This window comes from Tetrao urogallus (assembly GCF_951394365.1).
Source record: "Tetrao urogallus genome assembly, chromosome: 1".
Lineage (NCBI taxonomy): Eukaryota > Metazoa > Chordata > Aves > Galliformes > Phasianidae > Tetrao > Tetrao urogallus.
Window position 1 is genome coordinate 145,107,676 of NC_136813.1, and position 121,896 is coordinate 145,229,571.

General features: G+C 45.4%; 1 protein-coding gene across 1 annotated transcript; it reads right to left on the reverse strand.

The window, feature by feature from the left end:
• Positions 1–20,265: 20,265 nt before the first annotated feature.
• TCF20 (transcription factor 20) lies at positions 20,266–121,034 on the reverse strand (the record flags this gene model as incomplete). Its single annotated transcript, XM_079549449.1, has 5 exons — positions 20,266–20,349; positions 23,790–23,839; positions 30,159–30,252; positions 53,181–58,808; positions 120,933–121,034. 5 exons carry the CDS (start codon positions 121,032–121,034, stop codon positions 20,266–20,268), a joined length of 5,958 nt encoding a protein of 1,985 aa, XP_079405575.1.
• Positions 121,035–121,896: the final 862 nt, after the last annotated feature.

Below are 121,896 nucleotides of genomic sequence, written 5' to 3' on the forward strand. Positions count from 1 at the left end.
CCTGCTGCATACACAGGTTTTGAAAGAGTTTAATTCTGTTGTCTTATTGTTCGTACAAACAAGTCAGGGGAGATGCACAGCCTAAGCACAGGCTGTTCAGATTTCTGCTTGCAGGGCTGAGAATTTATTCCAGTGGAAGTTTTGAAAGCTTTGGTTAGGTGACGCCTTTCCTTACAGAAAGCACTTACTTCACAGAAGTAATCTTAATACAGTGGCCTGAGACTTCAAAAATCACTTATATTTCTGGGAATAACAATCTTTGTTCAATCACTTAGTGAGGTCTCAGTGTATTCATCAGAGATTTTTGATGTGATTTTGCTCTTGCTGCACTTTATCCTCAGCAATAATTGTTCAAAGTGTGTGTACTGTCAAAAAGTGATGACATGAATACGGTGTGATTGTGAAGTGAGGGATATTTTCTCTGTTAAGATAGGGATTATGAAAGTCTGGTAAGAAGACATGATCAGATTTAGAGTTGAATGTCTGATTACAACTCACATTTGAAAGGGTGCATGTCATAAAGTCATAGAATCCTTAGAGTTGGAATGTATTTATATCAACTGAAAATGATCTTGCAAGTGTAAATTGACTTTTTTTTTTCCAATCTTGCAGCTCCAAGCTGTGGGTTACGGTTGACATGCCCAGAGAACAGGATGCTATCCAGAGAGACCTAGACAGCCTGGAGTAGTGGCATCAGGAGACACTCGTGAGGGTCAACAAAGCTAAGTGCAAGATCTTGCACCTGGGTCAAGGTGCATGCAATTATTTGGCATCACTTGAGTCAGCACTGCACAGCACAGCCCTCCCTGTGCCCTGCTTTCACAGAATCACAGAATGGCTCGGATTGGAAGGGACCTCAAGGATACTGAATCTCCAACCCCCCTGCCACAGGCAGGGCCACCAACCTCCCCATTTCATACTAGACCAGGCTGCCCAGGGCCCCATTCAACCTGGCCTTGAACACCTCCAGGGATGGACAGGGCATCCACAGCCTCTCTGGGCAGTCTATTCCAACACCTCACTAGTCTCACAGTAAAGAACTTTCCCTGACATCCAACCTAAATTTTCCCTTCTTCAACTTAAGACCATTTCCTCTTGTCCTGCTGTTATCTACCCTTTCAAAGAGTTTACTCCCCTTCTGTTTGTAGGCTCCCTATGCTGGAAGGCTGCAATGAGGTCACCCCACAGCCTTCTTTTCTACAGGCTGAACAAGCCCAGCTCCCTCAGCCTGTCTTCTTGATCATCTTTGTGGCCCTCCTCTGGACCCTCTCCAACAGCTCTGTGTCCTTTTTGTAAGACCTAGACACAGTACTCCAGCTGGGGCCTCACAAGAGCAGAGTAGAGAGGCACAATCACCTCCCTGTCCCTGCTGGCCACCCCTCTTCTGATGGAGCCCAGGATACCATTTGCTTTCTGAGCTGCAAGAGCACACTATGGGCTCATGTTAAGTTTTTCATCCATCAGGACCCCCAGGTCCTTCTCTGCAGGACTGCTCTCAAGGACTGCTCCTTCCAGTCTGTATAAATGCCTGGGATTCCTCCAGCCCAAGTGCAAAGTCTTGCACTTTGTTGTGTTGAATTTCATTAAGTTCACTTGGGTCCACCTTTCAAGTCTGTTGAGGTCCCTCTGAATGGCATCCCTTCCTTCCATCATGTCAGCTGTACCACTCAGCTTGGTCTCAGCTTGGTGTCTTTCAGTTGGCACAGCATTTGTAGCACACTGATCGTTTTGGTGTTGCTGAGCTATGGGCGTGTGCCCAGGGCCACGGGACAAAGAAGAGCCACCACATTTAAGTGTCAGGGAAGGAGAGGGCTACACTTGGGATGATGCTGGGCTGCATGTAGCGCACTGGCTGTGGGTTGGACAAGTGTGACTTCGGCAAAGCCTTTGATACCATTTCCTGCAGTACCCTTGTAGCTAAACCAATGTGATAAAGACTGACAAGGTAGATGATAAAGTGGGTGGAAGAGCATTTAGTCTGTGGATTTCAAAGAGCTGGAATCAGCAGCACAGAGTTCAGCTGCTGGCTGATCACTAATGACATCCCTTAGATATCCACACATGTTTAACACATTTATTAATTATCTGGATGATGGGACAAAGGTTTGTTTGCAGAGAAGTTTGAGCGTTTGTTGACTTCTAAGTACCCACCATATTTTGAACAGCTCTACAGAGAGGTCTTAGAAGAAAGAGCTTTGACTCAGTGGATTCAAAACCTAGTTTTCTGCCCGCTGCTCACACTCTGCTTTTGTTGGGCTTTTCCATAGATGTCAGCAGTGTCTGTATGGAGCCAGCAATCTTTAGTACTCAGAGCATCCCCCTGAGACATAACCATAGGACAAAATGGGATGTAATTCAAAATGACCATCTAAGTGTTGGGACCTAACAAGAAAAGCCTAGCAGCAGGGTGAGAGGCTCCCTCTGCCCTTAACAGCCGCACGCCCCATGCCCAGCTCCTGGCTGGATCACAGATTTGGCACAGATTTGTCAGGGTATGATGGCCCTGTTGATGAAAACTCCAGCTTGCGCAATTATACAGCGCAATCACATGCTTAATATCCAAGAATAATAACCTGAAGCATAGCCAAGAACAGTAACCTGAAATAGCCAAGTTTTTCACAGTGACTTACTGCCAGCCTTCCCACATTGGACCAAAATCTGTTCTTGAGGCTGTTCTTTAAATTCCTTTTCCCTGTACCCATCCCAGCAGCTCACCTGTAACCAAAGCAAGTCCTGGTGGTGCTCTGCTTCTGCTGCCCATCCCATCCCTTTCTCTCAAGGAGCAGCGGCTCTGAGCTTGGTACCAAAACAGGAGCATGTCCTGGGTCCCATCTCCCAGCCACAAAGGGCAGCTTCTTGCTGTAGAATGCTGAGGAGCCCAGAAGGATCAGACAGCCCATGCAGCCTCACTGGTTCTGTCCCAGCTGCTGATTTGGGTATCTTTAAGATTCCCAAGAGCAGTGAATATATTGCACATCTTTTCATTTTTGGATTACTGCTTGTGCCGTGTGGTTTTTCTCAGCTGTGCAGGAGCATCCACAGGAATTTTGGACAGAGTTACTGGCTAAAATCCCGTTATTAATTTTCTTGTAAGCAAAGCATTTATATCCATATGGGAAAACTCATCCTGCTTTTCTAAAGCATAAGATCAGTGGGAACCTTTGAAAATAATGAGGTGATTAAATATGCGTTTAGCAGTTGAAAAGATGGAAGAACTGTGATTTGTTTCCAGCATCGACTTGAGCTGTGACTTGGAGGCAAGCAAGCAGCAGGCTGGCATGTCAGTTTCTTACAGCTCTTGTAAAATGTATGTAATGGGGCCACTGGCCCTGCAGTAATAAAGCACCTGCAAATCTAGGTGCAAAGTACGATCACGAGGACTGATACCATCATGATTGCAGAGGAAAGAGGAAGGTTGGCAAACAGGTATTGGGAATGCTAGCTTGCTCAGTATTAGGCCCCCAGTTTGGGTGTTTATGAATCCAAACAAATTCTGAATGTGCTTTGTTCCCAGGAAAGCTTTCAGAGCTGCACCAGAAAGATGAGCTGCCAGAAGCATTACTTCCTGACCACTTATTGCTGTAGATCTCTGAGCCTTAGGAAGGGTACAACTGATGACCCATTCATGTAGCCTTCCTGCGGGCATCAAGAATGCGATTACTCCAACTCTGAAGATGTTCTGGGAAACATCACACTGCCTACTCTATCACTCTGATTAAATTCATGGGTGAAATGAATAACTGGATGCAAAAAAACAGCAACTGAGGGAGAAACACAAGAAGAATGTAAAGGAGAAGACTGCATGCTCAGACTGTTGTCTGCAAAGGTGCAGGTATCTGCAGAGCAGGCTGAGCTGACAAGGAAGCTGTGCCCAGTGCTTGTAGGCTGCACACCAGGGGCTGCTCTGACATCAGTTCACAAGCTCCTCGGCTCTGCCCTTCACTAGTGGCCCATTAAATAAGCAGAAGATGGTCTGAAGAACCATCTTGATTCTGCAAGCACACCACAAATAACGTAGCACTTCAACAGAGAATGTGAAGCGTGCATTTTTCCCTGCTTTTTTTTTTTTGCCGAAATGATTATGAACACACTGCAAATTAAAACAAACAAGCATGCAATTTTGGTGGTCTGTAACCCATGGTAGTCATTTCCAAAGGCACCAAGTACTCAGCATTAGAGTACAGAATTTGTTATTATGTTATTTTCATGAATAACACAGTATCAAGCTCATTAGGGATTTTTTCATGTTTTTATCTGTGTTTTTTATGTCAGCAAAATAATGGCAAACATTTAGGAGTATTTATCAGTGCATTGGAAACACAGAAGATTATTGTGCTTTACGACCACAGCAAAAACAGGTTGTTTGCGTTTGATGCCTCCAGTGATGATGTTTATGCTTCACAGATCCAAATATGCACTGGAAATCAGAATGTATATTTATTTATCAACAGGAAAGCCATGAATAACTGTTTGGGTGTGAAACATTGGCTCAGCAATGCTCACAGTTGGATTAATACCTGTGGGAGCATGTGGAGTGAAAGGGGGATTAGAAATGATGAAAATGCACAGAATTTCTTAACAGGAATTGTTCAGCAAATTGCATGTTGGAATTCCATTCCGGATGAGCTGGTTTCTTACACCTCAGCAGCTCCGGCAGCAGCATCTGTGCATCTCCAGCCTCAGGTCAGAGCACTTGGGCAGGTAAAACAAATGTTTGGGCAATAATAGCACTGTAGGAGATGCTGGCTTACTTGAAACACTAGAATTTGGAGATTTTGAAAACCATGCTCCATCCAGAGATGACAAATATTAGTCCTTGCACCTATTAAGTACCAGCACAGCTGGGTGTTTGCTAACTCCTTCCAGGAGCTTTCCACTGCATTGCTTAGAGGTAAGGCACACTGGGTCATATCCAGGAAAATGGATATCCTCAGGCACGTCCTTAATTGCTTTGTACTCGTTACTGCTTATACCAAAGTCCAAAGTACCAAATATCAGGTTTGCTGGAAAGCAGGAAAAAGTGGGGGTTGCTCAGAAACTGTCTGGACATGGCAGTGGGCACCCTGCTCTGGGTGGCCCTGTGAGGGCAGGGGTTGGAGCAGATGGACCCAGAGGTCCCAGCCCACCTCAGACATGCTGTGGTTCTGTGCAGTCCGCTTTGATAACTTTCCACTGAAGGCTTTATGCAGGCCATGCTCTGTGCTGACTCCTGTCTGCAGGAGGGAATAAGGTGCAGTTTGGGGTTCAGAGTAACCTCCCACTGCTGCTTGAACAGCCCTGCCTGCACTGGATGGTGGCACTCAGGCTCTGAAGATGTGTCGCAGTTCAGGATTAAAACCGTGCTGAATATGTGCTGAATATTTTCAAGAATCTGTGCCGTCTGACTGCCCTGACATGCCACGTGTAGAGCAAACAAAGGCAATGACAGAGCTTTTATTTGAGAAATAGGTGCTATAGGAAAAGCTATCCAAGAGGAATTAACTCACCCCTCCCGGTAACAGTTTGTACAAAAGGAGGAGCTGAGGGATGTGACCCTCCCCCGTTTGTACCGCTGCACTGCAACACAGAAGGGTGGGGGGAGAAGGGGTCTCTCCAAATCAAATGGCAACAGGATGAGAGAACAGTCACAAGCTGCATGGACCTCTTGGTCTTGTGAAGCAAAGGAGATAATGGAGATTTTCCCCAGTATGGGGGGGGGAGGGGGGGGGGGGGGGAGGAAGGGAAAGAACAATTCCAGAACTCCAGACTGAATACTACTGAGTACTGAGAATAGCTGAACAGCTGATAGGCCAAAAACCCAATGACTGAAGTTGCTGAAGCATTACCACACTTGTGTAGCCAGCAGTCACCAGGGATGGTGAGTGCTGGTGAGCTTGGAGGTGCAGGGAATTTAAGGGTGGGAGGGAGAGCTGGGAAACGTGAGCTCCTGTGTCTCAAACCCTTTGGGCTACAGCTCCAGAATACATCATCTGAGTACCTCAGAAATGAATTCTGAACGATAGGATAAGATGGCTGCAAGCAACACAGGTGTGCAATGAACAGATTACCTGGAAGTAATGGAAGGTAAGGAAATGCAGCAATGGAGTCCCCGGAGGACTCCACTGTCAGTGGAAAGGATAATAATGACTCAGTCTGCTTACACCTTTTGGGAACTCTTCAAAGCTTTTTGAGTCACAGTCTCCTGGGATTTTCCAAATTCCCAGGAATACCTGTGTTCTCTGACAAATGAAGCAGTATGAGCCATGAAGGTGGAGGTACAACTCAAATCCCAACAGTTACTGTCAGTGCACCAAGGGAAACAAAGGGAAATATGAGAGCTGGTTGCTTCTCTCCTCTTTAAGGTGCCCTGTGCTGTACAGCTACTCGAAGCTTATTTCAAGGCCTGGTGCTCAGGATGTAGTGAGTTGTAGGTAGAGACTTCTGACTGCAAGGAAGAGTTTTTTCTTGCACGGTCGCTGGCTGTTTCCTTGTGTGGAGGCACAGTGCCTTGTGGGAAACCTCGAATGGTAGCATTCAAGTTGTCCACGTGTCTCCTGTGCGTTCTGAGTTACATTTTAACCCATATAAATAGACTCTTACCATCCACACAGGCTGGTCAGTGAGCAAAAACATTACTCAATTTTCCCCAGCTGTTGAACACCTAAGCTGATACATTTACAGATGGAGGTATAAGCTTACACATCAGGAGTTCATGCATTCTTAAAAAGTGAAGCTGTATTTCCTTGACACACTTAGTGAAGAAAGAGGAAGGTTAGAGGGCTGTTGCAAATTGCTAGATGAAGACGCTGCTCAGAACAGCCCAGCTGTTCCTTTGCTTTGCATCCTGAAGGACTATAAAAGAAAACTCTCCCAGGTATTTCATTAAGCACTTGACTACAGCTTAGGAATAATTTTTGTTTGCTCTTGGTCTTGATCTGCTACTCTCAGATCCCAAGCAACTCCAATAAATGCTGAAAAGAATTAAGGGGCAAATCTCTCTTTCTCCAGAATTGGTATTCAGAGTCTCTCTCTCCAGCACAATCAGCCCTTTTAATAAGCTTACATGAAGCTCTGGAAACCCAACACTTTTCACCGGAACAGCACATGGGTTCCGTGGCTCCACAGAGGCACACATTCTTTCGGTTTTCCTGTGCCTACCTCAGTGCCCCACTGCACAGCTCAGCACAGACCTTGACCTTAGCAGATGTGGAAGCAGCCTTCCTTTTCTGCACTGATTGTGGTCTGCTATAAACTGGTTTCGTAAGAGCAAGATAACGTATCTGTGCTCTGAGAAGAACAAACAAACTTGGATAATCCAGACAGCAGAGCCTTTTTAAGAAAAGCAAAATCCATCCTCTGTTCGGAATTACCGTTTGGATGGGAAATGACTGACTCGCATTAAAGAGTTTATTGGGGCCTGTTGTGTAATAAAGCGAACAGCACAGAATGAAGTGGCACAGAGCCACTTCTCTCAAAGTTAACAGATGGACCTTCAAACCCCAGAGGCAGCCTGCAGGAACCCAGGCCTCCACGTGCCCCTCCAGTGCTTAGCAACTTGATGTTTCTAACCCGGTCTTTCGTACTTGTAATAAGGAATGCTTATTTATCTGCTGTAGCGGCATCTTTTTCAAGTCTTTTTGGATCTTGTGACAACACACTGCTCTTGCTTTCAGTAAAAGTGAGTTCTGTAGCAGCAACAGTAGGCTGTGGTGACAGCAGCCATCAGTGCCCTTTTCAAGACTGCAGCTGCAGTCTCACAACTGCGGGAGCTGGTTCCTCTCCCAGTGTGTCTTCTTATCCAATGAAGCCAGGAATGTTGCACAGTTGGAGGAGAACCATATACAGCCCTGGCAAACAGGTTAGAGTATGCAAAATGGGTTCATTCTGTTTGCCCTCTGCTCCTGCTTACTGGACATGCCTCCATCAGCCGTACTTATTTTCCTGCTGAGTGCAGCTCTCTGGATTCTTTTCCAAATGGTTGGTTATGGTGTTGCCATTCATCACCTGGACACTTGGCAGTTTCTCCTCAGAAGTTTTAGCAAAACAAGGCACCCGCTGAGCAGCCAGACTCTAACACCCTTTTCATACAGCCACATCCTTACCTGAGCTCCATGCAGCCAAGACATTACACAAAGATGGGTTATGTTAAACTGTAGTTTCTTTGTCCTTGTACACAGTCTTGACTCATTTTTAGACCCGTTTCCACTTGCAATTCCTAGTTTCCTCATACAACACTTGAAAAACAGATTTAGTCTGCTTTCCCGCGTTTCTTCTTGCTGACTACAAATGGAAGGACAGTCATATGACCCAGAGTCAGCTTAATATAATAACTATTCATGGTAATGCCAATGGATGCACCAAAACATCCTCAAAATAACCTCTTGTGTGTAAGAATCAAGTGATGTCACCACTCTAGAGACAGAAATATATTCCTGGTGATGGAAGTCCAATTCTGTTTCCCTACTATGAATGCTATAAAGTGTACATAAGGGCTTATCCTTTTTTAATAAAACCACTCAATGTGGTGACACTTCTTTGATCAATTAGTGTCAGCCCAGGGGAATCGATTTGCTATGTAGTGCACACATACCTATGTAACGCTGTACTTCTCTCTAGCATAATGACTCCCAGCTCCCTCTCAGATATCTTGGACATTTTTGCTGTTCCCCCCTAAAAGATGTGAGACTGAAGTCATTTCAATACAATTCAGGGAACCACTGTCATGGTATGTCTCACAGCCAGGAGCACAGATCCCCATGCCCTGTGATCTCGAGGTTTGGTTATTAGCAGGTATAGTTACAAGCCAAAAGCCAGTGATGGACTGCATGCAGCACTGGCAGATAAACTGCATATATTCATGTACAGTACAGGAGTAAGTGTGTATGGGTTTTGTCAAGCAGATGAGTATGTCACCAGTTTGAGTCCTGATCCCCCAGCTAAAGTGGAAGATTTCCATCACAGGAGGTTTGTTATGGGCTGAAGAGTACTTTTCTCTTCTTAATTTTTCTCTATGGCTGTGGAGCAGCATTAGCATTTCTGAAGGCCAAAATCTTGAAACCACAGCAGTGAAACTGAGTTAAGCAATGAACTACAAGAAACCTCTCCAGATCAAAGAAGAAAGGGAAGCAATCTCAGCTCTGAACATGGCCTCATGAAAGAAGTGAGCAGACAAGCAGTGCTTCCCTTCAGTTCAGGCCCCTTTCGGTGGAAGTGCAAACTGGCATATTGGTTCCACTTAAGAAATGAAATCCCACAAAAAGACTAAGTAGCCACCTGGTCCATTTTCAGTAGGACAGCAAAGTGAAACTTTTGCATCTGACCAAATCTACAGGCAGAGAAATAAATAAACATCTGTGTACAACTGCACTGTCTGTAACTGTTCCACTGATCTTTAGACTGTAAGTAGAATCTCATCACTATGGAAATGATTCTTCAGTGATGCGTATCAGTCAAACTAGCACAGAAAGTGCTTATGAGCTGCTGGTCTCCTGCAACATTCCAGGAGTTACTTCTGTCTTCTGCTTAGCTGGCTGAATTACCTTGTTCGCAGTACGCTGTAGTAGCTCTCAAACAAAACCAAACCCAAGATGTTCGTTACAAGTTCACTACCGCAGACCAATAAGAATTTCACCTTGTTCCACAATATAGAGAATTCTAACCCAACCCTCAGGTTGCAACACTTTCAGCTTCTCACAGGAAGGTCAGCAGAACCTCAAAGAATTAACCACACCCTGGTATTTTCTACACCTATAACTAAACCTGGATTACCCGTACACCTGCTTTTTTCACAAAACTTTTAATTGGTAATAATAGTAAAATTCAGACCAATTATAATTGATCCATTTATCCTCAACCACGCAGCCAGCCTGTAGATCTGAAGATCTGGTATCTGCATTCAGCTTTCTATACTGTTAGATGGAGGCTTGCTTTCCTGTCCAGTCTGGTAAGCTGGCACGAAGATCAGACAAACCACTCCTGTGCCTCGCTAAGCAAGTACTTCGCTGTGCTCAAGACAACCACTGCACTCAGGATACCATATGCAATTACTGGTGAGTTATTAACCAGACTGTCCCAGAATGCTTTCCCCCTGCTGTCTCTACAGTTATGCGCATTAGTTATCTACATTTTATTATGTACATCTAGTGGGGCATGGTAGCAGTGGATTGACGGTTGGACTAAATGGTCTTTGTGGTCTTTTCCTGACTTAATGATTCAATGATTACAGATTGTACAGTGTATTAAACAGTCATAACATCAGAGCTGTCATTTAGTTGCCCATTACCTTCACAGCTCTCTTCCCCACCCTCTCATGTCCCACTCAAAGCGCTGTTCTTGAGCTTGGTGTTAGCTAGTGTGTTCCAATTCCAAAGGTTCAAGAGCATCACAAACCCAGATAAAATCCCCAGGCACTGCACTATGTCGTTTACTCTGCTGAGCAGAGATGACCATCACCTTCTGCAGCCTTCCTTCTGTGGTGCACAATCTCATTATAAACTCCATGTTAGACTGTGCCTTGGATTTCCAAGTGTAGATGTCATTTGCTATGAAAGTCCACGATGAATAAATCAGCAGCTCCTGGTTTCACAATACGCATGTTGTATGTATCCTACATCGACCATCAATCCCTGCAGGAATTTTATCCTCCTGGCCTCCAGCTGAACCCTCATCAGCTCATATTTATAGACATCCTTTGCATACTTCATCTGTTGCACATCCTTTTAGGGGGAAAAAAAAAAAAAAAAAAAAAAACAACACAGAAAATCCCACATCCTTTTCTTTGACCATGTTCAGCAGTGTTGGTTTACTCCAGTTAGCTGTCAAAATGTTCATTTTTAAACAACTACTCACTTTGGAAATGCTGTCGAACCATCACCTACATTTCCCAGTATACTGGTGCTAGTTTCTCTCATTGTAGAGATCACTTGGAGAAACATTTGGAAAACGAGCTGCTTTATCCAAACTCCCACCAAACTCCCACTAGTTCATTTCCTCATCCAAGCAGGTAATTCCCAAGCTGCTTGCAGGTTGCTGATTTTCTTCTTGATACAATCTCCACATTTTACAGTTCTGCTGCAGTCATTCCTGCTTCACAAATTCTTAATTAGCCAAGATTTCCAAATCTTTCTCCCTTTCTTTCAACTCCAACATATCCATGGCATCAGGCTCTCATCGCTTTTGCAGAATAGAGCTCGTAAACATTTTGTTCATGGCTTTCAGAATCCACTTAGGCACTTTATAGCTTCTGATCCAAGAGATTTTTATTTCCAAGTGGATTTTATGACTGCTCTGGATCGTATCCAAGTCCTCCCAAGAAGGCATTAAACATTATTTTAAGATTCCTTCCAGCTTGGTTTTAGAGAATCGTTGCAGCTCTGTTTCCTGTAAAGGCTCCAACTGCCGTGCAGATGGTCGACTTGTAGGGCCTCTGTTGGGGGGAACACGGCCCTTACTTCTGACAGCAGTACTGACAAAGGGCCATGTGGAAGCTAATGAGATGGGTTCAAAATACTTCCCAATTGGAGTCCAGTGTGGTACCGTTTGTTCTTTGGATGTATATGACTTCTGCTGCTCTTCATCCATGGTGCACAAGGAGCTACTGCCAAGAAGAGCAATAGGAAAACCCTCTGAGACTCCCGGCTCCCACCGACCCCAAAACCTTCCTCGGCTGTAACACCACCCCAAAGAGCCAAAAGCATAAATTCCACCAGTTTTACCACAGTCTCCTGCTGCTGGTGTAGTACCACAAAGCTGATTCCTCAATGAAATAACTCCATTTATGTATTTTGTTTTGTTTTTCAAAACAGGTAGAATAGAACAGACACTAGGAAAAAAAAATTTTTTTTATTCAGTTGAAAAGAAGTCATTTACTCAATCACATTAACTATGCTAAAAATGATTTTTCTGACTACACCAGCAGTTAAATATTTTCAGCACCAGTTCAGGACACATTAGTGACATTTATCACAACAGGTCTATTTCTTAACGTAGAAGGACATACTAACGTCAGTAGCTGCTACTGGGAAAGGAGTGAGCAGAAGACTGCCCTTGCTTTCCAAATTCTTATCAGTGGAAGTAGCAACTTCTAGAAATAAATAACTGCCAAATGATCTCCCAAATCTTTAAATCGATCTTTTAAAAATAGAGTTAAAATAGATATCTTAATATGAGCTATCATAGATACTATTTTTTATGTGCTGAATACTCCAAAATGCGAGTAGCTGAGCAAGCATCCAGTACATAACTTTTTAAAATAATTCTTCCCTCCCCGCAATATCAACCCCACTTTTTTTATCCAAATCATGCTGGTTAGATCCCTATCTATAGTGACTTCCCAGTAAACACCACGCTGTTATCACTAGGTTATGCCACCATCCTATGAGTGAAAGAAGTCAGTGAATCGGTGAAATACCATCTCACGCAAACACAAAGTTTATCCAGTCATTGGCTTGTTATCTTGGAGCATCAAACAAACTCTAAGTTTTTATTTTAAAAAGCTTTTGTGGTCTTCCTCTTGCTGGGCCAGTTCAGAAGGTCATCGCTGAAGGCAGAACTGATGAAGGCAAAGAAACAAAAAAGCAGCAGATAGTAGTGTCTCTGTCCTTTTAAACAAATCAAGTTCGCACAAAACAAAAGGAGATAAGGTTAAAATGAAGTTTATTAGTTTTTTTTGTGTGTTTTTTTAAGCTTTTTTTATATAAAACTGTTTGTGAAACAGCTATTTTATTCCCATGGCAGAGTGACCCCTGAAAGATGCACTAACCCCTTTCTTAAGGCCTTAATAAGAAAAAAACTGTGGGTTTTTTTTTTTTTTTTTTTGTTTTGTTTTGTTTTTTGTTTTATGTTTCTTAAACCCAAATGTTTACAGTTACATAATTTACAAAAAAACCCACAACAAATAACCACACAGTGTAGCCTGTTGCACTGACATTCCTTCTTCCTCCTTCTGGAAAAGCAAAACATAAAACAAAAAAAGGGCTAAGTGGATTTTCTGACCACTCTGAAAACACATTGGTTCCACCAGCATTCAGACTTCCTTCCCAGCTCCCCAGTCTGGCAGGTAAAGCACACCTCCCCGCTGCCCCCAGCGCCAAAGGCAGCTCCTGGCTACGGCCTGGGTTGCGTGCTGCAGAGGGCAGCTGCTCCTTTCTCCAACAGGTAGTTAGCACATGTAGGAAGTGTACACTTGTGTGCATGAGCTAAGCAAACGGCAGTTTCCTCTTACTTTGTGAGCCACGTGACCTAAGGGCCTTCAGATGTTTATCAAGCTCCTACTATCGACACAGTGTTTCTTAAAACTATGACCACCCTATCCCACACACACAAAGGAAAAACGCCCCACCACCTGCATCCATTCAAACCTTCCTCCCATACCCTACAAACAAGTTATCCTGTGATTTTGTTTTCCTTTTAAAATTGGACTTCCTTGGATGTTGTGAGAAAGAAAGAAGGCAAGAGGAAGGGAGACAAATCCAGTCCAGACTGCTCCCAGTACCACTGTTCTTTCCTGCCAAATGTTAGGCTCCATAAGCCTTGCCTGATTTTGGATCTAGTATTTACTTCAGCTACAAATTTGTTCTTTTTAAATTTATCTGGGTTTTTGTTAATTTTAATCAAAAGCATCAAAAGGGATAGCGCACCTTTCATTTAAAACAAAGTCTTTCAAGACTAAAAAATAGATCTTTATATATATATATATTTATCCCTCCCTCTTTAGTTCCCCCCACCTGTTTCCTTTTTCCCCCTCCCCTTCCCACTGTCACTATGGAGATTGTGTCCATGGAAACAGCTGGTTCAGACTCCTTGGTCAAATTCTGTGATGTCATCGGTCTTGAGTGTGATGTAAGAATTGATGAAGGAAGTGCTGGCATTGGCAGGCACGTCGAGAGGGGGCATGGCTGCACAGTGGGAGAGATTCCATTCAGTCATGAATGTCCACCGCTTTTTATCTCAACAGCCTAACCTGAAAAACAAAGTGAAACCAGTAATATGCAGGAAGGTTCCATTGCCTTGGTCTGCCAACGCTCTCCTCACATTCTGGGGAACATATTCAGCAGCCTACCACAGCAGCAGCACCCAGAGCTCTGGGTTTGTGGACTAGAATCGGACACAAGTACAATGGTAAGTAGTTCATAAAAGCAAATCCAAGTAACAACAAGCATCGGTTAAACAACCAGCACAAAATGGCAGAGCCCAGCTAGAGAGGAGTCCACAAGGGCAGAGCTACCCACACCCAATTCAGCTCTTTCAAACTTCCAGCAGTGGGAAAGGAGCTTGCTCACTTCATGTTCAGTCCTCTTCCTGACTCTGAAAACTGCAAAGTGGCCAAGCATGATCAAATACAATGACAGCTTTGGGACACCACACCATCCCTTAGGATTTGGACCCAAATATTTTCATACAGGTCACCACACTGTCACTCAGACAGTATTCAGTGAAAATGACTCAGATAACGAAATTGGTATTTATACTACATGATCAGCCACAGGGATCTAGTTCTTGACACAGCTGGATTTCATCAGCAAAAGGCAGAGCTACAGTTAAGCTAACTGCAGGTAAAGTGATATTTATTCAGTTAGTTAGTAGTTGTTCTAATGGCAAAGTTGTGGAGGCAAAAGTTCATGGACAAATGATGCTCATGTCGTCTTTCAAGACATGCATGGGAATGTCCAAGCACTTGGCGTACTCACTCTCCCTGTCATGAAATTCTGAGCTGAGAGAATGAACTCCAGGAGTTCAGTAAGGTGGTAGAGATGCAGTTCAAAAGAGGAACTTCAGATAAAATTAAAATTTAATTTCACTGAGCCACAGTTCTCATTCTTAATGTGCACTGTCGAAAAAGCAAAGCTTGAAATAATAAATTCCTTTCTTCCCTTCTCCCATAGCACAAGTGAAGCCCAGCGGCAGCTGATTTATTTAGAAAGGTTAACACTTTGATGTAGCTTGTATAAAACCCTCCTTACCAGTCAGTGAGCTTTGGGTAAAAAAAAAAAAAAGCTGACAATGTAAGTGACACATACAAAAAGCAGCTAATAGCATTAGAGGTGTGCTTGTGAGTAAAGTAACATCCATGTTTATGTATAGCTGGCAATTACCCACAAGCTCAAATGTGATGCAGAAATCAATGCCCTTCTGATTATCAGTATACCAATTAGATTACAACCCAGCAAGCCTACCTCTTGGCTTGCTGGCCCCCTCATACAGTGGAGAAGGTCAAGCAAGTGCATGTGAAAACCAGACAGGCAAGCCATGGAGTTGGAACTCGGGAGGAAAGGAGGGAGGTTCAGGCAGCTGACCTTTGTGGAGTTCATTACTGTGCAACTGTGAGTCTGCACTGAAGGAGTATCAAGGCCGCAGTGCTGTCTCTGGCTGCCATACAAGGGCTGCTTGCCCATGCCTGGAATCAATCCAGAGCATTAGGCACCGGCTCAGGGAGAAATCAGGCTCACCACACAGAGCCCTTCCCCATTCTTGGACAGGTTCCAGAGCACCAGACCCTCTCCAACAGTCACTCTCCAGATCTGGATGTGATCCAAATGTTCTAGAGGCAACTGGCTCAGGGAGAAAGAAGCAACAATCAGAGACAGAATACACTGACTTGCCTGGATGTTATCCAATACGCATGATTTTTCCTAACTTGCTGGGCCTAGGAGTGAACCGAGACAAAGTAGCCCAATAATCTAACAGCTGACAGCCCCTTTTATCTCTACAGCAAGGTCAGTGGAATGGCAGCTGCTCTTCTACCAGGAGTGCTCCTCTAAACTTTGTTAATTGCCGTTGTAATACAGCAAATCTTTTTTTAAGAACTGTATCTTTTGGATTTGCACGGTTTTTGCTTTGGGATACAAGGTCAGGCTGCATAAACGAACCTCTAAGACATTCTCAGCCCCCCAGAGAGGAGGTTAAACAGGACCTTTAGGTAAGAACTACTTGAAGCCAAAGTAGAATCGGGAAGAAATGATGCCTTAGAGAGATGTCTAAACCATGCAGTGAACATAGTGCTGAGATTCCACAGCTTGCAAGGTCTTAAGCCAATACATTCCTATGATCTACAAAAAAAAAGAATGAAGGAAAATGATGTGGAAGACAAAGCTGCACAAAGGTCTCTGCAACACATTAATATTCATTAGCTCCTTAAAAACCTACCTTCAAAAATCATCACGGAGAAGGCAATTTCTGTCTTCTGCTACTATACAGAAGAACCAGAATTCTCTAGTTAACCCCTCATCCTTCACAGAAAACAAAATTAAAAGCTCTTTCCAGTTATTTAATTGGAGATTAAGATTATGAAGTGACAAAGGTGATTTGGAAGCAGTAAAATGGTGGTGAGGGAAAGGGATTGTTAAAATCAGGCTAGACGGCAGACATGAAACAGCAACTACACCTGTAGTGCTGCAACAAAAAGACAGAATCACAGAATCACAGAATTGTAGGGGTTGGAAGGGACCTCCAGAGATCATCGAGTCCAACCCCCCTGCCAAAGCAGGTTCCCTACAGCAGGTCGCACAGGTAGGCATCCAGGCAGGTCTTGAACATCTCCAAAGAAGGAGACTCCACCACCTCCCTGGGCAGCCTGTTCCAGTGCTCCGTCACCCTCACTGTAAAGAAGTTCTTGCACACATTTGTGTGGAACTTCCTATGCTGCAGTTTCCAGCCGTTTCCCCTTGTCCTGTCTCCACTCACCACTGAAAACAGTCCGGCCTCGCCATTCTGCCCCCCACACCTTAGATATTTATAGACCTGGATCAGGTCCCCTCTCAGTCTTCTCTTCCCAAGGCTGAACAGACCCAGTTCACTCAGCCTTTCCTCATAGGAGAGATGCTCCAGGCCCTTCACCATCTTCGTGGCCCTCCGCTGGACTCTTTCCAAGAGATCCTTGTCTTTTTTGTACTGGGGAGCCCAGAACTGGACGCAGTACTCCAGATGAGGCCTCACCAGGGCAGAGTAGAGGGGGAGGATCACCTCCCTCGACCTGCTGGACACGCTCTTTTTAATGCACCCCAGTAAGCCATTGGCCTTTTTGGCTACAAGGGCACACTGCTGGCTCATGGCCAACCTGTCATCCACCAGGACACCCAGGTCCCTTTCCACAGAGCTCCCCTCCAGCAGCTCATCCCCCAACCTGTACTGGTGCATGGAATTATTCCTCCCCACATGCAAGACTCTACACTTGCTTTTGTTAAACCTCATCCGGTTTTTTTCTGCCCAGCTCTCCAGCCTATCCAGGTCTTGCTGAATGGCAACACAGCCTTCAGCGTGTCAGCCAATCCTCCCAACTTCGTATCATCAGCAAACTTGCTGAGGGTGGCCACTATCCCCTCATCAAGGTCATTGATGAAGATGTTGAACAAGACCGGACCCAGCACAGACCCCTGAGGAACACCGCTGGTTACAGGCCTCCAACCGGACTCTGCACCACCAACAACGACCCTCTGTGCTCTGCCAGTCAGCCAGTTCTCAACCCACCTCACTGTCCACTCATCTATCCCACACTTCCTCAGCTTTGTTATAAGGATGTTGTGGGAGACAGTATCAAATGCCTTGCTGAAATCAAGGTAGACTACATCCACTGCTCTCCCCCCATCCACCCAGCCAGAGACAACATCATAGAAGGCTACCAGGTTGGTCAAGCACGACCTCCCCCTTGTGAACCCGTGCTGACTACTCCTGATAACCTCCTCTTCTTCCAGTTGTCTGGAGATGACATCCAGCACAAGCTGTTCCATCACCTTTCCAGGGACAGAGGTGAGGCTGACTGGCCTATAATTGCCTGGGTCTTCCTTCTTGCCTCTTTTGAAGACCTCTTTTGAAGAAATGGCCAGCTAAGCAAGAAATGCACCTGGAGCACTGAAATGGAGTCAGAAGATTTTTTGGAACTAGAGTTTATGGGAAAATATGCCAAGAGGAACTAATTTGAAATCATGATTTCATCTAGACCTCCCTGTTGCCACCACACGGCAACGTACTTGATGGAAATAAGAAATCCCATCCTCATCATACCCACTCTAATTCCCACCTCTGTGCTACTCCCTTCTCACTCCACACATACAGCAAATCAGATTAAGAAAAGGATTCAAACTGATACACTAATATGGCAAAACACAATTTTCAGACATCAAATATCTGACCAAGTTCACACGTGGCCTCCTGAAGACTTAGGTGAGAGCAAGCACATCCAACCAACTCACGGCCAATGGGCTGCATGTGGCCACCTCCTGCCCCGCGCTATAAAGGCGGCAGCTCTTCCCTGAAGAGTAGCCCCAGGCACATCCCCCATTGCTCTGCAGCAACCAAACTGTCAGAACGTTATTAAGGCTGTGTCAACCAAAAGCAGGGCACAGGAAGGGTAGTGCTGTGCAGTGTTGGCTCAACAGCAAATACCAGTATGCATTTGGATATACTGGCTAAACACAGGGCTCCGAACAGTGAAGAATACACAGGTGAGCTTTTCATTTTGATACAGGAATTTGAAAACAGGTTTCAAGATTGCAAAAAAAAAAAAAAAAGTTTGCAATATTATTTTGAGTTGATCTAAATACATTACCTGCAAATTTTCAAATAGAATGTATACAGTTGCAATCAGATATTCAACTCCAGAATCTGATTGTGTCTTTTCACCAGACCTTCATAATCCCTCTCTTACCAGAGAGAAATATCCTTCGCTTCACAATCACACCGTATTCATGTCATCACTTGTTGGCAGTACACACATTCTGAACAACTACTGTCAAGGATGAACTAGAGGAAGTGCAAAATTTCTTCAAAAAATCTCTGATGAGTACCTTGAGACCTCACTATGAATTGCAACCACTGCCATCGAACCAGGGCGATGCATTCATTTCACAAAGTCACATATCCCATTAGTTTTATGTTTTCGTTCCTCTCTTTTTGAAATTGCTTTAAGAAAAATATTAAAAATTGTTTTGTTACTTATATTTTACGAAGGCTGCTCTGAAAGTAATGCCTCCTGTTTTATTATATTGGCCCACAATGTCAGAGGTGGATGTTAATGGTATCGCAGTAGAAGGTGAAACTTCCCACCAATACTCCCTTAGGTTTTGTTGCTGTGTGACAGAGGGCAGCAGAGGGGCAGTCTGACAAATTGGTGTCTGACATGGAAGTGTGTATGGAGGAAAGGTGAATCACTGAATTCCTCCATGAGGAAAAAGTTACACTGACATTCACTAATGTTTACTGAATGTTTATGGGGCAGTGGGTGCTGCTCCTCTGCTGGAGCAGGTTTTGATGAGCATGGCATGTAGGCTCTTGTTCATCACTGGCAAAAATGCAGAGCTAATGGTGATGACTATGTTGAAAAATAGTGTTGTGTAGCTCTGAGAATTTGCTCTACCAAACAGCTGCTGTGCTCTTTGTATCTCTTGTATTTTCCATGTAAATAAACAGAAAATATTACTTTCAGAGCAATTTACATATATGTGGCCCAAGACAATTCCTATTCACTCAGTGCTGTCCAGGCAAGCCAAAACGTTGGACACCCATGGGCTAGATAAAGAGGGAGGCCGAAGGGAAGAGCAGCTGGGCAGTTGGGGCACAAGAGCAGAGCTGCTGCCTCCCATAGCCCTTTTGGCTTATGCTGACCAAACACTTCTACAGCTACCTTGGATACAGAGGGCAGAGCTGTAAGGAACTGGAAGAAACATTAGGAAGTTGAATTTGTGGTCACCTGGGGATACAGCTCGGCCTTCTTTCACCCACAGCTATTTGCAAAATAAAGAAAAATGCTATCCTGAAAATAGAACGCACTCCTGATAAGATCAATACACTTATCCCTATATTTACATTTCTGGAAAACAGGTAAACCAAGATTGTAGTAATCTTGAACTCATTGGTATCATTAATTCTTTCTCACAAAGACACTGATGAACTTGGAAAAAAGCAAAAACAAAACAAAACCAGAAACTTATTAACTACCAGTCACTTAAGAAAAAAGATTGTTAAGAGCGTGATATTAAAGGAGATTTTTGCCACTGGCTTAGCAATAGGGCAGCTGCAACAAGCTTTGTCTCTCATCACTACACAGAAGGAACTGCTGTGTACAAAAAACCCCAAAGTGACTAGCCTGAACAGATTGCAGAAGGAAAAAAAGAAAACCAAAGTTAGTAATTACAGGTTTGCGGCACGTACATGAGATCACCATGTTATCTCTCAGAAGTGGGGAAGAGCACTGCAGGTAAAGGAGCCACAGGAGAAAGCAGGTGGAAACTGGAAGCTCTCCCCAACTCACCTGTGCTTGCTTTTATTTCCATTCCCAGGAGTACACTTCCCCCCTCACCCCCGCTCCGACTGCTCTGTGCTGAGGCTGCCTTTCACCATCTTGTTCTGCAAGGAGGGAAGAGAGCAAGGAAGGAGGGGCTGACAAACCAGCAAGCCAAAAGGAGGAGGAAAAAGAAAACAAGGGAGAAAAGGAAGACAGGGGTAGGGAAAGTGAACATACAGAAAGCGAGAGAGAGAAAGAGAAGTCAGTATTGAAACCAGACACAGATTTTCAGACAGAGTTTTCCCTAAAGCAGGTAAATTTGCAAAAGTAAAGAGTTTGGGACATGGAAGCCTGGTTAAGAAACATAGAATTTAACACAGAAAGGTAGAATGAACTTAGCAACACCACTTAAAACTGCCCACGGATAGCTTAAGACGATCTAAGACTGCAGTGCCACCAAAGGTGAGGCATCTCATCCCCTGCACTTCCCTTTCTCTGCCTTTGCATCCTCACCAGGTCTGTTGCAACAGCACTGACTCTGATGCAGCACACAGTGAGCTGGCTCTGTGAGTGGAAGCAGAACCCTTCAGAAGATGATTAGCTTTCAGACAGCATTTTCCCTGTGATAAAAGCTGCTATTTTGCAAAAGTAGCACATTCAGGACATGGATGGTTGAAGCATCAATGCTGACAGAAGGAAATGGGAAAGCCCACTGGGGAACACAGGGAAAGGCAGGACAGGTCCCTCTGGACACAGCTTGCTTATGCCTGAAGTGTTAAGCGCAGTTAATGAGGCAAGAAGCACCTTTGCTCTCTGGGAGCCACTTATTATGATGAGGTGTATTTACCAACGTGAGGCATGGACTAAAAAAAGGCTAAGAAGCACTATACTGGGGACTCACTGAGTGTCAGTGGATTTATGAAGTTAGCTCTTCCACCCATTAACTAAAGAACAGAGGAGTGAGATATTAGACAGCTACTAATTAGCTACTAATGTTCAACTGCTGCTACCTAATAGCCTGGTTTTAAATGGCCTAATCTAAAGTGTCTTTTCCTTTCAGTTGCTCATGTTCATAGTTTGCACAAGAACTGAAGTAATTTGTTTTCCAGTCACTCTAAAGCAGTCGTTTTCAGCCTTTCTGGCCCCACCTTACAACTGGCTGGAACTCCCCCTCCCAATTACTACAATAAAAAGAGCAGGGCAACATTGTATGCTGCCAGAAACGCTCAGTGAGTCACAGAGCAAGGGCTGAGTCACACGCAGGCAAAATAAAATAAAATAAAAAAAAAAAAGTCCCTGCTTGACTGCAAATGATTTGTGTATTTACTAAGCAAATGACAACAAAGTGCAGTGTCAAAAGTTGCTGATGCTGAATTTCTGTATTGAAAGCAACACAGCAGGTGTGGAAGTGGAACAGTTCTGAGCAAAATCCACAACTTTTATTGCTTCATGAGGTACCTCAATCAACATATTTAGCAGTCTACCCCCTCCTGCTCCCCAAGATTACTTCAGAAACCAATGTGCCTTTTCACTATCATCTCCAGAAGTTGGATTCCTCCAAGTAGTTTTTTCCTTTCATGGTCTGGGCATCACCAATGCAAGCACTGGTGACCCAAGCCAGATATGAAAAACTTCAGAACTATCTTTCCCTTCAGGCAGTAGGCACCGAAAATAAAACAGTTCTCAAAGACGTCATCTTCCTGTTCTCTACAGGCAGGTATCCAAAGCCGGGCAGCAGATGGCACTTCTGCTGTTACATTCCACAGTAAAGGGAGCTCACCCTTTCAATTTTCGTTTGGGGAGACCTGCAGGCTCATTGCAGCATTAATACATCCATTTAAACGTGCTGTAAATTTTCAACATCACCTCCAGGATTGCACAGAGTACGTTATTTTCTTTAATATGATGAAAAGTAGGCCAGTTCTGGATCACAGACTCACTGCTTCCAGAATCTTCCAGCACATTTTAAATACATCTGTCTAAATACATCATATTGTAGTAAAAAATCTAGAAAGTACTATGAGACTAATTATTTTATGTTTACAAAAGACAGATTAAAGATAATCTGTGAAGACAAAAGACCACCAGATGTCAGTCTAATTCTAGCCAGAGAAGAGATCTGCAGACAAGAACTAAATGGAGACTAAATGAGAGTAACTGAATTGTTCCCTATTATCATTTATTTTCCAGCATGGGCCATCCATGCTCTCACACCATTTATATGCCATCCAACTGGCCACAAGAGTAGCCATTTTTCTGGAGACTCCTGAGCATTTAAAACCAGTGGACGGATACCCACAGTGTCCCAGAGTTGCAACCTCACTTATGGACAGGGGGAAGTTAGGGGACAAGAGAGAGGATGGATAATCCTAATCCTTATCACATTATTCATATGCACAAGAGAATATGTGCTACGTCTCCTCTTTCCACACAGAGCAATAGAAGTCCAGCACCACTGGTCTGCATTCAGCAAAGTATATCCACACTCTAGGCATAAGCATCATGCTGAATCCATTACCAAAAATGGGGAACAATGAGTCTTTAGAAGAGTCAAGATCCAAACAGCCAAACATGTATCAAAGGACTCAGTCTAGTAGCTACCACTTAACTAGATGTCTTGGTTTCAGCTGGGACAGAATTCTTCCGAGGGTCTGGTACAATGCTGTGTTTTGGTTTGAGGACAAAAACAATGTTGGTAACACACGGATGCTTATAGTTACTTGCTAAGCCAAGGCTATTCGCAGTGAAGGGCCAAGGAGCTGGTAGGGAACTGAATTAGGACAGCTGACTGAAACTGGCCAAAGGGATATTTCATACCAGATGACATCAAGCAGAAGGAGTTCTGAAGGAGGAAGTTCAGCTCACTGGGGTAGCTGGGCATTGCTCAGGGGATGACGAGCAATTGTTTGCACATCACTTGCTATATATATATATATGGTCATAACAATATTCCTTTTGCTTTTCTCTTAGGAAATAGTATATCTCAATTCTTGAATTCTACTTTGTTGGTTTTTTTTTTTTTTGTTTATTTTTTGTTTTATTCTCTCCCCATCCCACTGCAAAAGGGGAGAGTGAGCAAACGACTGTGTGATGCTGAGCTACCTGCTGGGTTAAACCACAACACTAGGGCAAGGTATTTCACATAGATAACAATGGTTCATGATGTCGTCTAAATGCTTCAGCTTTCCCAAAGCTGTTGAAACCCTTCCATGAGCTATTACTTCTTCCTTCTTGCACCCTCAGTAAATCCAAGAAAAATAAACCACCACAGTTTCAACAAAGCACTTGAACAGATGCATTGAGCAGTGTTTTAGTTCTATCACAGAAGGCAGGAAAAGAAGCTGGTTCTAACGTATCATCAAGAGTCTAAAGAACAACTGAGCAGACATGGCAAAATCTTCACTTATCTTCTTAAACTCCCTGTATTCTTCTAAAGCTGATGTGTGCCCCCAGAATATACTGCAAGCACGCACCACAGAAGAAAAAAGCACCTCTGATTACAAATGTTATCCAGGTATAAAACTATTAAAGCAGATTTAAATACCAGAAGAGGACAGCAAAAAAAACCAGGTCTAATACAGGTGAGGATTCTTACCTTGTGCTTGGGGCACCTCACTGAGAAATTCTCTTCGTTTAGTAAACAATCTAGAGGAGGAGAAGACAGCAATTTATTACATTTTTAATAAAAAACAATTTGAATAACACACCACATGTGTTAATTGTGCTTCTCAGGCAATGTATTTTTCATTCAAATATCCTTTTTTTTTTTTTTTTTTGTTAGGAATACTATCTTATCAGCACATTTGTCCCTTCCACTCCCAAAGTTGTAGCAATTAAAATTACTACACACTCCAGTGTCACCTGGGTAACCAAACCTAAGCATCCCCAGCCTCCCTAGTCCTCTGTATCCAAAAGAATCACAACAGCAAAACTGCAAATCCTGCAACCCAACCCCCTTCATCTACTCTGGCCTTCCTTGCACAAGGAAGTCAAACACATCCACCCCATCCCAAACAGACAATCCCTGCTTTGCAGGTCATAGGAAAATTGTTGTCTTTCATCCTACCCCAATGCCCTGCCAACAACAGAGGGAGAAGGGGTGACTGTCCCTTAGGTATGGTTGCATATGACAGTTTATTTACAATCCCAAATCCTGAAGATCAGTTTACACTTTGACACTATGTCTGGTAGCTGGGTCACTCATGCTGCTCTTGGATCTGCTTTCATGATTTGTGTATGCAAAGCTTCTATGATCTAAGAAACGGTTTAATTAATGATTTAAACCTATTAAAAAAACTGGGGCACCTAAGCAGTGTTTGTTTAGGATTCTACAAAGCAGCTCAGAGAGCTGTGCCAGTGCAGGTGTTAGTACCTCCCATCACCTCCCACACCATGGGCACTGGCTGACACCAGGAGCATTCAGCAAGTTGCCTACGACCTTCCATCTTTTCAACCTATCCAAACAGCCAGCAAGGAAAGCCGCACGATGGTAAATAAAATGTGCTAATTTAAAACGCTCTTAAGTATGTAGCATAACCAGCGCTACCTGCTGTTTCAATCTGCTGGAAGAGTTTAGCAGACAGCAGGAGACTGCAACTAAAGCTTGAGGGAAAGGCTTCCTAGACACCCAAGCCTTGGCAGAGCATCCCTCCGCTATGCAACGTTTATGTTCCAACACAAATGCCTCTGGCCTGAATCAAAGGGAAACAGCGTGCAGTGGGCAAAGTTAATCGAGAGATTTTAGCAAAGAAGAGTAAAACCTTTAATCCTGCCAGGGATAACGATTTCATACGCAGCATTAACAAGTAACAGAAAAGAAAGGAAATAAATTGTTGTTGTAAGGGCGGGAATTGTACATTTCGACTATATTCTGAATTATCACTGTATAGTACAGTGATATCATTAAAATCACTAATCATTAAAAACACATAGAGCAGTGATCAAAAAATATACACAGCATGTTAGAAAAGGATTTTTTTTTTCTTGGAAATTTGACGTCAGTAATGAATGCAGTTCTCTATCTGAAAGGAAGATGGCACAAGTATTAGGAAGGAAAGTCAGACACCTTGCACTTCAGGCTTGATCAGAGAATGGAGCTCTGCTTCTTAAGAAGTTTAGCATTTTTTCTTGTAAATACTGATAGCAATCCCAATTAATGAAAATTTTTTGTTTTTCCTAAGGGACAACTGTAGAAAACCAACTGCTCCCTATAAAAATCAACAGAACAGCAGTAAACCAGAAAAAATTGCTCAACATTACCAAGCTGGCCTGGGTTTCAACTGGCAGTTCCAAGGATTTTACATCATAGAGTACATCACCACCAAATCAGCAGACACGTAGCTACCATCAGCTTATCATGGCAGAAAGGGAAAAAGAGCAGAGACTCGTCCTTGTTTGTACAGATTTTTCTCCATAAAGCAGTCAGGAAAAAGCCTAAAGCATTTCTAATGGAAGCAATTTTTCTTCTGCAGGCTTCACGCTTTGTCTCACTCTCTGTGTTCTTCTTGTTCCTCATCTTTAATGATACTTGTGAAGACATGGAATTTCTCTTCTCTGAAAAGCCTTTTTATTTTGCTGCTATTCGTTTTTACCTAATTTACAATCACGAAATGTCAGTATGAGCTACTCCCTGTGCTGGATGCTGAGGGTACAAGAGTGCTGCACCATCTGACTGTAGGTGGCAAGGAACAAGCCCAGGGAGCAGATAGCAAATTTCACAAAACAAAGATTCTGTTTCCATGGAGACATCTTCAGGACTAAGTTATCTTGAGACATCACAGGCTCTTTGTAAATTTGGACAGACAAAAGCTAAACACAGACAATGTTAACCACAGTCATTTCCACGTAAAAATTATTTAAGTGGCACTACTAATCTTGATTTTTATGCAAATGGCCAGCAGGAGTTCAGCTGTTTTTATGCACAGTTCTCTCGCACAGAAACACACCCTACACTGCCAGAGATTATTTTGTATGAGAGAAGATTAAAAGGAAGACTGAATTGGGATATACAAAAGCATCTAAATGTACTAACTGGAAGCTTAGGAAGACATACGCCCCGCACAGCAGCCACTTAGTGTCAACAGCCCAAAATGTGGCTCCTCAGCAGGGTTGGCACAAAGTACGGCAAGTAGCTCAAGCGGCTCTCAGGTATTGCATCCTCCAGTCCTTCACTGTAAACGCGCTGCCCTTCACACGATAAGGCACAGGAGCTGACAGGGCACTCGCTTCTAACCCAAGCAACTCAGAGGCGGAGACACTTCAGTTCAGTGCAGCTGCCCAGGCGTAAGACACACACTGAGTCTCAGCTATGGCACACTCACACTTCTAGGGATGCCAGAGTCACTCTGTCAAGCACTTAGTGTTTATGACTTGACATACCCTAAAAAGCATTTCAGTAAATGCTTTTTGGATATTTTTTTTTCTAAGATACAGAAGCAGTCATATGTATTCCGAAGGCCTGAGCATGTCGTAAATGTCTGCACAAACTTCTGAGGACTCAGCATCATCTCCTCCTTAAAGGTGGCTGCATCCTTCATAGTGGGGCGGCTGACTTCAAAGCAAACTACCACAGGGCTCAGGGAACTTGAGAAATACCTACACCTGATTCACTGCAGCAGCACTGCATCACCAATAAAAAGGTTTATAGGCAGACAGCAGGCTGGCGAGAGAGAAGAGAATGCTGATTTGCTTCTCCAGGAAGCTCACATTTTTTGTTTGACTATAAATGAAAATGAAATCCTATTCCTTACAACTCATTTCTTTTATACTGACTGGAAGAGCATCTATAGATTAAGACAGCTTGATTATTCCCACAGGTATAAAGAATTGCAAGGAAGGTCTTACTGTCATGTCATCAGGCTGAAATTTTCAATTCCAAGAACGTATGTCAAGCTGGGCTCTTCTGTTTGTTTTGGTTCAACACCTCAGCTAAAGCAGTCTAACCATTTCCTTAAAACTCTTTCATGGAAAAATTATTCTGCCAGTGCTCAACATCCTGGGCAAACTTTCTCTGAAAGACTCTAACAATATTCTGGTTTGCTATGGGACCAGAACAGAATTTCAGCCAAGGCACTCTCTTGCAACTTACCACAAAACCAGCAAATGTCACTCTGTGCAAGGAGGTAAGGGGATTTTAATCTGCACATTCTCAGAGAGATTTCTTCTATTTTAGTAGCTAAATCCTTCGCAATTCCAACAACTGTGCTTCTTCTTGGGCCTTAGATTTAAGCATCAGAGCCAAAAGCTGCAAAGTTGTCAGGGATCCCCTTGAAGGCCCAGGAAGTCTCAAGAAAGGACATGGTCATTTCTCCACCGCAAAATGGGAAGCTCTGATGCAGAAGGCAGCAGAAGCAAAAAGGCTAATGGGATGGGAATGTGGAGCTGGAGATAGAATGCAAACTGGCAGGTTGCGGAGAGTAGGGCTAAAAGTCAAGAGCAGGGAGTTAAGGAGGAATGGAATCAGAAGCATGTGAACCCACAGAGTAAGATGTGAGACTTATGCAAAGACTGAGGGAAGTAAATGGGACTGGCTGGGTTGGGAGAGAATCAGCAGAAGGAAGAGAAGACTACATCAGGAGTATGTTTCTGCCAGAAGACTGAAGACTAAGAATTAGTGGGATGAGAGGAAACAGAGGAAAAGCAGAATGAAGAGAGGGAGAGGCCCGAGTCCTTGTTCTCAGTAAATCATACTGTTCCTGGACTGAACACAGAGATTCACAAGTTTCATCATTCCTCTACTATTGTTTAAGTATGCTCGTGAAACAGCCAAAGTACCCCATCTCCATGCAGCTCTCATCTACCCAGTGGCTTGCAATTTATTCTTGCCATATTACTCTAAGTGGGTAAACCAGCTTGGAATGGTGCCCTCTGACAGATGGCCACATGACAAAGCTATGTCGCATGACAGAAGTTAGAGTAGAAGAAAATGAGGCAAGCACAGCCTTGGAACATGAACACAGAAAGCTACTCTAAAAAAGCCTCAAAGGTTACAGTGTCAAAATGAATGTTAGGCAATACCAAATGTAAGGTAGCCCACTTCAACGAATTATATGGTAAACATATTATATTACATTTAGCATGGATTTAATACTATGAATTTAAGAGTAGGACTATACTATACTGGTTTTCCATAGAATACTGCCTCTTCCGCGCATGGAAACTACTCTTGAGAATCAGTCATGATTGTTCAGTGAATGTGTCATCTGGAGAATCCTACTGCATTTTCTGAAGTGGTGTTAATGAGGAAGATATATCTGAAGAAAAAGGACAATATCTTAATTTTGTTATTGTATTTGGAACACAGAAAACGCTACATCAGGTACACAAAAATTCTTATTAAGCACCCTGAATTACTGGGCACATTCACTATAATTTTACCTTGTATCTTCATGGCACAGAAAATGAGAAGTCATAAATCAGGAAAAATCACTAAATACGCAGACAAGTTTGCTAATGTTCACAAAACTCTTCAGAGATAAAGATTACAGAATTTCACAACTCTACTTTCTGAACTGAGATGGGAAAATTTCACTCAATAAAACACAGAATCACAAAGTGTGGATAATGTAATGTTCATTACTGGAATATCCCTTCATTCTGTGAGTTGAGGTGGAGCCCTATCCATTGAAAAATAAGTCTTTAATTAGGTGCTTACTATCTCCTAAGATACATTCCTAAGAGACTAACATTAAATTTACAAGGACAGCCTTATTTCTGCCCTTTTTTGAGTGTGCAATTTCTGCAACCTGAGTAATGTTTCTTTAACACTGCATTCCATGTACAATCAAGGCTTCTCTATCTATACTGCAGTATTAGTCGTATTCCACTGCAATACTCTTTGTATTAAATAAATTTCTATTGGAATAAAATGCGATGCTCCAATAGGGTGGGATTTCACAGCAAGAAGTGAAATGCAGTCATTCAGAAATGAGCAAACCTACTTCAAGCACTGCAGTATTTGAAAAATAGCACAAAACAGGTGGAGAAAGAAGTGGTCTGCTGTGGAAATGCGATAACAAATTGGGAGCTTGCATTTATATGCCAGTCAAGAGATGCAGACTTGAATCCTTACCTCCTTGCAATCGGACTAAGTTTTGTACAGTGTGAGAAGTGAGTTACAGAGTACTGGAAGAGCTGGGCATTATTTATTCTAAACTGTTTTGTTGGTGTTTGTTTTTTGTTTTTTTTAAATAATCCAAGAATAAAATTTACCTCCAGGGAAAACTTACTCTTGTAACAAAATACCAATTCAATCCCCAGCTCATAGCTGAAGATAGTTTAAAACTCACAGAACCTCTTATAAATTGTGACATACCTTACATGCATTCCTCTTACCTTTCCTTGTGCCAGAGGAGACTGCACAATCCAAATCTTTTATTCTGTTTTAATTTCCAGACATCTCTTAACAACATTCTAGTGAAGCTTTTTTCCTGCAACCAACTGTTCTGTCTTCTATACAACCTCTGTTCACACCAGGTAAACACCACATTCCATAAAGGCACGTGTACTCACAGAACTCCAAACTCCTCCTCTAATCACTGAATAAAAAGTGCAAATTCTGCAAACCATTAGCTTGTCCAATGATAACAACTGGACACAGTCAACAGATCAGCTTCTAAGGAGGGAGAAGGAAGGCTGTACTGCTAGTGGTACTGAAGATACTACAGACACTCTGCACTTGAAATCACTATTATCTTTACGAGTGATATTCTGAAAGAGGGGACATGTCTTTCTGGTTGCTTGCATCCTTTTCTTTTTTTGCCATTCTCATATGGCAGCTGCATTTCAGTTGCTGCAGCTGTGTTCTTTAAAAACAATCTTCCGCATTTTCAGGTAGATACGTATCATTGCAAGTTCCATTTTGTCCCAGTGCATTACTGCACGATGTTTCTCTGATGTGATCCATCATCATTTCGGTTACTGCATCAGTAGTTAGACATACAGTTAGCATGGCATTTCTTCTTACCTGCATCGATGGCACATGGGTAATGGTATCGGAAGGAGCAGCCTTTGTTGTAGCAGCCTAAGGTGGCTCCTGGTTCCTGGCAATGGGAACATTTCTGAAAGGGAAACCAAGAAATGGCAATGAAGACTGTAACAATAATTCCAAATATGTGCTTTTTGCTGGGAATCAACCACGTTGGAGCACACATTTCTTGAGTATCACAACATTATGTCTTAATACATCACAGAAAGAAAGGCCTTTTGAATAAAGGCAACATAAGCTGTTTCAAACACAAAACTTTTCAGTGCTTAACCAGGCAAGGTAGATCAAATGCTCACACCAGTCATTCAGACAGAACTTGGAACACTTCTCTCAAATCCATCTCACCGACCCATGTTTCAGCACCTGACAGTGACATCAGTGTTAAAATTGGAAAAGAGCTTTTTTGAATCTACAGCAGCTTAAAAATGAAAATTAGCATGACAAAGATGATTTAGAGGACACCATTAGTGCAAAAGTAATTTGCTGACATCGGTTTCATCACCACTAGCTGTTCAGGAAGATCAAGGCCAAGTTGAACATTTTTTTACAGGTGATGAAGAAAGGTTTACCTGGAGCAGGGGAAGATGCCATCAAGGAAAAATACCTCATTGTCACAGAAATGGCACTTCTCCTGAAGAAGCGCTCACAGTGCTAGAAAGATGCCACATATTTCTTTTCAAAGCAGAAAGATTCATCTGACAAATATGTTCAAGTTCCATTACCTAAATCCTATCACCTCAACTGGTCAATGACGTATTTGATTGTATTACCAGACAGATGTGAACGCAACAGGATGAAACCCACTCGCCCATTTACTTCCCCTCGAGTGACTTTACAGATGTAGGCCTACAGCGCACCTCATTCAGACAACAACTCCTCTTACTGAATGGATACAGTGAGTGATTTGCATTAACTAATCTCAGATCCTGATGAAAGCTGGCAAATTAACATTTTGCAAAGAAAAAACACTTAAGTCACATCTAGCAGAGGGCTGAGAGGCCACTCCTATTTGAAAAGTAAAATGCAAGAAGACCAGTGGCAGAAAAACATTAACTACAACTTCTCAGATGTACCTAAGAAACACAGAGACTCTGGGTTTGCTGATAAACATGACCAATACAACATGGCTTCATACACCTGAATGAACACTTCACCTTGAATTCAGACTATGAGAAGTCGCTTTGGTCAATGATTGCACATGGACGAGATGACCTAAAATCTCTCTTCCTTTTGGAGAAACTGTTGTCAAATTACATGCACTCCATCAACTCTACCAGCATGCAACAGCCATACAGCACATGGAACAGATGTGCTTGAACCAGCAGCATACCTGGCACTACACAAAAGCACCATTTTTCTGCCAAACGAGGAGCCTCATATGCCAGGATGGCTGCATCAGCAAGACAGCACTTCTTACATCCCTTACACATGTGTGGCAGTGCGGGCCTGCAGGACAGACGTGGCCAATGATTACAGCCACAGAGAAATCCCTCACTCTGAACAAACAGGGTTTTGATTGCAGCACTTCACAAAAAACCTAGGAATAGCTGACAGTTGTTGCTCTTCCTGCTATTCTGTGTGATGCAGACAGCGATGACTAGGTTGCATTTAAACGACTGAATGAGGATGAAAGCAAAATTAGCTCCAGCCATAAACCAGGTGGCCCTCTTCAAATCAAAGCAGATGCAACTAGCAGCAAAGCTTGTGAGGCATCACTTCTCCTGACATGTACAACTCTAGTCTCAAATGCTGCCTTCTCTTTTCAGTTATGCCAAAGCTTTTCGAGCCTGATCTTCAACATTCCCTTTTTCAACATTCCGATTTATTACTGTTTCTATCTTCTAAGCAGTGAACGTGTGTCATGACAAACTACTATTTATAATGTAAGGAAAGTGCCCCTGGGGCCCGAAAGAGACACCCAGGAAGCTTATTTTTGCCTGTCAGAACATGAATGCTGGTTTCCAACCATTAAAAAAATAATAATAAAATCTAACACAATATTTAAATGCACACTGAAACACATGGACCTCTGGCCAAACAGCAATGTAATTCGCTCTCTCACGGGAGTAAAACCGAGTTTCATGTATAAAAAATGGCTCTTCCTGGCTATGAAATCAACCCTATAAGATTATTGTGTACTGGCAGCAGTCCCGGATTCACCTATGCCAAGTATTCACAAAGTGCAGCTCGAGGAGCTCTGGATCAGAGTGCTTTACCTGCAAGCTTTATACTCCGTCTCAGATGTGGCAGACCAAGATTAATTATTCTAACAGGACAGAACCCAAATCAACCATTCTTTTTGAACAAGGATATGAATTTCTAGCGTTGTCCCTTAGAGGCATTCTGCCCTCCCCACTTTATCTCATCTTTGAAGAACCACTGCGCCGTTGCAACAGCAGAGGTCATTCTTCCCTGGAACACTGTGTCCTGCACAGACTCAACAGGAGCCTATGAACTGCAACAGCAGAGATTAAACTGCAGCTATGTCAAAGATTTCTGAAAACTAAAAAGGCACATCGTAAGAGCACACTGTGCGATACAGCTGAAAACAAAAAGACCCCTAGCAACATTTTTGATACTTTTCAAACTGTTAATTTAGTCTTTGAACTAATTCTTCATTGCATCGAATGTGGTTCATCCTGCTATTCTGAAACTCGCAGTGGGAATATGACTGGCAGATTTTCAATGTGCCTGTAGTGCTCAGCTGAGGATGGGCACAGATATTTTCACATGGGTTGTAGTTGGGGCCAATTTGGCAGGAAAAGTGGGTGGTTAAGTTTGCTGAGGATGAGCACCAAGCCTTTTCTTCCCTTGTTTTCAGTCTGCCTGACCAACTAGATTATTGCCAAGGTTACCTGCAGCTACGCCCACAGCAGCAATTCCCCAGCGGACTACAACACCATTGACTGCTCAAGGCAGAGATCATCTGCTGCTGCTGCCTCCCCTGCTGCTGAACAAGTCTCCATTCTGCCAGATGCTTCTGCTTTTCACAAGCCACTGACAGTCTAATGGCCCCGTTTCTCTTACCTCCTGGGACCCCCGACCATCTGCTTCTTCCAGGGGAAGCAGGGGGAACCACAACACAGTAACTACTCTTTTCTTTTGAGTCCTTCCTTCTTGACACACCACACAGCGACTGAACAAAGCAGAAATCCTACAAAGTTATATGGTCTAAAATAACTTAGGAGTTCACCACTGAATTGTTGAAAGAAACAATAACAATGCCACGTAGTTTCCAAATGTCTCCAAGTTTTCCTAAAACACACAGAATATAGCAAATGTAAAAAATTGTAGATGGTTTCAGTTCTCATTTGCAAGACGCTGCAGTTGTGCCTTGAAAGATAAAAAGATGCACAGCTCCTGTCAGCGCCTTTTGAGGCTCTGGTGAGAACGATATCCTTACACATTTACATTCCAGAAATAGACAGACAGATAATGGGTACACTGCAATTAGAACACTTTCTAAAGCCCAAACAAAACCAGGGAATTTCATACATGAAATAAATAAACTGGGCTCAATGATCTCTTACCATTCTATTTCATCCATGAGCAAATCTAAACCCAAAGTCCACCGCCATCCTGCGGCCACTCACCAGCAGAGGGTAGCAGCCTGCGTGTCACCTCCACAGGAATTAGAGCATTCCCTGCCAGGGTAGCAGCACTCGGCCTCTCATGGGAAGAGAAATTCCTTTTGCTCAGCAAGCAGCCTGCTTAACCTGCCCTGCCTGACAGAGCAGAAAGCTGGTGCTTGGAGCGTGCTTCCAATGGGAGGTGCCAACGGGCAGCAATCATTGCCAGGCAGCTAATCAACTCCTGGCTTAAATTAAAGAAAAAAAGAAGAAAAAGACGACCACACAGTGAAGATTGATTCAGAGGTCCTATCTCCACAATTCATCTCTGGCCACAGCGCACATACATCTCACTTACAATAGGCTGGAGAGACTGAGAAGTGCCATTTAGAAGAGACACTCCATCCCTTGAACTACATTATCAATAGTATTAAAGCCAGATACAACTTCTCTACTCCTCCATGCTATTAGCAGCCCATTTCTTCCTCGTTACAGCTCATCATTCTCTGTCTCCCAAAATGAAGTAACACCAACATGAAGCATGAGAAGTATTAGGACAACCACCACAGCTCAGAGGAGAGGTTCTGATTCACTCACAACACTATGACATCCTCCAGCTGCTTTCCTTTTGCTTCAAGGTTTTTGGGTTGGCTCGGGTTTGCCACGCACTCTATCATTTTTGACTGGAGACTTTATTAGAAGACCTTTCTTGCACACTGGTTGCTTTTTTGAGGTTCCCACCAGTGCCCCACACTCAGGCTTCATTCTAAATTCCTTTCCTCAAAGTACAGCACTGTGCTTTCCCCCACCCTCTGTTTTCTTCCCTTTTCCTTCACTTTGCTCCCCATCCCCTTTTTTCAACCCTTCCTGAATACCAGCGTCAAGAACACATAAATGGATTAAAAAGCAAAGTAACCAGCTTTAAAAAGAAAGAAAGAAAGAAAGAAGGAAACACAGCATTAATTACAAAGGCAAAGTCTTCACTTTCTGCACCATACAAATTTTCTGTACTTTTTCAAATCTACGCCCCGTTGTGCTTCCTGGCAAGTGGGGCACGGGGAGATGACTGCATCCAGGGAGCTGCGAGGAAAGCTGTGAGATGTTTGCTGCCATACACAGCGGTGAAAAGTGCTGTATGCTGTAAGGGAAAGGAAGAAGTGATTTGGGGAGACTGCTGTTAAAAGGGACTGAGATGGAGAATGATGGTGGGCTGACATTGTTAGGAAGCAGAAGAGAAAGCTTCTTCGCTGATGCAGAGATACTGATTAATGAAAAATTGCCTTTGTGATTGGGGCTTGAGATAACAAGCAGCAGAAAAGGATATGGAATGGTTTGCTCCATTTCCTGTAAAACAATTGAAGTTCTCTAAAAAAACATGCACAGAACATCAGAAAAATGAACCCCACAATTAAAAAGAAGAAAAAAAATCCTTCAAACTTGCACTATGAGGAGGTACCACCTCTCAATGGAGATCAACTTCTGCAGCAAGCAAGTCAAGTGTGAAAAGAGAAAAATAATCACAGCAGCAGAATTGGGCAGCTATCATGGATTCAACAAAGTAAGGACTACTTTAGATTTTGAGATTTCAGCAAACAGATAAATCAACAATCTGGAAGATGTTGTAAAGCTGTGCTGTAAAGCTGCATGAAGAAACACAGTGAAGAGTCAGAACTGCAGTGCTGCATGGGCTGCTGAAGCACAAAGGGAAGCTGCAGCTCAAAATGGATGGCATGGAAAAGAATGAAATATCAGAGCTAAAAAACATCTTTAAAGGGGAAATCCTATTTGATACACACAAAACCGATTAAACTGATTGCAGTACAGCAGAAGCACTTCAAATGAACAGTGATCACATCTATTTCCCCCAACTCAAAGAAAAAAGAGAAAGTAACAAGAATAGAGATACATTGTTTGTTATGACAAGGAATGGCTGGCAGCAAAGATTTCTGAGGCCTTATGCAGACACCTGGGCTGTTTGTACTAAATCTCAAAATGAGGCCAAACAATAATGTGGAAAAACTTGCAAACTGTGCAAAATTATCCAAGGAAGCCAAATCTCAATGGTAAGGAGCTGCAAAGAAAGATCTTACTATGCTGGGTAACTGCATGATAAAATGGGGATGAAACTTAACGTTGGTAAGTACAAAGTGATACACACGGAGAAAAATATTTTCACCTATACATATACACGATTATAGACTCTAAATTTGCTGTTACTATTCATGAGAAGATAAAAGGAGTCATCCTAGACACACCATACAGTACTTGCAACTGCAAAAAAAAGAGAACGCAGTTATTAGGAACAGATAATGAAAGCGAGGCCTTCATTATGTCCATGTATTAGTCTTATAATATCCTGACATCCTGAATGGTGTGTGTGGTTCTGACCACCCTGTCAATAAAGGAATACAACATATCAGGAAAAATAACATAAAGACCACAGAGGTAAGTAGGAATATGAAGAGTTTCCACGTGGGAAGGGATGTAAGTATTTTGGAAGAGAGGTAACTGAAAGGGGACTGCGATCTACAAATCAAGTATTGTGTGCATGTGGGGATGATTCCTAGCCACTTTCAAGGAGAAGAAGCAAATAATGCAATCATCAGACTGCAGGTTAGAGATCTAAAATAAATCCACTTCTCTACACAACAAATAATTAGACAATAAAACTCAATGCCAACGGCGGCTGTGGTGGCCAAAAGACAAGTCATTTCAACATCAGATTAGGCAAATTCATCAGGGACAGATGCATCATTGACTGCAAACAGCGATCTGAAAGAGACAACTCTAGAGCTGTTACTGGTAAAGCAGACAAAAAACATCTAACCATCTCTCCACACACCCCTGGTTTGCTACCCACCTCCAAAGACAACTGCTCCTGGCCACTGCTGGAGATGGCACACAGCAACAAAATGCTTTTGTACCTGCCCAGAATGGCAACTCCTCTGCAGACCAAGAGATTTAACCAAAATTCCGTAACAAACAACAAAAGTCTCATGATTATTAAAAGGAATGCAGGCACCCAGAAGTATGCTATGAGGTTACAAGCTTTTAAGACTCCTCATCTTGCCTCTGGAACAGGAAGGCTGAGCTCAACTAATGCTATATAAAAGGGCTGAAATCTGATCTAAGCAATGAATTCATGTTCACTGCTCCATACAAGCCTAAGTGCTTCGTTCACTTGGTAGAGCGATCAAAGGCTTAAATGTGCACGAACCTGTGCTAGGAGATGAGACTAGAAAAAGGCTGAGAAATCAAGGAGATACAAACCCTCCCTGCCTCTCAGGCAATAGAAAGAGAAAAACCAAATGGAATAAAAACTGAGTGCAACTGAACTTGAGCAGACTTCAGATACTTCAGGAACACACTAGAACAGATTCAGCAGAACTAATGAAAACTGCTAACTTAAAATGGCAATGGAAAAGTGCATGTAATTTTAAATTAAGCAGGCTAAGTGTACTCCTCTGCAGGCAGTAAGTTTTGTGTTTTAAAAGGAATATTAATAGCCAGACCAGCATGCCCAAGCAGACCAGAAATGCCTCACTCTTGTTTCCTTTGACAACAAAGTGCCACCCTGAACAAGAGAAACATTTCAGACAACCACTTATGAGTACAGGGATTTGAATTTGCTAAAGCATGCTATTCTGTCTAAAAAAATTACACAGTTTATGTTATCTTGGCTATTCATTTGGGGATTTAAATGTGCAACAATAAGTGCAATTTAGCTAAGAAAAGGTCTGAAAGATAGAAGAAGAGACTTAAAAGAGGGAAAAGAAATTCAAATTTCTAAGCAGTGATTATGTGATAAGGAGATACATGGCTGCAGGAACAGCATGCTCAGCAGAGAGAGCATTTACCCCAGCTGGATTTTCTGCCAGTCCTAGAGTTCTTTCCCAGCCATTTTGGGTATTGATTATGGGAAACATCCAAGAATGTGGCCAATCTCTGCTCAGCACAAGGTCCGATGAACACAGTGTAACACAGCACTGCAGTTGCCTTCAAACAAAGCAGTGTCATCAGGGTGAAGGAAGAGGGTTGGGATAAATTAATTACCAAAAACTCTCCTTCATACAGCAATGCATATTAATAAAACGGCTGCAATGACATAAAAAAATGACATAAAAACTCAATTCTACGTTTGTGCTGAGGAATTTGTTTTCAAGAGGCGATATGAATGATGAGAACAGTCTTTTTCTAGTCAAAAAAAAAAAAGAAAAATAAAAAAGATGTTTAGTGTTTTTGAAAAATAAATGGGAAGTTAGAAAGGGCCTGCAAAGACCACGACCCCATCGCTTAAGAAGTTAAAGTGTATTATTAAGGGCATTTATCCAAATGCTTCTTGGACACTGACAGGCACAGAGGAGCAACCACTATGCTAGGAGGCTTGGTACAGTGTCTGACCATCCTTACGGTAAGGAAAAGACACAAGGAAATAACTCACTGAAGCAGACCTTACTAGTGGCACATCAGAAACAACCGTACAGGCTTAAAAAGTAAGACGCTGCTTTTGAGCAGGGCAAACTGTAAATGGAAAAGATTTTGACAAGAGATTAAATACCAGCGCAACCCAGCAGGAAAACAAGGTGCAGAAGGATTCCACTCCTGCTAACAATTCAGTCTGTAACACTGCACAGAAATAAGGCAATTGTCATTATCTATAATAATCTCTGCACGCCGTCGTCATAAACAAAGCCCCACTGTGCAAAGACGCTTCTGTAACGCTGAGCAAAACGCAGGTGGAGGCAAAGGGGTGAAGTGGGAATGACGGGACTGGGAGCGGAGTCTGTCAGCAGCAGGCAGCACATCCCTTCGTGGCAGAAATCCCAGCAAGGAGGGCTTTGAAGAAATGCGCAAAGGAAAACAAAGGCAAACATGCAGGTTCTTGAAAGTGACACACTTCATTTAGGGAAGTATGGGATGCACTGGCGGGATGCGCATCAGAAATTCTTCAAGGCAGATAAAGGAGGAGTATGCAGGCAACTGCTGTAATGAGGAGTAATCTGAGGTGTAAGGAAGGGGGAAGCAGGCAGTCGAGTGTGAAAGAAGCGGGTATGCAGAAAGGATGGTTTAGAATTTTTTTTAACCATATTCCCAATGGATGTTTATTCAATAATAACAATTCTTAGATTCAGATCTTAAGAGCCGTTCCTCAGAGCAGAACGCGCACCACTGCTGGGTGAAAGGTACACTGTGCACCTTGCACATGAACTTCTCTAGGAGAAATAGAAGCCTGCAGAGCACACAAACACTGCTCTGTGGCTAAAGACAGAGTGATGGGGAGATGGCAACTCCTGGCGGCATGGCCCTGAGGAGAAGAGCCCGGATGGCAGAAACACTCCCCAGGGCCACTGGTGGCTGCTGCCCAGGGGAAGTGAATGCCCGGGAGTACATCTCCCTGTAGTGATGCACTGTCACAGAACATACGTGTTGAGAAAGGAAAAAAGCAGAAAAAAGCTGGAATGCAGGGTCATGAGCTCAAGCAATAGATAACCAGTCACACCCCAGGCAAGCGAAACAACTCAGTTGTTTCAGTAGGCATTGATGAAAAAACCTCAGATATAGAGGAGATTTTTGCTGTTAAAAAGAAACAATCCTGGTGGCCAAAAACATAATGGGCTTAAAGAAGAATGTGTTAGTTCACTATTCAATAACCACCAAAAAAACTCCCAAAACTACAAACAACGATATGTGTGCTGCTTAAAAAGCTCATTACAATAACTGCTTTTCTGAAGTGAATTTATTTAAAAACAGCGCAGAATAGGGCTGGCCAAAGACACATATCACTATCTCCAGTAAACGAGGAGCAGTTCAGAAGTGGCAGCAAATATAAAGAACAGCAGAATGTCAAGGCCAGACAACATTCCAGTTGGAATGCATAAAGTGCCAGGGTGGTGGCAGGAGTTCCTCTGAAGGATAGGCTAGATGTTCCATTGGAGAAAGAGCTCCTTTTGCTTAAGGAGTAGTGTAGCTCCCCAAAAAGGAAGTAGGAAAAAAAAAAAAAAAAAAAAAAAAAAAAAAGATAACGAACACAGAATCATATTAATGAATCACAGAACAGATTGGGTTGGAAGGGTCCTTAACAATCACCTGGTTCTACCCTTCCTGCCACTGACAAGGCTGCCACCACGAGATCAGGCTGCCCAGATAACAAAGATCTTTTGGCCTTGGGTCAGGACATTGCTGAACCATGATAAAAGCAATAATATCACATAACTACTTGCGAGCTACATCTTAAGTGTTTACATATCTGTGTAAGATCACAGAATCATTAAGTTTAGAAAAGACCACTAAGATCAAGTCCAACCATCACAGTTGATTCCCACCATGCCCACTGACCACGTCCCTCAGCTCCACATCCACACAGCTCTGGAACACCTCCAGGGATGGTGACCACCATCTCCCTGGGCAGCCTGTTTCAACAGGTAAGAATCTATACTGAGATAAAAACGACTCATACGAGCTACAGTACTGGAAATAAATCACTGTGCAAGACCAAGAAGGAATTTTATTTTCACATGAAGAAAACACAGAACAATAGGGGCAACTTTGGATTTAGTTTATTTCACACAGACACACTCTCTTCTCATTCCTTATTCCTCCATCTTCTGAAGGCTCTCACTCAAAAGCAGAAATGCAAGTCAGCAGTAAAGCACTCTTTGTCAGGCAGCGTCAAAGACTCAGAATGGAAAATTCTTCTTTTGGCATTGCCCTTGAAGCTATTAGTCGAGAAAGCAGAATATCACAGCATCACAAGGTTGGAAACGACCTGCAAGATCATCTAGTCCAACCACCCTCCCATTCCTATCAGTGCCACAAGCTACTAAACCATCTCTCGTAGCTCCTCATCCAGGCACCTCTTGAACACTGCCAGGGACGGCGACTCCACCACCTCCCTGGGCAGCCATTCCAGTGCCTGACCACCCTTTGAGAGAAAAAGTTTCTCCTAATATCCAACCTAAACCTCCTCTGGTATAACTTCTGGCCGTTTCCTCGGGTCCTACTATTTGCCTGGGAGAAGAGGCCAGACCCTTCTGCACCACAACCTCCCTTCAGGCAGTTGTAGAGTGCAATGAGGTCTCCCCTGAGCCTCCTCTTCTCCAGATTGAACAGTCCCAGCTCCCTCAGCCGCTCCTCGTAAGACTTGTGCTCCAGACCCCTCACCAGTTTCGTTGCCCTTCTCTGGACACGTTCCAGGGCCTCAATGTCTTTCTTGTAGTGAGGGGCCCAAAACTGAACACAATACTCGAGGTGCGGCCTCACCAGTGCTGAGTACAGGGGGATGATCACCTCCCTGCTCCTGCTGGCCACACTATTTCTAATGCAGGCCAGGATGCTGTTGGCCCTCTTGGTCACCTGGGCACACTGTTACCAATATGTTGGTAACTTCATCAAAACTCCTATTCCCCACGATCTGTCTCTGCCCACTTCTAGTCAGCAGCATCACTACAGAGCCTGTATTCTTGCCAATCACAGTATGTGACACTTCAAAGGAAGCATAATTAAATTTGAGTACAGGAGTAAAGAGTACATTAAAAAATTCCTAAAATATTTTTATATACCTACAGTGGAGCTGTAGGAATCATTCTAATGTAAACAATTTCCTAAAATTAATATCTAAAAATTGCTTGCAAAGCAATTGTAAAGCACTGGTTATGCACTGTGCCAGTCTTGAAATTTCAGTGGAAATTCAATTTGGAGACCCTCGTCTGTAAAACAAGTTTTAATAAATATGGGGACTATCATTACGTTCAAGCTTGCATCTTCAGCATTTTAACTTACTACAAGAAAAAAGAAAACTAATATTAGATGAACACATAAAATCATCTTCTGTGGGGCTGAATCCCAATGATACAACAAAAACTTTTGAGTGACTTCGCTTTCTTTCTTTTCACATACTCAACTAAAACACACAAGCTCGTACCAGCTCCCCAATGTGCAATTTAATTATGAATATTTCAAACATATTACTGTTTCAATTTTCAAAGAACTCTACAAGTCTGTCTTGATAATCACAAAATGAGTGTTTTTAAAGCACATTTTATTGAGTAATTAACAGACTTGTCAAAAGTTGCACAGACAACTGTGACAGTATAGAGGCATGGGCTCTGAAACAACCACAGCTTTCAAAACTCAACTGAAGTACCTGAAGTTGCCTTACTCTCTTACGAGTCTCACACAGATCAGCAGTATCTTCTAGAGGAAGTCTCTATTTCAGAAATTCATGCCAGGACTTTTTCTCTCCCTTCATAATAAAGCTTTTATGAGCTCCACACTCTTCTGTAATCACCAGTGATTTTCTTAAACTTAGAAAGTAAGAATAATGTAAGGAAGGAGTCAAAGGAGCATGAGAAGTTGCATTTAGAACAGCTCAGTGCAAAGTACCAACAGAATTGTATGAAGGCTACTTCTGAAAGCAATGCTTATTTTATTATGTTGGCCCATGATGTCAGCAGCAGATTGTGGCGATACAGCAGAACAGGCTGACCCTTCCCACCAATAATCCATTTTGTTGCTGCATGACAGCAGAGGGGCACTCTGACCAAATGGTGCCTGCCATGCAAGTGCATATGAACCAAAGGTGTGTCACTGAATTCCTCCCTGTAGAAAAAATAGCACCCACTGACATTCATTGATGCTTGCTGAACAGTTATGGAAACCACACAGTAGATGTGAGTACAGCAAAGCGGGGGGCGGCCTTTCAGCAGTGGCAACAGCAACAGCCACGTTCTGGAGGGCCATGTAGATTTTTCTGAGCACAGCACACAGGTGCTTGTTCACTGCTGGCAAAAAAATGCATTGCTAATGGTTGTGACTACATTGAAAAATAGCTTACATTTTGCTCTACCCCAGAGTGTTATCCCACTTTTTATATCTGCTGTAGCTTCCACGGAAACAAATAGGAGGCATTACTTTCAGAGCAAGCCAGGTATTTTGCTACAGCAGAAAAAACCAGAAATGACAAATGTGTTGAATTACACTTAAGTGATTTAACTGTAAATCAGAGGGAAAAAAATAGAAGAAATAGGAAAAATATGTCACTACCACATGAAGGCCACATAACCAGTTTTTACTTCCAACCTTTTTTTTTTTTTTTGCTTAAATACGAAGAAAGCTTAGGACATGGACAATCAGTTGACTGAGGTAAGACTTAAGTATTTAAGCTATGAGAAGTTGTGCAAGCAGCCCTCAGAAGAGATAAGCAATCTATTTATAACATTGCTAGCCTAGGTAGGGGAAAAAAACATTACAGCTGGTACACACAGAGCTCCAGGAATGCTTTGCTACTGCAGTACTAGTCTTGGGTAGTCACTAGTGTATGCTAAGTCCTGTAATGTGCTCTTACCAATCATTCAGGAAGTCTGAAGACAACCAAAGTAGATCTACATGATACAGTCACAGTCTCAACACAAGCGAACTTTTCAAAGAAACTGGAGCTATTTTAATCCTTTTAACTGCAGAGAAATGCCTGCTCGAGGTTACTCTGGCTGGCACATCATGCTTTTCCCTGTATCAATGCTGACACTAAGAGTCAAGAAAGCCGGTCCAGCCAATAACAAATAGACCGATAAAAATGTGGTGGAGGCAGTTTACTGCCAGATGAGCTCCCTCCATTAGCTCAGACTCAGAGCAGTATGCTGGGAGAAGGAAAGGCATTGGGGAAAAGAATGGCTCCTAGAACCTGTAACAGAGTCTAGGCTGAAGTTACCCCTGCAGTTCCTAACTGTTCCATTGACAGGTCTGAACTAGTGAACCCATGCCCTCCACTCATCCTTCCTCCAACTTACCACACTACAGCAAAAAGTATCAAGAACAACTGCTCCACTAGAAATGGCTATTTCAACAATTTAACAAGGCATTTTGAAAAAGCCTTCAGTTGGAGCAAAGAATGGACTAAGGCAACCTATGAGGCTGTAGGAAGAAAAGCTAGTGTTACTAAGAGCACAACTGGAAACTTCAGCAGGCTTGCCGAGGAAGACTGTGGTTTTACAAGTTCCTGCAGTGAGGGGGCATCCACAGCCAGACTCTGTGTGTCAGGTCCAGGCTGTACCGTTTTGATCGTTCACTCCAAATTCTGCTCCTGTCTCCCTTCCTGGCTCTACACAGCAGTTGGTTTCCTTCAGCAGCTCGCTCCTACATCAAGATTCACACCCCATATTCCCTAAGCAACCCTGTGCCCCCAACTCCAGCTACATGCCTTCTCAACATGGCTCAATCCACTTACGCTCACCCATAGCTTCAGCAACACAAGACTGCTGTTAAATGCTAATTACTTACTAATGAAAACTAATCATCATGCAATTAAACTTTAATCACTAAGCAGCTGGCTGAGATCCAACCCTTAACAATGAAGGTTCATTAATAACTTTTCTCAAAGTGCTTTATCCATGAAGACTATCCTGTACTTCACATGGAGTCCGTGAGTGTGCATGAAATTCCGATGCAAAAATATTTCTTCTGTTAAGAAAGAAAAAACTAACAACAAAATAAACCAGTCAGAACACAGTTTAAAGGACAGTACTGTTTAGGTGAAAAGTATGGTTGAGGGCGCAAGCAGCCTAGACCTCACTCCTGGCTCCCCCCACATCCTCAGGCAACATGTGTGGTACAGACAGGGAGCAGCTCCTCTCTCTGAGTCTCTTATCTTCACAGTAACATTCAAGGCAAAAATTGTCTTCTGAGTTTTAATTTTTGCTATAGTTTCTAAAATTATTGCAAGAATCCTCATCATAGTTTTATTTTTACCCAGCTCTTCCAGAGAAATTAATCTAAACCCTTTCAGAATACATTTCTCTAATTAATGAGTACATTGGGGTTATATAACCGGGTTTATAATGGACGGATGAAAAGGACTCTTTTCAAAGATGAAAGTTTTTAAATTGCTGTATTGTAACAAATAAAATTACACCACCTTCAGAAAGTTTCTCAGTTATGACCCTACACCACCCCCACTCCAGTCCCAAAGCATTATGCTTCTACAGGTAAGTATTGGGTTTGCTGTGCAGTGTTTGAAGAGCTTTCCTTTCCTTTGAGTAGTACAACAGTAGTACAGTTGAAGCATTACTTAGCTTACTCGGTGATTTAAGGGTTCAGGATATGGTTTATGTTTAAAAATAACATTTTAATAAAAAGTCTTACAAAAAAGATATAACAAATTTAATAATCCATACAATATTTTCTAACAAAAAGTTATGAATTTTTACATTCATAAATTAAACTTCCAACCTGACCAAATAAAGAAACAAAATGTTTTGATTTTGAAAAAAACCCCTTAAATCTGCGCTTTCGCCTAATTTTAATCAGTTCTAAAGGTATGAATACAGAGGTGTGGCTCAGAATAAGCTTTCGAAGTTCTTGCATGTCCTCCAACACCTGTTTTTTAGGTAGCAATCTCCTAACGATGGCAGAGGGACACAGCTCAACTGACTACCGCCTGGAATCAGTCCTAAGTTCATGAAGTTAAAACAAACAGCAGCAGCACTGTAAGTCTCCTCCCCAGCTTTTGGGAAGCACGCAATCTTTTTGCTAGCACAGCTTAAAAAGATTCAAGCTAAAACGACACAAATCGATTGTATTCTCTCGCTATGGAGAATTTAGCGTGAGTTTGGCATCTCTACAGTAACACAAGTGACAATCACACAAAAAAGACTGTGCGAGTTTGTGGATAGCCAGACAAAAGCTCTGAAGTTTGGTAAGAAAACTCCAGCACAGAAATTTACATAGACATTTGGAAGCACTTCTAAAAACTACACTTAAGTAATCCATATTTCTAAGTGAAAACTATGCAGATTTTGAGAATCCCTGATGCACAATAGAAAGGCCACAACCGTGGAATGAGCAGTTGTACTCTACATTCAAAAGTTTCCAGTGCTCCTGCCTACAGCTAACATAAGGGTTTAAATATCCTATTCTTCCACAATGCTTCACTGTCAGTACATCTATTTCCTGCTCTGACTACTCCACATGCTAGGCAATTAAGATACAAAACCACATGTGAGCACACACACACACAGCATCCATACTCCAGGATAAACTAACGGCAGAAGAGTCTGCCAAACATGCACAAAAATTACTTCCCTATACTCAACCCTTTATCTTCTCTCTGTCATATGAAATACTGATAACAGAGAGGTCTTTCCTCTCTTCCCAATATGATCCTTCATGTGCGAGAGCTCAACTAAACTGCATTTCCTGGCACCTACAATCCACAATCACCTATTTGCTGCAATCATTTTACCCAATTACTACTCGTGATAAAGGAAAGCAAGTTTTACCCCTCCAAATGTAATTAATGATTTTCAGTCACCCCAAATATTGAAATACACGCATCAGAAGTGCAGATGTAGATTCTGTCTGCTCATGTCTTCGGCAGCTAAGGACTGTGATACCAACACAGAGCTGCCGTGAGCTCCACAGCACTGTTCATTCACACCCACAGGTCGCTACCAGAGGTAGGCAGTGAACTGAGATACAACAGGGGCTCTACCAGGCTCTCATCTCTGTGGATGCACACTCACGCACAACAGGAGTCATGACAGCACAGTCAGTTTCAGTAGCACAGCAGATGGCAATGCTTTTCTGAGAAAACTGAAACAGAAATTTGCTATTCAGCCTGTCTTTCAGAATTTCTTCTCCACCAGAAATTTCATGCTTCCTTGTTTTTATAATACTGCAGAAGAATATCAAGGATGCAGCCATATACTGAGAAATTAAATATCAGATTAATCATACTAAGAACTGTCTTCAATAAAGAGCAAAACTGTTTTCAGTTCAGGTAGGGCTGCCACCTGCCAGCTCAGGCTGCCCAGGGCCCCATCTAATCTGGCCCCAGCACTTCCAGGGATGATGCAACCAAAGCTTCTCTGGGAATCTGTCAATGAGAACCAAGAACGCAAGAACACTAAGGTAATGGGAGATTGGACCTTGAGATTCCATGGCAATTGTCTCGTGTGGTCACAGCACGCTAAAAGCTGCTGACAGTAACAGGCAATGTTCTCCATCCTCCCCTTTTTCAACCACTGCTTACAGGTAGTTTTTAAATTTGTTACTGGTTTCCCCTCTTTTCACCTCCACATTAGGAAATTCACCAGCTCCAGTGCCACTTCTTCCTACTCTAGAAGCTTTTTCCTTATTATTACAAGTCTAGATATAAGAAACACAGGCTTTCCTTCCCATGTTTGCCAGGCACGCAGCCTTTGAAGCACATTATTACTTCAGCTGAACCCTGACCTGATGTAGAACCTCACTCGATGGGTTTTTTGATAGAATTTCAGCAAAGAAAAATTACGAAAAAGAAAAATGTGCACAACCTGACTTTTTTTGTTATCTAGAAAGGATAATGAATAAGAGGACAACAATTAATCTTCCAACAACCCAAAAATGTAAAACCATAGGACTACAACACTTCTGAGTAGTGGAGTCCATTTTGTGTAACTACCAATGGAAAAGCCCTGATCAGTCAGATGGAGCCCACAGTTCAGAGAATAAGTCGATGGAAATGGCTGATGTGGCAGAACGGACTCCCCTGTCTTGGCTGGTCTTCTGATCAATTAGGAGGCTAAAGATCAACCCACTGCACCAATGTGTAAACTGACCAGTCTGCTATAAGGGAGACAACAGGAACAAGCAGCTTTCAAAGACGAAGCAGCAGGATCCTCCTCCTGGCAGCAGCTCCCTCCTAGCCTGGCTTACGGACAACAAAGCACACCTGCGCCCAGTAAGACATCCAAAATAAAACTGACACCTTCAGACCATTGGCACTATGCTATTTAGGTTTCTGGGACTAGAAACTGTTTTGCCAGTGGTAGCTAACCTTGCAGTTTTCTTGGTTTGTACTCAATTGCTAGCTGAGGCATCTCAGTCACCATGAGTTAAGAACCTTTCAAAAGCAATTACTTGGGGCACACAGCAACATTTTTGTCAGGCTTTGGTTTCTCAGATCCAACAATACAGACAGCTTATAGTGATCCCTCTAAGGACCTTTCTTTATCCCACTTATAGCTAGGATCCCAGAAGGCAGACGCACACAAATGCAAATAGTTCTGTGAATGCAACAGAGTAAACATCATATGTATGCAACCCTTATTTCCTTTATGGCACAGGTTTCCCCAGACAGGTACTTTGGCAGATTAGCTAGCAGGAGTTTGAAGTGATCCAGAACAACTTTTCTGTGCAAATCCAACGTTCTCCAGGAGATCTAGGAAGCATATATTAAACCCATCTCTAGTCCAACAAGCCAAAGGTACACTGAACACAGTGTACGCTGAAGCAAGAAGTTTCCAAGGATTTCTTCCTATCTATGAGGATTAAGAGTCGTCAAGATGAAAACAAAGTAGAAATCAGTGAAAAAGGCATTACATTCTTCAGACTTCATTCAAGAGATCTTTAAAAGGGGGATAAACAAATTTGCATTTCAAGGAGCACCGTCATCAGAACCAAAGAGCTAAGATTTACGTTCATCAAGGTCAATTCTGACAATGATAGGGAAAAAGAACAAGCAGAAATAATTCCTGTGCTAGGCCACAGCCTCTGCCTTGGAAGAAAGCATTCAAGCACCAGCATGCCACCTCCTAATGAACAGCCTTTTAGAAAAAAAAAACAAAACCAAACAACAGTAGAACTGTCTATCTCCCTAGAGTCTATAACTGTGACATAAAGGTTCTTTGGATTGTTCCTCTCTCTACCTGCAGCTTCTTAAATTTAATTCTGAGAATGAAGACCATCCATTCTTACAAACATTAAGTCTGCTGAGGGCCAACACAGCTTCCTAATTTTGCCAGCTTCAAAGTAACCAAAGACTCCAGTTTCTCATGAGCAGGAAAACAAAGAGAAGATGAACAAGGAAATAAAGTGTTTTCTTAAAGGTATTTACAGCAAAGTGCATGACACTGTTAGATTTCCAAATCCATAAATGCAAAGTAGTAGTCTGGCATAACTGTAAGAAGAGATGTAAAAACAAACTGAAACATAGGAAGAATAGAGATATACTGTATCTTACCAAGTAAGGCTAGGAATCCTTAAATGTTCTCTGCTACAGAAAGACTAGCCTCAAGGTTCTCCATAGCATAAGGCAAAAATATTATCCTCCAATGATTGACTTCAACCATGGTGTCCGATCACCTTCAATATTTGAAAGCAAATACTCTATAGGAGATAGGTCCATCCAGCCCTACAGACACAGCAATTCCTCAGTTCAAGATCTCTTTAGCTCTCAAACAAAAAACACCTAATAGAAGAACGTCAGTTAGCACCCCTACTATGGTCTAACAATGAGCATTAAGAAAGAACAAGATTGCTTGGCAGGTGGGTCCATCTGCAGAGACATCTAATTTAAAACTCGGAATAAGGAAGATTAAGACATTCCGCTTCTGAAGCGCTCCCACTCACCTAACGAGTTCTCTGTGATCTCAGAAACAATAACCCCACTGGTGTACACACACAAGTGCTTTTTTTTTTTTTTTGGGCTTTGAGGAATATTGCTTAGTAAACCATCTAGATAATGCTTTCAACATCATTTTTAGTCTAGGGTGAAATCAAGCTTTAAGGAAAGCTCAAAGATCAAGAAAGCCATTTCAGTTTGATGAAAGCTTTTTTTTTAAAACAAAAAAAAAGAAAATACTTTCTCATTTTAAATTCTCCCAGAGCATCTGGTACAACTAGATCTTCAAGAAAACCTCACATACATTTAAACTTTCTTTGAGATAGACTACGGGGCTGCTCTCCAAAAGCAGCCATCAGCCACAGATATTTATTCATAAAAGGAACAGAAGAAAATTTAACACAGCAAGAGAAACACTTCAAATTCTTCGCTGACTCTGGAAGGCAAAGAAGAATCAAAGATGTCTGAAAAAAAATCTGTAATAACCTTCCACAAAAGCAAGGTGAGTTGGTGTGAGAAGAACAAACACAGGATGAGTTACTTAGATCACTATCACAGTTTATGGCCTTGGACAAGAAAGCACTACACATACACGAGGTGCTCATTCCGGGCTCTCATAATCCCTTCTTATGTCATAAGACCATGTCTTTTCTCTTCCTAGACCAAATTACCATGTGCTCTTGCCCCCATTTACCTCCTCTTTCCTGCCAGCAAATACCTGTGTGGTTTGCATATCTGCTTTTTCAGGACACACACACCGATGAACTGCAAGTCAGCTGAAAGAAAAGGAAAATGCACTTGCAAAGCAAAGAGGATGTATGGAAAGAGCATATGCAACAAGCATAGGAAATCACTAGTCAGAGCCAGAAGGCAGTCCTCAGGGAGCAGGGCAGAGTTTAGTTCAACACAGCCTTTCTACTGCCTGAGGAAGGCTTGTGGCAGGTACAGCTCTGATATCCTGACTGCCAACTCTGCGCTGTGCGTAACCCTCTCCAAAGTGAGAGGGAGAAGGACACAGCTTCCAGAGAACACAGCACTACAATTTGCTACAGCACAATATACAGGTTAATGAAAAAATGCAGACAGGAACTTAAATAACAACAACAAAAAAAAAAACCACAAAGAAAAAAAAGACCCAAAGCCATTCCATTGTTTGTAATAGAAGAGAAGGAGAAAGATGGATTACTTTTACCAATGAAATGAAGAACTGCCAAGCATTCAGTTATGACATTTGTTACTGTGTTTGCATAAGAGAGAACGTAATATGCTTCACACAAATAGCCTGTAACTTTAAAGGTTCATGGCCCCTGCCAGAACAGTTGTGAGCACTGAAAAGATACATACTGCATCATAAGCAAAGAGTAAGCACTGTTTGCTACATCCTCAAATAGGAAGAACTAGAATTTTGAGAAGGTTCTTGCTGCTCAGATTTATCAAGCCAGAACAAGATGGCAGACGATGGATTAAGGATGATGTAGATTCAGAAGCAGTATCTGAAGCTAGAGACTCAGACCTCACCATGAATCTAACAGCTATCTTTAAGCTCCTGACAAAAAAAAAAAAAAAACAGATCTGGAGCAAAAAGGAGGTTTTGTAAGACTGGAATACAGCAAGTGGATTGCCAGAAGTTACCCAAAGATACAGCACTCTGGGGCTGGGGCGGGGGGAAGCACAGGCAAAACCTCAGCAACCCACACAAAAAGTTGCAAGTAACGAACAACCACCTCCACAAAGCCAGTGGAGAGAAAAGAGGCAATCAAAAGAGGACACAGACAGGAAACAAGGTAGAACAACTATTAAAGAGCAGCACAGCTGACAGATACAGCTGACAGAGAAAGGAGAATGAAGAACTGGATTTGAACTTCAGCTAGGAAGCGATCACAGTAAACAATGATCACAATTTTAGCAGAGCACAATGGAAGCCAAAGTGGAGGAGGACAAGCACACCTGACAATGCACCCAAAGCATTTTGAGATGAAAAAAGGGAAAGAAAATGAAGAGGTAGTTGCAAAAGCAAGAGAGGCCACAGGCATTTTGCACACTTCTTTGAGAAATGTGAAACACTTGTGTCTACAGGTCACTGCAACTGAAAAAATCCTCACAGCTGAGTGAGTGATTAAAAGAAAAAGGTAAAAGAGAAAGGCCAGCAAGTTCAAGGGAGATAAGGGGATATTACTGTATAATGCCACAAAGTGGAGTGAAAGGGTTAAGGAGTGCAAAATTCCACTTGTGACAAGGAGAGGTGATCCTAACAGTTGAAGAAAGTGACAAAGAGTAGGCCAATGCATGCTCAGAAAATCATCCCATACACAGAAGGAACAACATGCAACAACCATGTCAACAATGTTTCTACAATGGGATGCTATTTGCCAAGTCTGATTAGATCTATTGGTACAGCCATGATGTTTTGTCGGCCACAAACCCTTTGTAAGTACAGAAACACAAAAAGTATCACTGAAGAACAACTCCTCAAGCAGTTCAAGAATTTGAGAAAGCATCTGCCATTGGGAAAACAAGAATCATAAATGGGAGGACATGCCCTGAGAACAGGAAAAAGGGAAAAATATGTTAGAGAGATCCAAACTGAATATACTGGTAAACTGCAAGACACGTGAAAGGACAGTTACATTACAAGCAGAATCCAAATGACGTTGGAGATCCCAAAAGAAACCTTGCAATTATCAGAGATAAGAAATTCAGCACACAAACACTACTTGGTGAAAAGCAAATGAAATTAACTGACTCTATTTAATGAGAAGCTAGAAACAGGAATGCAGGCCAAATCAAGTTAGGGCAAAGAAGCATGTAATTACTGTCAAAGAACAGAGAGCGAAAAGGCAGAAAAAGCCAGGAATCAAACTGGTAGAGGAGAGCTCAGGAGGTGGCAATGAGCTGCACATAAGAATGCAGAGAGAAGATAAAAAAAACCCAAAAAACTAGATCCCAACATTGTTTAGGAGAGAAAAAAAAAAGAGAATCTGAAGGCAGCGGGAAAAAGCAGTCCAGCACCTTGTGCACGGTCTGGCCCAAGACAGAAGGCATGAAGCAAGAGGGTAAGCATAAATAATGTGGCACACTGATAATGGTAAGGGAAGTCAAATTACACATGGTTCTAAAGTGTCAGCTTCAGTCTCAGATAATCAATTATGGGTGCCTCCATCCACAACCAGGTGACAGTGAATAAAGCTCTCTCTGTCCCTGCTTTGACTTTACATTTCTCCTCATTCATTGTGTACTTGCACTTTGGAGAATGCCAGTTACCAGTATGACTGTGCTATAATTCGTACAGAACTCATCAGCAGTCAAGCCACCCAAGTTCTACTCAATTTACAAACTTCTGTGTCATTCCACTTTATCAACCTTAATATGCAGGGACCAGGTAATACGCATTACAGTCAAAGAATAAATCATTTGGGTTCAAAGGGACCTCTGCAGATGTGTGATGTAAACTGCCTAATGCAGGGCCAATTCTGAAGCTACCTTCAATTTCACAGGTACAGTGAGTTGCTTTAGGATCTTGGGGTTGCATAAATGTGACTGGACAGCTAGTCCACAACTTCTGTTGCTCCCTCCTCCCTCCCCACCCCCCCCCCCCCCCCCCCACCCCCCAATCCCATATTTGACTGTTCTCACTGTGAATATTTTTTTGCTCAATATTGAATTGGAATTTCCCTTGCTGCAACTTGTGTCAGCTTTGATTTGTCCTTCCACTGCACAACTCCAAGAGCAGTTCTGGAGAGCATTAGTATCTAATAGCACAGATAAAGAAAAAAAGATCGCTGTAGTCACGAAAAAACTTTTGGACAACTGGAACTTTTAGTAGGCAACATGAATCTAGGCTTTTGAGGCTCATAAATTCTGACTGACCAGGTAGGTGTGGCAGAAATCTAAAGAAAGCTGTCTGAAGGGCATCACTAGAGATTTATTTACAAATGAAAGATGATCATTTAAGATATGAGAGAAGAACAACAAAAACATTTCAAATGGTATGCTTAATGCAAACAAGCAAAAAAAAAAAAAAAAAAAAAAAAAGCCACAGTAAATTTCAGTACTCACCATCTCTCTTGCAATCTCCACAGCTTCCTGCAGCCCATAGAGCCTGCCACAGACCAGGTAGATCCCATTGGCCCAGAGAATACAACCCTCGTGGACCCAAAATTCATTGCTGTCAAGAGGTAGTTCAGGAATTTGTAACTCCAGCTCAGTGCCACCTTCTGAAGTGGGCATAGAGGGCTTTGAGTCCAAAGGAGTCTTTTCACCACCACTGCCACCTTCAGTGGTTGCTTTTTTACAAGAAGCTCCCCTTGAAAGTGACCGAGAGGCTCCACTACAGTCCTCAGAGCGGTGCCGCCTCTTAAAGCGGGGATGAGCAGCTAGGCTTCTTTGTTCCTTCTGTTGTTGCTGTTCCTCCTCCTCCTCTGTATCTGTCTTGGAACCATTAGAAGCACTTTTGTGCCGTACCTTGACCTTGCTCTGCATTTCTGTGGCCCTCTTTGGAGGTGGGTTCTTGGGCAAGGTGGCTGCGTAATCCTGGGGGTAGAAAGGACCAAAGAGGTCACCCATGTTACGATAGCTGGCCCACTTGCCACACAGGCAGCAAACCAGATGCCCCAAGACAGAAGACTCTGTTACTACAGGGCCCTGCAGCATGAAAGTTGAGGTGGGCAGCACTTTGCTCTCCGCGTTGCTAGGAGGGGGTGTTGAAGACCTCTGTCCTTTCCGACCCCTCACCAATTTGTTCTGCTCCTCTTCCTCCGCATTAATGATTGTGCACACAGCTCCTAGTTCACACTTGTTTACCACGTGAATGTAAGGGAAAAAGGATTTATTCTTGGAGTCAGTTTTATCCACAGCCTGGGTAGCATATTTAAGCTTGATCTCCGGCTCTTGAGGCTCCACAATCGGAGCGGCCCGTCTAGGCTTCCGCTTCCGTGGCTGTGCTGCAGGTTTTCGCCTCTCCCTCCTTTGCCTCTTAGGTTTTGGCTCACCCCCAGCGACCCCCTCTGAAGACTGAGAAGGTACAGGTGGAGGTGGTGGGGGTGGTGGCAGTTGCTGCTGCTGTTGTTGCTTCTTTTGCTTGTTCACGCTCCCAATTGGTCTTCCCTTTTTCTTTCCAGAAGGAAAATATCCTTTCGGAGGGAAGCCATCCGGCTTGGGTGAAATGTTTGTCACATCTCCATCTTTCTCCTCAGGCTTTGGGTTTGGTTCAGAAGTAAACACACTGGAGGGAGAAATTGTTTTTGAGTCTGGAAAGGTCAGAGTTCCAGGTCCGCTTACGGATCCATCAGACCTTCCCTGACCACCTGACTTCTGAGGAGGTGGTGCTGCACTGGTTCCCGTCCCTTCTTTACTAACATTGGCAGTTTCAGGGGTGTCTTTTTTGGTTTTATCATCCTCGTTGCCTTGCCACTCTTCTGAGGATCGTGCAAGAGTTATTTCACCAGCTGTGTCCTGGCTTGCTGACCCCGCTTGATCTGACAACATCTCTCCTTTTCTCTTCTCAGCCTCCAGCCCATGTGCAGACACACTTCCTCCCTCAGGTCCACTCTTAAGGGACAGGATGTCATCAAGAGTGACAGTATCTGCACCAGTTTCAGCACTGTTGGTGGAAACACTTCTCCGAATATTGGGAGATGTAATTTTTTGAACAATTGCTTCCAGTTTTAATCCTCGCCCCTTTCTTGGGGGCAATATTTTGGTCTTAGCCGGGCTTGTGAGGGAAACAGCAGGACAATTCCTACCATCAGGACTTGGCAGGTCCTTGAAGGGATCTCCCTTTGCAACTGGTTTGCCAACATCTTGGCTTTGAGATGAATGGGCATAAGAGTTGTACGCTTTATCAGCTCCTTCTTTTGCTGATGTCATCATTCGCCCTTTATCTTCACTGCCACTGTTCTTCATATCCTGTGGCTGTCTTTTGGTAGGGATAGGAGAGATGAAAGAACGGACTCTCCTCCTCATAATTAAGGGATTTTGAGGAGACTGGTCTTCATGGCCAGGGAGCCTGAGCATGGCATTGCTAGGCTTGGGCAAATCCGCAGATTCCTCTCGTCTGTGCCCATCGCTTTCTTGGGGGCAAAATCTTTTTTGGCTGGCTGCTCCCAGAGCGCCGCTGCCTTTGGCAGGTGTAGTCTGCCGAGAGAGGTCCCAACCAGATTCATGCGGCTGCAGCTTCTGGTTACTGTGTTTTAGGTCAGTGCACTTGCCCTGTGCACTGTCGCTTCCCATAATGCAGCGCCCAGGATCCTGGCTTCCAGTATCATGGTAAGAGCTACCCTGAAGGTACATCATTCCATCCTTGTCATTTTTCAAGGGACTCCTTACTCTGTCCAAAAACTGCTGTTGTCTTGGGCTCTTCCTGGCTCCTTCCTGTCTGTGCTGAGCCGCAGCAATCACACCCTGAGCAGCGCTGCTTGCCCAATCTTTGTATTCCTCTTGCTGTTGCTGGTATAGCTGTCTCTTGTAATGATACTGGGAATTTAAACTCTGGTTGGGGTCACCAAAAGGATGAGGCCTAGCATTTGCATGATATGCTGCAGCCAAAGATGAGCCTTCTGAGTTCTGAGGGTAGCCAGAATGCAAGGAACCCCTGTTAACTCTTTCAGATAGCGTCATATGTGGGTTCATGTGATGCAGATCTGCTCCTGGGCCTCTGCTTCTGCCCGGTGACATTTTCAGCTTATCAGCAAGATCCTGAAATTGAGAAGGTGATTTACCCCTGCTGCTTCCAGTTCTGCCAGGTGCTCGTCTCAGCTGTGTTGATCTGCTCTCCTGCTGGGGAATGTAGTCTGGAGCAGAATCGGAGACTGCAGCTCCAGGGCTAGCATTGCCTCGGAAAGACTCATGCTTGATGCCAGCAGAATGACAATGGTCTCCTGTCTTTTTATTATTAAGACTAACTGAGCTCTTTGACTGTTCAAACTCTTCTTCTTTTATTTGCCCACTGTGAGCTTTCATCTTTGTTTCCATGGATACTAAGCCACCTGGGAGTATTACTGACTGGCTTAAGCCAGGGGCAAGACGTTCACTCCTTCCACTTCTGCCCTCGGGACCCATGTGCCCCATTGGGTGAGGACCAGGATCTCTGACAAGCTGCCTTAATGGAGATATGTCACAGATCACTGATCTCCTCTCCGAGAGTGCTCCCCCTTCATGAGAAGAAGACTGAGACTCTATCTCAAACTTTCTAGCAATAGGGTAATCAGCTAAATTTATCTGCTTCATGTCAGGGGCTGCGCTGCTAGACTTCCTATCCCAGGGACCCCAGTGAGGACCTTCCAGGAGAGACCCCATACTTTTGTTTAAGAGGCCTCTATTCGTCAATTCATTGGCTTGACTAATTAAGATATTGGGCCTCATGGCTCCCTCCAAACTCCCAGCCATCCCAGAATGTTCCTGTGCATTCCTAGAATACCTTCTGTCTGGATGATGGTGGTAACCCTGTAAGACCTCCTGTAGAAGGCTAGGAAACTTCTCATTCCTGCCTTTGCGCTCACTGTGTCCTGGAAAATCCCCTTTTTCTTGACCAGAAGGATACTGTGGAAAGCCACCAATATTTCTCTGTATGCCAGCTGCTATATTATCTTTGTAACTGTATCTTAAACTGCCAGGAGATTTGGAAGGTTCTGTTCTCACAGGAAAATTTGACCCAACAACTGCATGGCTGGGCTGGCTGTTCCCCTCTCCGTTATGGTTAGTGTTATCTCCACTTTTGCTCCCCTTAGTACCTCCTTGAGCTTCTGGCTGTGGCCCTGCATGTCCAGCTTCCTTCACTCCACTAGCACTAACTGGTGTCTGAGTGGCTGTGGAAACATCATCTTGTGCAGGCTTCTCTTGTCCACCTGACTTTTCTACTCTACCTGCCATAGCCTCCCGGGAGACAATCACTCCAACTGCCTTTTCATTCACTTTTGGGGCATTTTCTACTGCCACTACAGCTTCCTTCCCATCAGGGGAGGCGACATCTTCCCTAGCTGCAGGGCTGGTGGTGAGTTTTGAGGGCTCACTCTGAGAGCCTTGTGCTGGTGAGGAGTTGGATCTTTCTAAGTTACCCCCCTTGTAGGTAGTGTCTGAGCTTGTGCTCTGGCCACTCAGCTGTCTCACCCTTTCCCCATGATCCTCTGAACTACTGGAACAGCCACCATCGAGGGACTCTGCCAGGGGGGACTTGAGCTGCTCCTCTGCCTGGGAAGAGCCTTCTGAGTTTGTGCAGCTGTCAGCCTTCTTTGAAGAGGATGACCTTTTGGAACTTTTTTTCTGAGGTGCCAAGGCATCTGAAAGCAACATGTGCTGGACTGTGTTGGGCAGATTGGCCACTTGAGAACTTAGGGCACTTAGGCTACTCAGCCCTGGATCTGTGAGCCTTTTTTCCTGCAGTCCTTCCAACCCAAACCCCTTGAATCCCCCTGCATGAGCATTGGGACTTGGCATCATAGATGGTGTAGGACTAAGCTGAGGCATCATCTGCAGGATTCGGTTTCTAGAACCCATGGACATGTTGCCTTGCCCACACTGGAGATTTTCTCCACCTGGCATGAGAGGAGAAGGGGTGGAGCTGCAGCTTGGAGACTGAACCACAGATGCAGCAGGAGATGGATTAGAGATTGGACTGAAGTTTTGGTGAAACTGCATCGGTGACCTTACAGGAACTTCAGTCTGGCTGTACTGTCCCACTTGACTTTGAAGAGAGAGCTTGGAGGCAGCATTTGAATACTGCATTACATGCTGAGATGGGTGCTGCTGCTGCTGCCCCTGCTGCCCACTTTGGGGCAGCTTAGACTGCTCAAAGCTTTTCATCGGTTGAGTCTGAAAGCTGTAGTTTGACTGGGACCCATATGCCTGTGCATTGGAACCCACGGCATGGCCTTCATACTGTGACCCAGAATTCACGCTGTAGCTTCCATCATAATTCTGTCCTGACTGGCCAAAACGCTGTGGGGAGGGGAAAGAGGAGGACGAGGACGACGAAGGTGGCTGATAGTGTTGGCTGTACTGACCCACTCGTAACTGGTACCCAGAAGCAGAGGAAGGCAGGGTGGATGGACGCTGCATTGGCTGCAAGTGCGAGGTGCTAGAAGCAGACTGGCTGGAAGCCTGGGGTAAAGGCTGATGAGACTGATAGATCTGCTGTCTCAGCTGTTGTACCTGCTGCTGCTGGCTAGAAGCCTGCTGCTGATACTGAGCACTCCCTGGAGAGAAAGGACCAGTATAATCCTGCTGATAGTGGGATACGCCCCCAAGGGTCGAATGCTGCGTTTGAAATTGGCCCACGTGTCCCTCACTCCCATACTGACTCCCAAAGCTACTCCCTTGAGGGGGCCCATAGCTCTGTACCGGTCCAGAAGGCCTGCGCTGAGGCGGCTGCTGCCCTCCTGACGCCACTGGATCTTTGTTGGTAGCCATATAGTAAAACTCTCCTGCTTCTTTTCTGAAACCTTGGTAGCTCTGATGGCCAGAGCTCTCACCAGGCATCGCTGTAGAGGCTCCTGCTGCTCCGCGACGTCCACTGCCAGTACCTCCTCCGAAGCTCTGGAACATCTGGGCCTGCTGGCGCGGGCTGAACTCCTCCAGTCGGGACGATCCGTGCACTTCCTGCGGGTAGCTCTGCTGGTTTCCGTGGTAACTACTTTGCTCCCGAAAGGACTGCATGCTGTTCAGCAGCAGAGCAACAGCTCGAAAGCCCTCCTAAAGCGGGGACAAGAAGAAAGAAAGAGGTATAGCATCTGCATGTCCCATTCACATAAATAGCACTGCTCAATTCCACTGTTTTAACGGCAATTAAAATCGAGTACGTCTCCTACACTAATTTCTATCTCCCTGCTTGCACCTTCCAGTCATTCTAGGTAGCAAAAGGAGTCATTGCTTTCCAAGAAAAAACAAGTCTGTAGCCTACTACCAGCTGGAACATATTTTCAGCCTTAGTGTGTTCTGCAGTCAGTCACTGACTGGGTCTATTTATGTGGAAAACAAGCTTCCAGGAGCATCTTGTTAAGCAGAGGAGAGCGATCCTATTCCTTCAGCTATTTTGCTACCACAAGATTTAAAAAAAGATTTAACTGTATGAACCGCACAACAGACTCAAACCACGTTTGGATCTACACTGTAGGAACAATGTCCAAAAGACCACCTTTCACTGAGAATACAACTAGAACACAGCCAACATACAACCAAACAAAGCTCCAACAAGATACTCCAGTGAAAAGGCAAATATGAATCTGTGACAAATCAGGCACCAGAATGCTTAAAGACATCTGCTTCATACTGCATTGCTAACTGCTCCAATGACACCTGAAAGGCAAAAACCAATACAAGAAGGTAACAAACGGTACTTTCCCCCCCAACACCTGCTTTGTTCAGCAACATGAAAAGTCAGAACCAGTCCACTCTTTTGAACAAAAGGGCCTACACTTCATCCTCTAGACTTTTACATTACCTTGGCTGAAACTTAATTGAAAGTACTTGTAAAAAAGCCAGAACATATTTTTTGGAATACTATGTGTTGCTACCCACATCTACATAATCAACTCCAAAGCAAATGAACTTCAGTAAGGGCCTCCTTCATGTTTCCATTTGCTATCCAGCATGAGGAATCATGATTCATCCTCAAGGACTGGACAGCAGCTGCAATATTGTATGGGGATCCTGAGTAGGACCTCAAAAGCTTAAGGCACCACTACAGTCATTAAGAAAGTAAAGTAATAACAATGTGTATACACTGTTTGCTGAATGTTGGTTTGTTTTGTTGGTTTTTTTTGTGTTTTTGTTCTATTAATTTTGCAAGAAAAAAAAAAACTACAATTAAAAACCACAGAAAGATGAAAAAAGCACGTTGTTTCTTTGCTGCAGCTTTCCCTCCCAGCAAACAAACTGGTCAAAACCATGTGATGAGATTGCTTTCTTCAAATGTTAAGTCAAGATTCACGCTCTTCCAAGAAACAGAACTCTTAACTCCTCAAATGTGAGACTTCCTGGAACATTTGCCTTCGTTACATCTTGTCATACTGTCAGGTTGTGTACTTGTCACAATCAATTGAACCCACTCAGAATTCAAGCCTTTAAGTTTCAGTCAAGTACAAGATCACCAAAGAGTCCCAAGAAAAGAGACATACAAAGAAGACGACGTAGACTATGTGTGACATCACACACTTTTTCCACCTGCCTCTCATCCTTCTGAGTCCTCCAGAGAGACAGCCTGGTTTTATTTGGGTTACTATTCTTCTCTACAATCCCTTTAAATTAATTCAGGAAGGCAGAAGACCCGCTAACCCACAGAAGTGAGAAAGTTTCTTGTTCTTAGTTGGTTTTTGTTTTGATCTTGCAGTTTATCTTGAGAAATAAAATTTTTTGGTCAGATTAACTTAGTCCATGCCCTAAGTAAATAAGTAAATGCTCTTTTTTTAGGTCTCCTTCAGCACAATATATCATTTTGATATCTCACAAGCAGCCTGAATAACACACCAAGCCTCATAACCAGGATAATAGCCAAGGGGAAAAAAAAAAAAAGCATTTCATTAATAATAGGAATTAAAATAGGCAGCCTTACTCCATTACATCATCGATAACTTAACACCTATAGCACACTCCCTGCCATTAATTTACTAAAAATACAGGACTATTACAATTATTATTGTAATAATGTTTCTTTAAGGTAACAGCACTATTAAGTGCACAGATCTAAGTGCTGGATTCTCAGCAAAACCACCAAGGAGAATTTCCACAGGCAAGCTCTGTTAGTAGAACAAATCCAGACAGATGAGGAAGCCTCCAAAGCCCACGTGAATCCACAGGAAAAGAAGAAAAAAAAAAAAAAAAAAAAAAAAAAAAAAAAAAGAGATAAATATTTGATTAAAATTTTACCAGAAGGACTTAAAGCAACCAGTTTAGAATCATGAAGTTTGGAAAAGCCCACTACAATCATCCGGTCCAACCATCAACCCATCCCCACCATGCCCACTGACCACGTCCCTCAGAGCCACATCCACACGCTTCTGGAACACCTCCAGGGATGGTAACTCTACCACCTCCCTGGGCAGCCTGTGCCACTGCTGCACCACTCTTGCTAAGAAGTTCTTCCTGAAATCCAACCTGAACGTCCCTTGGCACAACCTAAGGCCACCACCTTTCATCCTATCACTGTTACCTGGGAGCAGCCACCAACTCCCATCTCACCACAACCTCCTTTCAGATCACTGTAGAGAGCAATCAGGTCTAACCCGACACTCCTCCAGACTGAACAAACCCAGTGCCCTCTGCCGCTCCCCACAAGACTTGTGCTACAGACCTTTTGCAGCTTCACCTTCCTTTCCTAGACACGCTCCAGGGCTTTCATGCCCTTCCTTCGTGAGAAAACCAAAACTGAAGGCAGTGCTTGAGGTGTGGCCTCCACCAGTACGTTATCTCTTGAATGCAGGAACTCAAAAGAGTGGCACACCAGTTGCTGAGCAAAGACTATAAGAGACATAAAATGGTCCTGAATTGTGGCAGACTGCTGTAATTCTCTCCTCGGCACAAGGGGCAAAGTCTCATCTACAAAGAAGTGCTCCACTAATGGCCACAAATTACATATGTTTCCAGTATTTACCAACACAAAACAAAAACATCCAAGGCCACCTCCTGTCATTCATAGGCAAGGGAAGAGCTTGGCACGGCTTTCGCTACACCAGTGCCCCATCTACGGTGACCGAAAGGGCACCCAGCTCTGCCACTGCAGCTTTGTGATTCTTCTCAAGCATTCATGGCCTGTAGCTTTATATCAGAGTACATCCATTTAGAGATTGCAGATGACATTCACTAGACTGAATTGTTTCACTCTGCTTCAATGTTTTTCTTTCTTCCCAAATGCCCCAACATCTGTCTTCAACCTGGGTAGGAACAAGGAAGCGTGCTACAAGCTCTCATCCGTGACAAGAAACAGCCTCGGAATTGAGATCCCTGCCCATAACTCAGAGAGAAGCAGCAAGTCTTCTTAGCTGTTGCATGATTATTTGTGCAACATCTAAGCTTATCAGGTAGTTTTTCAACCTATGTTCTCCACATGAAATTATTTCTAAGTACACCTTAAGTACATCTACAATGCAGACTTTGTTTCTTGTTTAATTATCTGAAACACCTCTGCAGAACAACTTTGTTAACGTGGGAGTTCCCCAAAATACAGAGCTACTGTATTTGGATCCTGCTGTCAGCAGGATTACCAAATGGTAGCCAGCAGCATGTAAATCTCTTTAAACAGCTCCTGCATGTAAATGCAACTGTCCAACCACCGCTGATTAACAGGGTTCATCAGTCCTCCCACACAAAGATTACTGTGTGAAATGATTTTCTGCAACATACTGTGCTAGGTTTTTTAAATCCATATAAATCTCTGAACTTTTTTGTCCCAATTATCAAAGACAAATATAGATTTTCTCATGTAGTGCCAATGCCAGCGCAGTTGTGCAGCGCTACAGCCAGCCAGCTCAACACAAGTGAGCTGAATGGCAAAATACTGTGGGGATATGCTTAATCCTTACAATAAGCCAAAGAAAGAGCAAACCAAATCAGCACCACTTCGTTCTGTAGGAGGTGAAATCTTTCTGCTTTGTTAAATTTTCTTCAGATTTGAGTTGACTACCGCGACCCATCTGTGCAGAGAAGTCTCAAGGCAGCAGTCAAATGCAATGCATTTCTGGTGATCTGCCCAAGACCTCTCACTTCCTAGAACACTGATCAGCAAAGAAAATGTCATCACAGACAGGTGACAAATGTTGAGAAAGCATATTCCATTGTCCAAATATGTACACAAACAACTGCTGTTTCTTTAATTATTATTTTTTCCACATTGGCCATCCAGGCTTCTGATTAAAACACTTATTTACTAAATGCTCTGCAAGAGAGATGCATACACGTCTCCATAACCATTTCTAGTCCTCGCCTGCACAAAAGCCAACATTTTTCTTCTTCCTCTCTCCATCACAAACTCGCAGAGCACGCACAACTCCAAATCTCCATCATTCCAAAACTTCAGCGTAACTCCATAATTTGTCCCTAAAAAACCCTAAGATCAGAATTAAGTCTAAAATGAAGTTAAAAAATACATATATTTCCACAAAATGAGTATCACTTCCACAGTCAAGGCAAAGTTACCAAGCCTCACTTCTGCAGGTGGTCAGCTGCAACTTGCACACCTGAGCAGTGGCAGGGAACAAACTGATCTTGTTCGAGTCTGGGGGAGAATATCACCTCATATGCTGCTTTTAAGAAGAAAAAGCAGATTTAGTTTTTTGCCTTAGGTGTAATATGCAAGTAAACCAGAAGCTGGCACTGCAAGAGGTCACCATCTTGTCCAAGCAGTAACATTCACAGCACACCAGTAATGATCAAACTGAAATACACAGCAGGTTTACTCTGTACCTTTCTATGCAGCTGTTTCAGATCCTGTTCTAGCCAGACGTTACTTCCATGTACAAGGAATAAACCGAATGATCTGAGACACAAGAAACTCGTATATTGTCTCATTCAACTCCATTCTTCTAGAGAAAGCAGCAGTCACACCTGGCTCTCACCAAGACATAATTTATTCTATCAAATAAACTTTATCACATCACTCAAAGTTTAAACAGTGTACAATTAATTTTCATAGAGAGTGCCACAACATAGTGAAGCAGATACTTCATTTGCTCCAAGTCATCTCAGCAATTCTTAACAATGGAAGTTTAAACCATAACATTTAATTAATGAAAACAATTTTACATGTCTTAAACACACACATATGTAATTATTATATATGCTTAAGTTCCTACTACTAATGAATATATATCAATAACGTCTTACAAAGCAGTGCTAATACTGGCATAGAACTAAGAACTGAATTTTGTCCTTCCTACCCAATGAAAACCCCAAAGGGTTCCTCAACCAAGCTAAGATTTGGATAAATCAATTCCAACTCGTCTCCATCAGCTCACACAGACACTGTGCCTTCTTCACAAAAATGTCTGTACAGCTTTTCTTTTCTTTTTCATTTTTTTAAACAGAAAGTCAGTAGATGTGCTTTAAATCCAAACAACATAGAAAATGTTTCTCACAGGTTGAGTGAAGAACAGCTGAGCATGACAGAAGGAACACAGTGAGCTCTGTCAGTCTTAAGAGGGGAATGCTCTGGGGATTATTGAGCTAGGTAGGATATAGATTCAATTCTTATTTCATGCTTTTCCCAAGTGGCCACACACACAAAAATGTCATTGCATCTTCTAGTCTCATAGGGAAGGACACACACAGGAACCTGGAGTATTCAACTGCTATAATAAAGGACACTGTATAAACAAACAAACAACAGAAATTAGCTTTTTGCATGTGACTATTATTTAATCGTGGACTTTCTTTCTGAATTTTTTAACATCTGTATTTTGGTAGCACCAGTTTAAACATCTAAACAGATTTGTTTTGCATCTGCAAGTTTTCCTTACTCCCTCATCACGTGACCAAAAGCAAAATGCCATCTCCTGTTTAGCTCTGCACTTTGATGGAAGCGTACTGTTACATTTATATTCCTACACATGATGAAAGCAGCAGCTTGACAAGAACAAAACTTTGTTGTAAGGTGGTAGTTAAGTTGTGGTGCTGTGAAAACATGTATCTTGAGGAATGTAACTCAAGGTTTAACAGAATTTCATCTGGTTTTTGGTATCTAAATTTGCTATTACGTTACTGTAGGAATAGAAAGTGTTCTGAGCAGATTTGCTGGCAATATTGAACTAGGAGGAGCTGCTGATTCTGTTAAGGGAGGAGAGGCCTTGCAGAGAGATCTTAACAAATTAGAGAGCTAAGCAATCACCAAACAGATGACATTTAACAAGAGCAAGTGCCAGATTCTGCACCTGGTTATGCATACAGACTGGGGGATGAGGCTGGATAGCAGTCTCCAAGCTGAAAGCCATCTGGGGGTCTTGGTCAACAGCAAGTCGAACATGTGTCAGCAGTGAGTTCGGGCAACCAAGAAGACCAACTGTATCTCAGCGTGAGCATCAGGCTCAGCACTGCTGGTCAGGTGAGGGAACGAACTGTCCCACTCTACACTGTGCTGCAGCAGCCTCTCCACAAGTAGAGTGTGCAGTTTTGGGCACCACAGTGCAAAAAGGGCATAAAACTGTTAGGGAGTGCCCAAAGGAGGACTACGAAGATGGGGAACAGTCTGGAGGGCAAGAAAAGAGGTTGAGGGCCTGTGGTTTGCTCAGCGCAGAGCAGAGGAGAGGCCTGAGCTCTGCTCTGTGTGACAGCACAGGGCCCGAGGGAACGGCATGGAGCTGTGTCAGGGAAGGGGCAGGTGGGGATCAGGGACAGGGTCTGCACCAGAGAGTGGTGGGCATGGAACGGGCTGCCCCAAGCTGCCAGAGCTCAAGGAGCATCTGCATAATGCCCTCAGACATAGGGTTTGATTTTTGGGCAGTGCCACGTGGAGGCAGGAGTTGGACTCACTGGTCCTTATCCAACTCAGGATATGCTATGGTTACTGGTTTTCTGTTCCAACTGACAGTACAGATGCACTGTAAATAGCTTCTAAAAGTCCACCAAGCGACTGCAGAAAGTTATCCAGCTCATCTTTTACCAGCCACCAGTAACAGTAAGAACCTATTCAAGAGCGATTGTGTTTTATGCCGAACGTCACTACAACTTCAGCTAGTCATGTACGGTCAGCCCTCTCTGCACCAGATGAGGAGGGCCAGCGTCCCACTTGGCTGTCAGTCAGGACACAAGCTGCACCACAGAGCTGTTATGGGTGAGAAATGCTTCTGCAAGGGGAAAAAGCCCTTTCTGAACTAACAGATCCAATCCACTGAATCGTCACACAAACATCCGTACCAGCAAAACGGACACAGCAGGAACTGCTTAAGTGCCGTGGCTACTGAAGAGCACTTGAAATCAGAAGTTCATATTTAAAAGGCTCTTCATTTTTACACAACAGTCAAACAACCTCAGCCTCCGTTCAAAATGAAAATGATACTGAAGCCTCCATTTCTTTTTGCCAAGCTTCGTACCAGCTGATCACACAATCCTAATCCAAAGCACTTGCTGTCCCGAACGTTTGAGCAATTCATTATTTGCCTCGTATCGAAAATTCACCTCCATCCACGACTCCAACGTTTCCACAGAGGAACATCATACCAGCTTCTGCAATATAGCAAAATCAGAGCAACCATTTCAAGGACAGCTCTCGATCTGCTCTTCACTCCTCACACAGGAGAGAGAGGACATTTAGTAAAGGTATGACAACTCCCACCTCACCACCATCTTTCCGTTAATAAAATTGACAGAGAAAAGGAGGAGTCAATTATTAATTGCAAGAGGGAAGCAGAAAAGACTGAATAGTGTTGCCCAGCAGAACTTTTATCCATCCAAGCTCCCACTTTCATTGCAGAAGTGAGACCACTATCGCAAGCACTCAAAACAACAGCAGGTTAAAAAGTAAAATAAAATAATAAAAACCAGCAAAAAACCCCACTAGCACATTAACTTCTGTAAATTGTCCATACCAAATAGTAGCCTCTGCCTTTAAGGTCTTGAATGCATTATCTCTCCGAATTATGGCAAGTTGCTAAGATGGATGCTGAGGTCATACATTAAATATTAACACAGCAAGATACGTTGTCTTTTCTTTTCCCTCCTATTCAAAGCAGTCTACACAATCAAACCTTTTTATTCTGATTTACAATGCCTGCTGCAACGAGCCTGTAACTAAGACTCCTGGGAACTCTAAGGCAAATGAAGTAAATTAACACAAAATCTCTATCAGTTATGTGCAGGTTTATCACAATGCAGTTTACACACAGTATACAAGAATTGAATCCACAAACGAGGATAAATCCATTGTTGAGGATCACACAATCTAGTTACATTACATGCAAAAACATCAACATCAAGTAGAGATAACCTCAGACTACTAAAATCAGTCGCCATCCAATTGCATTAAGGCTGTACTCAAATTATTTCTTCCATGCTTTTTACCAATAATCTTTACTCCTTGAAGATAACACAAGAAATTTAGCTACGCATTGGAACTCTCAAGTTTCACTAGCCTATTAGTCTTCCTCCCAGATTAGTACTTTATCCTTCCCCTGAAACAAAAAGATTTAGGAGTCATTTGGCTGTGCAAGGTTTGCAAATCACAGAATCACAAGGTTGGAAACGACCTGTAAGATCATCTAGTCCAACCTTCCCATTCCCACTGCTACCACAAGCACTAAACCATATCTCACGGCTCCTCATCCAGACGCCTCTTGAACACTGCCAGGAACAGCGATTCCACCACCTCCCTGGGCAGCCATTCCAGTGCCTGACCACTCTCTGAGAGAAAGAGTTTTTCCTCATGTCCAGCCTAAACCTCTTCTGGTACAACTTGTGGCCATTTCCTCAGGTCCTGTTTGATGCCTGGGAGAAGAGGCCAAACCCCTCCTCATCACAGCCTCCCTTCAGGCAGTTGTACAGTGCAGTGAGGTCTCCCCTGAGCCTCCTCTTCTCCAGACTGAACAATCCCAGCTCCCTCAGCTGCTCCTCACAGGACTTGTGCTCCAGACCCCTCACCAGTTTCGTTGCCCTCCTTTGGACATGCTCCATACTGCTGCCACAGAAGGCCTGAGATAAACGCACGGGCAAATTCATGTGATTCTTCCTGACAGAACATTAGGGGGAAAAATAAGGCTTTTCATCCAACATAATAAAGAAGTGGCAGAAGTTATCTCAGAAAAATTAAGCACTTTTAAGACTTACACTGAAAAACAACCAAGTTGTCTTCCCCTGTCTCCTTCAACCCACATCCTTTAAACAACACCTGGCACATTCCTCCAACCCCTCAGGTTCCACACTATCTCCCTCATGCTGAAGCCAAAAGTTGAAGCAGATCTATCAGTACAGTGCTATCTCCTAAAAAGCAATTAACAGGCAGAAACTTAGATTGCACCCCCTATTACAGGGAGACAGGTGAAAACGTTCATGCTAGTACTTCAAATATTCATGTGATTCAACAAAAAGATGACTTTAGTGTCCATATTACTTGAAGGAGTTCCAGCTGTCTCCTGCCTTTCCAGCCTCATAATTCTCACTCCTATCCCCTCACTGGAGGTTTTCTTTGCAAACAGGACCAGCTTTGTAAATCGTTTCACCATGCACCCTCACTGCACTTCTGTTGGCATACCCACCAAGCAGATGACCAAAAGGAAGCAGAGCTTCATAATGTGTTGGAAGAAACAGGAATTAAACCCAAACCTAAGAATTCCACCACTAATCCTTAGCCTAAAGCATTTAACTTGGTTTGCTCTCACCAGCTTCCCACAGAGTCAATGAAAGTCTTCCAGAAGACCTCTTTCCATGTCTATTTTAGAAGTATAAGGTGATTAAACTAATACCTTTCAGTCAAATGTCTGAAATTATATGGTATGAACTGAGGCCACAGTAATCAAGAAACAGGACACTGCATCCTGCTACTTCAAATTGCAGATGATTAACCTCATATTCCTAAGCTCTGCCGCCCCAGCCAAAGACACAGTGAATGACAACAGCAGCCAGACAACTCCACACACAGAAAAATTAATTCTAATGAGCATGAGCAGTTCACAGAAGCAAAGAAGCTACAAATGCAGATCATCCCACAGAACAGGTCAAAAGCTCTCTCCACCCCCAGCAGATTTCAGTATCACCACAGTGGAAGTGCAGGGCTGCTTCTAAAACTGTTGACAGAAATATAGTGTTGAAAAACTGATGCAGAAAGCTTCCACTGCAAGTATGCTGTCTCATACTCTACAGCATACATCCTGAAGAAATTGAACAAACTATTATGAAGTTAACGGTTGAAAGGAAGAATTCAGCACTGGAGAAGAATGAACACTTAAATGCAGTAAGAGGAGGATAACAAAGATGGTGCACTCTGAACATAACTTTTTGTAAAAGCTAAATTAAGATGGCAAAGTAAGAGAGCGAGCAGTAGATGGTCCACCACTCTGAGAATCAGCCCCATCAATCTGAAACTTGAGTTCCTGCAATCAGTCATCCTGTACGTCAGGAAGAACAATGGGGAAAACACCTGAACAACAACAAGACCCACAGAAAACTCTTTCTCCATCCTGCCTCCCCTCAAGAGGAGGCTTAATATAGAAGGACTATTAACAAATCATACACAATGGATTACATATAATCACTCCAGAACGCTCATGCATTTGCAGAGGTCTCACTAATTAACAAAGGATCTTACTCCTTAGCTTCTTTCAGAATGGCAATGTACACAAGGGTCTGGTCAGAAAAGGTTTCAAGAGTAACACAGCCTAACAAAGTCTTTATCCATGGAACTACAGTGTTCACAAGCAAGGAAGTTTGTTTTTCAATTCCCCCTCCTATCTGCCTTCAGGAATTTCCTGACCCCACTTCACAGCTGAGGGATGTGCTTTTGCTGGGAGCTTGATGTAGATTCACTGAAGTCAGTGCTTCTTTTTCTATCAACTCCAACAGGTTTTTGATTAGCCTGCAGGATATGCATGTAATTAACCCTCTTAACTTCCCCTCACCTCTTTCAGTAGTGGGAATGAGCAACCAACCCTTCAAGAACTCCACTGTGTACCTGCAACATTGGTTTTCCACAGATTCCGCCATTCAAGCATACAGAAAATTTTATTTCTGCAAGGCAAAAATTCCTGACGAGTCAAATTTGTTTATCTTAATTGCACAATACTAGCATCATTGGAAAAAAAAAAAAAAAAAAACACCAAAAACCTGTATTCAAATGAGCAATTCTCAAGAAGGAAACAAATTTTGTCCCCAGTGACTGAAACGCAGGAAGCAGAGCCAATCTAAGATGCTGAACATGGAAGAGCATGCCACAGCCACAGGGCAAAGATCAGGAGGTAAGACTCATCACCCAGCTCCCTGCACTGCAGCAAACACGTGCTGATCCAATCAGAATGGCAGATGCTGAAAGTTGCATTGCAGTGGATCTCCCTGGCTCATCCCCAAAGCCAACGCCGTGCCACAGCGTGTGCCCCATCAGCCTGTAACTCAGCATCAGCCGAGCTCCCTTTATGCACTTCCACAGTAAACGAGACTGAAAAGCAAAGACTGTTCCTCCGTTAAAATGCAACGATTCTGAGGGGAGGGGTAAGGATGGCACAGCTATTTTTCCACACGGAACAACAGTGTCACTTCAGAGCAAGTCTCAGTGACGCTCCCAGAGCCCACGTTCTTCAGCAGTACGAAGAGAAGCTGCCGCTTGCTCGCTGTCACCCTGCCATACAAAGGCAATCTGCTCCCACCGTCTGTACCGCTCTGCCCAGCTCACTTACCCTGCTGTCTGCTAAGTGTCTATCAAACTTCTCAAGATCTAGCTAGGAGATCATTTTTACCCATCAGTATGCACAACGCATGGGCATCATGAAGAACATCAGAAAAGCTGACAACAGTTTGTGCAAGCATGGTGAAGGACGTGGAGAAGGGAAACCTGCCCTCTTCCACATACGTGAAGAAAGAAAAGGAAAGCAGCGATATGCCAAAGTGCACAGCACGTGACAGAACAGTTTCATTCAAAGAAAAAGAAACAAAAATCAGTCAAAGGGAGAAACAAAGCCAAAAAACATGTTAATGTAATGCTGACCACACAGCATGCTTCCCAGGCAGCGAGTCAGAAACCATTTGTGTTGATAAAAAAAAAAATCACACACGCTTTTCCCATTATTCCAGAACTTTTATCCATGGGAAATACCACTGGATAAATCTCACAGCAATCCAAGTGTATCCAGTCACCTGATCGAAGGAATGAGTGAACTGCAGGCACTGAGCTGCAGGCTGACTAACAGTACGTCGCTGTAGTTCACAATGGTTTACTCCTTTAAGATCTGGAAGGTGCGGCAGCACCTATTTTTCTTTTAGCCCATAAGTTTTAGGTACGTGTTCCAGAGTCATTAGCAATATTATATATGGCCAAAAGCCATCTATACAACCAGCCCTGCTGGTGCCTAGCAGGTACTAGTAACTCGTATTTAGTTCAGTTAAGAGATATTACCAAGGCAGAGCTTACAGCATATATCTTTCACAGAAGATGTGATACAAACAATACTCCCAATAAACTGAATGAAAGCTTCTAACAAAACAGTTCCCCGTGCAATTTCCAGCTAAGCACAGAGCTCTTATCAGAACTCATCTGAGGGTGGTTTACAACTCCACATTTACAAGCAATTAGATGACTGAGTTCAGTCAGACCAGTGAAAGCCCTCCAAAATACATCACCATGTTCTAGCGTGGAATAGTTATTCCATGTGCAGTTATCAGTATGAACGCATGCATGCTGGGTGCTTACAAAGAAGAGGGGAAAGTGATTTTCCTTGCCTTTTTTTTTTGTACTTGTTGCATCACAACAAAGGCAAAAAATCCTGGATTTCTCAATTGGCCACCACATCAAGATCCCAAGGGGACTTCGAAGCTTTCAGAGAGAAAGCCCATAATGCTTTTTCTAACCTTTCAGTACTAACATCACTTATGAACACCGCAGTAGAAGAAACACAGGGAGTGCTGCGCAAGGCACGTGCATATCCATCAGCTGTCAGTGAATCCAGCAAGAGGATGGTCGCGCTTTCTTCTGTCGCTTCTCATCTTTCATCTTAAGGAATGAACAGATAACTGATGGGGAAAGAAAAAAATTTTACTGCAACATTAATGCTTTGCTGTACCCAGCTCAAAATTGAAGTTTGACTGCTCACATTCACAGGTGCAGCATAAACAAGTTCAAGAGCTGCTATTTTTTTTTTCCCCCCTCTTCAAAGGCAAATATGACAGACTGTAAAACATCCCAAACTGACCTTACTTTCCAACAGGGCTAAATAGAATCAGCTTATGATTGCAAGTCAGCTTCAAATTTTGAGGCTTTGGCTTCTGGTAGATTTATTTATTTTTTAAACTGAAAGGAAACACATGTAAAGGCGCAGAGGAGAAAATCGTACGCATTTCCAAACATTCCCAAACAAAACAGCACATAACTCAGTGGAAAGCAATAGCAGAAAGGCTCAGCTGAACAAGTCAAGGAATGCCACAGCTAGACTCTGTGATGTTACACAGATGCACGAGCAGCGCTGAGCTCAACTGCAGAACAGAATCTTCTACTTTTCTGATCAGTTAAGACTGACATCTAGGCAACAACCATAAAGGAGTGGAGTTAGGTCAAGGTAACAGCACCAACTTTATCTGTCTGTTTATCTATCTGTATAGATATACATATATATATATAAACAGAACCAGACATTAGGATCCTGTTACCAGAACTGAAATACAGCGGTCCTTTCTACACATTTTGAGAGCTTACAACTCCACTTATGTTGTATTTGTGTCCTCTGTCAGTAGTGCCAAATTTCCATATTACTTTTTTCCCCACAGAGCTCACCAACATTATTAGAAGTGATTAAAAATACTTGAGGCTATCTTCAGTTTATGTCTTAGAAGTCCAAAAGCTAAACAAGCAATTTGTTTGCTTATTTATTTTGAGATGGAGAGCTCAGCACAGAGAGTCACAAAAATCCACTTTATGCTCCCTGATTTTAGTTACTCGAACAAGAAGAGTCTGTCGACCTCAAACCAGTCTCCACCAGCAAATAAATCAGCGTGGAAGTCACGGGACTCCACTGAGTGCTGTTAGCTGGTTCTTCACAAACTCACGTTGCTGTAGGTAATCCTTCATGTCCTGGAGGCCAACTGCACAGTTAAGTAACAAATTCTCACACAGCCAGTTACGGCTCATTCTGAAGCCTGAAGAGTTAGCACTGCCAAAAACATGCCTGGATCTTTGGAAGTCATGAGAACTCAGGTTCCAAAACCAATAGTGTAATACCCTCCATAAGTATAAAATATAATCGAGCAGGTTATGAACAAAATAAATGCTTTAATTAAGAAGTTACCCGACCCAAATGGGGATCTGGCATACTCCATGCCAAAAGGTAAGATATGCTCAAGCCAGCTATAAACTCCTAAGTATACCCTTATCTCAAATTATAGGGAAGCAGAACAGCATGAAAATTATTCACGTTTATTACCTCTGATGCCCTCATTTCACACAGCAACCTGCCAAGCTGTTAAGAGTTGCAACAGGAACTGTGCAGTACAATTCCCACACAGGGACCCTTCTAAGAAGGGTCTTATTGTCATCTGGCTGTGCTTCATGGGTGGCTTAGTTAAACATGACCGAAAAAGGAAGGAAGAAGAAGGGCACACAGTGATTTGCTTTTTAATACAGTACCATGAGCCCAAATGGACTTCTTTGTACGCATCCCAACAACAGGAAGTGGGAGATCTCAAAACCTGAACGTTCCACTCTTTTTCCTCCAGAATTTATGCCTGTAGCAATCATATACAAACCCTTATTAAGAGGGTTTGCACTCATACTGTCTTATGCTTTTAAGGTTAATCTGAGTACCCTTTAAAATGTAAGAAAGGTTCACGTCTCTCCAGTTCTTCAGCTGAAGGTTATGGAAGTTTCTTCTGACAATGAGGAGCTCCTTTCTAAACGTAATGCACAAACAGATTTTCTGTTTAATTTGAATAACCTACAGATCTTATTTAAGCATTACAAGAACAGATTTACTCCTTTCATAAAAATTCACCTCTGGCCCTCTTTATGAAGCATTAATAACTGAGAAGAGGACAAAATAAATTTCTGACCTCCCATTAAAGACGCAACCAAACTGCTCCCAGCGCTTTCACACTGGGAAACATCCTTAACCTGCCCCAGGCTGCAGAGGTACATTAAAGAACGCATTTCAGCAAAAAAATGCAAGTTTCATAATTCCCAAAGCCTCCGAAATCTGATTTAGAGATCAAAGCCCAAACTGTGTCAAAACACATAATATTCTACTCAAAAGGATGCTAGCAGATTTAAAGCTAAGTAGTCTAGAGAATGCCAAGCTTGCAGGAAGGTCCAAAAACCTCCCCTGAACACTAAAGTACGTTAGCAGAAAGCCCCAGAGTTACCTGTTCGTCTGAGGTTATCCCCAAAACTATAACCAATTAAGAACAGACAGCATATTTTTGATGTAAAAAGTGCTCATTCTTGTGCCTCAGAAGTGTAACAGTTTACTTGCTAACTAGAAAAAGAAAAAAAAGCATGCACTGTACATGCCAGCCTTTTAAAGAAATTAACAAATACTATTAGTAAAGTTTTTTTTAAGAGACGGATGACTGACATTTTAACACAGCCACCTGTTTATATGCCAACCAAACCTAATGCAGGGAGAACAGAATTAAGAAACAGACCCAAAGGAAGAAACAGATTAAGAAACAAAGGAAACAAATCTCTGTCTTGTAGGGTGGCCTATTAAAGAAAAGGCCTCTCAGCTAAATGAAAACTAAAATACTTTAAAGCACTGCTGCATGTAACACATGCACTTAACCAAATGGACACCCCTTACTGAACCAAGTTCAACTAACGTGCTATATCTGAAGCCCAAAGGTTGCTGCGTGGCCATCAATCACCCGTCCCCTCCCGCAGAGTGGAAAGGCTCTGCACAGACAGCTGAAGGTGAGCAACTGCAACACGCACAGCTATTGATCAGAAGCACGCGACACAGCAAGCGCGCCTAAGAATTGCCCATGGAATCAACAGATGGCAACAGCTATTGCAGACATGAATAGCTTTCAAATACTAACCTAAACATAGCAAGCTCAGAAACTGATCCTCGGTTCCCTCACTGGCATCTCTGATTTTTCTCTCTTGTTTTCAGAAGATAAAAGGAACGGTACAGGGAACAATACTGTAGTTTAATCAAACTGCATGCCTTTCTAATGGAAAGTGTGATGATGTGGCTAAGACCCAAAGAAAAGGATGATGGCACCGAACTGACACGGCGATAAATGCTTGTTGATTCACAAGCAACTGCAGCCCAATTTTCAGCCTAATAACAGAGTAACTAATCAGACAGCTCCGGCACAGGGCTGTAACACCTCGGTTACATAACTTTCTCCCGTTCCTTCCTGGAGGCACGGAAAACGGCTGCCAGCAGTGGTCCTCCCCACCATATCCAGACAGGCGGCCCTTACAGCAGCCCAGCGCTCTGTGCTCCTCTGCCAACCAACGCGAGGTTCACCCCGCTCAACGGAGGGGAGAGGCACGAGCCCCGAGCGCAGCCATCCGCGTGCACCACCCGTGTGCGTGGGGCAGCCCACGTGCACCGCTGGGCCCCCACGGACCACCCCGCTCCTGCCATAGGCCGCTCCCCGCCACAGTGGAACAGGTGGGCAGCACCCAGCCGGCGCGGCGGCCTTCTGGACGCGCGAACACGCGTCATATCTCTAAACAACAACAAAAGAGGGGTGGGGGCGAAGCGGGCCACGTGAGAACTCCCCCAGAGCCCCTTCCAAGCCTTCCCCCATCCGAGGCCCGCCCTCCAGCTCTCAGGGAAGGCCCCGCCCCCCCTCACCCCCACCCCGGCGGGCCTTGCCACCTGCCCCCGACCTCCGAGCGGGGCCGCCCCTTACCTGCGGCCCTTCCCCCCCACCCCGCCGCCGCGGGAGGCGAGCGCGGGGCGGGGGCGCTCAGCTGCGGGGGGCTGCTGAGGGCCGGGGGGGGCCCGGCGGCGGCTCGGGGCCGTCGGGCTCCATTCTCCCCTTTCTCACACACGAACACACACACGCCCGCACGCACGGAAAGGGGCGCACACACAGGAAATAACACGGGGTCAGCTGACCCCCGGCAGCCAATGGCGGCGGGCGCTGGGCAGGCAGCGCGCGCCAGCGGGAACGGCGCGAGGCGGCGGGTCCCGGCCGGGCGGAGGGGAGAGAAGGGGAGGGGGGAGCGGCGCGTGCGCGCGCGCTCGCGTCCGTTTACGCGTGTGCGCGCGCGGCGGTGGGCGGGAGCGGGGGGCGCGCGGCGGAGCCGCCTCACGCTTAAAGGGCCCGCGGCCTTAGGACTCTCGGCCCTCCCGAGTCTGGTGTCAACCTGAAATTTGGGAGTTACGCCTTAACTGAAAACACAGCTTTGCCCTTGGTATAACCACGTAGTTCTTATCCCATGGACAAAACGAAGTTGTGGCGTGAATCGGAAATGCACTCAGAGAAAGCACTACCAAACCATGAGCGAAACGAGGATCACAAGTCAGACATTTCCCACCGGCACAGAAGCAGTGGGTTTGCACGGCAAAGCACCGGACCCCCGGCGCTCCCCGCAGCATCTCCGTCCCACAAGTGCCTGCTCACAGGCGCTGCAAGGGACGTAAGAGGGGAAGCTCTTCTTAAAACGTCTCAAAGTTCAAAACGGCATGGCTAAATATACAAGGATGAACTGGAGTTTAAAAAAAAAAGACAACAGAACAGGCTATAAATACAGGGCAACGCCAAATGTCAGCTGTTACACTACAGCAGGCACCTCTGGGAATGGGGAGGATCCCTTAAAATCCAGAATGAAAACAAAGGACCCCAAATATATAAGCTATCACAGAATCACAGAATGGCCCGGGTTGAAAAGGACCACAGTGATCATCGAGTTTCAACCCCCTGCTATATGCAGGGTCTCCAACCAGCAGACCAGGCTGCCCAGAGCCACATCCAGCCTGGCCTTGAATGCCTCCAGGGATGGGGCGTCCACAGCCTCCTTGGGCAGCCTGTTCCAGTGCATCACCACCCTCTGGGTGAAAAACTTCCTCCTAATATCTAACCTAAACCTCCTCTGTCTCAGTTTAAAACCGTTCCCTCTTTTCCTATTACAATCCACCCTCATAAACAGCCATTCTCCCTCCTGTTTATAAGCTCCCTTCAAGTATTGGAAGGCCACAGTGAGGTCTCCTTAGAGCCTTCTATCACGCCATCACATGAGCACAGATCCCATATACTTTGCTGCTTCCGAATCAACTTTGCAGGCCCTAAGACACAGCCCCACTGAACTGAACAGATAATTTCATTCTCTCAGAAACTAATTTTTGGCTTTCTGCAGACTCCAGAGGAAAAAAACACTCTCATTTGTATACCTTGCTTCAACACCAATTTTTCTTGTGTCTTCTTGGCCACTGAATGCTTTGTTTTCCTTCCAGAAGAAATAAATTCATGTTTCTGACTTGTCCACTCAACAACAGCTACTTGATGATGATCAGTCACACAAAAAATTGTTAGCAATAAAACATTAATTGTTAGTGCTAACAGAGAGTAACCCTATTATGACCCTGTCAAGCCCTCATCGGGCTGACAGATGTCCAGAGCTGGTACGCAGCAGCCACACAAGCAGTCCTGCCTCAGTGCAAAGCCATCAGTAGTACCTACACAGGCAGAGAGTGACAAGATCGCTTCTCAGTTCTCAAGAGGGGAAAAAAGAGAGAATAGGGATTTAAAGCCAAAAAGAATCACTTAGCAGAACAAACCCTTGAAGTGTCAATTTTAAAATCGATGTAACAAACTGAACAGGTTCACATGTAAATTTTCAGCAATGCACTCTGTAACTGGAGAGTATAATAAATTGAGCAGATGCGCTACACCACAGTCATGAGAAAGATTTAAGTTCCTGCCTTTAGCGCAAGAAAGCCAGCTCTGCCATAATTGTCTGCAGCCATTCTGGGACCACCTCAATAAAACCCTTCTGACTGAAAGCCTCCCCTGTGGAGGACAGGAGGTCTGGGGTGAAACTAAGCCCCCTTGGTGAATGCCACTGCTCCCACCTGTGCCGCTGCCACTGCACATTACACAGGCAGCACTGACTCTCAGCAGATCTGAGCTCTGCCAGTGGCAAAAGGCAAGGTTTTTTCCTGTTGTGTCTCAATGTGATGCTTACTGTGCACATCCCTTTGCCCTCTCCCACAGATCCCCGAGAAAAATCTCCCTCTGACCCTGAGAGCACTGGCAAATGGAGATGGAGAGCCTCCTCCTGTCCCTGAGGTCATCACTTCTGATCCAGCCCTAATTTGGTGATTACTCAGTTGCGGTGGCTCTCCAGGAGCATATATTAGCAGCTCACGGGGGGGGGGAAAGGGGGGGAAGAAGGAATGCAGAGTGACCTCCACCACCCATCATTCCCCCCCCCCCCCCCCCCTTCCTTGAGCTCCCTCTGCCCAAAAGGGAGGAGGAATGCAGCAGGGCTGTAAGAAACGCAGCCTGCGGGCTCAAGAATGAGTCTGTCAATAACAGATGCTGCAAAGACTCCACTGTTTGTTAGCGGAAAGACGATGTCTGCATGCAGCTGGTGGGGTCCTCTGAGAGATTTCTTCTTTTTATAAAAGGTTTCATTGCTGATGAAAAGCATTGAACTAGCAGCACCAGGAGGCTGAGGTCTCCACAGAGCCAGGCACACAGATTTTTCATAAGCACAGGAACCATCCCCTCGAAGTATTACCCTTATTTTAATCCTTCCCCCTACTACACAATTTCATGCCACGCATAGGCTCACCACTGCACTTCTGCAGCTTTCATCTGGAGGCACTTAGATGCTACAGGAACAGGCATTAGAGACTAGCTTGAAGATAGATAATACAAAAGATGACAGTGAGATCGGGCACCTACAGGTCACACAACCAGGGACTGAAGCTGATACTCACGGTGGGACAGCTAAATCTTTAAGCAAGTGTAAAGCAAGGGCAGCGAGACTGTTTCTCTTCCTCCAAGAAAGACATCAGCATGGCTGCATTCATTAACATCTCCTCACTCTCTTCCCATCCAGCCCCAGGATTTCCCATACCTTCCTCCTATTTCTTTTACGCTTACTTCAGATAAGAAGTGCTACATCTGACCCTGTGCAAGGGAGCAGCAGTATCAGACATCTCCCAAGGAACTGCAGCACAGACAGGGAGGGCTCTCCTCTCATTAATTCACCGATATTGAACTTCCCCCTCAAACAGTCACGGAATCTTTGCGCTTGCTGCAAAGTATTTTGGAAGAGCACAGATTATCAGCTACTGACTGTCACGTCTTGGCTGCGTCACTTGCAAGCGGATCTCCTCCAGACACAAGCAGCATCTTCGTAAGCCTTAGTGTTAATTCCTACATCCCCATTCCCCCAACAGAGCACCAACTGGATCGAAAGACTTTGGAGTTTCTCAAAGGAAGAAAAATGATAAAGCAGCTGAAGGCAGGGAGTGTGAATCATAGCTGGAAAAAAAAATAATAAATCACCTATACAGGAGACAATTCTGCTCTATCTTCTAATACTGCAACACTTCTGTCCTCTCATCCTCCCATTACAAGGAGCTGATTCATGAAAATAGCATCTTTGTACCTTAAGACCTGCTCGGCTTCTTCTGCTTCTTCCTTTTACCTCCTGCCAAAAAGCTGCTCCTGGCAGAATCAGAATTAGTTGCTGTGAAAATGATTGTGGTGTTGCAGACAAAGAGATCCGAGTCCAGTGAAAAGGCTGGGAACAACAGAAGCTGAACTTTTGAGGAAAAGAGGATCACATTTCCATGCAGATGTCCAAAGCAATAAAGGTGGAAATTAAAATAGAAAGCCACACAAATATGATTCTCTGGCAAGACTGTCTCCAACAAGGCAGAAAAGGCCATCAATAAATCTTCATTATCTGAATTGCTAAACGTATCTAAATAAAAGAAGAAATCCAAATATTAGAAGAACCCATCTTTTAAAACGTCCTTACATAAAACCAACTCTGTCTTGCCAGAGCATGTTTTACAGAGTGGGATTTTTTTTTTTCCTTTTAATTCTGCTGGCCTTTTACAGAGGTTTCATCTGTTGGTTTTCTTTCTGCCTACAGGGAAGTGGGAATTTCCAGGCTTGACAAGCTTAAATCCCCGTGACATACAGTCCCAAATTTTAGAGGCAGCTCAGATTTTGATTCTGACTTCACTCCCCGTTGGTTTCCTCCCCGATGCACACAAGAGCTGTTTTCAATCTCAGCTGTTCCAACCAGGAAAAAAAAATAAATCCCTGAAGGAGCAGCATTTGTTCTCCCACCACCTTGCTGCTACCACTGTACAGAGGCCAGGCACACAGCTCATTGCCGGAGCAAGGCTTGCAGCAAGACGAGGCGAAGCAGAGCACAGCAGACTAAACCAGAAGCTACATCTTCTACACTCGTCTGCTAAGAAGGTTGTATTTATTTTGTGTAGTAGTAGACTTAGGGTCCACTTAAGATATATATGCATTACATGAAATCTCATTAACTTCTTGGCACAGAAACCAAATTAATTTTTTTCTGTCACATGCAGTGACGCTTTTTGCTCCTGATTCATCAGAGACATTGGTTTATTAAAAATATTTTAGAGGTTTCACCACTGTTTACTTATATATCTCACATTGCTAACAAAACATGAGGAAAAAACACTTCAAACACTACCGCTTTAATTACTTTGTATCTTGAGACTCATAAAAGTACATACAATGCTCAAAAGCCCTAATTCTAAATTTCAGAAGACATTAATTTCTTATTTTAGTGCCCTGTGTTCCTTTACAGTCACGCTCAGTTCCAAGGAGGGGTAGGGAACACGAGAACTTAGAGCTTCAAACACAGCATCTTTGGTATTTAGGAGCACTACCTACACACCTGAGGGGGGTAAAGAGGCATGTATTCCCTCAAGTCACATACCCCAAGCAATGACGGTACTACCAGGTAATAAACCAACTTGGGTTAAGAATATTAGCATTTAATCCAGTAAAGTCCATGCAGACCTTTAGGTCCAAGTGATGGGAACATCTAGTAGAACCTGATGTAGTTTCTGTTGTAGGATTCCAGGAACCCTTTCAGCTGCCAACCACCAGTGACTTCAGGTTTACACTAACAAAACCTCTGCTCATGTACTGGGGCTGTCACCACTCTTCTTGAAGAGATGCTCTCCTGCAGCTTGGAACTTTACCAGCACTCACAGCTGTCCCAGAAAGGTGACTAGCAACAGAGGCCACCTATTTAACTTTTCTGTAAGCGTGCTCAGGGTAACTAGACTTAACGTACTGCCTGTTCCATCAGGGCTCCAAAAGAAGGCAGGCTCCTCTTGTCAGAGTATCATCAGCAAGCACAAGAAGAAAAGACTCAATAACCAAGACGCATGTCTACTTATCAACTCAATCAGCTAATTTTAGAAATAGCCCATAGCCACAAATAACATAAAAGGAAATTCCAACACAAATTCTTTCACAAGAAGCAGAAGCACTCTGGGGGAACTGCAGTCTACAGGGAGGGGTCGATAACCGTGGCTGAACCCAGGTCTAAGGAGATATGCTGTTTAAGCTGGCAAAGAGGAAGTGTTAGGCTGGGGTGAAATTCCACCTCACCGTGGAAGCAGCCTGCGGCTCGGGAGTCCCCCACTGCGGCCACACGGAGGAAGGCGGGGGTAAGCCTTGGGATGACTTCTCTTCTCTGAAACCAGCAGTGCTTCCCACTCCTGCAGTGTGATTCATCCCTCAGGCTGCAGACCTAGGTGCCAGCTTTCTCCTAGCACTGATGAGAAAGGGTAGTCACCCTGTTTGTAATCAGCCAGCATTATCTCATCTCCAGAAACAGTAAGTCAGCAACTAGCCTTAGGTGGTAAGTAGGGGGTTTCCTTAGCAGTTCTCTTCACTGAGACTGAAGTCAGAAAAAAAAAAAAAAAAAAAAAAGTGGTTACAAGAAAGGGAATATTTTAACAGAAAGGGGGAACCAATTAATGCTTTCAGCTTGTTCCCCTTCACCACTGCCTGGAAAGGCAGCTCTGATACAAGCATCTCCTGCCTAGGGCTTCCTGAGAGCCCCTTAAACATCCACACTGATTGCTTCCCCCCACTCAGGGGGGCAGACTGTCCTCTACCCTAAATGCTTTTATCCTCTTGATGAGGTCTCTTACACCCAGCTGGATCCTGCCTCACTTCTCCCACCGCAATCTCTGAGCCTGAGAGAAGGCACCTGGGGACCTTTCACTTTGCTTTGGAAAGAGATTTAATCCCTTCACATCCTGGCATGGGGTTGAAGCCATGTACTGCTCCCTCTCCCTGAGTGTCTCTGGATACAGTCCTGTGCGACGGATGTCCCCAGATGAACACAATTCAAAGCAAAAGGTTTTCTCTGCTGTTTTCTTGCTCTTTCAGGAGTCATATAAAAGCAGGTGTAGATAAAGAGCTGAGGAGAACCCTGCAGGGAACAATCCCACTGTACCCAGACAAGATGATGAGGCTTAAAATCTCTTCTGTGTCTAATCGTAGCTAAATCACGCCCAGGATGTCCCTGCCCTCCGTTCTGTGGGGTCCCTGCCTCTTGTTGCTCCTGCAGTGGCTGCTCCCCAGAGACGTGAGGATGGCAGGCCTTTCAGCTTACCCTAAGGGCTGATGGGGGCACTCCTGCCCTCTGAGAGTGCTCACCTCCCCCCTGAGAAGGGGGAGACCACAAATCCCTTAAACAACACCATGACCATGGTGCTGAGATGCCGGGAGCCCAAGTCCCTGTGGATGGGGCAGGGGTCCGGTCCCGATGGGCAGCGGCGCTTTGGGCTTGGGATATTTTGCCACCCAAGACTCGGATTCTTTTCCTGCGAAGGTCCCCGCGGGCGTCGGGGCAGGATGAGGCCAGAGGGCTGCCAAGCTGCAAATGGGGCCTTCCGTGAGCCTGCCGGCCTGCTCCGACTGCAAAAGTGCCGCGCGATTAATTATACATCTGCGCTACAAAAGCTCAGCCCTGTAACTGCAGGGGGTGCTATTCATCAGCCTTGAGACGTGCTGGCAGAGGACAGCCAGGGTCCAGCAGTTGACAGGGAGAAATAAATAAATACAAAAGCGGGACGCGCTGCGGGTCGCGGGGGCGGACGCGCGGCGGCAGCGGGACCCCGGTGACCCGGCGGCGGAGAGACCCAGCGCGGCGGCGGCGACGGCGGCGGCTGGGCCGTGGGGCACGGCGGGGCACGGCCGAGCGGGGCGGCCATCGGCCACCGGGGCGAGGTGTGGGGCAGGGCCGGGGCACCGGGCTGACACCTGCGCGCTCTGCCCGTTGACCGGCCTTTCCCTTTCCAGCAGGCAGCCCCGTGACACGCTGGCAACGAAGCGGCTTCACCGCAGGAGCAAATTTAGAAGGACCCCCGCTCCCTGATCCCTCTCTTTGAAGCCCGTTTCCCGGAGCGGGCTCTTAGCGAGTATAAACGCAACACGGTGCCGAGCATCCTTCCCCTGTCACTCTCGGCTCCCCTTCCTCCTCCAGACACACGCGCTAACACAAAATGACGGCTTCCTCGGCAGGCTGAATGAGCAAAGCCCTCGCGCCGATCCCTAATTGTCTGCGTTTTACTCTCTCGCTCCACTCGTATTATATCACAAAACTCAAAGCAGCCCACCCACTGCCCCCGTCTTTGTCCGAAATCTCAAATGAACGGTAAATTGGACGCGGGGAAAAAAAAAAAAATTGCTGAAGAAGAAGGGAGGGGCAAGCTGCCCCCCCCCCTTCCTCCACCCCCTTTTTTTTTTTTTTTTTTTTTTTTTTTGAGGTTGCTCTTTGCTGGTGCACCCACACTGCTATTGTGTCAAAAAAAAAAAAAAAAAAATTAAGAAAAGAAATCCCACCTCTCAGCCCTCGCGAATGTGACCCCGGGGCCCTGCCCTCCTCCTCCCATCGCCGTCAGGGCCCCCACCCCGCTCCCAACCTGCAGAGCTGGAGGAAAACAACCAACCCTTCTGAAACCAAAACAAAAAGCGTGATGCGGGAAGAGAGGGGAATCACAAACGGCTCCAAACACAAACATACCACGCAGGCACATGCACCAACCCAATAACCCATTTATGTCGGGCTGCAGGCTGGAGCCGGGCTGCGGCGAGCAGCCAACAGCTGGGGCCCGGCGTCGGCGGGGAGCTCTGCCCCAGCTGCGTCCCTGCGAGACGCCGCAGCCCCTGCCCGCGCCCCCCCGCACACACGCACACACGAACACCTCGGGCGGCCGCGGCGTCACGGGGTGACACGCAGACACGGGCGGGCGGGCGGCCGCGCGCGTGGCCTGCCGGATGCGGCCTCTTTTACACTCTAAACTTTCGAGAAAGAGAGAGAGACATAAAGCCCATTTACTGTACCTTTCTGGCATCTTTCTCAGCTTTCCCTGCTGCTTCTCCCCACCCCCTTCCGATTTATCTCAGCTACTGGTTTTATAAACCGAGAGGGTGGAGGGGGGAAGGGAAGAGGAGGGGGCTTTTTTCTCCTCTCTCAGCCCCGTCTGCACCTTCTCCCTGAGCAGAGTGAAGTCACAAGGCTGAGGCTGTGACATCACAGCGAGCCCACAAACACCGGATTGTGACTTCACTGCAGGGCAGAACGGGGAGGATGAGGAGAGGGGAGGGGAAAAGGCTCTTATTCAAACACATATCTGCAGTAGTAACAAAGGGAACTCAGGAAATGGCTGGCCCAGAAAATGGCTTTTTTTTTTTTTTTTTAAAGCGTATTCTCTTTTCCTATCCCACCCCCTGCCGCAAAAAAAAAAAAAAAAAAAAAAAAAAAAAAAAAAAAAAAAAAAGTTTGTGACCACAAGAGGAATACCTTTCACAAGTGGTTTGGGCAGCGCAGGCAGCGAGCGCCGGACCAGCGCCATCCTCCAGCACTGCCCATCACCCACAGCCCTTTGGGACCGAGCCACCCACCCCCAACGTGCTGGGGCTGAGACTGAGGAAGGGAGCCCAGCAGAGGACGAGAGGTGCTGGGGGATGGCAGGAAGGCAAAGGGGCTGGGGGGACTGCGGGTCACAGTGCTGAAGAAGCCGGCAGTGACGCATGGTGACAGAGGTCTGGCAGAGGCGGGTTGGGCTGAGGTAACGCTAATTAGCACGCACTCGATTGTGTTTTTTTCTTCCACTTGAGGATCTGAAACCACTTTCAAGCTATAATTAGAATCAAAGGGGTAGTAAAGGTCAGGTTTAAGGTAACAGAGTTGAATGCGAGGCCTAAGGAAGGCAATAAACAGTGAGGTTTTCGGTTCTCCATCCGATTTTCAGTTTTTAGGTGCCCTGGGAGGCTGGTGGAGGTAAAAGAAACACCCGAAGGCTTTGAATGCATAGCAATGCCTGGATGTTGCGAAAGAGCACAATATTAACGTATTTCTGAAACAACCCCCTCCAAAAAGGGGATTTACTGAGTACTGGCTTAACGCAAACAGGACAGTTGCAGGAATTGGGGCTTTCTTTGTTAATTCAGTTGGAGATTTTTTTATTTTTTTTTTTTAATAGCAGTTTACCAAAATTTAACACAACCTCAAATATGTTCATAAATAAGCAAAAAAATAAAGCCCTTTTATTTGTGTTTAAAGCAGAATTTTCTTCCTCCTTTTGGAGAGCGGCAACCCAAAGCCTTGTGCTGCGCTAATCATGCCCGCAGGCCAGGAATGCAGGGGGATAATAAGCCAAGGGCACAGCCGCAGCCAAGCCAAGTGCAAAAATATACGTGTATAAAAATTACAGAGCGCTAATTGCAGACGATGCTATAAAGTTATCTGAACCGCAGAGCCAAAGGGGAGGCAGCTGTGCTCCTTGCAGCGTGTCCACCCATCTGCAGCCGCTGCTCCAGACCCCTCTGAGGCCAACCCTCCATGGATCCTGCATGGATCGTGGACAGCCATGCTGCATGAAGCGAGTGGGATGCATAAGGGAAGCCACCAGATCCCTGCCAGGCTGGCAGGTAGAGGCTCTGAGAGGCTCCCCCTTGCCGGAGCTGCTCCATCCACAGACTGAATGCCAGCGCTTCAAGCATTTTCTTCCCAGCCCTGGCACAGCCACGGCACCTGGGAAGACGTTCCCTGGCTGCCTGTGTCGTTGTACAGCTTCCAGTGCCAGCACAGCAACACAACAGGCTACCACGGAAGGGATGAGCTCTCCTTGGGAGAGGGAGGAGAGCTGGCACACTATGGGCACCCACCTAACTCTGTGCCCACCATACTCCCCAGAGAGCCTCACTCCCTGTTTGGCTGCAGTTTTCTTACAACTGAATCCCACTGGATTATTTTCTCCCCTCCCGCCTCCATGTTTGCCCCAGTCCTCTTCCTTGGGGACCTCCCTCAGCAAGGCACACAACATGGCTGCTGCAGTGCCAGGGTGCTCGCAGCCATGGGGAGAGCGGAGCAAAGGAGCGAGGAAAGCAAGAAACCCAACACGCACACAGACGAGAACAGGCGTGCTCCGCCTCGGCCCACACCACCATTACCTGCCTTGGAGAGCGGCCAACGTGCCCAGGCTGCATCCCTCTGCGCTGGTGCAAAGTGCAGGGCTTTGGCAGCGCGTCTCGTCCCAAACCACATAGCCAGAGCCAGGGCAGGGGCTGAACAGGGGCTTCTTTTCGCACAACTGCAATTGTTTTGTTGATGCGGAAAGGTAATTAAAAAAAGTTCTGATTTCAAACGTGCCACAGAATTCCCAGAGCCCGGAGGCTGCTGCTTAGAGGCAGATTAATCACACTGAATTCTCCATCTAGATATTGCATGCACTCCAAACTCCCACCGCTAATAGCTCTAATATTCTCCTCAGCGTGTGCATGCTGCTGGTGTTATGTTCCAAGAATATTAATTCCCCAACTCCAGCTCCTTTCACTTGCGCATGTACCCTAAAGGCTTGCTGCCGGGCACAGGGAGATTAGGGAGGAGAGAAAACGGGGCTGAAGGAGAGCCGGGGTGCAAAGGTGCTGGCGGAGCTTCTCAAGGAAAGCCATTCATCTTCTTTGGATATGCAAGCAGCCCCAGTAAAACCTACCTGAAGGCCAAGTTCTTTAAACAAAGACAGCCAACTACACAGGCACAAGATGGTTGAAATTAAAATGAGTTCCCAGCGCTGGCTTTGTCTTATCTGCTTCCTGCTATCCTGAGAATTGCCCCAAATTTCAACCCTATTAACTGTGGGATCTGAGTTACGGGTTCTTCTCCCGTCCCCTTCACCCCCAAGCAAGGCTCCATGCATCTGAACTCCATGGCCACCTATCAGTCACACTGAGAACACTGCAAGTTGAGGTGCAGTCACCTAGACAGCGGGCAGTGCTTTACAGCCGTGAGCCCCTTCAGCTCCAGCAGGGATGGGCAGAGAGCTTTAGTGTGCACCATGAGCTCTCCACACATTGGAGAACAAGGAGCATCCTCATCCCGCAAAGAGGGGAAGAAGTCCAAAGAGAAATGTGTAATTTTTCTTCAGATTGAAATAACTGCTGTTCCCAGTAAGCAGTTCTGTGCATGTGTGATCTATATATACGGCCAAAAGGCCGGCTGCTAAGCTATAAAATGAATGCACACTTGAAAAGTGCCATTTAAGATGCCTATAATGTAATTTTCAAAGCTACTGAATGCTCAGAGCTCCTCGTGCCGCTCAGAGAAGACTGTGAGCAGCCTCCAGCCTAAAAGCCAGGTCTGTTCTGAAACTGCCCCCATCCCCATTGGGAAGTCCAGCCCAGAAGGCCTCAGAACGGATGGCTGTGGCCATGCTGCCATTTAGCAGGCTTACTTGCCTGATAAGAAGTTGCCGTTGTCAAGAAGTCAAAATATGTATCTGCATGTATAACATAAATCAGCATGCCTAGGTCAGCATGGAAAAGGGCATTTGCCCCTGTTGTTGCAGGTGTTTCCAACAAGCACACCAGCATGCATCAGAGCCACAGGTTCATTGTGCTGTATAGAGCAGCCCGCCAACTATTTTCACAGCTCAAAACATCCTACCTGGTTTCTGGGCTAAAGCCTGTAAAATCACAGATGTGGGGACATAGGTGGTGGTCCACTGCATAGCTGTAACAGATTAAAGGGAAAATGCAGCATATTTATGGCTAAATACTTCACAGGTGACTGGTGGAGGTGGCAGGGATGCAGCGGAACAGAGGTGTTCTTCTAAGCTTCCTCTTTCCTATAGATCCTGTAGGTCTACAGCCACACGTGTGCCTTGAACTCTCAGCCCCGATTCCTTCAACTTGATTCCTGCTGCAGGAGAGGGAGGACGGGCTGTGTAAGGCTCTTGGAGCCGGACTCTGCTGTAGTAAGGGGAGAGGCACTGCTTACCCCCCTGCGATAAACCCAGGCACCACTCTGTGCAGCTTAGGCGCAAACGTGTGATCCTCTTTCTCTCTTTGTACACAAAGAATGAAGCTGATAGCAAGGCTGACATCTAAATCCTCACTATTGGACGTCTGAGATAACCCTGGTTGTTTTTGTTTTTAAAGCTCAAACATAGGAGAAGGGAGAAAGACAGAAGGATTTCAACCCCTGCCAAACCCTGTTGCCAGCCCCCTGAGTTACAGATCTATGAACTCTTATGGGATGAGGCTCTTTGCTTTTATCTCCCTGTGCAGCTCATGTCCTCAGCCCTCTGCAAACAGATGTTTTGCCCTCAGAGGAAAAAAGAGAAAGAGAGAGAGAGAGAAAGAGAGAGAGAGAGAGAGGGAAAGCATGGCCAGGAATGTTGTCTGCAGATGTCAGTCAGGACCTCAGCCTGGGTCTTACCTGCCAGTCCTGCAGAAGGAGGATACGTGAATTTTCTAGCTGGATAGTCAGTATCATCAAACTAGAAAATTGTGAGGTTTAGATTGTAATGCAGCCTCACGTTCAGTAAAAAGGCCTCGTTATAAAGGGAAGATGTGGGACCCAGGAGCCTATTCCTGGCACCTGAAAAATTAAAATTTCACTACAAATATCCTAAAGAAATGGTCAAAAATAGCAAAGCATTTCAGACCGTTTTTGTAGAACGTGGCAATACTGGCAAGGGGGGAGTGCTTGTAGGTAGAATACTGTCGGCTCTGGGGAAAGCTTTCTCTGCATTTTTAAAAATGATATGAAGGAAAATATTCTTGGGAACGAGAAGTCTAATGATTACATGTATATAGAGAGTGTCATCTCCATGTCGGCTTTCGGCAGAAATCCGCTCCCCCACGCCGACGCCCTCCCCTCCAGCCACCCACCCTGATATTCTTCTTCACCACTTCCCACCCATTAACCCAGTACCTGCAGTGCAGTGCTCAAGTGGGACTGGCGGAGCTGCTGCTGCTGTCATCTCGTCGGAGCTGGCAGTCACCTGCCAATCTCGCCCCCACTTCCTCCTCCCTCCCGCTCCCCCACCCCTCGTCAGTGCTGCTCTCCCTGGGGATGGATCGCTCTCCCCCCCACAGCAGCCTCACAAATAACTACTGTTAACTCAATAATATCCCCCTCCAAGGTTTTTAATTACCAGCCCTGCGCGGCGCTCCAGGCAGGCAAAACGGGATGGAGAGGGAGGCTAGCAACAGGGGGTAGGAGAGTTTGGATGGCTGTGGGCTTCATGCCGGGGGAAAGGCTCCTTCTCCTGCACATGGCAGCTCTGGACCGCCCGTGGGATGCTGCAGCCCTGGCAGTGGGCAGGTGCAGAGCAGGGCATGGGGGGAGGGGGGGGGGAGGGGTGGAAATCAGGTGCATTCCCTTCTGTGCATCCTTGCAAAACATAGATATAGCTCAACATATGAAAGAGCCCAGCTTTTTGCTGTTGTTTTTGTTGTGGTTGTTTTTTTTTTTTCCCTTCCTTTTTCCTTTGCAAGAGAGCAGTTTTATTAAGCCTTTTTTTTTTTTCTCCCTGAAAATTCATGGGCTTGTGGTCTGGGAGCATTTTTCTTAGCCTCGAATTAAATGGACATGGCTTACTGAACTTTCAAACAAGCTCTCCATCTAATATTTGTTTGTTCGCACCCATTTAAACTCCCTTGGTTTTTAACAGGTCTGAGTAAGAGGTTTTTTTTTTTTTGTTTTGTTTTTTTTTTTAAATAATCAGTTAATGAAGTTTTATCTGAATAGCCCTAAGCCTATTAGTGCCGGAGCTGTCCGTGGAGCCCCCTCCCCCCAAGGTTAAACAAGCCCACCATTCCTTTTGTGCTCTAAACAACATGCTGGGAAGAAAAAGAGGCAAAGAGGGATAAGAAAGCCCAAGCCCCACACTCTCTCCTTTTTAAATTATAAAGAGACACTGGAAAGGAGCATAAATGCAAGGCCCTCTTTTATTTCCCAACACCCCCGTCTCCTTCCTTTGTAAGTCACCTTTACTGTGAAGGCACTGATGCTCTGAGTCTTCATTTGCTTAAATCGAGAAAGCAAGTCCAGGTAACTGTGGGACAGAGAAGACTTCTCAGGGGTGGGCTGGGCAGAGGAAGGGGCACAGACCCAAGGGGTGGGGATTGAACATGCCGGTGCCCGCCATGCTCTGCTGGAAGGGCACTATCAACCAGCGCCACCCGCCGCATCCCAGCTCGGCAGCCCCTTGGCAGACACCCCTGTGCCTCGGGGGAGCCTCCGCTCCCCAAAACCAACAGCAGTCTTCCCAACGCTTCATTAAACAACACAGCTTCCCACCATTGCCCCGGCAACCGACACAGGCCTCCTGTTTGCCAGCTGGGGGAATTAAAGGCAGCCTGGCAGCCAGCCCCCAGCTCTGCTACCTTGGAAGGCTTGCCTTACACTGTCGGAAAGCACCCCTGGGCAGGGCAGGGGGTTGCACAGCCCTGGTGGGTATGTGTTCCCCCAGAGAGCCAGGATGCCCTGCAGCATCCAGCCCGCTGCAGCAGCCAAGGGCTGCTCCTCACCTCTGCTGAGCATGATCCATGCTCTACGTGGGATCCCCAGGGCTGGAGAAGGACTACGTAATGCCCCAAATGCTCCAACAGTCCAAAGGTAGAAGTTATTCTCCATTACAGCATCATCCCTGTCCCAACATGACCACAGTTGCCAACCAATGCACTCCTCCAAGTGAGGTGAGGTAGCAAATGATGTTCTCTTGCCCTGTTTTCTTCCTTTTTCTTAAATCATGTACGTTGTGATGTATGCCTCGAGTCCATCACCTCTTTGATGAATGAAAGAAGGGAAGGCAAGAGGATGAGCTGCCCATTTCTTCACTGCTCTCTCTCAAAAAAATATCCTCAGGAAGACTGAGTGAAAAGTGGTAATCTTGTGCAGGCCTCAATTGCTCAGACACCTCCAATCCCTTGGCTTGCTCTCAACAAAGCCTCATGGAGGAACTCAATACTGCCCAAGCCCTCATTCACACTCCAGAGTTAGATGAGCTGGGCTGCCATTAGAAGGGGTGAGGGGAACAAACCCTACTCTCACCTACTCCAATGGCTCCATGTTACAGAAAACATATCTAGCAGAGCAAAAAGCAGAGCAAAACTTGCCAGACTATCTGTTACCTTCAGCACTTATCCCACGGCAAGGCTCTGCAATACGCCAACAGCTTCCAGCAGCTTCTTCACATTACCACCATGGGCTACGAACATCACAGAGGAGGTCTGCCAAACTGAGGAGGAGAGGAAAACACCTCGCTCCACAGCAGCAGCAAATAAAGAAGCTCTATTCACAAACTTGGGAATCCAAATCTGTTTTGTCCTGTTTTCCATGACTACTGACTGCGAGTAGAGGTCTCACAGGGAGGAGCATTAAGTATTTATTCCAACTCTTGTTTTTGTCAGATTCTGCTGCCACTAAGATGTTTCAATCCTGTTTGGAAAATGACATGGCTTTTTTTAATCTAGAGATCCCAGAACAGCACTGTAAGGGTACCTCTACCCTCATCTGCAGCACACAACCTGCAGCATGCTGTATTTCCCAACAGCAATGAACTCTGTCCTGCAAAATCTGCTCCATCCCAGAGCCTGAACAATCTGTATGCCATCCTTCTCTCTACTTTGTGAAATATTACTTAGCTACACATTAAATAGCAGGAAAAGAAGAAAAAAAAGAAAAAAAAAAAAAAAAAGAGGAAGAAATCAGGGCCCTCCAGATTCTGACCACTACTTTGAATTGCATAAGAAAGTGGCACATGGAAAATATGGAGTTGCTTACAACTCACTGTCAATCTTTAGAGAACATAAAGGCAGTATGCCCATGCAACCCTACCAAAATTAACTGAGATATTCCTCCTCAGTGACAGGAGACAGCACTAAGTTAGGGGTTTCTGAAGAAATCTAGAGCAGAGGTAAATAAGGGGCAGGAAAATATAATCATAGATTGGCTTAGGTAGAAAGGGACCCCGAAGCCCACCCAGTTTCAATCCACTGCCTAGGGCAGGGCTGCCACTCCACCAGCTCAGGCTGCCCAAGGCCCTATCCAACCTGGTCTCGAACCTCCTGGGGTGGGTCACCCACAGCTCTCTGGGCAAATAATCAAATGTTCCAGTACAAAGCTCCCCAGAATAACCAACTGAAATCATCCAAGGATTGAGATGAACAGAAAACAGTAGGAGCACTTTGACATCGTTCACTGGAAACAACAGTGATGGTGGAAGGATTGCTGCCTTACCTCTGCTGGGGGATGCAGAGAGAAGGGGAAGCTTTCAGCAACTTGCAGGAGAAGTTGGCAATTTGAGATGTGCATGCAGACCATGCAGGTAATAGCTGGACTGGGAGACATGGTTAGCAGGCCTCCCAGCACTGCTGGTATAATCACGGATTTCCTATCTGGGAATTTTCTGATATCTTCATCTTCTGGTTCTCTGTTCATGCAGGACTCTGACCTCTCTAAAAACACTGGCAAAAACAACAAAAAAAAACCCTCCATGTTTCTACTTCTTGACCTTTACTTCCAGGCCGTAAGAAGCTGAATTCTGGAGGCTCAACACCAAACCAACACCCACCCTTAAACAGAAACCAATCTGTGTGTAAAACTCAGGTTTTTCAGGTAGTGCCAGGGTGTGGAAGGAGAGGAGGCTGACAAGTTCTGAAGCTGGAGACCACTGTGCGACCCTGACTGCTCTCACCCTGTCCCCACCTCTTGGACCACAAACCACTCACTGCCTGCTGCTGCCAAACCCACTTTTTTTTTTCCACGCTCCTCGCTAATTAAACCTCCAGCCCGTCTGCCTCTCCTCCCACCTGGCTCAGCTCACCTCCTCGCTTTCAAATTGTTTTCGTTCTTTCCCGCACCTGAGAGATCTGAGTTTCTGGAGCCCCAAAGGCCGGGGAGGACAAGGAGCCGAGCCACGGCCTGCCCTCCTCCTGGGCCAGATTTGGGAGCAGCAGGGATTGCTGCCGGCAAGCCAGCGGCACGCAGGGGCAGAGGCTGCGTTGGCCTCGGCGTGCGCCCTGCGCTCATTTTCCCCGCTGCTGCCATCCATGATTAATCATCCCTGAGACACGCCTGCCGCTCCCCCCGGCTCCCGAACAACCGCGGCGTGCTGTGAGAGCAGAGGATCCTCCTCGGGTGCCGGCCCTGGCCTAGCCCGTGTCTCCTGGCAGGAACCCTCGACGCTCTGCACGCCGGCCCCTCGCCTGGCGGCCTGGCAATTAATCTCTACCCTCCCCCCATGTTCAAGCTGGCCCCGCCGCCCCCTCCCCCAGCCCCCGTCCATCTGTGTCTAATTGCGTTTCATCTGCAGCCGTTCTCTGGAAGACTCACCGGGAAGATGTCCAGAAGACGCGCACAAGCCCAAGCACGCGCTCCATGCGGGGCGTGGGGATGGCAGCAGCGCTGGGCCGGGTCCCCCAGCCCCCCCACACCTCCCCGGGCAGGGGACACGGGTGACAGATGCCCACAGAAAGCGGCTCAGGATAGCGCAGGAGATGGGAGCTCGCTCCCGGGCCTCTCGCTCACCAATTTCCCCACATAAACGATACACGTTAGCGGCACCCATGGTTTCCTCCTGCAGAGCCCAGCCCTGAGCTGGGGCTGTTTGGGGTTTTAGACCTCGAGTGCGACACACGCAGCCCAAGGGCTGAGGCTGTGGTTTCCCTTAGAGCAGGCTGGAGCCAGGTGGTTTCACACGTTTCTGTCGACTAACACAAAGGTACAGGCCGTCGCGTGCGGCCGGCCTGGCACTCAGCAAGGGAAATGTTCTCCAGAGTCAATCCTCCAGCTGCCAGAGGTCAGGGACTGAGCTGCTAACCCATATAACACCATCTTAAGCCTTCTCTATGTGCTGCCAAAACTTTAAATACTCAAATTCACAGCTCTGGTGCGGGTGACACATTTACTGTGGCAGGACAGCAACGTGGACAAATCTTTCAGAGTTGCTTCAATCCATGCTGCCAGTCATTAACATGGTTACAAGCAGGAGCTCTCAAGCTTCCCCTTTCACTTGCCTTCCACTTACAGTGGCTACCCATGGCAGCCAGCCCATGATATGCAAATACAGGAGTAAGCAACTGAGTTATCATGACTAACGAGTTGCCATTTGTCAGCTGAGTCACAGTAGCACTAAACTAACCAATCTCCTGATGGGTTAGGCTGATGTTTTACTTCTTACTGCAATGAAGAAGGATGGCAAATGGAGTCAATTACTAGAGCCCAGATGACGACTTATAATCCCATCATGCTAAATCAACTTGCTGGCAATCATCCGTTCATACATTTTGCTCCGCCAATATCAGATTTACTCAAACATTTTGGTTCCACCAAACACCACAAGCTAAATGCATGTCTGCAGTACAACTCTAACACTGTTTGTGGTGAGGCTGCAGAAAGCTACTGTCCTATTTTTATTCTTTTAAGCCCCTCCTCAAAACACATATTTTAATGACAAGTGCTGCATTTGAAGATGTCCATTTAAAGAAGCAGATGTGTCACAAACATAAATACAGATCTTTAAGAAAGCACAAAAAAAATCATCCTTCTTTCTCTTTTGTCTTTCTCGGATATTAGACACGGATCTGAGAGCCCAGAGGTCTGGCTTTGACCCCCAGTTACAATATAGACCTGCCCCACCTTGAACCACACAACACAGCTGTTCATGAAGCTATAAAACAAGGGCACGATTGGTTTTGACACAAAGCAAGGAAGAATACATGCAGTAATGCTCAAAAAAAAAAAAAAAAAAAAAAAAAAAAAAAGCTCTGTATGTGAGACAGTGGTTGCATAAATAACTAAATATAAATATACACAACAGATTTACCACCGCCCCAGAACTCTGACCTTGCGTGGTAGCCTACAGACAAAGGTACTTTCCTGATGCTCACTTATGTTAGGAAAACCAGTACCTGTGAGAGAACAGGCAGCACTCCATCTGCAGCTGAATTGTATCTGCTCTCAGAGCTAGCTCAGAGCCAGCACATGCTGGGAGTAAACAAAATTCGTCAGGAGACAACAGTTTCTGACAAACAAGAGCAACACATGGACTAAGGACCACTGAACAAGTCTAAGGACCACCGAACAAGTCCCTGTGCTTATCAACATCACGGAAACTACCACCACCCTTCCGAACCCTTACAAAGGGAAAGCCACAGAAACTCACCTCTCCTCCCATTGCTAGAAGCGCTCTGCTCCATGTCAACGTGCATCCTCCACGCTGGCAGAGCAAGTTTCTACTGGCATTGCCTAAACTGTATAGTCACAGTGCAAGGACTGTCAACCCTGTATCTTTCATCAGCACAGAGTTCTCCTTATCAGAGAAGGAGAGCACAAAAGGGAGGGAGAAACGCATACACACAAGCAGCGTTTCTGATACTCAGCATAAAAATCTAATCAAAATTGTACCAGAATGGCGATGTGAAAAGCACCCTGCCAACTCAGTAATAAATATAAAATTCATATCTTACATTTCCACAATATATCACCTCTCATCCTGCAGTACTTTATGCATTGTTAGGACTCAGATGAATTCCCAAATCAGAACAGATTTGCACTGGAATCTAACATTTTTGTTGGCTTCACATTCATTCAAATTACATCCTTAAGCAAGAGTAGGATAACAGACACTTAAAATGGCCCCCTGAACGTAGCAGCAGCCATTTTAAATAGGGCCCAACTCCTTCCAGCCACTTGATTCGTTCCCTGAAGCTTGTCCCACCTTTGTCCCCCTCAATTCCCAAATCCTGCTCCCCCTGCTACCTGTCCTGTGGCAAAGGAAAGGCAACATGGTGCTTTTAGGGTGCACAAACAGCTGCCTGCCCCAGTAGGCTCTACTGACGATACACCAACTCTAACAGTAAGCCATCTACCTCCAGAAGTCACAGCCACTGAGATTTCACAAGACCATAAAACCCGCTCTTCTCAGCTTTCACCTTTCCCAGGTTATGCCCCACACAGGTGTTACACACAGCATCCACAGGCACCTTGTGCAGCTAACAGTAGTAACAGCTTTTTGTAAAGACCACGTGGATTGTGAGAAAGCTGGAGGGGGAATGGAGTAAAAAGTGATCTCAGCTTGCTTTCCATTACTCATAGCCTATCTCCCTGTGGTCCGTTACCTGAATACTCATCACCAAATCCTACCTGACAGATGCACTCGCCAGTGATTCTGATGGGAACGATCAGTATGATTATATTACGAAATACTTGTCCATTTTTGGCCCAAAGATTTAACATTCTCAAAGACAGGTGTATAAAAGGTGGGAGGCGTCAGAAAACCCCAAGGAACTGTGCAAGTGTTAATAGCAGTGGGTACCTTAAGACAAAAGCGCTGAGTTTAGATCTTCACGCATCATGCCGTGTCTGAGCACAGCAGGTCTAAATAGGGAAAGCATCTTCTCAAGGCTCAGCTAGCGCCAAGGTATCCAAACAAAGACCAGGTTTTCATGACTGCTCAGCAACCAGAAGCAGTAGGTGTTCAGTTCTTGGAAATTCTGACACTGCATCTAATGAGCCACAGACGATCTCAAACTACTGTGCCATATGAGTAGTGGTAGCATAACTAACTAGGGCTGGCAGCACCGAGACATGCAATGCAAGGTTTCCCTTTTGTCAGTGAGGTTTCTGAGATTGTTATATTTTTCATACTTACATCTATTCGCTTCTTGGTGGCCCTGTCTGCAGACCAAATATTTGGGGAAGAAAAACTTCACTGGAAGTCACAACAGTGTGAATGATTTTAAGTAGTCCACGAAAAGGAAAAAAAGGAGCTACTAAGAGATGCTTCTAAAAAGAGGTGCAAGATAAAGTTAGGAGTCTCCTGTAGTTCTGTTTACATTTATCTGCATGAAACCTGATGAAATCAGGACAGTTATTTCACCTCTAGAAGCAGAAACACAGCTGCAGCACCATCAGAATCACCTCCTGATATAAAAAAAAAAACAACACAATGTCATTTAGCTTCACAGTGTGACGATAAACTCTGCATCATTTGTCTTTCTCTTTGTAGTATAGATAAGGCCCTGGAATAGCATCACCTCAGCTGCAGTCCACAGGTCACTGCTGGTCTGTGAAGCATGATAGGTGGTCCATGCTGCACACTATCTGCAACCACTGCTCAGCGAGCCACAGCACCTAATAAAATACCCCATCCATCGCCTGGTGTCATTTTTCTCATTATAAACACTGTATGTTTTTATGTCCATATGCCAGAAAAGCACTTACATCTAAATGTAAAATATCAGCCAAAGTGCATTTGCTCTGACTGCAGAGAAGCGACACCAGGAGGCCCTTCCTGAGCAAGCCAGCCACGTCATTGCGACCGAACCATTAGCTCTTCCTACTCATGGTCAGTGCAACGATGCCAGAGTTGGAGATGCACCGGTGGTGAGGTACTTGGAGAAGACTTTTGCAACAAAGCCAGTTCTGTGTGCACATGGACACTGTTGCAAGCAAACAGCTGCACTGGCTGCACGTGCCTGCAGTACTGGCAGTGTCAAGAGCTGACATGTCTCAAATTGTTTCGGTTGCAACCATATCTGAAAGCTGGTATTTAATTTTGAGTTAAACCTGATCAAAAATCTCATGATAAAACAGAAGGCTGCAGAAGTGAAAGCAAGAAAGGGAAAACACAGGCTTGTTACTGCACAGTACAATAAGGGAAAAAGAAGACAAATCATCTTAACAGGGAGGCATATGGTCTTGTCTTCTCAGGAAAATAATGGAAACGCAATCATTCGGGACAGCCACAACTAAATTGGACGCAAACACCGGAAAACTGCGGAAGGAAGTATCACATACATTGCTTTCTGATCACACGTACAGCTAGGTAATCAGATCAGTGAGGGGTATTTTTGTTTGGTTGGTTTGTTGCTGGCAAAAAGACAATCAATTCCTCAGCTGAAAGGAGACCTATTCTTTGTGTCTACCTTGCCAATGCCTGCCAAGGTTCCAGTGCAGGACGGTACCTGTCACACAGGAATGTGACAATTGCATGTGTACAGGTCTGCACAGAGAGGTGTCGGGCAACAAAATGCCTCCATTCCTGAGCCCTTGAGGATAGTCAAGAGACCGTGCTGAATCAGAAGGGTTGTTTGTTTTACTTCAACAAGTAATTAATATTTTGAGTAGAGAATGTCTTTGTTAGAGATTCACCACGTTCACCCCTTCAATTAAGGTTTTAAATGCTCACATTCATAGATCCACTCACACCTCCCACTTGTCCTTCAGCAACGCCAGCGAAGACCAGAGTTTACATTCCTGGCACCTCAAAGATAAAAAAGAAACAACAACAAATCCTCCACAAAGCAAAAAACCACGCCAATATATAGATACATACCAACCAAATTTAAAAAACAAACCAACAAACAAACAGAACAAATCACCCCAAACCTACCAGGTCTTTTATCCATCACCAGCGAGAAGAAATGCTGTCCAAGATGAGCTGCATGGGCACCTTTCCCCACTCGTGTGACATGAACCAAAGAGCCACTTGGGTGACCTGAGCCCCCCAGGCTGGGCCCGAGGCACAAGGCTCAGTCTGGGGCCCACTGGGCAGCCATCTTCCTCAGCACCATGCACTGGGGCCCACGGATCCCTCCACGGACGCAGAGCAAACTAGGTGTACTTCAGCACCAGGCCCCGGTACCCCTGGTCGCTAAGGTGTTGGTATATGTTAATTGCAGTGTCAGGATATCAGCACGCACTGATCACAGGAGCAATGTTTGGACCCAGTGCCTTCGTGTATTTAGGGGAGAACGGCTGGATCTGCCTCTACCTGTGCCGTGCTGTCGTCACCGACTGCTATTTCCAGCCTGGTTGCCATGGAAACAACCAGGCCTCAGCACCAGTTAGCAGTTCAATATATAATTTACTTATTCTTTTTCACCTAAGTGATTAGGACTCAAAATACAGAAGCATCTCACATGGATAAAATCTTCTGATCGTTTCACAGGAATTTCCTGAAGACAAAAAAGCAACCTGAAACACCATGCTGAGCTTTCTCTGGGGACAGAAGAGACAAATAAAAGCCTACAAGAAGAAAAATCCAACCCTCTCCCCTCCATCCCCTACCCTTCCAAGTTCCAAAGGGGGCAGACATTAACATAACACACCTGCCCCATCCCGCACGGCCGCAAATCCCTGCAGATGGATGGCAGCATGACCCCAAAACAACCCTTTTGGCTTCTGCAGGTGACCGCCATACATTAAGCGAAAAGTCTCTCTCTCATCCTCATTAATCTCGGAGGAAGCAGCTACTCACGTTGTACTTCTCACTACTGCCTTTGGGAAGGCAGCCGCTCCACCTCCGTCTGCTGCAACACACCATGCCAGCAGATGCTCTATCTTCCATCACTTTTTTAACCAGGTGAGATGATGCCTCTGGTTTTCCACTGCTCGATGGGTCACCGCAGGAGCTGGCACAAGACCCACAGGCTGTGCTCTGAAGCACTCATCCACACACAGGCAACGTGCATACTTCCACAGGGAAAATTTTCAAGCGACTCCTCTATGGTCAGGTAGCTTTACAGTAATTTAGGACCATTAAAGGACCTAACAATTTGTATTGGTTTTCATTATTTTCAGATTGGGAAGTTTTTAGCATTAATTCTGACAAACAACAGCACCGTGACTAAGCCGTGCGGTCTGGCTGAACAATAGCAAGAGAAACCCCTCCAGAGTTCCCAACCAAGGCTGGCCACCCCCCTCTCGTTTTCCAAAACAAAACAAGCCATCATAAACCATCCGAGCTCATATGCCTTCTCCTGGCCCTTATTCCTCCCATGCACAGCTGGGCATAGGGAAAAAAAAAACACCACCAATGAAACTCAAACAGACAGAAGCAAAGAGGTATCTCAAGCAAGGCTTGAATTTGGGCATGCTGCTTACTGAAGAGTAAGAGAAAACAAAAATACACAAATCTGCAGATTTGCTAGAGAAAGGAGGTTGCTATCAGGCATCTGGGCCAGTATGACCCAAAATTTCAGAGGGCAAATTTCAGATGTCTCCCTATGCAAAATCACTGGGGGGTGGTCAGATGCTTCAAACAAAAATCATCTTGTCCAAAGTTTAGAAACAGCGTAATGGCTCAAAAGCAAAAATTAAATAGATATGATCTATAAACCTAACTGAACTTTGTCCTAATTTTCTCCCTTTTGTTCCATCCAACTCCTTGACTCATCCTACCTTTCTCCATACCACTGGTTTTGTTTGTGCTGTTTTCTTCTTTGCTCTTCAGCATCTCCTCCCTCCCTCCCCTTTCATACATCCCCATAGCTCCCCAGAATCACCGGCACTACTCAGTCTGAGCTTCCTTGTTGCTCTTTACCATCACTTGTGCCCTTCCATCCGTTTGCTCTGATGGTCGGCTCGCAGTGCGTTTCTCTAATATTAGGATCTGGTGCACGGTCAACCAGTGTCAATTGAATTAAACAGCCACAACACCTTTGAGAGTTTATTGGGAGCTCCCCTGATTCAAGGCTAGAGGAAATAGATGATAAATTCAAGTGATTTGGCAAAGACCACATGGGCAGTCAGGAGCAGTGCCAAAATAGAAGGCCATGTCCAGAATTGCTCAGATCTATCTTTGGGTCGAGAACCAGATCACATAATTGACAAACCAGAACAGATTTATGCCAAGTCCAAACCAGAAACAGCCACTGAAAATATAATGTCTGCTGGCTGCAGATTGAGAAGCGTGATTAAAAACTTGATTAAATGGTTCTATTCTGGGGAAAGAAAAAAAAAAAAAAAAAAGAATCTCTTTTAAACCTCTTTGCTTACAACAGCTCATCTCGCACAAGGAATGAGGCTACAGAAACATGTTAGAGGGACCTCAGCTACAGGAAAATGATGGGCACTTTGCACAGAGCTGACAGCTGACTTGAGAGTCATCACTGGGGCTAACATCTTCCTTCTCCACACAGCCTACAGTGGTCTGGCACATCTCAAAACTTGGAAGAAAAAAAAGCTGCTGATTTCATAAGGAAGTAGCCTAGGAGGCTGTTTGCAGGATGAAGTCAACTACATATGGTTCTATTTATTTGTTTATTTTGGGGTGGGGAGAAGGAGTCAGTGGCAAATTCTCAGCCCTAACAACCAACTCACAATAAAAGCTTATGAAGTCAAGGGTTCCTTAACGAGAAAAAAAAGAAACACTCTTCTAACTTGTATTTATTAAATACATGCCAACGTATGTGCAGGATCCCAAAACTCAGGCATCTAGCTCTAATGATGCAAGAGTGCTTCTCCTGGAGGCCACCACTTGAACCTAGCTCAGATAAGCTGTAATCCAAACCTGCCTTTTGGACAGCAGGTTAATATTGTTCACGCAGAAAAAGCCCTCTGTGTTTGGAGGTGATGCAAAACAGGTACAGTAGGCAGGTCTTCATGTCCGAATACACTGCTAGACCTCTACTCCACAAACCAAACACAGCTGCACTTGAACCCATGAGCAAAGTTTTCTGCATTTTCTTTTAGTTAAAAAAAAAAAATTAAAATCTCCTTAGGAAACTGTACAAAAATGTCCCTTCTCTGTGCTTTATGAATGAGAATTCACACACAGAAAGGCAGGAAATGAGGTAAGGTTGCTTTTTCCCTCCTTGTCTATAATGTGACCGCAATGCACACACGCATTTCTGAGTTGAAGAACATAACTGCATACACGTATATATATATCTGCATCTCATCCAAGCGCTGCTCACTTGGGAAAACTTTGAAATTCAAGAATTCTGTGACTCCGATACCACAACCGTTACCAGTTGGGAGCTAACATACATTTCTTTTTTTGTTCATCCTGAAGCTTTGAATTCTAATTTGCTCATTAGCCTAATAAATATCTCATCGTTGTGTGGCCCATAACAGCAGAAACAGCAGTTCCCCGCCGCACCAGAGGAAGCTCTTCTGACCTCAGCATCCCAGAGCACCTTAAGCAAACAGATCCAGTAGAGCCACAGTCCTCCTGGAGCTGACCCGGACACACGCAAAGCAAGAGGTGCTGCTTCTCCTTCCTCCAGAGCACACACAGACTATTCTCCAGCCACAGGAGACATATCCCATCCCCAGAGACTTTTTCCATCTGCTCTCTGTAAAGAACACATTAACAATCTATGGCACAGGGGCACCACGTGCTGTAGAAAAGGTTCCCTTGTTTGAGAGCTGTGGCTGTGCTGACCATTTTGGTTCTGATCAACATGAAATCGTGCCATTCCACTTTTCCCAGGTTGCCTCTATATCTGTCCTCAATCTGTGTGAGACTCCCACTTATACTTGAACCAGGGCCTGGCAAGAATTTCCTCTTAGAATGGAAGGGTAAGAAAACCAAGAGATATTTAACAGTTAACAGATATTTAAAAAAAAAAAAAAAAAAAAGCAAAAGCCACTACTACTCTTCAGTGCATTTAAAATGACCCCAGAATAGTGGGTCTGGTTTTGTTTGGGTTTTTATTTCTTTAAGTTGAGATTGTGATTCTGATTCTGTTGAGACCTCCCCTGGCCCACTCCCAAAACATATGCGTGATAAGAAGAGCGATGACTCTCCCAAATGTACTAAACAGGGCAAATCTGGGACCTCCTCCAAGATCTCTCTCCATCTGCCCACCTCCTGCCCAGCAATTCATTCTGTCCCACAAATCTCTGGCTCCGCTGCGTTCTGCAGCCCTGCTACGGGCACTCACCTTGCCCCATGTCACTGCAGTCAGCTCCCATCTCAGATCAGCACCTTTGTTCCCGGTAGAGTGCTGCTTCCTTTCTCAGATTTGCGCTGGGGGAATTCCCCAGTTTTTTCTTCCCAAAGCACGGTATTCCCCAAGGCTCAAACGGGCAGAGCTCACTGCTTGCAGAGCAATCCTACATCACACATTTCATCTTCTGCTGTACCAGCAGGCATTGTTTCCAAGGGCAGAGGCAGTGCGCTGTGCCACCCTTCCACACCAGCTCAGACTAGCTCTGGTGCCTCTGGTAGCTCCCGTTTCTCTTTGGGGTTAATTTTTAAGTAAGGCTGAACCTTCTAGTATCACTATCAGACCCTGCTGAAACCCTATATAAAAAATGCAAAGCACTAGTACTGATCTCAGCACCTGTACTGCTGACCGTCCCCATATGCACAGCAAATCATAGAATCACAGAATCATAGAACCACAAGGTTGGAAACGACCTACAAGATCATCTAGTCCAACCGTCTCCTCATCACCATTGCCACCACTAGCACTAAAAATGCAAGGACTGATGTTGTGAGCACCCCCAAGAGGTAACAGCAAGACCCTCCTGCCTGCAGCAGGTGAGATGCAGACCTCCACTTTCCCAAGAACCAGGCTTTTTTCCTCAGCATCTTGATTTACAGCACAATCAATAGGTTCCTGGCCACTGCTGCCATCCCCTCTCGTTTCAGAATTGATGGGTGGCAGTGACCCAGAGCTGCTCTGGGCTGGCAGATGCCACCGGGGCAAGCAAAGGGCTGTGCCCAAATTCCATTTCTGACAGCTGCCAGAGCAGCTAAGCCCTGTATCCTCTCTGCCTGCAGCTGTTATGTGGTGTAAGTGCACCACAGCCCCAGCACTGCAGGCACAACCTCACGCCAACCTGCAGCTTAGTGATTACCCAGAGCATCCTCCCAACAAAGACTTGCCACCCAGTCTTGTCCTTTCACCCTCCAGCGCCTTCCGAAGGCATTTTCAAGGAAAATCTGAACGGTGCACAGGCTTCCAAAGTTAAACATATGTAAGAATGTCTTCATTATGCTGCACGAGATCACAGGTATTTTCAAAGCTTCCAGGAAACAAAAGCCCAAACAAAACAACACAAGGCTTTCCTCCCCCTCCTGGGTGAGGAAGAGCCCTGAGGCACAGCCAGGTTCACTGGCTGCTGGCGACACAGCCAGGCACAGTGGCTCCACTTCCCTTTGCGCAGTCCCAGCAGGAGCTGCTTCATGGAGGGCAACGCTGCAAACTCTCAAGCCCTCACCTCGGGTTGGGAGCCTGGCTGCAGACCAGAGGGTGCTTTTAGGTCAGCAGGCAGCTGGACGGCAGCATTCCTTCCCCCGTGAAATGTCACCAGTGCAGTGCTTCAGACAGGCACTTAGTGCTGTTTAACATTTTCCAGGAAAAAAAAGAAAAAAAAATGATCAATATTCCCAACTGGCTCAAGTGCTCCTAGCTTCAAGGGAAGGAGGAGAGGAATACTAAGAGGGATGAGAGAGGGAAAAGTGTGTTTTCAAATGAAGTGAGAAACTGATGAAGAATCAGCACAACGGGGTGATGGTCGGGACACACAGCTGGACAAGAGCCTTTTGTAGCTCAGGATGGACATTGCAACAAGCCAGAGGAGAAGGCTGCTCAAACAGTGTGCAAGGCAGGGGAATAAAGAGAAAGGAAAATAGAGAAGCTCAAACAGCACGAGCAGCTGTGATGCACTGACCGCAGCCAGCAGCCAATAAGCCATTAAACACATTGGCTGGATGCAAGAAGAAGCATGAGCAAAGGGGACCCTTGTTTCCATCGGCAGTTCTGGCAGAAGGCTCCCTGGACACTCAGAACAGAAGCCAAGGCCAGTTCATTAACTGCAGGCACCCATGAGACCACCTGAGATGAGGTCTGGCAAAGCCACGGCTTCCGCATCCACGGGGCAGATGCACATGCAGCAATACTGTTCCCTTGACACAGTTCCCTCATCCAGAAAAAAAAAATGGACAGCATCTCAGTTCCACTGGACCTTTCTAAGGACAATGAAAACATCACAGAGGAATCAGGCAGGAGAGCAGTTATGAGCTCGCATGGACCCTCACGTGTCAGCAGCAGGCCAGCTAACAGATGTGATGCAGAAACTTCTCTCTTGGGATTGTTGCTCTGGATGACCCACAGTGCCAATGTCCTTCACCTTCTAGTGAGCACTCAGTCCCAGCTCTGCTCTGGCAGCCAGCTCCCATGCCCAAGGTAGCACACCATGCTGAGCCGATTCCAGCAGCACAGCAGTTCTTCTGCTTCCTGAAGCTTCTTGAAGCTATCACGCTTCATCTGGTCCACAGTGATACCCACAGAACCCATCACAGGGAATTTCTGGGTGAAGAGCTACCCTGTTAAAACAGATGTTTTGCCACTGGCAAGAAACCCCAAATAGCTCCTTTGAACATGAAACTGCATCGCTAACCTGTCTTTTTTTTACTCCAGCCACAGAGTATTGGATTAGGCCTGCAGGCAGGAAAGGTAAGAGACTGCTAATTGCTCATCTGTTTTTGACAGCTAATGTAAGTCATGCATCTCTGCCAGCTCTTTTGTATTGGTCATCTGCCTGCAATTAGTCAACATCAGTGGACCATAGACACAGACTACTCTTGAGAGAGAACAAGTTAGTGTCACCATGCCCAGGTTCCAAAATGGCAAAACCAACCCGTGTCTCTATGGCTGAGGACACAGTTTGCATTACAGGTTTTGATAAGCCATTCCATGTTTGTCTTCAAGCCTCAGGTGGGCTGGAGAGGACCTGTAAAGTGCAGCATTCAGCTCTATGGCATCCAGCTTTATAAGTCTACCTCAAGCCAAGTCAGAAAGGAGAACCATCAGCACCCCACTGCTGACACAACATCCATGCACAAAGCAAAACCTAGTCCTCTAGTAAGATGCCACAGTAAGAAGCTTGGCAGAACTGCTGACACCGCTGTGACTCATACAGCAGGCATCTCCCTCTGTCTTGCCCACCATTCATGTTTATCCTAAGCAACCAAGATAACCATAGAAAATCCAGTTCTGTGGGATATGACATTGAAGTTGCACCTATGTGCATCCTAGGTCTTGGACCAGAAAAGTCCTACGAGAAACAGGAACAACTTGCAAACACCAGGAGGGCTAACGCCTCTTCCCAACAAGGCTGATAGCTCACAGCTCTCAGGCAGAAACGTGGTTACAGCACAAACCTGGGGGAGGGGATGACAAAGAAGGATTGAAATGTAAGGCTACATCTAAAATACTGCTCTCCTACAGAAACAAGGCAGGCAGCAGAAAGAAGCATTAAGGTTGGAAAGCCCACTAAGATCAGTTAGTCCAACCAACAACCTATCACACATTTGCACTAAATCATGTTCCCCAGTGCCACAAAGACACCTCTGCTGTCTAACACCCGCATTTCCCGCCTCCACCTGAAGTGCCCACATGCAGGGTCCAATCAACAAAAGCACATGTGCCACTGGCAAGGGACCAGCTGGCCGGGTATAGCTGATGACACAGAGGGCTTCTTTGAGGTCTGTGTGACCTCCCCTCTCCCAAGGCAAGAGCTGAAGTCAGCACTCACAAAAGCTGATGGTAAAAAGGGAGGAGGCTGGGGCAGGAGGGAGAGCAGAATGTATTTAACGGTCTGTAAGCAAAACGAGAATAAAAGGATAGCTTCAGATTAGCAACCCACTCTGCTGAATATGTACAGACATGGAACAGTGCTGCTTTTTCACTAGAAACCGTAAATGAGGTGGAGGGAGAATGCAGGATGGTGCTGTGTTTCTACATTAGGATTTTTAAGTACACTGCAGGATTTCTGTCTCAGAGTACTCATTGAGTTACATCAGACCGTAATGGCCTGTTGATTTTGAGAGATTATGGCAGCGCTGTTGATGCAGAGAGAGAGGAGATGGAAGGCAGGAGGAGATGTGATGCATCAGCCAGTGTGCGCACACATCTCACATGATTACCCACACTCCTGAGCCAGGGACACACTGCAGCTGCACAGTGGGACCAGGACCGCGTGCAGGACTCCATTAACGTGATGGTTTTGGTCCATCCCCGTTTCGTTCCCTGGGGCAGCAGATGCTACAAACTGCATTCTGCAGGGCAGCCCCCAGCTGGCGTCCCATGGTGAGACGGAGGTGGCGAGTGCCCTATGTCAACATGAGCTGTGCGCTCCGGAGATGCATTCAGCCTCCCTCTGCCACACTGACAACTTTGTCTGCTGCATTTTTCTCTCCCTCGTCTATTTCATAGAGAGATGGTATCCTTTCCTTCTCCTTTCTTTGCTCCCGGGCACAAGCAATCAAGAACAAAGGATGAAAGAAAAATGCAGTGGGGGGGAGTGAGGCGGGGGAGGGACATTTGAGAGTTAGGAAGCAATCTTCAGCAGAGAGAAGAGAATTAAAAAAAATAATAAAAAAAAAAAAAAAGAGGAGGAAGAAAGGAGATGCAGAGGCTTGGAAAAAAAACACAATATGCAAATGAGGTAGAACAAAAATCAGAGCTGAAAAAAACATATATCAAATCCCACCAAAGGAGCCCACCCTTCTGCAAGCTCTCTGTCTGGCACAGGCAGGGGGAATAGGAGCGAGGGGCTCCCCTTGGCACTCCATGCACATCAGTGGGCAGCCTGCCCTCTGGGCAGAGGGAAGAGGAAGGGATGTGGCTCTGAAGCCACAGAAATCCCTGTTTTCTCTCTGAGGTAGGGAGCTGTGGGGCAAACAGAAGCAGCCAGGTGCTTCTAACATGATGTTTGTCAAACAATCTGATTTCAAGCTTCACTGGAGTAGCCCCTCAGCAGCTGCTTTAATCCAGCACAGCCCTTCTCCCCAGCAGGCCTCCTCCCTTCTCTCAGCCCTCCACAGTTCCACCAGGATGGTCCCTGCTGGGAGCGGAGCCCAGCCCTGGCCAGCAACCCCCAAGCCCACATCATGAGCTAAGCAGGACCTGCTGGAGCCAGAGGCTTCCAAAGGACACCTGTCTGCCAGTGGTTTGCCTCTGCAGGTGACAGCATCGCCTCTGGTGCAGATCCAGGAGGGGGTGACAATGAAGGTGGCTGTTCCCTGCGCGCTGAAGAGGGAATAGCTCATCTGTCAGCTTGTTCATTAGTGATAGCAGAGATGGTGCTGTGTGGTGACACTGTAGCAGTTACCCTTGTACTCATCATCACCTATTTCTTCTCCTTCCAAGGCAATGAGAAAATATTGCTGCATGCACCTCGGCCAGGAACAGTGTCAGGTGTGAAAGGGAACCATGACGCAGGGGATTCCTAGCTGTCAGACCAGCCCTGGGGCCAACTCACCTGAAATGCCAATTCTCAGTACCAGCAGTGCCCTCCTTTCCACCAGCTTTTCCTTTGTCTTGCCACACTTCACAGAATCATAAAATTATAGAATCATAGAATTGTTGGGTTGGAAGAGACCTTAAAACCCACTCAGTCCCACCCCATGCTGTGGGCAGGGCTGCCACCCCCCTATTCAGGCTGCCCAAGGCCCCATCCAACCTGGCCAGGGATGGAGCACCCACAGTTCTCTGGGCAGCCTGTGCCAGCACCTCACTGCACTCTGAGAAAGAAATTTCTCCCTAACATCTAACCTAAATCTCTTTTCTTTCAGTTTAAAGCTATTCCCCCTTGTTCTATCACTCTTAGGTCATGTAAAAGTTGCTTCCCCCTTCCTGCTTACAGGGTCACAATGAGGTCTTCCTGGAGTGCTCTCTTCTCCAGGCTGAACAGGCCCAGCTCCCTCAGCCTGTCCACACAGGAGAGGAGCTCCAGCCCCCTGAGCATCTTCATGGCCTTTGCTGGACCCATTCCAAAAGCTCTGTGCCTTTCTTGTGCCAGGGGCCCAGACCTGGATGCCATACTCCAGATGGGGCCTCAGGAGGGCAGAGCAGGCACAGGCAATCACAGTTTCCAGTCCAAGTGTTATTGCTTGTCCAATTCTGCCTGTAAGCTCCTGGCATTAGAGATCTAATAGCTATGGGTTGCTTTTCACAAAAGAAAACGTTAAAAAAAAAAATCTTCTATCATGTCAGAAAAAAGGATTATTACTTTCACTGAGCATCACTGCACTGAGTAAATGCTAAATGCCCAGAACCTGGAGTCACAACTGTGCTGCGAGTGCCAGTTAGAAAACAATATTGAGACACTGCCAAATCACACAGCAGAGCCGTCTGCACACCACCAGGGCACGGGAAGGCAAAGGCAAAGCCTGGCGCTGGGTTTGCACAGGTCAGCAGGGAAGGAGGCACACACAACATGGGAAGCTGGGCTTCTAGCAAGGACCAGGTCTGCATCCCCACCAATGAGAGCCACCGCCACGACTGACACTAATTGGCTCTGCGGCTGCTGCGCGGCAGAGGTGACCAGGACCGCCTGTGCGCAGACAACAGGCCTCCCATCCTGGAGCCCTCGGATCACAGTGAGGTCCCTGGTGGGAGCTGTGTGTGCGGCCGTATCGCTGCCACGGCGAGGATGCTGGCTCCGTGAATAAAGAGCATCACTATCAGGAGTTGTCGAGTCTGCGTCACTCACTGCAAGAAGAGGGGGGGGGAGACAACCACCAGCTTAAACCAGATTTTACTGGTAGGAGCACCACCACAATCCGGGCTCTCAGGGACTTGACAAGGGAACCTGAAATGCTGCCGTTCAACTCGGAGAAACAACAATTAGCACACGTGTATGTTGGTACATGCGTGTGTTTGCATGAGCCTGCAGTACAAACACATACAGAATGAGGAAGAAAGAGATCGCTGTCTGAAGCTCAAAGCAGCAGCTACGCACAAAAATCCGTCTGCAAGCGATAATAAAGCATGGAGCAGAATTACTTTCTTCTTTCTGTCTGGTGGCAGAAATGAAGCACACCCACCCTAAAGCAACGCCTGGTAAGAATTATGCTGCTTGTGAGAAATGCACTTTTCTGGTTCTGAGAAAAATTGGACATAATGCAAGTACCTCGAATGCAATTACTGGCACTTGTTTAGCAAGGCAGGGCACTACGCTGCCACTGGGCTCACTCCTCACTGCTCCCAATTAGCATGCCGAGTGCTCCAGCCACACACATGGGCTCGCAGGTCAGGGATTGGCGCGGCGGAGCAGCAACCAGCAACCTGCTCGCCAATGGAATGCTCCAGCTTCCTTCATTTTACATCCTCCCATCCCTATCACGCTCTTTTCCTCCGCTCCTCTGGGGTCTCTGGAGGCAGTGATAAAAACCACAAACTCCCCCTCTCCCTCTCAGCTGGTCTCATTCACGGCTCATGGCAGACCCGCTTTCCTCTGGGGACTCACTAATGAAGACGGCCAACGTTAATCTCTTTCCCCCTCCCTGACGGGTCGATTTATAGTTCCACGGAGAGTCCTGGATTGCAGCCAGAGGGCTTGACACATTTTTCTTGTTCCAAGATGGAAGGGGGGGAGAGAGTGGCTTGCGCGCACACACACACACACACACACACACACACACACAGAGAAGACACACGCATCGATGATTTGGATGGAGCTGGAGATGTTGCTGGGATGCCTGTTTACCTGCTCCGAAACGGCATCCAAGGGGAACATGAACCAACTGCGCTCTGTGTCTGTGTGTACACCACAAACAGCTCTGTGTTTCCATAGCACCTCTTGCAGCCCAGGGACCCCAAATCACAGGGATCCCTCCCTCAGCACTGGGATGAAATAAAACATCAGTTGTGTGCCAGCAGCATTACCTGGGGGTCGTTAGGGGAGGAAGTGACCGAGAACTTCTCCAGGATAAGCGGTAGGGGGAGGAGAAGGGGGAAATTTTAGATGGGCAAAGTAATGAACTGGAATGGGGCCAGGACACTGAAGGCATTGTCCCCTAATCTCGTGAAAAGCTCAGGGGGACCTTTAACAACTGCTGGATCTAGGTCTCGGCTTTACATCCCATCTGCATGCTGCTCCAGCACAGCGATACTGGCACTGGCCCGAGGTCCCCAACACACACACCCACTCGGCGCCCTCTGCCCCTCAGCCACACACCAGCCCCAGAGCCTCAATTTCCACAGCTGAGAAGGAAGCTGTAGAAAAGGACTGACTCGGCTCACACCTGGCTCACTGGTGATGACACAACAGCCCTGCTAACAGGGGCAGGCAGTGAGCTGCCACCGCAGAGCCGCCTCCATTCCTGGAAGAGCCGTACATTACCTCGGTGCCCCCACTTGGGAACGGAGCAGTGGATTTAAAAGGGGCACTGTCGAGCCATTTAGGGCCATTATTTCACACTAGAAGAAATGGCCTTCACAAAGCTCGATGGAAGCACGCTCTCATTCCGTCTTTAAGTAATCCTGAAGGTTTCAACTGCTGAGCTGTAAACCACAATGCAAAAAAGCACAGACAAATAGATCAGATCAGATATGAGACTGCCCAGACACAAGAGTTCCACTTGCCAAGCTGACTGCAGAGCAAAAATAGAAATGAGCGCTGCACATAATTACAGTATTTTACATTTCTACCACACTTTCTTTCCTGCAAGATCCCAAAGTGCACACACATGTGCATGCATGTGCATACAGAGAGGCAGGACACCAGGAAAATTCACTTCCTTGTGAAGGAGACCAAGAAATCACAGCGCAGTAATAACAGCTTGCACTGAACCAAAGCCATCATTAGCGCAGGCACACACACACACACTCGTTGAAAATCATTATAATGTGAAATCAGACCAAGCTGCAGCAATCTGTACATCAGCAGCTATAGCCCTTCTGCTGCTGCTCAGAGTTTTAGCCCAAACAGAAGATTAGAAACAGGTTTCATCAACTCTCACCCTCTGCTTCCCCACAAAGCCTCAGCTGCCAGCACCCCTTTGCTCCCGCAGGGCAGGGGCAGCTCTGCAACCCTCAGTCCCCAGCCTTCCTCTCTACCAGTGCTGAGTGCTTTGCAGCCCAAACACATCCCCACACACATCCCCCAGCCCCACCGTACAGACAGCAGGCAGCGGAGCACCCAAATGGGAGCAGCAAAGCCATGGCTGGTGCCCTGACCAGCGTGCTGCTCTTCCCCTGACAAAGAGCTGAATGAAGTCAGGTACAAAGGCCCGCTCTCCACGTGTATGCCACCCAAGATGCTCTCAGCATGGATGAAAAGAAAAAAGGCCAGGAAAAAGAAAGAGTGCTGGTAGGCAAACAGGAGCAGAGATGTGACACTGGCAGAAACCTCCAACTTCAGCAGAAGCAGGAGAGAAAAGAGCAGGCTCCAGCTCAAGCTTCATCCTGGGGTGCTGGCTCATTCCCTTCTCTCTCCCACGTCTGTGACAAGTCAGTTTTGTCCTCTGCACGTTGAATATTTCATATCCATTTTAAAGTCCAACCAGAGCACACAGGCATTTTGATGCTGACTGGTGGCCAAGCATGCAAAGAACAGAGGAAGGAAGTCAAAGAGGAGACAGAGAAGAAGGCTGCTCTGAAGGCAACACAAAAAAGAACCCATGGGGCAGAAAGAGGGAAGGAAAAGTCTAGGGTTATAAAACCTCTCTAGCTGGCTAGAGGTGGCCAGGATTATTTGTACTGTGGGTGTAAAACAGGAATTTCACCAGCAGTGCAACATAATGTACCATACAACTACCTGATCAGGAAAGAGCTCGTTTACCAGTGGCTGGGGCTCAGTAAATGAGCAGCACAGAGATGGCACCCCTCTCAGCAGAGGTTTGGGGGGAAAGGATGCTGTAGCAACACCCTCCTCTGTACTTAGGGAAACAGCCATGGGATTGCGGATGTCCAGAGAGGACTCCAGGTTTTAATAAGGTCACATCTGAAAGAGCCCCACATAATAAGCTGCATGGAAGTCAATTTATCGATCACGGCATACAGGGCTAAGTCAGGCCTGCCGGGATTCAAAGCTGTGGTTTCATCGGGGCGCATAGGTAATTCATACCTGATGCTTGAGGCCATCCCCTCTGGCTACAAATGGGAGACCAAGGTGATTTCTTAAATTTAAGTTTTATAGTTCAGCACACTATTCAGGAATGCAAGGAAGTGCCTGCTTAAAATCCAATCTTTACTTTGACAATGTCACCCTACCAGCAAAGATCTTTCTCCAGGTTTGTGTCCTCATTTTCCCATGTAATAAAACTGAGAAGAGCAGTCAGGAGACTCTTTCCCCTCCCAGTAATAGCGTGCCCACCTCGTTACCCTGAGTACAACACCAGTGAGATACTCCGGGATCTTCTGAGACCCTCACCAATGACTCCTTTCTGTGAAACCACATTAGAGCGTTCAGCTCTGATCTAGTAGTACTGCACAGCCCAGCACCTATAAAGCTATGAAAAAACAGGGTTGTGCCAATGTATCTTAGCATAGGGGATGTTACGGTGTCAGGAGACTGATGGAGACGACCTTAAAATAATCTTAAAAATTAAAAATAGATAAAGGGTATATGTGACTCGGTTTGTTTGTTTTGGTTTGGGGCACATCTGGCTCTGGTTTGGGGCACCTCCCCTGCCTTCCTCCTCTGAGGATCCAAGTCTTTCTAGGCTGAAAAACGCTGACAATCAGAGGACCAAGAAAATGACATCCTCCTAAACAGTGAGAAACTGAAAGATGCTAAAATGAAGTGGGATTTTACTTAGCCCATGTCAAATTCTGGTTGGTCTTCATTCACTTTTACTAGCATCTATACTAAGACTTCCACTTATTCAGTTATTTCGATCTCAAGATAGCCAATAGACTCAAAACCCTCTTACCTACAATTAAAGTATTAAAGCTCACAGAAACCTTCGTTACACTTCAGCAGCAGTTCTCTAACTAAGCCAAAGAAAACAACAACAACAAAAAAACACTGAGCACACATCTATTGAAGACTTAGATTTATCAGGTTTGATGATTTTTTAAATTCATCATGGCAGGGTTGGGAGGAGGGAGATAAATTGGTTCGAGCCCAGTGTAAAACAAACTCTCTTTGGGTCATCTTTAAAACTAATCTGGATGCAATACTAGAAAGTATGCTTAAGGAGACAAACAAAAGCCTCCCAATTGTTTTATAATCACACTATCGGTCCAAGAGGCCTAAGTAAAACTAATACGATGTGGCCGTATGAGCTGCCTGTTATTGTTGGCTACTTGAGGAAAGCAGGGCTTCAGCAATCCAGATTTACAGGACGGGGAGCCTGGCGGGTCTCTGGTTTGGTTTTGTGCCAATTCACAATCACTCATGCTCTCGGATAAGTCATGATGCTGTCAGCGGCTTCAGCTCAGCTGCAAAACCGCGTTATGAAAGCAGCGGACACTCAGCAAAAGCGAGGTCCTGCCTGCAAGGGGCACACAGGAAGGCCACGCTGCAGTACTTTAAGCAGGTGGGGAAGACAGCAGTGAAAGCCAGTGTGGACAGACTGACACAAACACATTCCTAACAGGACTACTTCACCACTAAAGTGGTTTTCACCAAAGCATCTGAAGGTTCATTGAAACCTAAATAAAGGTATGCTCAGATGAGCAAAACAATTCGGTCAGCGTGGCTAACAAGTTGCTGTCCCCCCAAAGCCCGATACTGCCGACTCACCATATGTGTTTCCAGTCCTCTGTAATGCAAAGGAACAATCGGTATCCTCAGAGAAATGCCCCACAAACTGTTTTTGTGCTGCTTACAATCAGAGGGGACAGTCTGGCTCACAGTCAGCAATCTGGCACGTTGGCAGGGGCCGGCTACAAAGGATGTCCCTAGAGTTCCCAGTCTAGCTCCATCCCCTGGCACCAAAATCAAATAGGAAGTCAAACTTTCAATTTAAAAACTAAATAAAGGCAGAAATGTAGCTCTGACCCTGCCAGGATACTGCCTCAGGAATAAGCAGTGAAGCTGCCCCCAGGAAGGCACAATGCATCAACAGTGGGATGGTAGTGGGTTGGTTTCCATCACACCCCACAGGTCCTTGAAGGAAACAAGAACCCAGGCAAGACCTGGGGAGGAGCTGGGGAGAAGGTACCTGGGATCAACCTTCTCTCTCTCTGCCTCTCCCCCAGCAGATCTCATCTGTGCCATCAGGATTTTGGTGACATTTCCCCTCAGCCCCCCACTGCCACCTCCCCGGGCTACGCGCAGCCAAGGGTGCAGAGAACACCGCACGCTCTGTTTCCTTTGCGGGCTGGACAAATAAGTCTTCAGCTAGCCGCATGCAAGCCATTAAAAATATATTAACATACCCAGCAGGGGCTGTCACTTTTTCTTTTCTTCCCCCCTCCCCTTTTCTTAAATGCAGAGAAGGGAGAAATCTTGCCACAATAACAAGAGGTTTTCATCAAGTCTCATTACCTTGAGCACAGCCGTGCAACACAGCCCCCACAGAGAACAGCCCTCGGCTCCCGCTGTCATTAAAGGAGCGAAGATCTTAAACAAAAATTAAACCCAGGGCAACACAGAGCTGGGAGCATGCGGATGGGTGAGGCAGGCAGGGATGGGATAGGATGAATGCATCCTACGGAGCTGGTCAGGGACACGTGGGGTTTCAAGCTGGCACCTGGGGTCATCCTGCATTTCCCAGCAGGGTAGCAGCATTCCCTCATGCTTATAAGGCTCAGGGATAAGTGAGGCGATTCCACGCTTCGGAGGCTGCCCAACAGGCATGGCCTCACACACCCTGACACACACGTGCTCCAGCCAGTCCCAGGCCCCCACATGGCTAACTGGAAAGAGGTGACCCAAGGCAAATGGGATGTAAAAATGAAGTCTGGTGTGGTCGCATTTTACAAGTCTCTAGGTGAGACTTAAATATGTTTCCTATTGGGAATGGGGAAAGTGAAAACGCTCTCCCTTGAGAAGAGAGCAGAAGAGTGAAGAAAGGCCGAGCTGTGCAGAAATGATGATAAGGCACTGACAGAAGGTGGACAAGGATCTCTGAGGAGTAAGGAGGATGAGGACCAAAGCAGCTGAGGAGTGGGGACTGACCACAGATACCACAGAATTAACTCCTGGCAGAGCGGTTAGGAGCAGAAGGCAGCCATGAAGACAATATGGCTCACAAACAGAACACGAACAAGGTGACCAAAAGACAGGATGGTGACACCCAGGGTCCAGCCCAGTTGCAGAGGAAGGCACCAGGGAAGCGTAAAAGAAGCTATTCCTGATCTCTGGTGCTCCTAACTGTTGCAGCTGTAAACGCTTCAACAGGTCATCATCTGCACAGTTCATGCACCCTCCAGCTCTGGAGTAATTACGTCCATTCTGTAAAAGACACACACATCACATAATAAGGTCCACTGATATCACAAAGACAGATAGGAGAGTAAGCAAAGTGTCTGACAGTACTAGGGACAGAGCAGAAATAGCCCCGATATCACAGTGATGTGATATAAATCAGATGTATTCGCCTCTTCTTTACTCATCCTATCTTGGCAAGGGCAGATGAGGGACTGAGGGAGTTCAGGAAGTGGCAACAAAGAAAGAGAAAAGGCTTGGAAGGCAGCAAGTGGTCTACACGTGGGAAACAACGTGTGTGTTAACAGCAATGTAATTAGGTCAGGGGATAGCTGTGTTGTAACAGATTCCTTGGACTTGGCTCCATCCAAGGTAGACATGCACATGAATGCTGCATCAGCCTCTACTTGCTGGCTTGCCAGCAGCCTGGATTCTAGACAGCTTGCTCCAAGTGACTAGCATGCCCTGCATCACGACCCAGGCCCTTGATGTGGGCTCCCAGCCCCGTGCCTGCCTCCAGGAGCAGTGTTTGGACTGCGGGGCTGGAGCCAAGGCACCGCTGCCTGCTGCCAAAACAACGCGTGCAGGAGGAGACACTGGGAAGGCTGCAGGCAGTGTGCGTGGGAACAGAGCTCAAAGTGATGCAGGCTAAGGTCATCTCGGGGATCAGGGGGTTGACACCCATGATTAAGGCACAATCAAGAAACATTTCCTGACAGTAAAGTCTATTAGACCACAGAACGGGCTCCCAGGGGAAGCGGGGCAAGCCTCATTCCACCGACTCCGTGAGGAGTGACAAGGCAGGCGGCAGCACTCAGCACACAGGGCTGGCAGGACAGCCTGGCAAGGGCAGCACCCACCAACATTCCCCCTCACCACAAACCATGCTGTTTAACCTGGGTCATTCCATGTGCTCACAGGGACGGTGAGACCACATCAGGTCACTGAGGTACAACGGATGGGATGGCAGCAGTGGGACAGGACAGGCATGTGATGTGGAAAGGGAGGAAAGAGGCCATTCTGCAAACCCTCTGGGCATACAGAGAAAGGCAGTGGAGGATTCAACTCAAGTGGAGGGGGGTTAATTTAACTAATCATGATTTGGCACGGCCACACTCATGAAACTGGGCATGGCCTGGTACATATGGAGGTGATCTTAATTTACAGCAGAGAGCATGTCTGTTAATAGTATAGCTGCTACTATGTAAGTTTCTGACACTCTGGGCTGGCTTTAGTGCTTTCGATCTTTAAGACTGTCTTTGCGTTGACTTCATGTTTAATGACCTCCTTCTAACTGTCCATTTTCTATATTTTTAAAAATGGAAAGATTAGCTTGGTTTTGAACTGCATAGTTCTACAGGAATATGTGTTTTGCCCCATTTAAGGTTAGCAGACACCTATCTTCTTCGTTGTTTTTTGTTAGGGGGGCAGGGAAGGAGGCATGAAGAACCTCCCAAGTTCAAAATGAATCTCTCCGCTTGTAACACGCTTCCTTCCGTCTCCCAACACAGTGGTTACAGAAGCTGCCCACGGCTGACACTACTTGTGGAGCTCCATATGGTTCTGCTTCCATTGATTTTTCCTCAGCTTGACACACTTTGGCACTGCTCGGGTTTTCCTGGTCCTCGGGGAACAGGAAAGATTCCATCAATTCCAGCTTTTCCTTTTCTTTGTTTTGACAAAGCTCCCACTGTGCCATCTATGGCAAACGCATTGTTACGGTGAAGCCTAAAGGTGAACTTGTTTCAACGCCACCAGAGCTGTGGATTTGTTCACTTTGCGCTCAGAATCGTTAGCAATTATTTATGTTGCATTAGTGCTCAAGAACCTCTACAATATCAGGGTCTCCTGCACTCAGCACAAGGCACACACACAGCAGCAAACGCCTGAGCCTGACTAACGTGCTATAGCAAAGTCATTTAATTTAAGGTAGAAAGGCTTCAAAATGGAGTGTCATTTTAAAGCGCCCCTAAGTTGACAACGGTTTGTACAATTATCACAAACCACTCAAAGAAAGGTTCAGTACACCCTGGGAGTACCATGTATTCACCATAACTCAGCGAATGCTTTTTGCAGCTCCCTTCTATGCTCAGTCATGAAGGATATAGATCATTACAGCCTCCAGCTATGGAGCTCTAGCTCACAGAGTAGCAGCTCACACTTTTAGCTCTGGAGATCCCCAGTTCAATCTGCTGCATGTCAGCCAAGAGGGCAGCTGTCATATAATTACCGCCACAACTTTGCATGTGAAAAAGTAGGGAGAGCGAACGGAGATCTTATTATAGAATTCTGGTTGCAACCTGCTGAACGGCTCCTATTTAAAGTAACTTCTTGTAAAGAGGAGGAGAAAAAAAAAAAAGAAAAAAAAAAAAAGAGTCTTCCATTCAGCTTCCCAATCCTTTCTGTTTTGCAGAAGAAATCAGCGCTGCTTTGCAGGAAGTCCTTTGTTACAAATGCATGTGTATATTTAATGAAGTGCACACGTGTAGGCTCAGGAGTAAGGCTCCAGCCCCTTATCAGCTGCAAAAGAAAAACAATTCTCACTGCTGCAACCAAGCAATCTGAAGTCCAAGATGGCACCTCAGTTGCTTTCTGAGCTATAACCATTCACCAGCAGCCAAGCCAACTGAATCTGGGATTTACATATTATAATTTAGGTTCAAGAAATCTTAACTTAGTTACATCTTCCCCCCTCCCCTTCAAACTGCACATACAAGCTCTCAGGAAGACTTAACAATACAGAGAATCTGAGAGGATTTGTGCCTTGAGCTACAAAGGTACAAATCATGGCAAAAAAAAAAAAAATAAAAATCAAATCTCAAATGAAAATACTTTAATGAATGCAACACAAAACAATTAGACCAAGTTTCTTCTTATCCATTAATCTTTCTGCAGATCCTTCTGCACACATGCAGCAATTTTTGAGCCAAATCTTCCAAGCCAAGATGTTCAAAAACAGAATTTGAAACAATGTAATCCAGTTTTAAAGAAACATTAATTTCCCCCAAAACAATTATTCTAGAAATCTGTCTTTCAACAGCCAAACTGTCAGGCTTCAAATACAACTCAAATTCTCTGCAGAACATTCTCTACTAGAAAGTCCTGTCCATCCACCCGTTCACCCATCCATCCACGTATTGCCAACAGCACGAAACCCCCATTCTCTGCACTTGAACCACCTTGGATCACCAGCAGCAGATCAGAGCTAGAGCTCTCATTCCTTGCCAAGGACTGATCCACTCACTACATATCACTCCGCGTGGGCTGCTCTGGCTCAAGCTGCTCGGTACCTGCAAACGTACTTCTGAAACATGCCAACCAGTTCATGCTCACTGCACCTTCAAAGCAACACAGCATGGTGCTTCCAACGGGACATGAAGGAGAAGCTCCCTGTGGACCATTGCAAAGCCAAGCTCCAGAATTCAGCACAAGCACAGGCGCACCAACACTTTGTACGTAAACCAGCTGAGTTCTCCAGTGACATCCCTCCATCAGCCTTATTTCTGAAGAGCTGTTTTCATTGCGTTCAGAGCTTCTGCTTCTTACCTCAAGCAAGAAAGAACACCTTGGCACTGCACAAACCTTCTGACCATCTATCTCCCTCCTTCTGAAAACAGGCTGAGGGAGAGAATCAAGGGCACAAAGCTCAACTCTGAAGAAAGCTGCTTGCAGCACAGAAGTAAAACCTGTCTGGGCCCATCGCCCAGGAGGGACCCACAAAGGGCTCACCCCTCCCTCACCTTCTACAGGCAGGCAGAGCTCACCACCATCTGAACCACCCTTGCTGCAGAGTCCAATGTAAGCAGTACAGCTGTGCACAGAGATCGCTGAAACGAGACACCGACAGGCTATTTTCTGGTATTATTTCTGTAAATTTAGCACTGCTAAAAGATTCCAGATAGATGCCCTCTGGAGACTGAAAGCCTTTGCCTACCCGGAGAAGATATGCAGAGAGAATCGCAGCAAAGCGTAGATGTGCTTTTCTCATCTCTCCCAGCCTGCCGAGGCTGAAATGACTGACAACGGTCCAAAATGAGGGACACACATAAATTATTAATATTGCACTAGTAGTCGTGCTGTTGCTGTGACAGTCTAAAGACTTGAGAGAGGCAGGCCCTGCAGGGGAATATTACTTCACTTCAAAATCATTCATTCAGGAAGCTTGCATACCGAGGAGAAAAGAATCACTCTGCAGCAAGCTCCATCAAAACCCTCAGTTTTAAGACCCTTCCTTTTCAAGGCATAAAGCAATTTCAACGAGAACGGGAAAGCAACGTGAAACATCAGCAACTCTGGATTTCAAGCGAGCACCACGGGAGCAGCATTTTTTCCAGATGCGAACCCTCACACGCGTCTCCTCCCCAACCTGGGAAGCCCACCCTGCTTCTGAGAGCTGGAGCCGTGTTTTGTCTCTGCAGCTCCTCTGCTGAGGCAGCCGAACCCGCGCCAGCCGGGATAATGGGCACTAGCACATGGCTGGCAGCCAAAAAGCCACTTCGGGCAGCAACCTGCGCTGGAAGAGCACGAGGCTCCGGCTTTGCGTTCTCCCAGACCTTTTATCTCCTTCCAGGTTTCGTGCTATACCTGCTGCCGCAGCAGCCAAAAACCTGTAAAGCAGTATTTATATAAAAAAAGGTGGCTTCCTACTGATCATTTTTCCTCTTCTCCCCTGTTGCAAGTTTGGGCCATTTCACATCGATTTCCAGAACTGAGATAAATGAACGGAACTTTGACATTTCAGAAAACAACTTCAATGATTTTTGTCTTTTTTAGCCATCAAGAATAAATTCACTTTGCATTTAAAACAGCAAAATTCCCTCCCCAAATACTTGAAATAGTTACTGAAACGTTTTCTTTGCCAAAACCCCACAAAGACTCAAGCTTATTAATAACATTTTGAATATAACAAGCACAACATAGCTCCATACCAAAAAGAGAAGAAAGCAGGCAATTCCTCAAACAATAAAGTAATCCATTTTGAAAGCTAGTATTTTCTAGCACAAATTCTTGCATTAACCAAAACAGGAAGGTTTTTAGTAAGTCTACACACCAACGGGGGGAAAGAAAAAGCAGACCCTACCCCCAGCTGGATGGCATTCCTCTCTTTGGGTGCAATGTGGTAGCATTTGACTGACGCATCTGATCCATTCCCAAACTCCAGGCGATGTTTTAATCATCAATGGGCAGAATCCTATTAATTTTCAGGGAAAAAAAAAATAGAAAAACAGAGTAGAATATGGAGATAGGATACAGAGCACCTGGCATTTGACTAGCAGATCCAGCTGATTTAGCTAGGCCCATAATAATCAGAAATTAAAGAATAAGTTGGTGGCACAAAGTGCCATCTACCAGTGGAATCCCCTTCCACCCCTCCACCCTCCCTCTGTCACCTTAGCCCAACCCCATCTCCCGACACAGCTTGGAACATCAGTCCCACAGAAAAGGAAAGGGATGAGGCAGAGGAGTGGGAAGAACTAGAACAGGGTGAATGGGGACAGTGCATCGAGCCCACTGGCACACCCCAAGGGTGGGCACAGGCCCACGCTGAGCAGAAAAGAAGCACATCCAGCACGCAGGAGGAGGTAGCAGCAGAGCAGCTGGGGCTCTCTCAGGCCATCAAGCCCTTGAAGGTCAGGGCACAGAGCTCGCATAGAGCAGCGATGGCAAGAGGATGACATGCTCAGCCCTGCTGGGGGCTGTGCGGCTGCAGCCCAGGGTCCCACCAGGATCCCTGTAGCACACGGCTTCACGCCCAGCCCGACTGCGCCTGTAACCAACCCCACGGGCCGGTCAGCAGGGCTTGAACCCTGGGATTCAGCAGGCACCAGCCTTTACCTCACACACTAAATAATTAAACTCTGTGGGAGCAGCAGCAGCCTCGTAAAACTCTCATACAGCCCGAGCCAGCCATTAATGGGGGTCAAAGATGAACACGTTTTTTTTTTTTTTTTAAAGTGCGCTTTGATGCATGGGGAGAGCGGTGAGAGGAGATGTTCATTACCCTCTGTGCTACCCAGAGCATTTTTCCTGACTATCAAC